Genomic DNA, 144,179 nt, shown 5'->3' on the forward strand with positions numbered 1-144,179 from the left:
TTTCACTCAGGCCCAGGCCGTGCGTGTGTTTGTGCGTGCGCGCCCCCTGTGCCTCCCTCAGGCGCGCGCACCCAGGCCCCCTTTCACAACGCAGCCGCCTCAGCTGTCACCTTAGGCGCAAGTGCGCGACTAGCTCCGCCCGCTTCAACCAACGGGGGGGGGCAGGGGATGTGGAGAATGGCTGAGGCGAAGAGCCGCGTAAGGTGCACGCGCGGCGCGGCATATTGTTCCGTCCTCTTAGCCTCGAAGGTGTACGCGCGTGTGGATCAGCTTCCTTTCCTCGCCCGCTTTTCCCCGGTCCGGCAGAAGACTCTGATGGGGGAGTGCTGCATTCGCTGCCGTTTGGGGGACGGGGGGGGAGCGCGCTCCCCGCGCGCGCTTGTTACCGTCTCCCTCAAACACAAACCCATGCACAGAGAGGCTGCCGCCGACCTCGCCCTGCCTGCCAACTAAAGGCATTTAAGCAGAGCGGGGGCGCCGGCGCCGGCGCCTGCCATTCTTTCTCTCCATCCCCCACTCAGCAAGAGAAGAGACTGCGCAGGACTTCAGCCCTTTCGGAAGTTATCAGGGAGCTTCGGTCTGTGGGGCCCCAAGAGTGCCTTTGACCATCTGCGGAGTGTGTTCTCTTTTCACACCAGCCACAAGGACTACCCCACCACCCATGAGTCTACCTGTGATTGTGGGGGGGGGGAGTTCTAAGGTCTGTTTTACAAGAGATGCCACGCAATCATATCCTTGTCTATTCAGAAGCAAGCCCCATTTAATTTAATGAGTCTTGCTCCTAGGTAAGCAAAAATAGGGTTGTGGCATTAAGCAGGTGTCATTTACCCCATTAGAGCTCTTGCACACATAGCAAGCACTACTCATCAATGTCCCACCACCAGTCCCTTGGCTCTGAGCCTTCTTCCCCTGAGGGTTCAACTTGGGGGTTCCCCAGCTGGTGTCTCCCACCACTCCTCTGCATCCTGCCAGCCCATGATAGTAGTATTCTTTTCCATTTTTGCATCCTCTGTTGATAAAATGTTTGCTTCAACAGCAGAAGGATGGGAATATTCCATCCTAAATCTCCATTCCTGCTTCATATTAATGTAGTTCCCAGAGTTTCCTTGTAGAGGATCTATAGCCATTTAAACACCCAGCGGTCATAATTATGAGGCAGTTAAGCCCAAGGCCAATGTCAGTTTGGGCATGCCAGCACCTCACATTTCACACTGCCCTGCCTCAGGCCCAGGCCCCTAAGGTTGCCCTTCAACTCCCTCTATATGGCCCTTGCAACTCTTACCAGGCCACAGCCCTCATTGCCCCTCTTCACACCTTGAGTATTTTTGCATGGCTGGCCTAGAATGTGTCCTTGAACGCTGATCATGCCTTTTGCTAGTCTGAATAGAAAAGTAAATTTCTTATTTGTTGATCTGTCCATTTTTGCCTCTGGTCATATCTGCCATATGTATGTGGCCCTTGTATTGCCCAGAATGGAATACATCCCCTGGGCTGAAAAGTTTCCTCACTACTGTCCTACTTGTACGTCCCACTGGAAAGGAAATCTCCAAACATAGCACATATGCCAGCATTCTGACAACCCAATCCATCTTCTTAGATGTGTCTCCCATAGCTCAACATTTCGGAATCACTCATTTTCCAATAGCTGTGAGCATAATTTTTTAATGTGGAAAACTATAGGCTGAAAAAAGATATATGGGTGCATTCCTCCCAGCACCAAGTGTGCTGCTGTAGCTAGACTTAGGAGACACAAACGCACTCTAGGAGGGTTTCTTAGAATAGAGGAAAAAAGAAATTTCATAGATTGGGATATAAATTCTATAAAGCAGGTTGTTTCTCAAAGGCATTTCAGCTAAATTGTTACAAATTCAGTTCGTCTTCAAAAGGTGCTGCAATCAAATATTCCACCCCAACAGGTACCGGTAGTTGTGGAAAGTTACCAAATACACAGACCAAAAATAAGAAATAATGTTAGAAAGCATATTCAGCAGGAGAAGAAGTAAAGGTCCAATACCTGTCTCCCCTATCTTTGAACTGCTTTCTGTTCTTAACAAGCTACATTTAAAGCAGGCATCCCCAAACTTCGGCCCTCCAGATGTTTTGGACTACAATTCCCATCTTCCCCAACCACTGGTCCTGTTAGCTAGGGATCATGGGAGTTGTAGGCCAAAACATCTGGAGGGCCGCAGTTTGGGGATGCCTGATTTAAAGCAATCTGCTTCCACAAATAATCCTGGGAACTGTAGTTTATCCCTCACATAATTACAATTCCAACCCACTTCACAAAATACAGTTCCTAGGATTCATTTGGGTGGGAGCCGTGGATGGAAGGAGGCAGTTTTTGCAAATTCCACCTTTCTCTTGCAGCCCTCAATGTCACCTCCTCTGCTCCAAATGCTATCCCAAAGGTTTCCCCAACCCTTGGATCAGATTTGGGGATGGGGGCAAGGGCTGCAGAGCCTCCTAAATGATGAACAAGTCCCAATAAAGTTTTGATCAGGGCTGGCCTGAGGCATTTTGTTGCCTGAGGCAAATGAGTATAAAAGCCAACCAGATTGGTCTGAGTGTTGGGGCAGTATCCTCCACCACACAGAGGGCAGCTAAAGTTAGTTTAAGAGTGCCGGGCAGATTGCATGGTACACACACAGTACTGTTTCCGCCACACATCTCACCTGAGGAGTAAGGGCTTGTTGAGGTGAAGGTAAAAGGGGAAATGGCAAGTGTGTTAGCAGGAAGAGGTAACACTCAAGTAACACAGATTGCTCTACTCTCCTACTTTCAATAAAATTATTCTCTCCAAGGCACATTCACGTAGCAGCATATTTCATAGAAATCAGTGGGCCATACTTTTGAGTAAGGCCACATAATTTCAACTGTGTGGGGGTAAATTGAAAGGTTGTCAAGGAACCAGGAGGGCAAGAGAAAGTGCTACCTGGGAATGATGCTCATTTTCTGCTGTTCCATTTGTCATCGGTAGGAAGGTAGCCGTGGTCTGCCATAGTCGAAACAAAAATAAAAAATTCCTTCCAGTAGCACCTTAGAGACCAACTAAGTTTGTCATTGGTATGAGCTTTCATGTGCATGCACACTTCTTCAGATGAGTTCATACCAATGACAAACTTGGTTGGTCTCTAAGGTGCTACTGGAAGGATATTTTTTTTTGTATTTTGTTTCCATTTGCCATCATTAGCTTTTCCAGTGACCTGGTGTGAAACTTTAGGCACATCCATTTTCTAAGCATGCTTGTAATGCATACTAGTCTAAGCAGGCAGCTGCTACCTGCAAATCTCTGACACCACTTTCTTGTGAATTTGTGCTACAGCAAAATTAACCTTAACCTGGGGAGGGGAAGAGAGAAGTTGGGGAATAATAATAGCAAATACTGGCTTTTTTCATACTCTGATTATCATAATGATTCTTCTAATCACCCTGAATTTTAAAGCATTTAAAAAGCTCCAGTATGGTTAAGCCATCAGCCTTTATGACTGAACTCAATAAAATAGTAAACATACCAGCAAGCTTTCCTTCTGAAAACCAGCCTAATATTTGCATCTCTAGTGGATAAATTAGCATTTGCACCACAGGTGTTCACAATGTCTTTTAAGGCCTTAGCAGTGCCTCTAATTGCAGCTCTTAAAGATTACAATGACTGCAGACTTCCCCATTGCTTCTACTCAAAAACCTTGTTAACAGACAATATTGGGGTCAAAGTAAGAACTTCTGCACAGCTTCTCCGGTTTTAGAGCCTGGTATCCCCAAAACAGAGATCACAGGATCTGAACACGCCATTCCTGTATCCCATCAAAAAATCAACAGGCATATAGTTCTTCTAGAATTCTAGAGTTGGAAGGGACCTTGTGGATTATCTAGTAGTCCAACACCCTGCAATGAAGGAATATGCAGCTGTCCCATATGGGGAGCAAATCTGCAACCTTGGCATCAGCAGCACCATGCTCTAACCAACTAAGCTATCCAGGTTAGGGTTAAAATAGATTAGAAAATATTTATTCAGGTGGATTCAAACTAATAAAGCAGAGAAAACTAACCAATATAGTTACCAGGAAAGTAAATGATGAACAGAAAGTTCCCTCTTCAAATCTCACCTTAGCTATAAGTCACAGAGTTATCCTAGACAGGTCACTATTTCTCAGCCTCACCTCTTCACAGAAAAAAACATGGGGGTTGCAAAACTGCCCTACCTTACAGGACTGTTTTAAGAACTGAGATAACATAAAGCACACCCATATGAGGTTGTTACTTTGCTGAGAATCCACATTTTGTGTGCGCAAATTTAAGTGGGGACATCCACACATGTGCACAAGTGTTCCATCCAGATACATGACCTGATCTTTCCCGTCCAGAGTAGTAGATGGTCTTTGGTGGGATGTAACCACATTGGGGGTTTATTGAGCTGTCCCTGTTATGAATTCACTACCCTCCATTCCTCTTCCAATTGGGAAGATTTTTGGGGAGGGTTATTTTTATAGAACTGCATAAACCCCAACTACAATTCTGGATATACGGTATATACAGGTATTAGTTACCCATGCACATATACCTTAAAAAACACCCACAGACAAACCTGGAAATGCTCAGTTATCAATTTACCTGTGTAACACACACAACACACACACACAAACATTTATACCCCAGAACAGTGCAAAACCACACCGGCAAAATAAGGTACCATTTCCTCATTCCACATCTGCTATAGGGACATGCTACTTGTTGCTCCTGGTCTAGGTTCATTATTACACTTACATGTTAAATTTTAACAAGCAAAAACTTTCCTGTGTTTTATCTCAATGTCTCCTTTAGCATAATCCTTTCTTCAACTAAGAAAATAGTCTTACCTGGAGCTGCCAGGGACCTTTTGCATGGAGAGTACATGCTCTGCCACTGAGCCACACCTATTCCATAAACCATGTTCTAGCCAAACAATCATCTTATATACAAGCTTCTATTGGTATATGCAAATTGTAATAATTAAGGCAGCTCAGGTGTTTTCAGTTTCATGTTAAAGCATTCTAAGGGTGCTATCCTACATATACTTACCTGCAGGTAAGGCTTACTGAATACATGTGGGACTTAAAGGTAAAGGGACCCCTGACCATTAGGTCCAGTCATGACCGACTCTGTGGTTGGCCAGCATGACAAAGCCGCTTCTGGTGAACCAGAGTAGCGCACGGAAATGCCATTTACCTTCCCACTGTAGCGGTACCTATTTATCTACTTGCACTTTGACGTGCTTTCGAACTGCTAGGTTGGCAGGAGCTGGGACCAAACAACGGGAGCTCACCCCGTTGTGGGGATTCAAACTGCCGACCTTCCAGTCGGCAAGCCCTAGCCTCAGTGGTTTAGACAGCGCCACCCGGACTTACTTCAGAGTAAACATGAATATGCCTGGTCTGTGTAGTCAAACTCCTAAGCACACTTGATATGAAGTAAGTATCTTTTAAATCACTGCCTACTTCCAAGTAGGCAGGCATAAGGGTCTGGTTGTAGTAACCCTTTTGCAAATAAATGAGATCTATTATCTGAAGCCCACTTAGATGCTGAAGTTTTCAAAAGGATGCACAATCCCTTAGGATCACAGCCCCTCTCTCTCTCTCTCTCTCTCTCTCTCTCTCTCTCTCTCTCTCTCTCTCTGTGTGTGTGTGTGTGTGTGTGTGTGTTTGCTGTCCACTGATAAATGTGATAGCTCTTCTCACAGGCATTAATGATTGATTAGTACCCAGCAGCTAATAGTTAACACAGAGAGCACAGATCAATAGCAATCATGGGATGTCACTCAGAATTTGGCAGGAATGAAAGACACTGGTAGGGAGGAAATTAGCTGGTATCATTAGCCCTTGAGCAGTTAAAAATAAAATAGGTCCCAATCCAAAAAGGCAGTAAAACACATGCACTATTCATACACAATTTATCTTTAAGGCTGCAGTCATAAACACACTTACTAAGAAGTAACCTCTTAAAATATTATGATTATTATTTCCCTATGTTGGCAATTCACCCATCCATCATAAAGCAGAATGGGATTTAAGCAGCTACGGCATTTATTGCTTCTCTGGGAAATATTTACTAGGCATGAGCTCCATAGTAAGATTTATTTCCCTTTGATGTCAACTAATAAAGTGCAATGTCTTTATATGTAATTATACATAAAGTTTGGTATTACTACTATTTGTACACTTAACTTTAGGCAGTTAGAATGGATTTGGTGAATGGCTTTTAATCCTTCAAGTGCTTGAGCTTGCTAGAGTTGTAAGGACACCAGAAATGTAATATGGATGATTGGCTTCCCAAATTGACCAGACGAAATCTCAGGCAGTTGTACATATTATAAAACAGATTTATTAAAACATTTATTGCAATAAATGGTGGCAGTGAGAATGAGTTTCTCATTCTGCCCAACCCATGGGCATACACAGAGTGCTTTTATACCTTTTTGACAGAGTGAAGATCAGCCTTTCTGCAGTACTTCATCAACCAATCAAGAGAGAGCACCCCAAGATGCAAAGTCACCCGCCCAACTCTACTAGGTGGCGTTATGTACCTGGTACCTTCATACACGTGTCTATGTGGAATTTTACAGGCACAATTGTGGTTGTGCTCTACTTATAATTTGCGGTGGGCTACATCCTCTTGCTCTTGTGGTTTATGCTAGAATTTCTTAGAAGTGCTGTGTGTGGTTAGATCTTTGCATTAGATGTGCATACATGCTGTGCCTGTGTGCAAAGTGCTGTCTGGTTTACTTTCTATCAGAGGCAGAGAGATTTAGAAAATGGAGTTCCTCTTGCTTTTAGGGCCTGACCAGGATTATTCTGGCCCTGGTCATTGCCACCCTATATTCCCTCCTCTTCAATATGGAGATGAAGAACAGGTGTGTTTCTGCATCTCCATTTGATTGACCCATCGCACTACAGTGTTTCCTGGTGTTTCCTGCTTGGCAGGGGGTTGAACTGGATGGCCCTTGTGGTCTCTTCCAACTCTATGATTCTACAGAGGAGCCAGCAGCTTCCCATGCTCCAATGTTAGGCCAAAGGATGGGCAACAGAGAGCAAAGTAAGTGAGGAAGCTTCTGCTGACTTTTCCCAGCTTGTTATTCAGCTTGTCTCAGAAGGGTTACCAGAAGCTTTATACAGACCAAGGTTCTGCATTGGGCTAAGACAATAAGAAAGAAAATTAATATTACAAGCAGAATCTCTTTTAACTATGACCAACCTGGGAGCCAAGAACTAATCTAACTCCATACACTGGGCAGACCTGCACCGTCTAGGCTAACCTTGTGGTACAAGTCAGCCTGCTTCTTAATGTTTTTAACATCACTCTCAACACGTTTACTCTAGTTGTATACAGATGTTAGTTCAGGGCCCTCAGAAGATTGCTGGGCTTCAAAGAAGTATGTAGGGCAGAAGAAGGCTAACTGGAAGCTTGCTCAAATGTTAGGTTTTTGACTTCCAGGGAAATAGTGCAAGGCAGATAGATAACTTTGGGGTGGGGGCTGCCTTTTCTACTGAACAGTTAAAATACCTAGGAACCTCCGGCTGTGATCAGGAACTAGCAGTCATTAAAGACATTAGTACATTGCTTTTCTTAAATCAAATAGCAAAATATTTCACAAACAGACCTACATTTTGTTACCTGGCACATTCAGACCTTCATTTCGAAATTTCTTAAGTTAAGGTATACAGTGTTTCTAAAATGTGTAATTATGCTATCCAAGTGAATAACGTGCATCACAAAACAGTTTCTTAAGAGTGCTACCACACATACACATGGGGTTGGAAATCTTTCCTAAGGGGGGAATAATAATTCACTGTTAGGACAGACACCATCAGCTAATTCATAGGACTATACACAAACTCTGAGAGCCTGTAGATTAAGGCATTCAGTCTGCAGAACTGTCAGTGTAAAATAACCATGAAAGTTTTTTCTTTTTCTTTTCCTGCTTCAGCTTGATGCTATAAACCAGAGTAAAAATGCTTGCTGAATTTAAGTCTGGTTCAGCTTTTGATTAATCTATTTCCATAACTCCTAAGCATTTTCTGTTGAAGTTTTTAGCCTTCGTGTTAGACCTAACTGGAAACACATATTTGCATTATACAAACATCATTTTTGTCGAAGCACAAGTGCCACTTTCTACTACATTGCATTTCCATTTGAGGCACAACAAAAAATCGCAATACAGACTTTTGGCAACAAAGGGTTCTTTCTCTCAGGTGGGCCATGAATCTATAATGGCCACAATAGTCTTCAGAGATACTAGGATACTATAGTTGCTGGAAATCTAAAAGCCAAGGGGCTTTAGCCACTGTTTCCAAAACTTTATGTCAGCAGGAAAATACACAGTTCTCTCTCAGCTCAGTACTGGGCTTCAATGCAAATCAGTGGGTTTCAAGAGTTCCTACACAGTTCTAAAGGCCAGGAAGATATATATATATAACAATTGGAGGTTTGTCCTAGCTGAGCATTTGGCTACAGAAAGAATGGCTATTGTTCCAGTTTGCCAGAATCAGGAGAGGCTTGCATTAGATATCAGTGGACTACCAGAAGCTTCTCCCATCATTTCCAAAGCCAGAACTGAGGGGTGCACCTGGCCAACTTCTTCCAGTTACATCCCCAACCCAGCTATAGCCCTGTATCACCTAGGGAGTTGCTGGAACCCTCCCCATATCTGTATGACCTAGGGAGTTGCTGGAACCCACCCCATGGTTCAATTTCTGAAACTGTTTTGGGTCTGTTCACTCAAGTGAGGCAGGTACACTGCCCTTCCTTCCAAATTAAGGATACTGCTTTGGGGGCAGGTAGACTTCTACTGTGGGTCCCACTCAATTGATGCCTCCCATACAAATATACATACATACATACATATATAAGGGTCTAAGATTTACTGCGTCTCCTTGTCTCCTTGATGTTTGGTGCTGCATAAGATGGACATTCCTCAACCCGTGCGTCGAGTGACAGCGTCCGGAGTGTCACAGCAGGGGCTACTTCGGTTTCCCATGCGCTGGGCGTCTTTTGCCGGTCAGACGCTGCAAGGGGAAACTGGTGCACCGTGCGCTGGGTACCCACTCCTGATTAGGTACAGCAGGGTGTGGATCCAGGGGGTCATCTCAGGCACTTTCACCGGATGGAATGGATACTTCACTACCTAGGAATGAAGAGGGTCTCGTCTCCCTTCCTTCAAGGATTCACTCAGGGACTCGCTAGCGTCAGGCTGGAACCATCGTGTCAGGCTCCGCAAGGCTACACACTCTTCGCTCGAGTGATTTCCTGTAGATAAAAAACAAAGGAAGGGGGGGGGAGAGAGATTGTCCTTGTCCTTGTAGCTGCCGCTGCTGTTTTAGAACTTCTTGCTGGTAAGTCCACCACCAAACTCTCCGAGGTAGTGCGTCCCACGTATTGGACATTGAGGTGTGTCTGGCACACAGAAGTCATCTCTGGGATGTAGCAGCAGTTAGTTGAGAAGTCATCTCTGGGATATAGCAGCAGTGCCTTACAGCAGTCTTCACAGAATTTCACAAGGCTTGCAACAGGATTCCACGTCTGGTCCATCTTTCAGGATCTCCCCGTGGTTTCTCTTTCCTTCCACAGAACTTCATGCATGTGCAGGGTTAAGGAGGGGTCCTTTAAATCCGTATTTGCCTCCCATCCAGCTGCCGACGGCTGAGTTCTGCTAGGATACTGAAGCCTGTTTTTCAAATTATGCAAAGTCTTGTGGTTTCTAGAAGAAGAAAAAACTTACAGCTGCTTTGTAGCAACGGGCTGTTTCCGTGAGACATAAATTTTTTTTAAAGTCAAAGCATTTAGAGCAGTAGTGTTTTTGTAAGCTGAAACGTGGACCTCCAAAGCATAACATCTTTTTCTCCCTACTTTCACAGCAACGGTCTTGGTCACACAATGTCACACAATAGAATGTCCGAAATGGCAACACCAGCCAGGCACAGCCACAGTCTCTAAGTGCAGGTTGCAGGAGAAAGCAAGTTGTGTAAATACAAATCATGCAGAATCGCTTGTGTAACCAAATAAGGGGGGTTACGCCACACATCTCTGCCGGAGGTTTGAGAGACTGCTTGAGATTTTTCGCAGCCTGTCTTCCAATGGTAGTGTTAGATTCAAACAGACAATGTCTTTACACACAAATCTCCATTCAGTATAACTTCCTTCTACCTTATCCTGAATTCTTTAGTTGACAGACATTCATTTCATTAAAATATGCAGTTCTACAAATTTTCCAACATGTTGCTGTCACAAAAACATATGAAATGGGGTTGCAGGTAGGAGGGTAAAACCCTTTAAATGTAGTTTGCTTTTAGAAGGACTCAAATGTCTCTCTTTTCCCATTCTTGTAAGTTTCCCCAAAAACTAAAGTCTGCACAGTTCCAACAGGACTTGGGGAAAAGATGTTAATTGTTCAAATAAAATCTATTGTCTCTTGCGTTGTGAACTACTTAAGTACATGATTTTTTCCTTTCCTTTTCTTTTGAAGCCAGCTGAAGCATATGAAAACATTTTCTGAGCACCGTTACTGGCATTTTGTCAGTTTCCTGTGCGGCGGTAGCCTCATTTCTAGTGTGGTGAATAGCATTCTAAAGGTTGCAGAGATGATTTTTCTGAACAAATCCTCCGCTGTCTGTTTGTACAGCCCTTTTAGGCATAAAATCAGTCTGATGCTTCTTTTGGCTTTTTGGGGCTGTTTCAAGGATATTTAAAAACAGAATACTGGGTGCCTATGTTTATAACAAAGTCCAGATGCAGGTAACTCTTAAGTCACCTTGACCATGGCTCCTTGCCATGCCTGCCAAACCGACGAACTCTCTTCTGCTGGGACCCCCTTGTCCCATCTTTCTCCGAACACTCTTCCTTCCTCTTTTACATTGTCCGAGACATCTCCGTCCTACCAACTGACCTTCACCAGTGACCTTTGAACCCCTTCTGGTTCCTCACTGGTCCTTGAGCCATCATTTGTTGCTGTTTAACCACTGCCTTTCTCTTCATCTTCTTTCTCACAATGCCTTTCTTCTCTTTGGGGGAATACTGGTTTGCACCACCTTTTTTTCTCTGAACTTGTTGTTGGCAGGACTTGTAAATTAAATTTCTTTTATAGCATTCTGAATTTATCTATCATGAATTCTAGGGAAATCACATTTTTCCCTCCTCTTGACCATACTCCTCCCATTTATGGCCCTGTAAAGTATCCCCTCTTTCACAGCACACACTGCAAACTTTGCCACACATACCATGCATTGGACACTTTACCACACTCTACCTCCCAGTTTTTCCTTGTTTCCTAAGTGTCTATTTGTCAGGGGACCTCCTCCCTACTGACTACTAACATACACATTTTCCTCCTCCCTTTGCCTCTTACCCAAAGCGCCTGGTTTTCCCAGTTGACCTCTGATTAACTGAGTACTACCAACACGCTGGAGATGTGATCAGGATCTCCCTTCCCCTCATTAAAGGGGGCCAATTCCCTTCAAGGTACCTTTTCCCTTTCTACTTACCCCAGCCGGCTTTTCCTGTTCTTCCCTTCCAACCTCGGTCCTTTTGCCTCTTCGTCCAGGGCATGGAAACTCAAGGGCCACCTCTGATCCTCCGGAAAAAGTCTGCCGGTGTGCACCAGACCAGAGGCGCCGTTAGGAATCTGCGCCCTGTCCAGTGGGGCAAAAGGGGACTGCCTCTGGTTCAGGGAAATGCCCTCATCCGAGTCACGCACGGCACCAGAAATGTAAGGACACCAGAAATGTAATATGGATGATTGGCTTCCCAAATTGACCAGACGAAATCTTAGGCAGTTGTACATATTATAAAACAGATTTATTAAAACATTTATTGCAATAAATGGTGGCAGTGAGAATGAGTTTCTCATTCTGCCCAACCCATGGGCATACACAGAGTGCTTTTATACCTTTTTGACAGAGTGAAGATCAGCCTTTCTGCAGTACTTCATCAACCAATCAAGAGAGAGCACCCCAAGATGCAAAGTCACCCGCCCAACTCTACTAGGTGGCGTTATGTACCTGGTACCTTCATACACGTGTCTATGTGGAATTTTACAGGCACAATTGTGGTTGTGCTCTACTTATAATTTGCGGTGGGCTACATCCTCTTGCTCTTGTGGTTTATGCTAGAATTTCTTAGAAGTGCTGTGTGTGGTTAGATCTTTGCATTAGATGTGCATACATGCTGTGCCTGTGTGCAAAGTGCTGTCTGGTTTACTTTCTATCAGAGGCAGAGAGATTTAGAAAATGGAGTTCCTCTTGCTTTTAGGGCCTGACCAGGATTATTCTGGCCCTGGTCATTGCCACCCTATAGAGTCTTTCCATGGTCATCACCAGGCTATTTGCTGCTCTTCCTGGATACCACATGCAGTGCTGGATTTAGGAGAGCTGAGGGGACATAAAATCATGATTATCATCATATTTATATTTATTGTTGTTGTTTAGTCGTTTAGTCGTGTCCGACTCTTCGTGACCCCATGGACCCCATGGCGATGTCATCAAGGTGTGGAGAACAAAGGATAGGCTGGTTAATGGAAGTAGGAAGACAGGTGTGATTTTGCTCTCTATGTGACAATCAAGTGTTCAGGTGCGCCATCTAGGGGAGGCCAGCGTGCTGAGCCGCCCAACAAATTTAAAGGAAGGGTCTTGGCTCCCTCAAAATTCCCTGTTGGCCATGCACACATGATGTGGGGCATGCTGACATCATGCTTGCACAAGGCCACAGCATGCGTATATGCCGACTTTGCTTGGCCCTGGCCCCCTCAATCACAGGGAGAGGGCGGCACACTTTCTATTGTTAGAGCATTGGGAAGACTTCATCGAAGACTAATGGGGTTCTGTGTTTCTTGGAGTGTTAATGCTGTGAACTTTCCATCATCTTATGTTCATCCCAAATTTATGTGTAAATAAAACCATATGCTATATCACAAATAAACCACAGTCTATGGTGACTTTTAAGGGACGCGGGTGGCGCTGTGGTCTAAACCACAGAGCCTAGGGCTTGCCAATCAGAAGGTTGGCAGTTCGAATCCCCGCGATGGGGTGTGCTCCCATTGCTCGGTCCCAGCTCCTGCCAACCTAGGAGTTCGAAAGCACGTCAAAGTGCAAGTAGATAAAAAGGTACCGCTCTGGCGGGAAGGTAAACGCCGTTTCTGTGCACTGCTCTGGTTCGCCAGAAGTGGCTTAGTCATTCTGGCCACATGACCCAGAAGCTATACGCCGGCGCCTTTGGCCAGTAAAGCGAGATGAGCGCTGCAACCCCATAGTCGTCCGTGACAACCTAACTGTCAGGGGTCCCTTTACCTTTATGGTGACTTTATTCTAAGGAAACATGAACCTGAGGTATGCGTGGAGACCCCTGGAGTTTTCTTGCCATTCAAAAACTATGTACTACACTTTAAAAAAAATCCTACCCTTCCTTCAAATGGCTCTGAGTAGTATACAGAACCCTTCCTATGATTTTATCCTCACAACAACTCTGTGAAGTAGGCTAAGCTTAGAGATAATGACTTGACATGAGTCAGCAGTGTGATGCAGCAGCTAAAAAAGCCAATGCAATTCTTGGCTGCATCAATAGGAGTATAGCATCTAGATCTAGGGAAGTAATAGTACCACTGTATTCTGCTCTTGTCAGACCTCACCTGGAGTACTGTGTCCAGTTCTGGGCACCACAGTTCAAGAAGGATACTGACAAGCTTGAACGTGTCCAGAAGAGGGCAACCAAAATGGTCAAAGGCCTGGAAAGATGCCTTATGAGGAGCAGCTTAGGGAGCTGGGTATGTTTAGCCTGGAGAAGAGAAGGTTAAGGGGTGATATGATAGCCATGTTCAAATATATGAAAGGATGTCATATGGAGGAGGGAGAAAGATTGTTTTCTGCTGCTCCAGAGAAGCGGACACGGAGCAATGGATTCAAACTTCAAGAAAGAAGATTCCACCTGTAGCCTTCTTTCCTGCCCTCAGACCAAGTTCACTAAGCTGCCTCCGAGGAGGAGGAAGGAGTCAAGCGACACCGGGTTCCTTTAAGAGAAAAAGCTTTTATTTTGCAAAGCCAGGCAAAGCAAAATGGTGCTGCGTGTATTCACAGCAGACACACCTTGACAGAGTTTGCTGCCTCCTTTTATACCATTATTCAGATCCTCTTTTACAGCATATCCTCTTTTACAGACACGTTCCATAACTTGGCTGTGTTCTGTCTACGTGGCATTGTGGTCAGCTCATGCTGGGAATGTGTTTGCCAATTCAATGTGGTTTAGCAATGGGTTTTTGCAAGGGGTCTTTGCAAGGGGTCTTATAAATTTCAGCAAGATTATTTCCTTGTACGTGACCACGCTGCCTCGGCCAGATGGAGTCAGACCTATATGCCTCCTACACACCTAAACATTAGGAAGAACTTCCTGACAGTAAGAACTGTTCGGCAGTGGAATTTTGCTACCAAGGAGTGTGGTGGAGTCTCCTTCTTTGGAGGTCTTTAAGCAGAGGCTTGACAGCCACATGTCAATAATGCTTTGATGGTGTTTCCTGCTTGGCAGGGGGTTGGACTAGATGGCCTTTGTGGTCTCTTCCAACTCTATGATTCTATGACTAATCCAACTGTGAGCTCCATGGCTGAGGGGACTTTAACTTAATAGTCTGATAGTACCACACATTTCTGTCATGGTTCAGACATTGTTATTTCCACTATCTATTCATAGCAGCATATTTTACAGAAACCTCATGAATCTATTAATGACAGCATATTTTGCAGAAACGACACCAAAAAATACCTTTGCACATGAACAAATCTGACCTGACCTTTGCACCTACTGTATATTCCTATGATTTTGAAAATATGTAAAGCTGCATACTGTAATTTATTTATAAAATCCTGTTCCTAACCTCTGCTCATTCCTCTACTGTGTGCTTTTGAGCACATCTCATTTGTATTTTTTTTAAAATGGATGGCACTGCCAACTCTCAGACAAGTAAAGACAAGCACTTGACTCTAATAGAAAAACATAATAAAAATGCATCACGTCAGGTTTTCCACTATCAAACCAAATAAGGCATTTTTGTACTATGTTGAATCTCTAACAATTTAGCCTCTTCTCATGCTGAATTCTAATAGAGAATGCCTTCATTGACATGTTTCTCTCTGAATGTGTGATGCCTTGTTTCACGTTGCCTTGCTTACCTATTTATTGCACCTGACCAGCTTTATACTGCTTTATACTGACCAGCTTTATACTGACCATTGACTATAAATAACATCCAGCTGTTGGCAACATCTATAATCTGAAATATCGTCCTGACAAAGGTCTCAACGGCTAATATTTCCAATCTTTACTTTGCTGCATATTTTGTGATTTTATATCTCTGCTGGGGCTTTTGTAGCCAAAGAGTACTTGCCCCAGACTCATTTTTATACCTATTTTTTCCTTGAATCAACACAGGTCTGATGCATTTTCCCTCAAACCAGATCTCATCCAATTTAAAATCGCAAGCCACTGTTAAGCTGAGATGCATACAGCTGTTCAGCATGTGCAAATCGCAGAGCATGCATAGATGAAGGCTTCCTCAAACAGGAATGGGGTGCAGGATTGCAGGTGCTGGAAAACAAATTGGGTAATGTTTATCAGATCAGGTGAAGACATAGCAAGTACAAATGTGATTTAAAACTCAGCAGGGGCAGGGGCAGAGCAGTGTGTGGACCTCACTGCGTTATAAGGGGCCATAGTAAGGCATTTGCCTGGCCCAAAGGTTTGCATAGCTGTTTATTGTAGCTCTGGCTAAGAGCTTGACAAGTGAATGGTGCCTCTGAGAGGCACCTCTCTTGGGGTGGGGGTGGCAGTTCAGAGACTAGGGGCGGCAGCAGCAGCTGCCTGGAGGACTCACAAAGAGAGGGGAGAGAAGAGGCTGAGGGAACACTCCACAAGGGAGGGTGTTCAAAAAAGGGTGAGAGGCTGCCAGCTCTGCAGGCAAAGGGTGACATAACTGGGCTCCTGAGCCCCACGGGGGTGCTACAGAAAGAATGTAGTTTGTCAAGGGAGCCATGCACACAAAGAGGTTGAAAACCTCTGCCCTAGTGAATCCTGACTGAAATTATACCACCCCTTTCATTGCCAATGTGACACCTTGAGCCATTATTAGCCTAACACCATTGATTTTGGTGAGTCTATTTTGTGTATAACTTAGTTGGCTACAGTCCTGGAAGATTTACTGTGCACTTGTGGATACAGAGTGCAGCTTTTTGAGGCATAAACCTTTATAGCATAGAGGCCACTTCAGGTATATGATGAATAAGATGAATTAATCATAATCATAATCATTTCCTCTAATAGCAAACTCAGGACAGTTGGTTGAATGCCAACAGATGTAGAGGCGAAACAAGGCCACAGAGAAAAAGCGAGAGGATGTTTTGGGAGGAACCACCAATATTTGCAGAAGTACAATTTAAAAAACAGCAACTGTAAAGGAGCAAAAGTGTGACAAAACTAAGAGATTAATAAAATTTTAGGGCTGTATTCAGTGCTAGTTCTATTCAGAGCAGACCTAGTTAAGTAAATGGACATAGCTAACTTGGGTCCATTAATTTAAACAGTTCTACTCTAAGCAGAAATTAGTTGGATAAAACATTTATGTTTGGCCAAATTTTGGTTTAGGATTCAAACCAGCAAGGCTTTTGTCAAACGCTTCCCCTCCCCCATATCTTTTTTTTAGCAGTGTGCCTGTACAGTGTATATAGTCAAACAATACAATTTCCCTTGCATATTTAAAACACTTGTTTTAGTTTTAAGGAGCAGGGTGAGTGAGTGCAAAGGAAAAGGATGTGATTAGAGGAAGAAGAAGCTGAAATAGTTCCACAAAAATCCTGAGCTGTCCCTGAGACTACTTTCCCACAAAGAGTCCAGGTACAGCCAGCATTGCGTGGGAAAGCATAACCCACACTTCGAGGATTTATTACTATAGTACAGAGAACATGGCATAGGACCATCAGAGAGGCTGGACGCTATGTCATAGGCTTGTTACAAACCCGCATGAAGAGCCCGACTTCCGTGCTCACTTATGCTTCCATCTACTGTACTGTTGGAGTTCAAAATGAAGCAGGGCAAAGGCTAATAGAGTTCTGTCAAGAGAACAAGCTGGTCATCACAAACACTCTTTTCCAACAACACAAGAGACGACTCTACACATGGACATCACCAGATGGGCAGCATCGAAATCAGATTGATTATATTCTCTGTAGCCAAAGATGGAGAAGCTCTATACCAGGCATCCCCAAACAGCGGCCCTCCAGATGTTTTGGCCTACAACTCCCATTATCCCTAGCTAACAGGACCAGTGGTCGGGGAAGATGGGAATTGTAGTCCAAAACATCTGGAGGGCCAAAGTTTGGGGGTGCCTGCTCTATACAGTCAGCAAAAACAAGACCTGGAGCTGACTGTGGCTCAGATTATCAGCTTCTTATAGCAAAATTCCAGTTTAAACTGAAGAAAGTAGGAAAAAGCACTGGGCCAGTAGGACACAATCTAAATCAAATCCCTTATGAATACACAGTGATCTGTTCAAGAAAATTGGAGATATGAAAGGACCATTTCGTTCAAATATTACCATAATAAAGGACAAAAGTGGAAAGGACCTAACAGAAGCAGAAGACATCAAGAAGTGGTGTTACATAGAGGAATTATACCAGAAAGATATGGAGGTCTCATATACCCCAGGTAGTGTGGTTGCTGACCTTGAGCCAGACATCCTGGAGAGTGAAGTCAAATGGGCCTTAGAAAGCACTGCTAATAACAAGGCCAGTGGAAGTGATGATATTACAACTGAACTATTTAAATTTGTTAAAGATGATGCTGTTAAGGTGCTACACTCAATATGACAGCAAGTTTGGAAAACTCAGCAGTGGCCAGAGGATTGGAGAAGATCAGTCTACAGCCCAATCTCAAAGAATGGCAGTGCCAAAGAATACTCCAACTACCACACAATTGCGCTCATTTCACACACTAGCAAGGTTATGCTTAAAATTCTACAAGGCAGGCTTAAGCAGTATGTGGACCGAGAATTCCCAGAAGTACAAGCTGGATTTCGAAGGGGCAGAGGAACCAGAGACCAAATTGCAAACGTGTGCTGGATTATGGAGAAAGCTAGAGAGTTCCAGAAAAACATCTACTTCTGCTTCATTGACTACACAAAAACATTTGACTGTGTTGACCACAGCAAACTATGGCAAGTTCTTAAAGAAATGGGAGTGCCTAATCATCTCAGCTGTCTCCTGAGAAATCTCTATGTGGGACAAGAAGCTACAGTTAGAACTGGATATGGAACAACTGATTGGTTCAACATTGGAAAAGGAGTATTACAAGGCTGTATATTGTCTCCCTGCTTATTTAACTTATATGCAGAATTCATCATGCGAAAGGCTGGACTGGATGAATCCCAAACCGGAATTAAGATTGCCGGAAGAAATATCAACAACCTCAGATATGCTGATGACATAACCTTGATGGCAGAAAGTGAGGAGGAATTAAAGAACCTTTTAATGAGGGTGAAAGAGGGGAGCGCAAAATATGGTCTGAAGCTTAACATCAAAAAAACTAAGATCGTGGCCACTGGTCCTATCACCTCCTGCTAAATAGAAGGGAAAGAAATGGAGGCAGTGAGAGATTTTACTTTCTTGGGTTCTATGATCACTGCAGATGGTGACAGCAGTCACGAAATTAAAATACGCCTGCTTCTTGGGAGAAAAGCAATGACAAACCTAGACAGCATCTTAAAAAGCAGAGACATCACCTTGCCGACAAAGGTCCGTATACGGTAGTTAAAGCTATGGTTTTCCCAGTAGTGATGTATGGAAGTGAGAGCTGGACCATAAAGAAGGCTGATCGCCGAAGAATTGATGCTTTTGAATTATGGTGCTGGAGGAGACTCTTGAGAGTCCCATGGACTGCAAGAAGATCAAACCTATCAATCCTGAAGGAAATCAGCCCTGAGTGCTCACTGGAAGGACAGATCCTGAAGCTGAGGCTCCAATACTTTGGCCACCTCATGAGAAGAGAAGACTCCCTGGAAAAGACCCTGATGTTGGGAAAGATGGAGGGCACAAGGAGAAGGGGACGACAGAGGGCGAGATGGTTGGATAGTGTTCTCGAAGCCACCAACATGAGTCTGACCAAACTGTGGGAGGCAGTGGAAGACAGGAGTGCCTGGCGTGCTCTGGTCCATGGGGACACAACTGAATGTACAACAAACAGTACTGTAACTGTTGAGGAAGCGATTGCTTCCCATAGAAATCAGGGGAGAAATTGTTTAATTTAGCATAGCTACGATTAGGCAACAGCATTAAACCCTCACAGCGAAGTTAACAGCAATTCACGCTCAAGGCATATTTTTGTGTGGAAAAAGTGATGTGTGGAGTGGAGTTTTAAACATCTGAAAATGCAACCTATATTGATACACGAAGGGAGCATCAATGTGTGCATCAGCACACAGAGCTTCTGAGTACTGTACTGTACTGTTGAACTCTGAGTGGGTGGTGTTTTTTTTGTTGTTGAAAGGGGTAGATTTAAGCAGTTTACTCCGCGTTGCAACCGCGGCGGATTTTTTTTGCTATATTAAATAAAAAGAATAACAGCAACAATATTTTACACTGGACTATATTGCAGGCTTGTTGTTTGTGCAGCTGTTGCATGCTGCGCTCTCAGTCCTCCCCCCATAGCTGCCAAGTTTTCCCTTTTCTCGCGAGGAAGCCTATTCAGCATAAGGGAATTTCCCTTTAAAAAAGGGAGAACTTGGCAGCTATGTCCCCCGCAGATGACAGTGAACTAAACGGCAGGGTTGTGGTTAGCCATTTTCGCGACAAACACCACCCATCTGCAATATGGATATTCCACCCCACCACCCCACGCGCGCTCTTTTATTTCTTGTGGGCTGGAGAGAAAGGAAAGAAGAAAAAAATCAAACCAGGGAAGTGCCTTGTTTTCAGAATTTTGCCATTCTGCAATATTTTATCTCTATGTTCTTTCTGCTACGGGAAGAGAGAGGGGTTAACGCTTGATACGCGGGGGCGGTGCCGTGGAGGAAATCCTGCCTCTCAATTGGTTCATGCCAGGATGACAACAAGCGTATGGGCGGAGGCAAGTTGCGATTGGCTAAGGTCTGAGGAGCGGGGGGCAAACTCTCAGCAAGAGCGGGAAGACTCGAATTCGGAGGCGCGAGGGAGGCTTTGGCGCTTTTCGCTCATCGGCGTCGGGCGCCATGGCGGCGGCGACTGAGGTGAGTCCAGTGTAGGTTTGGCTCACGCCTGGAAACTGCCGCCTATCAGTGGCTGGCGGTGCGAGAGGGAACGGAGGACATTTGTCTTGGCGGCTGTCGGCGGCCCCGCGGGAAGCACCTAAGGGAGCAAGAACTACAACTCCCAGCATACATTGCGGCTAACCTCGGGTGTCCTGGCCCCCCCCCAGTGTCTTTGAACTACTGTATGGTCCTCGGAGGGGGAATGCACTGCTACCGTTTCAGACTCGTGTGTGTGTGTGTGTGTGTGTGCTTTTAATTTGTCTTGTTTTGTTTTGTTATTCATTCATTGCCTTCCTATCCCACATTTTCATCCAAGGTGGCTACATGGTCCTACCCCCTCCTCGTTTAATTCCCCTCAACAACCCTGTGAGGTAGGTTAGGCTGAGAGGTAGTGACTGGCCCACGGTCACCCAGTGAGCTTCATGGCTAAGGGGGGAATTGTACCCTAGTCTCCTAGGCGACTGCTGTATTAACATTCGCCGATGTCTTGTCATCAGGATGTCACTGATAGGAGTGTAATATACAGCCTCACCTCGGTTTAAGTATACTTCGGTTTGAGTACTTTCAGTTTAAGTACTCCGCGGACCTGTGTACTCAAAAGTGTGGGAGATTGTTGAAGAGTGCCTCTCCCCACTGCACACATACTAACCAGAGCAAAACTAGCACTGCCCAATGCCTTCATTGGGATTCATAATCTCTCTCCCATGCCTGCTTTGTATAACTTTGATCCTTACACTATACTGTACAACTTACATCCGTGGGAACTTCTACTGTGTAGTCTGATAAGCATGCTAAGTTTGATCAATGTACCATGCAGCAGTTTCTGGTTCTGATTTTTAAACAAGAAGCATGTCACTGTTGTGTTAATCATGCCAGACTCACTCTCTGGGCAATATTGCCATGCAGACATTAGACAATTGTTAAGTATAGAATGGAACCCTGAAGAACTCTGCTCCTAAGGGCCCGATGTCATTTTCTTTGCAGTTGGGAGGTGAATGGTGTTGGAGTTGGCTTCTATTTTAAAATTCCATTATCAAAACATTTGCATGTGTTTGTCTCTTTTGTCATACTTATATATGTTTGTGGCTTACAGATTCAGTTGGATGTCGAGGATCTGAAATCTCAGGAAGTGTCTGACAGCGATTCAGACAGTGGACAGGGAAGCTGTGAAATGACTTCTCCAACACAGATAAACAAAGGAGTTGCATCTGTTGACGGTGAAGGTCAGTAATTTACTGTCTTTAAAAACAAAAGGGCGTTATAGAGGTCATTGCATTATTTCAAAGAAATGTCCTATACAACAGTAAATATCTCTAACATATATAAATGTGACATATATAATTTACCCAACATCATGCACACAGTAAGTTAATCCATTTTTCATAGGAGCCTCTACATGCATATTTGATACCTCGCTGCCTACCCCTCTCTCCCACAAAGTTTTGAAAGCCATTTTGATATTGGGACTGCTTTCCTGAAACTGATTTTAAAAAAATAATAAATATTTCTTAGTATTTTCCAAAGTGGAAAACAATAGAACTGAACATTAAAAGTCAAAACATAACAAGGCTTGCTGAAGCCGATTTAAGAAGGAAATAATTACATGCACACATCTGGTCCTTACACTCCTATGAGCTGTAGTAGTTTGTGGATTGTTACCGGAGCAGGGAGGAAATAGAGCCTACAGGAGCTAAATTGCACAATAAAGTTCAATTAAATTACATTGAATTCAGCGTTGCTTATCTTTGACTGCAGTATGTAACTGAATCTGCAATATTTCAAGTGAGGAAAAGAGGGTAAGAAATACGTTTAACTGCTTTTAAGTGTTTATAAAGATGCATGCTATAAAGATGTGAAACTTATATTTTTGACAGATTCTGATGAAGAGATATATGTGACTAAGAGAGTCAAATGTAAGAAGTTCCTCCCAGACAGTGACAGTGAAAGAGAAGACCTGGCTCCTGAGAAATCGGAGGCTGCAACTGGGGATATGGAAAGCATGAAGGAAAATGATGATACATTTGCTGCTAAGGAGAAGAAATCCAACCTAATCTGCCAGGCTCTGCAAGACAGTGATGATGATGATGAAGTGGACAACTTATTCCATAATAAGAACCTTGGAATGTATCCAGAGCTTGGTTTGTCTGAACATAAGTTGGAGAACTCTGGGAAAAAACACAAGAACCACAGAATCCATTGTATAAAGGAAATTATTGAAAAAGAAAAGGGTGCCCCAAGGAAAAGGAGGAAGGAGAAAGAGGAAAAAATGAAAGCTATTAGAGATACCATAAAGAAAGGAGAGGCAGAAGAAGGGAAGGTATGTTGGGAATGAGAAGAACATTTTAAGGGATTGGGCTTTGATGGAGTCATTGTGTGCACCCAAGGTAAAGTCCAGTCTAATGCCAAGTGATGTATTTATATTTTGTGATTCATGCCTCATGTTACATTGACTGGCATGTACACAAGTGTCTCACCAGCTGCATTGTTAAACTGAAATGTCAGTTATAGCATTATGGTATGGTAGTCCAACTTGCTGCTGTAACAGGAGAGAATAAGGCACAGTCTAGATAAGTAGCTCACCATGCAACTGTTCTTGTTTTCATGTCACTTAAGAGGACAGATGGCCATTGCATAATTGAATGTTCCCCTCTATTCTAAAAAACTCTTATCTCATGCACAACACCACTTTTATATAGAAAATGTGATGGGTAGGAGTAATCTAATGTAGGCTTCTCTTGATGTGCTGATTTTCCATGTATAAACATTGATTGAATGCTTACCCACAACATATAATCCTTTGCTCAGTGTGAAGCAGTACAGGCCAGGGACAGTTTTATTGCATGTTATGTTGTTTGTCTAAACTGGGTCAGGGTTTGAATGCAAATAGGATGGGAAGCGTGTGGTGCTACAGACGTTTTTGGACTTTCTGCTCCTATCAGCCTCAGCCAGTGTGATGGTTGTCAGGAATGATGAGAGTTGTACTCCAATAGTATCTGGAGGGCCAGAGATGCCCCACTTCTACTGTGGTGCATGGTATATAATGGGGCTTTGTACTACAGGCGTCTCCCCACTTTTACGTGCAATCTATTCACGCGTGATCACGTATGCGGCACCAGGAAATAAATAAATAAATAAATAAAATGGAATCATACCAGGAAATGACAGAAGAGAGAGTCTTCATGGCTTATAAGGAAACCATCTTCAGATCCTAAAGATGATGTCAGTGAGGGTGGAGGAGGCCCTGAAGAGAGGCTCAGCAGGGCTTGCTTAGGTTGCTCAGTCTCCCTGCAGTAGGAGTAGCAGCCACTTTCCAAAGTGACCTCCAGCAAGCTCCAGAGCTTCAACTCTAGATATTTAGTTTGGATTGAAGAGAGAGCTGGAGAGCAGGAAAAAGCAGGTGCTCCTGACTTACATGATTTTCACTTATGTGTGTGGGCCCCCGAATTGTAACTTCTACATGAGTGGAGGGTGGTCGCCCGTGGTTGGCTTTACTGTGAACTCATATTATGCAGTTGAAAAAAATGATTTCCTTTCTATTTATATAGGAAAGAGGGGGAGGTAGCAACTGCTAACTATTTCCTATATTCTACCTTTCTTGGGCCAGGAGGACAGTGAGAGGTTTTCTTTCAATGACAGTGGGTGCCTGCTGGCTGATAAAGACCTCTTTGAGAATGGCTTAGAGGAAGAGGATCCCCTTCTTCAAGATGAAGAGTCTCTAGAGTTGATAAAAACTGCAGGGAAAGAGAAAGTGAAAAAACGGAAGGTGAGTAATGCTAAACCATCCAAGGAAAATATACAAAGTATTTTTTTTGTTTTGTTTACCTGAACATATTGCCAATCAGTTTTACTGGATGATCCCAAATTATAGTTGGGTGGTGACCAGAGGCAGAGCCTTTAAAGTGATGCCATATTTGTGGAATTCAAGTGGAGAGGGTTATAGGAAAATTCCAAATGTACTGCATTGGAGCATCTTCAAAGCACGGCGTCCCAGTGTGAAATTGGTGGGGATCTGCGGCAAACACCACAGAAACCTCAGAAATAAATGTTTGGTATTTCTGTATGCAATACTCTGTACAACAGTTTCTTTTGGCATGTTAAATTTAATTGCCTTTCCCACCAATACTGGTTCTGAGAGTGAAAATGACAAACAAGATGGATGAATATGAGCAGGCACCCCCAAACTTCAGCCCTCCAGATGTTTTGGACTACAATTCCCATCTTCCCCGACCACTGGTCCTGTTAGCTAGGGATCATGGGAGTTGTAGGCCAAAACATCTGGAGGGCCGCAGTTTGGGGATGCCTGAATATGAGGAACGTCTATTGAAGGAACCTAAAAATGACACCCACACCTATTCACTTTTAGTTTTGTTTCTATCTCACTTTTTTGTATGGTACTTAACAGCACCTCATCTTCCATCCTGCGTATGCCTAACTTTTAATTGTGTCTAAGCCACATGTTTGCTCAAAGCTGTCTTTTCATTTTTGTTGAGGAGCGGAAGGCAGCCAAGCTGGGTAAGGAAGCCATCAAACAGCTGCACAGCGAGACTCAGCGGCTTGTCAGAGGTAAGATTTCAAAACGTTTTGCAAGATTCTGTATGCATGTAGAAGTTTCCAGGTTCTCTTAAAGCCTGGTATCGCCCACTTTAAAAACACGTTAAAGGAACTGAGAACAGAATGTGGACCTCTCTTTGCCACAGACCTTGGAGATTCATTTGCTAGGCAGTACTGTGCTTGCTAGAGCAATGGTCTGACTTGGTATAAAACAGCTTCATATGTTCCTTTTAAGATTTTTGTGTTTTTATCATTAAAAGTTAAACCAAGGCCATACTATTCAAAACTTTCCTTCTTTGTATCCACACAGACCAGTTTAATCCCTTTGTTTCTTTTCTGGTAGAAGCCAACATCCCTCTCCCATATCACCTACCAGAAGCCAAAAGTGTCCATGAATTCTTCAAGCGCAAACCTCGTCCTGCCTTCCAGGGAAGTGCTATGACTTTGCTAAAGTAAGTCAAGCTTGCTTCTAACTTGTTTCTTTTCATGATACAGGCACCTGTAGGTGTTGTAGTAGTGCTGTTATAGAATAGGACTGGATGCAGAATTAATCTTTTTAAAATCACAATTTCATTAATTTAGTTTTTCAAGATAGCCTACAAAAGACTCATAAAACAAATATAAAACATATCAAAAAAATCAGAAACAAAAAAAATAGGAGATGGTTTCTTTTCATTATGATTATATTGAATTGACTCAAAATGGGCTAAAACAAAATGAACATCAGTAGAACATGTTGCACAATTTAACTCTCCTGCTCCACATGAGAAGGCATTACTGTGTCTAGCTATTGGCAGAAATCTGTAATAATTATTCAGTAATTCTCTCCCCCCCCCCTTTATTCATGGATAAATAGGCAAAATACTGCTTTCTGCCCTTAGCCTGATTTCTTCATTTTCTCAAATGAACAAGTTTAAGATTGGTAGTGATCTAACTTGTATTCCCACCCCCGACAGATCAACTAAATATCAGCCCAGTCTGGATGAAGAAAGTCCTGTTCCAAAAAACCCAGGTATCGATTGCAGTGAGAGTTGGAGAGAACAATTTAACCAATCAGCAGTGAGAGTATTGGCAGCAGGGCTTGATCTGCAAGCTTCGGCCCCCTTGAACCCTGCTTCTGCCAGCACAGATGAAACTTCTACTGGTGAAGTGGGAAATTTGGCAAAATATTGTCTTGAGGAAAATGAACAGGGCAGTGATTCCAAAATTGAGTGCCTTAAGGAGGAGCTGAGTTCTGGAAAGCAAGAAAAGCCTGGTCAAATCCCTGCAGAATGCATCAAATCAGTAGAGAATGAAGTGGAAGAAAACTTACTTGAGCAAGTGGAGGCGCAATCTTCAGACCTGGGTGGAAAGCCCAAAGACATTGTGAAGCCACAGGAAGCAGTGTTGTTAGCTCCTGCTGAAAAAACAAAGAAGTCCAAGCTAGATCGGCTTCGGGAGCTGGGAGTAGACCTGACAATCAAGCCTAGGCTGTGTTCCGGGGATGATTCGTTTATTAATCTTGATGAGCCAGAATCTAACAGAGGTGTGGTACCAGCATCCAGTATTTTGCTATGTTGTGATTCTTATTCTCTTGCTATTGCTTATATGACAAAAGATTGAAAAGGGAATTGCTAGGGAAGTTTGCATTGTAGGGGAGGGGAAGGTAAAAAAAAATAGATTTTTCATTCTTCCATGGTATCTTCTCCTAAAACGTTTGAGTTCAATGGTCAGGTGCTATCTGCCACTTTGGATATTGAAATCATTTGTTTCTGTGTAACATGTCTAGAATTGTGACATGCTTTGCTTAAATCAGGTTGTTTTTAGGCCTCCATAGGATATTCACTTAGCATGGTTTAGTTGAGTCTCTCGCTCATATTTAAGCAAGAACACTTTTTCACAAGCCTTCCCACCCACCTAGTATTAATAATTGTGACACATAGCAGTAGAAAACATAAATCGGCACTCTTCCATTAGGAACACAAGAACCTGCCTTATATCAAGTAAGACCATTAGTCCATCTAGTCCAGTACAACCTACACTGACTGGTAGTGGCCTTTCAGTGTTTCAGATGGAGGGCATTCTCAGCCCTACCTTGAGATGCTGGGGGTTGAACCTGTAACCTTCTGCATGCAAAGCAGATGCTCTACCACTGAGCTACGGCCCTTCTCCTTAAGGCTTCTTCAAATGCTTGCCATCACAGTTACCTAGATGTAGTTCCTAATTTCCAAAGGTGTCCTAAAAAGTGTCCCTTAATTTTTGACAGCTGAGGTGCTGTTTGAGGGATGACACTATTTTATTGTCTCAAACCCATCAAGAGTTAAGAAGACTTTTGACATCTTTTATTCAATTGTTAGTGCAAGAAAAACTAAAAAATTATTATGAAAAGGCAGAAGATTTGGCTTTTGCTCATAGGTTTAACCCCAGAATTGTGCTACGTTCATGAGAGAACTATTTTCTCCCACTTTCAACAAAAAATTCAGAAACCCCAACAGATGCTGGCAATTCTTAACAGGAAGACTCTTATTTTTCAACTTGATTGATTTTAGGTAACTTTAGATCCAGCTGAAGTAAGTTTAATTGGCTTTTAAAAAAACGAAAATTACAAAGTCTTTCACAAACAAGTAATAATAGAATGTTTTCTTTTCTTTTCTAACCCCCCCCCCCCGGAAAACAGAACTAGATGCTTTGAAGGAACGTTTTGTGAAGCATGCACTTTACACAACCAAGCCAAAAGCAGAACGAACGGTGGGCTTGAATATCATTCGGAAAGAGACCACTCATGAGGGCAAGGAGGAGCTGAAAGCAGATGTGGTGGCAGTGACGTTGGCTGCAGAAACTGTGGAGGGTGCAACCAATGCAAAGCCAGGTACGCTTTGAGAGAGCACAGGGGCAAGGTTTATTGGGTGGGGATGCTTCCATCAGTTCTCGGGTGCTTGTCACAAATAGAGCTGCAATGGTGACTCAACCAATATAGATTACTTAGTCAGTAACATTTTGATACGCTAAAAAGGTGCCCTTGATTAGAAAGCAGGTTTTTAGTTTCTTACATTTTTTTTTAAAAAAGCAGATTCGCAAAGCTGCTGATGGCAAGCAGCACCTTTGAGAAAGGGAACTGACTAAAATGATGCCTACTGCAACACAAGCACGCATCACTTAGAAAAAACAAAAAATATTATTCATCTTAATTTAAAATAATCTTTGTTGCTCATACAGGTTTAATTGATTGACTCACATTTCCTTAATTGTCCAAATTTTAGTCAATTGAATGACAGCCCTAGTCCCACATGACGAGTAGCTCTGTCCTCTTGATGATACAGTATCCCCAGTTAACCCCTCGTTGCCTACAAAATCTATGCTTCAGGTAAATAAGATCTCACAAGCCTGAATAATAATAATAATAATAATAATAATAATAATAATAATAATAATAATAACAACAATAATAATAATTTATTTATACCCCACCCATCTGGCTGGGTCTCCCCAGCCACTCTGGGCAGCTTCCAACAGAAATATTAAAATACAATAATTTATTAAACATTAAAAGCTTCCCTAAACAGGGCTGCCTTCAGATGTCCTCTAAAAGTCTGGTAGTTGTTTTTCTCTTTGACATCTGGTGGGAGGGTGTTCCACAGGACGGGTGCTACTACCGAGAAGGCCCTCTGCCTGGTTCTTTGTAATTTGGCTTCTCACTGCAAGGGACCTGCCAGAAGGCCATCGGCACAGGCCGCTTCTTCAGGTATACTGGACTGAAGCTTTCCTTCTCCTCTCCTAGCTGGAATTGCTGGTTCTCTTAGTCAGCAAATGAGTTCCCGAACACCCCCAACCCCAATTTCAAATAAACTTCCATTGCTTTTAAAATTAATTGTTGGTGGCATCATTAAAATGTTTGCCTGGGGCAATGACATTTCTGTGTGTCTGTTAAAATGTGCATCTTAGCAGATTTATGCTTACCAGGTGAAAAGCTACAAATGCTTAAGGCTCAACTGCAGGAGGTCATGAAGCTCCGCAGGATGGAGGAACGCCAGAAGCGGCAAGCATTGTATAAATTGGATAATGAGGATATGGCGGAAGAGGAGGAGGAAGAGGAGGAGATGACAGATGAATCTGAGGAGGAGGAAGAGGAAGGCAATCAAGAGGTCTTTCCTTCATTTTGTTTTACATTTTATTCTCTTTTGGCCTACTTCAACAAGTTCTAGTGTATTGCTGACTTCTCACAAAACTGTCCAGGAACTATGAGACTCAGGAATTTGTGCCATGTTTAATATTGGCCTTTTGCCAAATTTATCTGAAATAAAAATTGTAATTAAGTAAATGTGGCTTCAGCTCCCCACACAGCTAGGCACTGAAGTCCAGGCTTTTATCTTGTCCACTTCACTGTTGGAAATTTTGTAGCCAGAAATTTGTTTTGATTTATGAAGCAATTTCCCCTGAGGAAATACAGAAATTCAGGCAGGTAGCCACAGAACCCTGAAGGGCCACTTTGCCTCGTTCCATACCTCTTAAAAGCCACACAGTGGGGCTCTGAATATGAGACAGTAGGAAACGAGGCCAAGAATGACATAGCTGTGCAGAGTATCAACTAGCAGCATATCTTAGAAGCCCTGTTGCAAGGAAATGAAGCATTGCAAAGCCAGGCAGAGTTGTGATTAACAGGTACTTTAGTTTGGCTTAAATATACATATCTGCCCCCCTAGCAAGACCAATTTTGCAATTTTACTGTAGGCAGAATAAATTAAACAAAGGCAACAACTGTTGCATCTAAGTTTTGGAGTTCTGCAAAAATTTAGTAATTGTTTAGAAGACTTGAAAAGCAAGTTTTGATCTGAATTATCAAAGTGGGGTACATTATTAATATACTTGGAATCTGTAAAATACAGCAATAAAAATGGGCCAAATCAAAAACGAAGGGAGCAATCTCTGATCATAAAACATTGTGAATGTCAAGTAGCAGCAGATTCCTCTATTGCAGAGTTTATGCCACCCATGATGGATCATGTCCAGCTGCAAAAGAGGGCATCTGTCTGGGCTCAACATGTTCTCGGACTCTCCTGGCACCTGTTTTTAAATGCTAGGGATCAGAATTGGGAAAAGAAGAAGAAAGAATATAAGGAAGTACATATTCTTCACTGCTGAGATACTCTTGCAGCATGTTAGGAGGAAGGGCTTCTGAACCGGAGACTAGTAGTTTGAGATAGACCAGCTCTAGAAATTAAGTGTTGGCCTTCTGGATCAGTTATCCCAAAACAGGGATGGGGCAGGAAGTAGGGAATGGGAACTGTGATCAGCAACCACTTCTTTATCCTTGCTGCTGGTGGCCCCTATTGTACAGTACCTCTTTTCTTAGTCTGAGCTTTTGGCAGATACTGGCTCCATCTTTTTAAGGTGTTGCCTGTAACTATAAGGGCTAGAAACTGGTTTATCGCATATATTGAAAGAAGAGACTGAAGAAGTCTAGATAACATGAGAATTTTGCTGGATTAGATCAAGAGTCTATCTAGTTCAGCATCTTGTTTCCCATAGTGCCAAGCCAGATGCTTGTGGGTTTTGCAGAGGCAAGTCAGGAAGGCAACGTTCTTCTGTTGTCTCCTAGCAACTGGCCTAATCCTTTTTTTAAAGTCCTGTTTTGTAACAGTAGATTTCATAAGAGTTTTCACTGGTCGCCGTAAAAGTGTATGCATTTGAAGCCATCAACTATTTGTGTTTAAGCATATCCATAAGCAAAAGTTCACTCACTGTGGAATTTGGTATATGTGTGTGTATATTCCACTAGACGGTGGAGTATCTTCTTGGTGAGACAGAGGAAGATAATGAGGAGCTGGAAGAGCAAGGCCCTGCAGATAGTGACAAAGAAACTGACAAAGAATCGGTTGATGAGGAAAGAGCGGCCAACTTTGTGCACTGCACTGCTGTTCCAAAACTTTCCTCAACGGAGTCAACCTTGCTGCTGTTCAAGGATAACTCTTCAAAAACAGGGTAAGCTTTAGTTTTATTACAGGGCTAGCCAACATGGTAAACTCCAAATGTTGTTGGAATCCAATCTGAGCCAGCATAGCCAATCATCCAGTGTGTCCAACAGCAACTGGAGGGCACCACATTGGCTATCCCTGATTTATGGAGTGGTCCTTATTACCTTTTAAGAATATGATTATCCTTCATTTGAGCTGTTACTGTTTCTTGCAGGTGTTTTCTTCCAAGTGAAAAAGCTGAGGTGGAAGAAGCTGTGGGAAGATCACACAAGCCAGGTAATATATCTGCGTATCTGTAGCTGGCATGCTCTATCTTGTCTGTTTTTTCATACTGTGCCTTTGAACGACAAACTAAGCTACTCTTGTAACTAAAATATATGTCTTGAAAACTTTTATATATAAGTCTTTCTGCTTGTTCTCTTCATGATTGAATCGTGGGCAAGCATTTTACCAAAGCATACTTCAAAAATTACCAATATATTTCTTTTAGTTACAAGATAAGTTTAATACACAGATACATAGGTTGATTAAATTTTGGGAAGGTCTATAGAACAACCCCCTCTGGGATAGATGCAATCCGCTGCTTGCCTTGGTGCAAACCTATCTTGGCTTACGGTCTGCTAAAGTGTGGAACAGAACCCCACTGGATTTACTGCAAGGAAAATGTGAAGTTGCAAGTCCTTGACTCAAATCTTCACATGCTAGAATTGAAGCAGTGTGTGGAGAGCTGTGTATGTAAGAGATGAAACTAGGAGAGAGATGTATGGGATATAGTCGCTGGATGAGTTATACATAACTAGGTTGTAAGGAGTTGGGTGAGCAGATCATCTTAGTGTATATGTGGGCTGTTTTATGTAGCTTGAGCTGTTCCTCATTCCATGTTTGTACTTCTGAAAACGTTCAGCTGTTTCCCTACGTTATTGCAAATGTTTCATTTTGTTGGTGACTTCTGTTTCAATGAACCAGTGGTTTCCCCTTTCTGTGAGACACTGAAGATTTGCCATTACTGGAAACAGGATATTTCGTGGGATTGATTTACACTTGTGCTCTAGCAGAACTTTCTTTGGGGAAGACCCAGGGAATGAATTTTGCTTGGCACTCAGTGATAAACCAATTCCCACAGTTGGGGTCTGAGCAAAACCTCAACCGTCCCCCAAATTCCATGGAGAGGGATGTCACTTAGTGCAGGTTGTCTAGTAAAAATATTGTTCCCTCTATAACCAGCTCAGGTTGTTTTAATTCCTCTAAAAATTAGTAGGCCTTTTTCACTTTCCTTTTCCTTCTCTTAGAAGATGAAGATTCATTTTTACTGCCGAACTTGGCAAAGGAAAACAGTCACAACAGCAGCTTTGAGTTGATTGGATCTATGATTCCCTCCTATCAACCTTGTAATAAGCAACTGGCACGCGGGGGCAACTTTCTGTCTGCCATTGGAGTCGTCCGCTCTCCTTCTCCTGGCTTTTTCAAAACGAGCTTCATCAGTTCTGCTTCCAAGGTCAGATTTTGATCTTTTTTGAATCTTTAACTAATAGCAGTTGGTCACTCAGAAGAGCAAATATGTAACTTTAAGAACTGGTACCTGAATTTGCTTCTCCCCCCCCCCATCCCTCTCCACTCGATTTTCCTTTTTGAATCATGTCTGTTAAATGGTGAGCTTGCAGGCAGCTGCTGTTGTTTTTAAATCTTCTGTGTGGCATCTAAGAAAATGCTTTATACATAATGGATAGCAAGTATTTGTGAAGTGTGGAGTTTTTTTTTAATGCAGTGTTTACCATAGGTACAGAAACTTAAGCACACCATACACATGAGATACACCCTTTAAACTGTGCAGAAGGGTCACACTCCCCTTGTTCTTTTCATTGCACAGGTCATCCAAAAGGGTGATTATGCTGCTTCAGTGCCAAAAACAAGACCAGACACCCGATCAAAATAGCTCTAGAAAATTGGTGTCATCAAAGAGTGTCTGTTGGGCATCAACCACTAATTCAAGCGTCTTGTCCAAAATGGTTATGTTTGTGGCCAGCTAATAGTTGGAATAATCTTGAGAATTTCTTAAGGAGAGGCAGGAAGAGTGCCTCTTTTTTGCTAGGTGGTCAGGGTCATTTTGTAATGAGGACTTTGTAGTGTCCTGGACCCTACCTCTCAACCGTCTTTCACTTGTTATTAAGAGCCATGCTTTTGTGAACTGTCTTCAGTTCATTAATTTAGCAGACGTAACTGTATTTGTGTAGGTTTTAATAAGCTACTCTCTTGTAGTCTCCATTTGAGAACAGGTCACAACGACCTGCCTATGCTAACCCATGGCATTTATTTATTTATGCATATTTATAGTAATAGAACAGCAGATCCCAGGGCAAGATACAAAACAACCATATACATAAAATTAAACATGAGAATCTGAGGATGAGCATCCCAAAGCTCTTGTTCCCCTGGCTAGTAGCAAAGACCAGAATGTATTTCCTTTAATTCTGCAGCCTTAGGGAAACCTTTCTTTCTTTGCTTCCTACGTCCAGAAATTCAAAGTTTTTGCAAATTGATTAATTTTTGTATGCAAACATTTATAATTGATTCCAATTTTGTATTGCTTCAGTTTGTTAGCTGCAGAGTTCTGGCCTGTACTTTTAATTTTTCTAGTTTGAATTTTTCATTTTCCTAGTTTGAATTTTGGCTGCAGTCTGCCTTTTAATTCATGAATCTAACTGTGTTCTGCTTCTTATCTGCTTTAGAGTTCAGGGAAGGCATCTGAGCCTTCCCTACCCATAGAGGATTCCCAAGATCTCTACAACGCTACTCCTGAAGAGAAAAGCCCAGTTCCAACAGCTGGGAGGTTCCAGTTCCAGTTCTCCCTAGAAGACGACACTCAGAGTCAGTTGCTTGATGCGGATGGGTATGTAATTTGGAGAGTTGGCTCACTTGTGCAAGTAACTCTTTCAAAATAGGTAGAGTAAGGTTGCAGTCCTCAACACACCTACTAGGAAGTAAAGCTCCATCGAACACAGTGGGACTTGCTTCCAGGTAGGCATGCATAGGATTGTGAATGGTTAGAACAAATAAACAGAGGGATGAAATGCACCCACAGTTCAGGGAATGGTTTCTCAGTCTCAGAAATGGAAGCTGCTGGTTTGCTGTTGCCTGTGCACTCAGTATCTACTAGTGGTAGATAATAGGCTTGAATCCTGAAACCCACAAGAGGAAGGAAGTATGGTGGTAGAAAAGAATAAGTTTCCACTTTTCAGTCCAAGACACAGTGTCCTCAATGACTTAGCAATTTGCATATGAAGTCAAGTTGCTGGCTCTGTGACAAATCCTCAACCAGCAGGTCATATTTCAGAGTTATTTAGTTCACAGGCCTATTGGGAAGGTGTGTGTGTCTTGATCCTTTTGCCTATTGGCAGCTCGTGGAATGAATCTAGCCTGAAAACAATTTTTATACAGGGCCCACAGCCCTACCAAATCTTAACCCAAGGTGTAAAAAACTTTGCCCATAGTCTGGAGTGGAGTGAAATCATTTTCAAGTTATTTTTATTTTGATTTATACCCCACCCTTCAAGAGGTTCCCAAGGCAGCTTACACAAAGTTAAGCCGGTCATTAATTTTGCTTTCAGGTTTTTGAATGTCGGCCATCACCGGAACAAATACCAGTCATCCAAGGATCGCCTACCGTTGGCTAGCATGGATGAGAACGCCATGGATGCAAACATGGATGAGCTGTTGGATCTGTGCTCTGGCCAGTTTGCCTCTCAGAACAAGTGTCCTCCCGACAATTACCATGGCAAGAAGCAGAACATGGAAGAGCTGCTCAACCTTTGCTCTGGAAAGTTTGCTTCTCAGAGTGAGTTGTGGATCTTGCTCCTCATAGCAAGAGCTGGGGTTGCACATACCACCTTTGGTAGGCTTTTGCTAAATTCTACACCCAGAATATGATGATCAAACCAAAGGGAAAGAGGCTAGTAGGTACTGGTACCTAGTTTTGGCAAGTAAATTTAACAGTTTTTTGTGGATTTTTTTTTAAAATGGCAATTTTATTCAATTAAAAATAATTTTTACTCTGATTTTCAATTTACACACTGCTGAAGGCTGCTTGCAGCATAGTAGACACATGTAGGAAAACAGTAAACAAGATAAGGAGGTGAGAACAGCATATATAACAATCTGATTAAGGAAACCTGTATAAAATGCAACAGCTCAGTAGTCTGACTGTTTGCCCAAAGAGTTCTTGTTGTGACTGAAGGCCACTGTCAAGGGAGCAAGAAGTCCCATTCTAGGAAAGAAGTTCCTCAAGCTGGCAGAAGTTTCAGTAAAGTGAGGGTAGAGGGACACAGATCAAAATTGCAGTTTTAAATAACAGTAGAGTTTGAGTAAAGGAGAGATGGAAAGACACTGAGGTTTTTTCTTTTCTTTTTTGAAACCAAATCGTTTTAATGAGGAGAAATAGCAGAGAAGGGTGCAACACAGAAGCTAGCACACCAGCGCCTTTCCAAATTTCTTCTTGCTGTACCCAAACCTTAGTTTTAAACATAGTGTCTCCCCTGCTTGGTCTATTATCATTATTTATTGACATTAGATTTATTACCTACCCTTCACCAGCAGGTTCCAATTCAAAAAATTTAAAAAAATAGAAGTAGTTAAACAGATTACAATCACAGGAATAGAGTGGGCCTCAAAAGCACACATCTTGGGTATCAATGGCTGGGTCCAACCTCTGCCATTGTTGACAGTTGTTACTTTCTCAGTCTTAGTATCTCTCCATCCCTGTTTTACTTAAACCCCTGGTGTTGCTTGAAACTGCAATTTTCTTTACTCAAACTTTTGCTATTGTTTGAAACAGCCACTTTTCCCCCTTTCATTGTTCCTCTCTTCTGCTCCCCTGACTTTATGCAAACCCTCCAGTGGGAGCTGTACATTATATCTTACATTATAATATGTTACATTATAATATATAGAGAAATAAAAGCCCCTAATACAGTATTAGGTAGAGGAATTGCTGTTTCTTTAGCAGTAGCAGCTTTTTAATAAGTTTAAGGGCTGGGGATACAAGAACACTTTATCTGGGACCAGCTGGGTTCTGCCTGTTGGACCCTGTTCCAGTGACATCTCAATTCTGGTTTCTTTCTCAGATTCTCCCATTCGATCCTCTTCGGCAAACCCTAAACTGGAAAAAGAGAACAGCACTGATGATCCAATGGCTGAGGCAGTAGCTCTTTGTTCTGGCTCTTTTTCAACTGGCAGGTAAGCCTTGGAGATGTGCAGCTCAGTTCTCCAATGGTTTTCCTGTCTTCATCAGTAGAGGGAGCATGAAAACATCCCTTGTATTGAGATAATAGGTAGAACTGGGAGGAGAAAACTTCTCAGTTAAGCAGAATTCTTCACTAATCACCAAGAAGTGGTGCTACCTCTCCTTATTGTTTACTTTTCTACACCAAACTAAACTCCAGAAAATTAGCCACAGCTAGTCCATGGCAGTGCTAAGTACAGTGACATCTTGGAGACTGTGAGGATAGATAAGTCCTAATGCTTTTTGTTTTGTTCACCATGTTCTGTCATGGCTAACTAGGTGTGATAGGCTGTACAGCAGGGGCGAGAGGCCTGTGGCACATTCCCACTTTGCTAGATTTCAGTTGCTAAGCAAGTCTTTTTCCCCTGCTTTTAAAAATCCTTTCTTGTAGAGAAGTGGAAGAAGATGAGGAAGACGAATTTGGAGACTTCTGTCTCTTAACAGATGACCATGCCTTCGATAGTGAAGAAGTAAGTACTGCGAACTGTTGCAGTTATTCCAGAATTAAACACCAGGCATGCATTCCGTACAAAACCTTAACTATTTCCACTCCCACCTCTATAGCCAATGTTCTACTGAACTAGTCAACCAGAAGCTAATGGGCAGGGCTGGGTATGCCCCAGAGTAAATGAATTTGAAGAGAAACTCCATTCTGCAGCCCGAATTAAGATGTGCATACTAAGCAAATTTGCATATTTTCCTTACTTTGTGTAACTGATTCTGCCTTTAGTAGTCATGAGGAGTACCTATGCAGGGCACTGAAGCCCCAATATCTTGTTCAGTCACCCCACAGGCTCCTGAGATTTCAACCAACATTGCCCTGTGCTCTTCCATTCCCATTTCTATCACTTTTTAAATGAAGCTGGAGGCTGCACCCAGGAGCTCATTCTGTGGGTTTTCTATACTCCTAAACAATCATCATGTAGACACCACCCTCCTAACGGTGTTTAAATAAAAGAACAAGCTGAAATATAGAAGGTATTAAAAGAGGTGATAAGATACTAAAGGAAATTCTGAACATTGTTTCCTGGATTGATAGGATGAAAAGAACAAAGAGGAGGAGGACGATGAGCAGGAGGAGGAAAAGGAAGGAGAGACAGAGGAAGAAGAGAGTGAAGATGAAGTAGAAGATGATGATGATGATGATGAAGAGGAAGTGTTAAGACGAAGGGAAGGAATGAAGAAGAAATTGTAAGTAAATCCTTCTAGCCTTTATAGTTTTGCAATAAAAGGATCAATGCAGTATATGAAGCTAAGTATCTTGGTGAATTTGCTAAACTTTATGCACTTAGAGGGGGATAATCACCTCCTCAGTTGATCTGCAGGCAGGGGAGCGCTGTGTGTGTTTGTGTGAGTGATATCACACCAATGGCTGGCATGGAACCTTCAAGTGTCAGCCAACAGTGAACAACAACAACAACAACATATTACTTAGATCCTACCTATCTGACTGCGTTGCCCTCAGACCACAAAAACCTTAGCCACCCCGGACTCAGACCATGGCTCGATGCAAATTGGACACAGACTGAGATATGGGGGTTGGTTAAGGCAAATCTGCTTTTGCGCTGAATGGTTGGTGAAGGCAGCGTGGAGCAAGGAGACAACAGTGGGAATCAGCTGCCGCTTGAACAACTGCAGGGTTTGATAGCCCAGTTCCATTTAAGGAAAGGGTGGGCTGACGATGAAGCAGGCAAGGTGAAGGGTACTCAGAGGGCTAACCTGTTTATTTTTCTGGATGCTGTTGAAATGAGCTCAGTGACACACTCTTGTGAAGACACCACAAGAAGGCAGCAGCAGGAAGGAAAAAAACTCCCAGCTTGATTCAGTTTACCCTTGGCATCTGTTCTTATTTCAAAATATTAATACACTAAATTCTGTATTAAATAAATGGCAACAAATGTTTCTGAAATTTATTTGGAACAATAAAAACCACGGCTGAAGGCAAAGGTTTTATATGATGAAAGGAAAAGAGGAGAGCCTCAGGTTTCTTGTTTTGCTTCATTTTGATTTGGACTGAATTGTTTCTATTTTGTTGCATCTTTTAGAAGCATAGATTTGGCATATATTAATAAAATAATGATACGGTAGTAATACTGCTACTACTAATAGTAATAATGCATAACTAGTTTTTAAAAATGTAGGCTTACAACTTTTGTAGCCTTAAAGACTGGCATGATGTTGGAAAATTACAATTGTTACATGTTAGGGTATCTCCTAACATAGGATTTGCAATATTTCACAGTATCTTTAAGTGTTGTACTCACACATTGTGCTGTACTTTGGTGAGTTAAGCACATCCTGTGTATGTATGGAAGTCTCAGTTCGACTCCTGCATTGCAAGGTCTAAATGTTTTTTTCCTTGAAGGGCTGAGAACAGAGTCTTGGAGGGCTGGATTTGAGACTCTGCCAGCTACTGTTGGCAGTTCTGGGTAAGATGAAGTGCAGCAGCTCCTTAAATCTTTTTAGACTCAACTTGGAATACTGGCTTTCTTTCCCTCCCCTCAAAACATTTCAGCAAATTGCAGGACTTCATGGAAGAGGAGGCTGAGCTGTCAGGAAGTGAGATGGGGAGTGAGGATGAATATGACGGTGAGGAACTTGATGTTTATGAAGATGAAGTCCTTGATGAGGTCCTCCCTACAGATGCAGAACTCCAGGATCAAGTCAACAAAATACACATGTCAGTAGCTGCAGATATATCAGCTTAAAATACAGTTTGTTGTGGTTGTGCTTTTCTGAAAGCACAGCCTTGTTTTTGAATGAAGACTAATTTCAGTTTCCCTCCCTTAAACATGGATACTTTTTAGGAAGGTGATGCTGGATGATGACAAACGACAGCTGCGCTTGTATCAAGAGAGATACCTTGCTGATGGAGATTTGCACAGTGATGGCCCTGGGCGAATGAGGAAGTTCAGGTGGAAGAACATAGGTATAATGCTGTCTTATTCTAGAGCAAGCCTGCACAACTGGTGACCCATGAAGATGAATGAGCCATGCCTGATACAAGTTGATAGCCCCTGTTTGTGGTCGCAGGCGGGGGGGGGGGGGACAATAAGGCTTATTGAGACCCTATATGGCTTGTGTGTGTTGAGCTTAGTGGGTTACAAATGATCCTAGAGGAGAGAAACAGACCTTTACTCCCCACCATCTTTCAGTCTCTGAAATATGTAATAGTTGCTGATCTGTTTTACATTTTTGTGTGGCTTTTATTGTATTAAAATTGTAAGCTGCTTTGATACTGTTTATGCAAATATGCTGTCCGTCCTGCAGACTACATTGGTAATCCCAAACTCCAGCAGGAGGGTGTCTCGCTTTCCCCTTCTGTCCGTACCGCAACTGTCCAAATCCCAGTCCAAATCCTCATCTCTTTCCCCCCCACCAGGCCCACAATGCTTTTCTGCATTTAACACTTTTCCTTTTAAGTAGAGCATTTCAGGTGGCAGTGGCCAGAACCAATTACCTTTCTGTCTCCGTTTTCAGACGATGCTTTTCAGCAGGATATGTTCCACAATGATGCAGAGAACGATGATGAAAATGAAGACCATCTGGATGAGACAGAGGCGAAGTGGAGGAAGGAGCGCTTTGAGCGGGAGCAGTGGCTTCGGGAACAGGTAGCTTACCTTCGTGGATAGGCTTCTTCCTGGACCATTTCATTTAGCCTGCTTTTATGACAGACTGAGATGAGAGCTGAAATGCCCCCCCCAATCTGTTCTTGGTTACAAGCCATAGACACTTAGTATTCTTGGTGGTGCAAACATTCTAATGTAAGGAAATATGTAATAATACTGAAGATAGCATCTTCCATTGGGCCTGTATCAGTGGTAGTCTTCATTATAAAATAGCAGGCAATATGGAGGAAGATGTCTGTGGGAGTTTGTAAACTTGATGGTGAAACGGTTTAAAAACACAATTGTTAATGTCCATTAATGGATTGTGAAGTAAGAACTGTGCCTGTATCTTACAAGTAAAGCAAAATTTCAGTAATAATTTCTTTTATGGGTTATTTCACATATGTATTTTTTTTAAAAAAAAACCATACATAACTTGTTTTAAGTATACCTCTAAAAGGCACTATAATTGGCATCCCTTGTCAGAGAGGTAAGATCGGCTGCAATTCCCTGAAGAGGGTACACTCAATGACAGATGCAAGTTTGCTGCCTCATAACAGTTAGTACTGGCCTCTTAAGTCCAAAGAGTGGTATCCAGCTAAATACTGTATAATCCTGCATATAAGACTACTTTTTAACCCAGGAAAATCTTCTCAAAAGTCGGGGGTTGTCTTATACGCCGGGTCGTATTTCTTATACGGCGAGTATATCCCAAACTCTATATTTTAACTGGAAAAATTGGGGGTCGTCTTATATGCCCAGTCGTCTTATTCGCTGGAATATACAGTAATTCTGCCAGCACGAGCAGAACTTCCCCTCCCTCTCCTCTCCCCTTATGCCTTCTAAATCTACTTGGGGAAGGTTGAGGGAAACCCACAACAGATTTAGGGGGTGCAAGCAGGGAGGGGAAGTTCCATTGTGCAGTTCCAGAAGTATTTGCACTAGTGGAACTGTTTTGTTGGGCTCCTCCCAAAGTGTTTTTTTTAAAAAGCAAAAGCACATGACTAATAAAAGTGACATTCATTAAAGAAACTGCACCTTTTTTCAGTTACTTTTTGTTCCATGCTTATAATGATGTGATCTAATGAAAATTCTGCTTATTTACAGTCGGAGAAAGGGGAAGAGGAGGATATCGATGAAAACAGCCAGTTCATGAAACTGGCCAAAAAAGTCACGGTCAAGTCCCTACAAAAGAAAGGTACACCTGTTTCTTACTGAAGAGCTATGAATGCTAGCAGAATGCTAGCAGAATGGGGATGGGTGGGCACCAAAATTCAGCACCAAAATTCCACACCAAGGCTGCAGGTTGATTGAAAAAATACTTTTGCACCCTAGTGAGACTTTGATATCATTTTAAATATTGGTAAGCTATAAAACAGCTCACAGAAATAAAACTTCTAAAATGCCAGATCGGTCTTAAAAACAGGATGGTAAAACAATGAAAGAGGCAGCAGCTAATATGATTTAAAAAAAACCACAAACTGCAGTCATGGCAGATCAACGGTAGCCATCAAATGTCTTGCTTAGAAGAGTAGGTTTAACCTGGGCCTTGGATTTATGGTAATGCCAGGTGCCTCATTTCTTTAATTTTCTGGAAAGGGCTTTCCATAAGTCAGAACACCACAACTGAGAAGGCCAACTTCACATTGGTGTTTGCCACCACAGGGTTGATTTTCAGGTTTTTTGAATGGTCTCAGCTGTGGCCATACTTCCAAGTGGCTTGTTCCTAAAACCTTGCTGCCTTTGTACAGAGCAAGTGGCATTGGGAGGGGAATTTCGCAGATATATATTATTATACGCTACAGTTCTTAGTCTTTCTCTTGCAAAGTTTCAAAACTTTATCTGTCTTTTGCTTTCCTAGCAACTCCCTCAATAGCTGTACAGGAAGCTAAATCACTACCCAGAAATCCATTTGAAACTTTCCGGTCTGCCAGTGATCCACAGGTCAGTACTTTAGTAGTTTTGAGAACAGATTATTTCTTTTGAGAATTGATTATTTCTTCCCTTCATTTCTCATGTTGCATCTAGACAACTTTCTTTAAAATTGAAGGTGGGCCTAATTTTTGAGATAGGCGTACCAAATTGCATAATGAGTCACATCGCTTCTCTTTGAACATTGTAGGTCTGCTTATATTATTTTATTTTAGTAAACTAAGCAATGGAGAGCAAGTGGATTGCTAGTCCTGATTTATTTTTCCTGTCAGAAAGAACAACTTGACTAGCAGTTCTTCTGAAGGCTTAAATTGTGTTCAGTGTACTACTCAGGTCATGTTACTTGAATGTTATGCCTCTGAATAATAATTAATAATTAATAATTTATTATTTATACCCTGCCCATCTGGCTGGGTTTCCCCAGCCACTCTGGGCGGCTTCCACCCCTCCTCCTTTTTGCAGCTGAAGAATGGATCACTGCTGAACAGGCCCAAAGCAGTCCTGCAGAAATTGGCAGCCATGTCAGACCTCAACCCAAACGCCCCCAGGAACTCAAGAAATTTCGTCTTCCAGACACTCTCCCCAGTCAAGAGCGAGGAGACGAAGGAGAAGTCCAAGCCCCAGGTAGATATAACTTGATTTAAATTGAACAGAGTCATTTACTTAGTCTGCTTTTAATTTTTTTGTTCCTTGAACTGGGTATGCCTCAGTAGGAATGGTCTGCGGCAGAATTTGCATTCTTGGCTGGCAAGCAATTTGAGACACGATCATGCTATGGATCCAAAGCACAGCTTTCTCATTCATATTGTAGGCAGAACAGCATTATGTGGCATTCATTCATTATGCCCCACCTTCCAGAACACGGTCCTTCCAAAGTAGCTTACAAAAAACATTAAACATCAGGCAAAACAAAGCATCCTTCTAATGGGGCAGCTGGTGTTAAACTGGTGCTGGGAAGGGGCAGGAGAAAGTCCAACTGCAGCAAGCATTGGGGTAGTCTTTGCCTGCCTCCTAGTATCCTAGAATCCTGTTTATAGGACAACCAATGAAACACCTTGGGGGTGGATTCTTGGGCTATAGATGAGCACATACCTTCGTAAGTATTACTTTGCACAATCAGTAATCCAGTACTTGCATTAAAGGATCTTGTATATTAGGGCTAGAGTTGCTGCCAATCAGGTTTGATTAACCTGGGCTAGAGTGGCCATAAAGATGCCCTTCTTTATGTATCTTTGTGCTCTTTAGCATGCCAATGACAACCCTGTTTGAGATTTGAAACCTCTGCTTTAGGGCAGGATAGTTAATCCATCCGTAGAGGCTCCCTAGGAGTTCAGAACCCCTCCTTCCCACAACAATATTTCATTCCTTTCTGGGTTTGTCAGCCTCCTTGAAGAGTGCTTTAGTGGGGACTCGTTAGCACTGCTTGAAGGTAAGGAAGAGTAGTTTATATTCAGGAGTGCAAATGATAGAAGGAAGCTGGAGAAGGGACAGAAACGGGCAGCATTATCCATATGAAGAAAGATTTAACAAGTCGGGTGTTTACAACCAATAGGGGAAAACGTGCCTGTGTTTTGGGGTATGTGTGACAGAAGCTTAATGATAACTGGCTGATGTGGGGGGCAAAGGGCCAGGAACCTGATTGTAACCTTCTCATTACATCTGGCAGATCATTGCTATGCTAGATTACCTTTTGGTGTGATCCAGCAAGGCAATTCTTACATTTTGCTATCTTGAGTGTTTTCCTGGCTGTCAGCAGCTACCTCGCCTTCTTAAATGTGACAAAGAGACTGTGTTTGTTGTCTGCTTGGGCCCCGACCCAGCCAAGTTGCCCAGGACAGGAATGGTACATGGCCCTCTTAGCAGGAAAGGCCAGCTGCCATCCTATGGTCCATAATCAAATATGTACTGCTGAGTTATTATATAATCCAGACTTGAAAATAGCCACTTGCTCAGTTGCCTGTGGCAAATAAGAATGTCCAGGGGACATAAGCAGGGACCCTCCTTCTCACAGAGTGCAGTGTTCTTTTTGCAGTATCAATGTATATCTGAGCCAATTAAGTTAATTAAAAAATTCTCATGCTCAAAAGATTTTGTGGTCTCATGGTTCCTGTCACCTTCTAGGTCAAGAAGAGAGCTCCTGTCACCATTGCAACACCTTCTCCTAAACGGCCACGGATCGATGGCACTTCAGCTCAAGAAACCCGGAGTATATTCCAGTACTTGGAGCGATAAAAGACATGGGTGGAGAGCACCTATGGTGCTTGGTCTTAGTCCAGCTGTTGCACAGACTTCTCAAGGCAAGGAACTGATGCAACACTCTCTAGAGTGGAACCCTTTTGATAATGAGATGCCTGGAATGTCACTTGGCCTGCATCCCTGGGTGCACAAATAAGAGAGCAGGTGAAAGGGTATGTTCTACCTGTTGGATGCAGCTGCAGCTAGAGTACCAGTCAAACCTGGACTTCTCTATATTGGTCTTACCTTCAACTTGCACAACCTGCATTGCACTCCCAAGAAGAGTTGTGGGCCAGGCATTTGAGGCCTGTGTTTTCATGCTTTAAAAAAATGATTATGGAGGCTGAATATCTGCCCCGCCTGTGTTTCGCTAGTTGTTGAGGGCATCCTGACACTATATATATCTGAAAGTTCTAGGGCATTTTTAAATCAAGGTTTTAACTTTTTCAAAGGCAATTTTGGTTCCTTTTTCTGTTCCCCACACCTCATTCTCATGTTCAGTTGCTGCCCCTCCTTTTTAAACAAAACATGTGAAACTGAGGCAGGGAAAGTCGTCTTCTGCCCATTGTGCATCCTCAGTTCTCCATACCTTTATTTGGACACTTAAAAGCTTTCAACATGAAAAATAGAAAGGGGGGGGAGGATTTTTTTTTAACAGTTACATTCAATTTTTGAGGACAGATTTGAAATTTGAAAGATGAATGGAAATAAAGAACATATTTATGGCTATATTTAGAAAGTGTTGCAATGAAGACATCTTACAACAGCATCTTGCCTGCGTCTAAGCATCCTCAAAATTTGTACCTCCATGATCTCAGAGGAGTCATTCTGAATTGTAAATATATTCTGCCAGGGGGGTGGGGGCGGAGAGAAAGTATAGTGTTAAAAATGGATGTGTACAGATGATTAAAGATCTAAGACTGTGCAAGCAGATTTTCAAAATAAACCAGTGCTTTTTAAATCTACTGTAGAACCTGGAATGTGTTAGGGCCTAATCTATAGATTCCATACGAAACTATTTAGCTTGTTTCTCAGGGAATTAACTTTCTCTTAAAAACTGCCTTTTGTTAAAATTATGCATTTATATTGATAACTTTATTTTATTACATATACCTCCCACCTTTCCTCCAGAGGTGGGTGTACATGCCCTGCTTAGCTTTAGCAAGATGGTTACACGTTACAGCTTCAGGCACAATTTTAGAGCATGTAATTCTCCACCCTCAATGGAGTTAATCTCCGGTTTTCTCAGCCTTCTTTTTCTGGTTATGTTTTCAGCCACCTGAGGGCACTGTTCAGAAACAAGAGCTATTTGGTCAGGTCCAAGGAATGAGAAAGTAGGTAAAGGGCTTTCTTTTATTAAATGACTTCTCCTAGCAGAAAGCTGCAGCTATTGAGCCCTGCCAAGCTGCATTTCTCCAAAGCTGTGATACTCAAAAACTTTTCTTTCTTTTGCACCAAGAAAACCGCATTTTGTATCCTGTTTTGGGGGAGTGTTGAAAGCAGAGACTGTCACTTGCTGCTCTCTCTCTTTGGCGCACTCCTTTGGCTACAAAAAAAAAACCATGTTGCTAGGCCCCCTTTTTAAAGAAAGCCTAAGATGTTTCATAAAACAGCAAAGTAACGCTGAGCATCTACAGAATGCCTTTGCTTCCCTACTGAGCAACTGGAGCATGTCCCTGCACTTTGAGATTTAAACCTCAAGGCTACTTTTAAAGGTAGATGGCAGGGCCCCACGTTGGCCTGAGCTGTGGCATGTCTTTCTTTTAAAAGGAAGTATATTTTCCACACGACCATTAAGATATTAGTCCTCGTCTTTTGAAGTGTGAGAGGACCCCTTGAGATCATCACCTGTTACTCCAAGGAGCCAGGAGTTCACAGGTAAAACACACACACCCCCAATACTGCTTGCAGACATACCTAAGGCTGCCTCCAGATAGGAACATAGGAAGCTGCCTTATTCCACTGGCTCAGCTATCTCAGTGCTGTCTACACTGAACAGCAGCCGCTCTGTTTCAAGTAGGAAACTCTCCCAACCCTACCTGGAGATTAAACTTGAGGTCTTCTGCTTGCAAGCAGACACTCTGCCCCTGAGCTGTGGCCCTTGCCCAGATGGCACCAGGTTGGGGATGGCGCTGGACTGGTAGGCACTGAGCCGTATGTTGTTTGATACTGACTATACCTTGCAGTTCTAGCAGTTAGCTAAGTGCCCTTGGGGAGTCCGCAAGCAAGGCAGTGAAGTCCTGCATTCCCCATTGCGTGTCCTAAGCATTTCATAGTGAAGGGTTCACTGCCTCTGCACAAACAGCTCCATTTTCATATGGCTAGGAAGCTTGGGTAGGTTTATAATACACAAATTTTGTCTCTTCCTTTTAAAAATAAAAGTTACCTTTATGTTGAGATGATGGGACCCGCTTGGAGTAGGCGGAGGCTAGACCAGAGCTGCTGCACCACCATAGATTCCGGTAGCAGCTCTTTCTTCTTCTAGTAATGCTTCAGTTTAGCTGCTTGCATAAATGGTAGTGCTGAACTGAAGGATCTTGCAATCTTTGGGTAATAGGGGCTATAGAAAGCCAGAGAGCTCTTAACCTGCTGGCCTTGTTAGCAGCACTGGTTCATGGGAGAGGAAATTAAAAGGAGTTTAAAAGGCATGGGGCCAACCGCGGCCCACAGTTGGTGTTAAAGGTTAACATTGCAGACACGTTCCTAATCATCACTCTCGCTCCCTGCTGCAACGGGTCCTGGGGGGACTGGAGGCACTTGCTGAATTATATTTGCTTTTGTTTCTTTCCTGAAAGAGATGGGGGGCAGAGATGGAGAAGCAGGGTGGGTGGGAGGGAAGCAAAAAACCTATTTGTTTGTCTTGTCTAATTTAATTTATGTTATTTATCAAAGAGACAGGCTATTTGAGAAACCAGATGGACCCAGGCTAAAAATGATCTCTATTTTCAAAATGTGAAAAATGGCTTTTGAGTGGACAAGCCAAGAAGAAGCCTGTGTGTGTGTGTGTGTGTGTGTGTGTGTGTGTGTGTGAACTCTCTCGCTGTCCTCCATCCCAGATCTTTCAGTAACCCCTCTCCTCCCCCAGCTCCTGGCCATGGGGTTAAAGGACAAGGATTGTGCCCCTGGGCAAGGAGGGCTCTGTGTGTCTTATGAAGAGGGGGAGAGATCGATCCTGTCACAATTTTGGTTTCAGATGTTAAGAACTATCTCATTACTTTAAACCTCTCCAGTGAATGATGAATGGGACGTATCCTTGGAGCAAGGAAATATGTATTAAGGTAGGTCCTTTTGTAGCAAGGTGCAGAAGCAGAAAACAAAAGTCTTCTCTCTCTTTTTAATTTCCTTTGGGCTTGTTTTATTTATCACAACAATGGTTGTGTAAAACACACACATACAGTTTCAGTTTTTAGCTTATAGCCATCTAACGTCTTAATTGACAAGGTGGCCTCTAGTTTGGTTATAAATGAAATCCCCAACATGTTGAGTTTGTCATCTGTTTTCTACCATTGGCTCCCTTGCCCATTGCTCCTTCCTGATCTCGGAGGCATTCTCTCTCTTGCCCAGCCTAGCCCAAACCATTGCTTTTTCTTGCTGCCACCAGCTACCTTTCCCTTCTGTCTCATGGTTGCCGCTCTCCATTCACACATTGTCCTCAGTAAGACCAGTAAGAGGGGCAGGAGGTTGCCAAAGCACCAGCATCAGTTGACCTCAGCTACTTGCCCAGCCAGTAGAGGCCTCTATCTCTTCCCACACTCCGCAGGTAGCTGACTGGTTTAACAAGAACAGCAACAAGCAACAACTGATAAGAAGAATTATTGGAGATCTTGGTCGGCAACAGATTTCTCCACTTTATGGAACTGCTGTCATCAAGACCTTGCATCTCCCTACTCCCGCCCCTGGGGCACCTCAATGCTTGAGGAGGGGTGGCTGCAAGTGGTGAGGTTCAGTATGTTGTTTAGGGCAAGAGTAGACAAGCAACATGCGTTGGATTATGGAGAAAGCTAGAGAGTTCCAGAAAAACGTCTACTTCTGCTTCATTGACTATGCAAAAGCCTTTGACTGTGTCGACCACAGCAAACTATGGCAAGTTCTTAAAGAAATGGGAGTGCCTGATCACCTCATCTGTCTCCTGAGAAATCTCTATGTGGGACAAGAAGCTACAGTTAGAACTGGATATGGAACAACTGATTGGTTCAAAATTGGGAAAGGAGTACGACAAGGTTGTATATTGTCTCCCTGCTTATTTAACTTATATGCAGAATTCATCATGCGAAAGGCTGGACTAGATGAATCCCAAGCCGGAATTAAGATTGCCGGAAGAAATATCAACAACCTCAGATATGCAGATGACACAACCTTGATGGCAGAAAGTGAGGAGGAATTAAAGAACCTTTTAATGAGGGTGAAAGAGGAGAGCGCAAAATATGGTCTGAAGCTCAACATCAAAAAAACCAAGATCATGGCCACTGGTCCCATCACCTCCTGGCAAATAGAAGGGGAAGAAATGGAGGCAGTGAGAGATTTTACTTTCTTGGGCTCCTTGATCACTGCAGATGGTGACAGCAGTCACGAAATTAAAAGACGCCTGCTTCTTGGGAGAAAAGCAATGACAAACCTAGACAGCATCTTAAAAAGCAGAGACATCACCTTGCCGACAAAGGTCCGTATAGTTAAAGCTATGGTTTTCCCAGTAGTGATGTATGGAAGTGAGAGCTGGACCATAAAGAAGGCTGATCGCCGAAGAATTGATGCTTTTGAATTATGGTGCTGGAGGAGACTCTTGAGAGTCCCATGGACTGCAAGAAGATCAAACCTATCCATTCTTAAGGAAATCAGCCCTGAGTGCTCCCTGGAAGGACAGATCGTGAAGCTGAGGCTCCAATACTTTGGCCACCTCATGAGAAGAGAAGAATCCTTGGAAAAGACCCTGATGTTGGGAAAGATTGAGGGCACTAGGAGAAGGGGACGACAGAGGACAAGATGGTTGGACAGTGTTCTCGAAGCTACGAACATGAGTTTGACCAAACTGCGGGAGGCAGTGCAAGACAGGAGTGCCTGGCGTGCTATGGTCCATGGGGTCACGAAGAGTCGGACACGACTAAACGACTAAACAACAACAACAACAACAGACAAGCCACATTTGGTCTAAGTTAAGCCTAGTGGGAGGGGTGTATTTGAGAAACAGAGCAACTGAAAAGCATCCAGTGGGGAGGGCAGAAAAGCCTTCAAGCAATGGTTGCAGACCACTGGCAGGAACAATCTGTTCCTCCCAATAGCATGCTATACAATGGAAGAAAAATGAGTGAAAGAGAAAAGTAGCCTTGCCCACTTTGGGCTTTGGCACCACCCCCTGTGACTACACTCACCCTCCAAGGGAATGAGGTCCTGGACAAAAAAAGAAAAAAGGATTCTCCACCCCTGCTCTGAAATCTACATACTGTACTGTTTGACCCCGCTGGGTGGTTCTACCTTAAGCAGCTTGTGCAAAGGGAACAGTTCCCACTGGGTTTGTTCTTGCATGAACAGAGGACAGGGCCCTGCATGGCTTGCAGGTATCCGATGTTCTGACTGAGGGCTTCTGAGCCTCTTGAAGCAAAATCGCAGGGCAGATGTACTCCTAGGGTCCGCACTGGGAAGAGTATTCAGAGACATAATGAGCCTGTAAGGGGCAACCGTTCCAAATAGAATCATCCAGGAATGCACCGGCCCACAGACCTGAGGTTGCATCTTGCATTCCACAGACTGATACCAATGGAGCAGGGCCCTGTGATGTCAGGGTGCTACCAAATCAAAAAATACAAAAAGTTGATGCTCAAAAGCGCCCTTAAGTAGCGTTCAAAATGTGAAAAACCCAGGAAAAAAGTGTTTTTAAATGGTAAAATATCATGTTTGTGCAATATTTTTTCTTTTAGAATGTGATTTTGAAAATTAGTATCTTTATATGATTCTGCTCCCAAGCTCCTTGGTCGTAAGTGCAAAGATGGCAATTTGCAACAAAAGGAACACAGGAAGCTACGTTTATACTGAGTCAGAACCTTCTAACATCTAACTCATTGCCAACACAGACCGGTAACAGCTTTCCAACTGAACTTCCTTGCAGCCCTACCAGGAGACGCCAGGGATTGAACCTGGGACCTTCTGCTGTGCTCTACCACTGAGCTGAGGCTGGCCCAGAGATTTTAATGTGCTGCCCTGAGGCCCTGTGAATGGACTCCAACCCCGACTCTTGGGTCTGAAGCCTGTGTCTTCATGCGGACTGAAAGTTCATTTATTCAGGGTCCCGTGCAACATTGGAACTGGCAAACCAAACACAGCCTTGCAGTGAAAGAGGCTTTTTGCCTAAGGTGAAGGAGAAGAGAGATGCCCCACCTATTCCACCCACAGAGCTTAATCAGACTTGTAGTTGACCCTCACTTCGACACTGCTGAAGAGGCAGCCTGCTCCACTGCACCTGAGGGAACGTGGCACTTACAACTCAGTCCTGCAACATTTCATCACTGTCTGTTCCCCACCTGAGGCAACTGCCTCGTACTTAATGGTAGGCCAACGCTGGGCCTTGCTTGGGTCCTTTGCATCCCATTTTGGGCAGTCCCAATAGGGAAACCAAAAGGAGAGAGAGTCCAAGCTGGCACATGTTTGCTTTGGTGGACCTCAGGTTGTGCAAGCTTAGACTAGCTGCTGCTGACGTACAGCTTTGTCCCGACTCTTAAAAAACAAGGAAATAGCTCTCAGGGTGCGACTTCATTAAAAATAAACTGTGTGGGAGGGGGACCCAGCCCTAGCCTCTCCTAGGTGCAGCGATGAGAATTGATGTTGCGTTTTTTGCTAAAGGAGAGCATCGTGGTGGAAGTTCCGCAGGCAAGTTCCTGCCTCTGCCTCTCTCTTTCCAATGACTACGAAATGTCTGGCCTCCTAGCCATGTAAGGGCCATTTAACCCACCGTATTAATCTGCCTCTGACAGACCGCAGGTATGCTCAATTTATCACTGCCCTGTACCAGGAGCCTTGATAAAGTTAACACTGTGTCAAAAGGGGGCCCTGAGTGCATCCTTTGACAGTGTGTGTGTGTGTGTGTGTGTGTGTGTGTGTGTGTGTGTGTGTTGTAATAAATGGCCTGGAGTTGATAGGGAAAATTGAAATTTAACGGACCGGTGTCTCTGCCTGCCCTCGCCTGGGGCTTGCCATGGAGCCAGAGTGAGGCTATCATTTTGAGTCTGCGCTGGGAAAGGTGCTTTGTTAAAAGACAACTGGAAACCAGGAGGAAAATAAGTGTAGTTTCTTCTGTAGCTGAATAGACAGCAAGTGTCAACAGTGGGAACTGCATAGGCAATGCGGCACTTCCTAGACAGCTTGATTGCCATGGCTGGCCTTGCCCTACTATGCCCTGTATGTTAGGGGCATGCTGAGTTTTTGCAGGACAGTTTTGAGGCCTGGTAAGTCTGCCCTCTTTTCCACAAGTGGCCTAAGAGATGCCAGATTTTTAGATAGTACCTCGTTATTTCTTTATTAGATTTATATCCCACCTTTCCTCCCAAGGAGCTCAAGGTGGCATCCATGGTCATCACAACAACCCTGTAAGGTAGATTAGACTGAGAGACTACAACTGGTCCAAGGTCACTCAGTGGGGATTTGAACCCTGTTTTCCTGGTCCTAGTCCATCTCCAGTACACTGCGTTGGGAAGCATGTGGGAGTCCTTTGGCAGACAGGAGGCCAATGTGCAAGTCTCCCTGAAAATGGAGAGCACCATTGGTGTGCTTTGCCAGGTTCACCCTATACAGTAACGGGAATCTAGGTCACTGAAAAGTTCAAATGGAGGCAGAACACAGCTGTACAGCACTGCTGAGGATGCAGGGCCAGGTTTTTTTTGTTTTGTTTTTAAAGGGGTGCAGCAGTGGGCTCTACTGGGACTCTGGCCCTCAGCTGCTGTGCAAGGAGACCAGGTGCTGACACTGGCTCTGCTCCCCTGTAAAGACTTCCCTGCATGCTCCTCTTCTTGAGACTAAGGACTCGGGTCAGTCGTAAAAGCTGGCTTGTGGTGACACACTGCCCTTTGGCCACTAGAGAGCAGCATCGTATCGCCACCAACCTCTGCATTCTATGCCAGGCAGAAGTGCAGTCTGCACAGAGAAGACAGGCATATGTCACAAAGAGGCTCGCAGGGCTGGGGGACGCCCTCTGAGCTCTCCTTTTAACAGAAGTGGGCCTGCAGCAGATCACTGGTATATCCGGGAAGGGCCACAGCTTGGTGGCAGAGCATCTGCTCTGCATGCAAATGGTCCCAGGTTCAGATCCTGGCATGTCCAGGGAGCACTGGGAAAAGACTCCTGTCTGAAGCCCTGGAGAGTGGCTGCCAGCCAGTGCAGGCAATACTGAGCTAGATGGGCCATTGACCTGACCCTGTAGAAGGCAGCTTCCTACAGTCCAGCAGCTCCTCTCTACCTTGTGGAGGGGAAACAACCGACCCCTGCATAGCTCTTACCTATCGATCGTGAGCACAAAATTGCTGATTTCCTGCAGCAGCTGAGGCCCAAAGGCCAAGAGCAAACCAGCCGCCAGTTCTATCCTACCCACCGTTTCCAGGTACCAGATCGGCTCTGGCTTGTAGCCAAATTCCTTCAGAGGAAAGGCGTCAGCAAGCTGCACAGGGTTGAAGGACTCCCTGTCTGAAACCATGGAGAGCTAGTGTGTGTCAGTGTAGACCAGGGATGGGGAAGCTTTTCCCTGCAGGTGTTACTGATTTTACAAACAAATACTGAAGTGGTATGCAATAGGATAAAAAGGGTTGTGGGAGGAATTCAGTCCAGTTTACATTTTAATGGAAGCCTAACTAATTCACAGGGACCCAGGTGGCGCTGTGGGTTAAACCACAGAGTCTAGGGCTTGCTGATCAGAAGGTCGGTGGTTCGAATCCCTGCAATGGGGTGAGCTCCCATTGCTCGGTCCCAGCTCCTGCCAACCTAGCATTTCAAAAGCACATCAAAGTGCAAGTAGATAAATAGGGACTGCTCCGGCGGGAAGGTAGACAGCGTTTCCATGCGCTGCTCTGGTTTGCCAGAAGCAGCTTTGTCATGCTGGCCACATGACCCGGAAGCTGTCTGCAGACAAACGCCGGCTCCCTCGGCCTATAGAGCGAGATGAGCGCCGCAACCCCAGAGTCGGACACGACTGGACCTGATGGTCAGGGACCCCTTTAACTAATTCACCCCTTTAACTAATTCACACCACAGTATGCATGCTGAAATGTGTTTCACTTTGAAAATTTGTCCTCTGTTGAATTTTCTGGTGTAGCTCTCCATCCTAAAAGCATGTATATAAATGTGTTTGTTAGGGGGAAGGGTGCATAAAAGTGATTTATATTAGTGGATATCACTTGCGATAATGTGTGTGTAGGGCAAAATTGCATACAATAATATGTTTATTTGAATAATTTTCCCCCCCCATTTACGGTATGAATCGCTTCCCGTAAAGTACCTCAACTGACACCCCCCCCAAAAAAACCAAACAAACCAGCAATAAAAACAACACACAATTTCATATATGAAAATAATTATAACAATTAAAAACCACTTAGAACACTTTCATATGTAAAAACAATTTTAAATCCAATAGAGAAAAGAACACTAAAAATGCTGATGAAATGTTCATGAGGACTTTTAAAAATAAATAAATTGCAAACTGATACAGAAATGTTGTGAACTGAATTCAAGATTGGCAAAACGAGAAACTGAATTTGACTGATTCACCCCCAGCCTCTATCCAAAGCATTAAACAGATCCGATGTCCAAAAGCGTGGGGCTTGTCAGGAGTTAGCAACCTAAACTGGAGTTTTGTGTGTGAAATTAAGCTCCAACCTCTCCCCACTTATTTCATCAGTGGGAAGAAGATTGAGGCTATCCAAACCAGATCCTGTCACCTGTTTTCGGGGACCTTCTCCCATGTTTTTCTCCGCTACCCAACCTCAATGCAGCAATCGCAATGCCAAGCACAGAGGAGAACAGCTGTGATTAATTAAACAGAATCACAAGTCCTTATCAAGAACATCTGGTGCAACATCCCAAGGGTGAGAGCAGTGGGGAAAGCATACCACTTCCCCCAAAAAGAACCTGGTAACATCCCCATCCATGCAGCCTTATTTGGGGAGGAGGTGACGGAAGACCTGCTCTGCTTCAGGAGCCCTGAAGGGGGCACCGAGATCTACTTGGTGTCTTTGGCTGCAGACATACAATATTTTATTCAGGAATCAACATAGAACAAGTCCTTGTTTTTTACATAGTCTGCACATAATCTAGGTTTGCTGCATATTTGTGTCCCTGAAAAGCACATATTGAGAATCTGGTTTCATGGGGTATGAGGGGGGGGGGGGAGCTCATTGCAGATGGATTCTGCATTACCCCATAGAGCTAACAAGATGATGGGAATTGTAGTCCCAAAACAGCTGGAGGGCCAAGTTTGACCATCACCGCCATAGAGTGTCCATTTAAAAACAGATGTAGGTGGTTGTGTGTGTGCGTGTGTGTGTGTGTGTGTGTGTGTGTGTGCGTGTGCACACCTGCTCAGGGATGCTGTAGGTGGGAGTATGCCAAGATCACAATGCCAGTGCCATCTTCATTTACCTGGGGGATGTGCAGAGAGGAAAAGGAGCAGATAACCCAAACAAGGGAAGGGTTTTCAAATACATAATCAAGTAACCAAACCCACCTTTGTGGGTCGATCTAGGCTGAATGACGCTGCATTGAGAAAAGTTACATTTTTGTGCTGCAAACAGATTAGTGTGTTGTCAGCCTTGACAACATCCATTCCACTCAAGCACTAGTAGAAGGTCGTACAATGTGAAGTCCTTCAGGAGCCTCTAGGAATAGAAATTCACAGTAAAAAATTCCTGTCGTTCTGCCCTTCTGTATAAACGGGACTTAACAATTAATACATTAATACGTGTTCATCAAGAGTTGCTAGACTAGTGATTACAAGGGACAGGGCCTTTTCTGTAGAGGCCTCATCACGCTGGAATCCTCTTGCCCTTCTCTGTTAGATTTTAAGGAAACTCTAAAGACTTTTCTAGTCTAGTCAGCTTTTGAATGAGCTGAGGTCTGTTTCATACTTCTGCTGCTGTTTTTAGCTGCTGCTGTTACGGTATATTTTTAGATGTGTTTTTACTAGGGATGGAGGAGAAATTCATTTGGTTCGCATTATTAAGCAGAGTGACACAATTCGCTCCCTGGATTAATACATGAACTGGGCTGTAATTATCCTTTGGACTTTTGAACTTCTCAGAATTTTGCAATACAGCTATTGACTAAAAGAAATGTACCCAAATGCACAAAAAATATAGTTTAGGGGCAAATGCATTTAGAAATGTGTACATTGAAAATACATATTTTTAAATGCACATATTTTATTTTTTAAAAAACAGACCAATCACACAGGATTGTGTGGTATGAGATATTAGGAACGCACTCAGGCCAGAAATAGTCAGATCTATCAATCCCTGGTCCTTACATGAGGATACAATTTTATGCTTGTAATATTTTGTGTGTGTAGTATGTTGTGAGTCACCTTAAAAGGCAGCTGAAAAAGTAAATCTGTCTAGTTGGGCCTCTGTGATAACTGTACACCAACCTCTCTGCAAAACCAGTAACAGGTTAAGACTTCCCCAGCCTTCTTTAGGTAATGTTTAACGTCTCCTCCTCTGCATGATAGCTCTAGGCTGGCAAGTCGGGGATGTGTGTGATGGTGGATGTTGGAGCTTCTGAACAGTGAGCAAGGAGTAGGAAAAGGCCAAAGGTCCTGAATGTCCCTCTAGGGACAAGCTCCCATCCTTCGGCTGAACATTTCACCTCGGCGAGCTGTGAAGAGGCCCAGGGCAGCAACTAAAGCAGCCATCAATCAGCCCCTGTCCCTGAAATCAACAGACCTGCCAATCATCCCAATCAAGATGCCGGGCCCCCAAGACATTTTATAGGATGCGTGCCTACCTACGTTACAGATTCCAGGTCGTTTCCAGAGTTGGTTGCTAACCTTGTGCATTTCGCCTATTCTCCTGTTGCCTTGGAATATTTGGGCCACTGAACTGAGCTGATGAGAAGCTAAAGAGGGTTTTTCCTCCCTACTTCCCTGAAGGAGTGTAGGCGCCTCCCTCTCATCTGCTCCACCTCTGCTGCAATTTTACTTCCAGTCTCAGGTATTATAGCCTCTGAGGGCACATCCTGGCTCTGAGCATCTGTTGGCCACCTCTGTTCTCTTCTCAAAAGAGCAAACCATTTCAATCTTGCTTCTGCTGACAGAGGTAGGGTGGCCATTGTGTTATACTGTACAGAGGGAAGGCCTCTGTTTTGAAAGGTAGCCGAGGAATTCTAAGAAACTAAAAAGATCAGTGCAGCTTTGAAAACAGTGGTTAAAACTAGTGCAGTTCAGTCTGCCATCTTGGTACAAAATGGCACCCAACTGTATCCAAACATAGCCGAAAACCTGCTCCTTGATCTCAAGAACCACCTTGCAAAACTTTGGATGCAATATCTTAAGAGGTTTCTGAACGGAAAGCAATCCGACAAACGGCCTTTGTGAAATCCCATTCGCTTTCCCACAACCTCCATTTAAATATCAATGCAGGCACAATTCTGGACATCAGTCCTGTTCAAAGAGTTACAGATACAGGAAGCTGCCTTATACCAGATGATACTATCCTGCCTGGGGTCCCCCCCCCAGATTGGCAATGGCTTTCCAAGGTGTCAGACAGAGAGGCTCTTTCCTAACAGCACAGCCTTTGCTGATCTGGGGCCTCCAGATGTTTTGGACTACAATTCCCAGCATCCCCAGCCAGGCAGCCCGGAGTTTTGCTCTCTAAAACATATGGAAGGTACCATAGGAAGCTGCTTTCTACTGAATCAGACCCTTGGTCCATTCAGTATTGCCTACGTTGACTGGTAGTGGCTTTCCAGGCTTTCAGGTGGAACATTCCCAGCCCTAACAACAACAACAACTTATTATTTGTACCCCGCCCATACGGCTGGGTTTTCCCAGCCACTCTGGGCGGCTTCCAACAAAGATTAAAATACATTAAAATGTCACACATTAAAAACTTACCTAAACAGGGCTGCCTTTAAGTATTTTATAAATGTCAGGTGAGGACCCAGGTGGTGCTGTGGTTAAACCACTGAGCCTAGAGCTTGCTGATCAGAAGGTCGGCGGTTCGAATCCCTGTGACGGGGTGAGCTCCCGTTGCTTGGTCCCAGCTCCTGCCAACCTAGCAGTTCGAAAGCACGTCAAAATGCAAGTAGATAAATAGGAACCGCTACAGCGGGAAGGTAAACGGCGTTTCCATGTGCTGCTCTGGTTTGCCAGAAGCGGCTTTGTCATGCTGGCCACATGACCTGGAAGCTGTACGCCGGCTCCCTCGGCCAATTATGCAAGATGAGCGCGCAACCCCAGAGTCGGTCACGACTGGACCTAATGGTCAGGGGTCCCTTTACCTTTAAATGTCGGATAGTTGTTTATCTCTTTGACATCTGATGGGAGGGTGTTTCACAGGGCGGGTGCCACTACCGAGAAGGCCCTCTGCCTGGTTCCCTGTAGCTTTGCTTCTCACAGTGAGGAAACTGCCAGAAGGCCCTCAGCACTGGATCTCAGTATCCGGGCTCAACGATGGGTGTGGAGACGCTCCTTCAGGTATACTGGACCGGGGCCATTTAGGGCTTTAAAGGTCAGCACCAACACTTTGAATTGTGCTCACCCTACCGCCTGCTTCTCCAACATCCGTATGCAAGGAATATTGTTGCTCTGGACCAGGACAGGGACTCTGGCCTCCAGCATTAGGAGTGGGGAACCTGTGGCTCTCTGGGTTGTTGCTGAGCTACCACGTCCATCACCCCAACCACTGGCTGTGGCTGCTGGGAGCTGGAGTCTGGCAGTATCTGTGTGGCCACTGTTTCTCCTCCCCTGATTTTACGTAGCCACTGCAGCCAAGGGCTACTTTGGATGAAAGGTAATGGAGACCAAATTAGCCAACGCTGGAGGAACAAAGGCAATCGTACGAAAATAACAATTGAACTGAAGTTAATTAAAGCAAGAGGAGGCTCAGCCTGACATGTGTTCCCCATTGTGCTTGCGCTGAGAGCCAGGAGGGTCTTGGAAGAGCCCTCCATGAGAGCCGTTCTCCTGGGGAAAGGATATCAAAGCCTTATCTGGCCTTGTTATGATAGCCTCAGCTCTCTCATCTGCCTCTCTCCCTGTGCATATGTTCATGAGAAGCATCTCACACGAGCCAAGAAGGATGATAATACATCTGGGAAGAAGGGCTTCCTTTTCCGGCCTTTTACTGGGGGGTGTTGATGGCGAAACTCCGCACAGGCCCTCCACCTCGTCAAATAAGTGTGTGTTTCCTTATGCAATGCATTAGGCGGGCCAATGTGCTTGGCTGAGGCTGCAGAGCACTTGAGGTGTCCTTGCCGGGAGTCAGGGTGGCCATGTCTCCTACTTTACAGAGGGTAGTTCTCTGCAAGATTGCCTTACCCATATACACCCTCTTGACCACCATGATCTGCAGAACTGGGGCTGTTGCAGGTGCCCCATCATACCCCTTCCACATTCGTAAGAAATCTTTTGGTGTGGCAGCACCTACACTGTGGAACTCCCTGCCTATTGACATCAGGCAGGCACCTTCACTGTGCTCATTCTGGTGCCTGCTAAAAATGTCTCTGCAGGGCCGCCTTAAGCACCTCTGGCGCCGTGGTGCGACGGATCCCTCCGGCGCCCCCTGCCCCGTTTCCCAGCGTGCCGGGTGGGCGCAGCACGGCTGCTGGGGGCGCTGCTGCGCGGCGGAGCAGCCGGCGGGTGGGCGGGCGCAGCTGCGTGGCTCCCCCCTGATGGGCCGGCGCCGTGGCGCCCTGCACCACCCAGCCTGGCCGTAGGGCCGGCCCTGCGTCTCTGTTTTAGATGAACCAGACATGTAGAATGTGGCAGCGTGGTTTAATCTGTTCTTTGTTGATTTAATGTTTTGAACGATTTAAAGAGTTGTTCTTTTTACTGGTGATTTTATTGTTTTATTCTCTTTGTAAACTACGTTGAGGTTTTTCTTAATAGCCAAGCATCATATAAATTTTATGAAATATTTATTTACTTTATTTCAGGGGCGGGGAGCTTCAGGCCTGCCAAGATCCTGGAGCCAGATCCTCCTTCCTCTTTAGGGGATGAGGACAAGGCTTCTGAAGCAGATGTGGACAGGCTTGCAGAGAGTGCCACCTCCAGAAGCACACTCCGGTGAACCTGCAGGGTCAGATGAAGCCCCTTCCCCCGCCAGCCTGAGGAAGTGGCACTGGCTTCCTCTGATTCAGAAGACTCAGCCTGAGGCTCCCTTGCTCAGCAGTCAAGCCCAGATAAAATGACCACTTGTGGAGAGACCCCAGGTGGAGCCTCTTCAATTCTTGTTCCTCCACGGCTAGAGGCTTGGAGAAGTCAACCTTCCCCTCTAAACTGTCACTTCTTCAGACCAAGCAAGCTGCATGCAAAGCCAGCTTCTTCGTACTCGTTCTCTCCTTCTGAGACCATATTGGTCAGCTTAGTAAGTCTCTATTAGGGCATCTTGTCAAGAAACAATGGCGGGATCACATTGTCACAGATTCTAAAGGACAAAAGGAGTTGGTGGGGGTGGGGGTGGGGGTGGGGAGAGAGATAGAAAGACGCTGATGGTGTTAAGTCCTGGGCCCCCCAAAGGATGCTTTTCCAATATATTCCGCCCTCTCCTGAATGGGTATGAATAAATCATTATTTTCTTAAAGGGAAGCAGCTGCTTTTTAAGAGGTGGAACAACCCCCTCGGTCTCCACGCAAGCTTTAGCTGCACATGCTTCAACTCTGAATCCCCCATTGACAAGCTGTGAGGCATGGCAATTTCTATACACCCAGTTACCCAAATCCTATTGAGTCTGCTTTTCTTGCACGAGCGGGCCTCAAAACAGCCAATTCACTGCTCTTTTTGTCACCGGGGTTAAGTGGTTGTGTGTGTGTTTGCATATATATGCAGTGCCACTACACAAGGGTGGGTGGGGGTGGGTGGGGGTGGGGAGAAGGGTCTTTAAGTCCATGAAAAGCTATATTTACATTGTCGACACCAAAGAACGATTTAGGAGATTCAACAGACGGCATGGAAAAGGGCGGCCGATTGTTGCATTGACACTCCAGAAAGACCTCCTTCGGAACAGAGGAGCTGATTATGTCTCACAAAGCCAGCTGCCAATTGGGGTGCGGGGGTGGGGTGGAAAGCAAAGGTGCAAGTGGTTGGCTCTTGAGTTCAGTGCAAAAACGTGGGCTTTTTGCTGCAGCTCAGCTGCTGATCATGCCAGCCAGCACAGCACCTTTCGCAACATGGCAGAGTCCATGGAAAATCTCGGCAAAGATAAGAGAAAGCATGACACCTTAGAAGTAGTCTGTGGTCTTTAAAGACAGGCACTACTCTCTCTCTCTCTCTCTCAGCTCCCATCCACACAGCTTTTAAGGCCGAATGCACAGGTGATGCAAAATATCCATAACAGGACATTGGGATGGGTTTTTATTTACTTTAAAACAGGCACAGGGGCTCCAAATCTGATTCCTTCAAACACTGTTTTTATCTAAATACCCCACCCCTTTCCCCTGGAAGTTGAAAATAAGACAAAACACAGGTGCAGCTAAAAAGCAGCTTGAAGGAGAGTGGTATTTAGACCAGGAGAACAGAGTGCTTAAAAAAATAAATAAAAGCCTCTCAAGTGGTCCGGTTATGAGTCTCAGAGCATGTCAGTGGCTGCTTCTCTGACCAAATGCAGAATGCAACTGGTTTAAAGTAAGTAAATAAAGAAGAGAATGAGCCTTTTCAGTGGTGGCTCCCTGTTTATGGAATGTTCCTATAAGAGAAGTAAGCGTTGTGGCGTCATTATCTTTTTTTAGGTACCAGGCAAAAACGTTTTTATTTGCCAGGCCTTTGGCCCTTAACTTGGAGGCTATGCCTATTGCCTCTTTTTGTGCTCATTCTTTTGGTGGGCTGGATCTGTCTTTTCATAACTATTTATGGATGAGCATTTTAAGTTATTGCTTTATTCTTGTCCTTATATTTTATTTTAATGTTTCTTGTTTTGCCTCTTCTTATATTGTAAGCCACTCTGAGGCACCCTTATGTCTCAAAGCAATTTATTGTCATCCTTTATCTGATCCTGAGGTTCTTTGCAATCTCATTGGGGTAGCTCCATCTCACCTGTTCCGAGTCATGTTACTTGAGGCTTAAATCTGGGGCTGCTCCTCCATAAAATAAAAACCTATTGGGAAGAGAAAAGGAATAAGAATTAAGAGGTTGACATTTCCTCCCCCCGCCCCCCCCAATACAAATTTGACATCTCTTTTGACATTTCCTGTAAAAGAAGTCTCCTGTCATGGACATACTTCACGCCAACCGTATTCAAAATAAAATGTCAAAAATGTTGATGTGAAATGTCACACTCTTCATGTATTTCATGCTCTTGACAGGTGGATGCCTACCCCCCTCACCCCAGCACCTAACAATGGCTCCCAGTCTTCTTCCATCTCACTGTTGTGCTTCCATCCTCGTCTCCCTCCTTTTCTTAGCCTGCTAGCTCCTCTCTTCAAAGTATTGGACAAACCCCCAGATTTTGCTTTCAGTTAAGCCCCTCTGGACAGCCCCATGCCATTTCCACCCACCCCCAAGCACAGATGCTGCATTGTCTTATTTTGGCACGATATTGTACCACCTCTGCCTACGAATGATTGTTGTAAAGAAGAAGAAGAAGAATTGCTGGGGCTTTAACATATTTGGGAACCGCTGCCCCCAAAACTTCCAGAACTCCACCCCGTTCATTTCAATGCAAAGGAAATGCTATGCAAATAGCGGACAGGGGGGGGCATACTCAGTTATGAATAAACAAATATTGGCAATGTTCCTTCTCAGTGGAATTATCTAACACCCCTAGCTGAGATAGAGGCCCACCCTGCCAACACCCGGACCACTGCTGTTTACTCAATGGGGCAAGAGCAGTAAGGTCATGGCTGCATGGATGCAGCAGTGGAGAATCAGATTAGCTCTGCCAGTGTCCCTTCACAGGCCCAACCCCACTGGTTCCCTGCCCCACTCCAGTGCTGCCTAGGTCAGCAGACTCACCCCTGGTGTCAGGAGGAGGGTGGCTCCTTCCTTGGCCCCACAACACCGGCTGCTACTAGCCTACAGTTTCTCTACCTGCTGAGCAGTAAGTAGAACTCCTTGGGATCCCTGACTAAATGTAAATATCTCTTTTGAACGTTTTGGATATGCGCGGCTCGTCTTGTTGGTTGCCAAGGACCGAAATTAATTTATTTTTTTTTCTAATGATCAATTATACACCCTGGCTTTGCTTGATGCTTAATGTGGGGGTTTATGACAGAACAAATTTAAAAGCATTTTTATTGCACCCTCCAGCTGTATGGAAATTGTGATTTTAAGGCTCAGCACTGTAGTAATGCAGAAGAAGGAAAAAGCTGGTTTTCCTTGATTGAGCAAAACATACAAACAGTGTGGGCTCGATTTGTTTCATAGTGATGGCCACCAACTTGGATGGTGTTAAAAGAGGATGCGGCAAATTCATGGAGGAGAAGGCTACCAGTGATTACTAGCCAGGATTACTGTACTATGCTTACGGTTGGGGGGGGGGAAGGGGATTCAACTTTGTTCACATTTATAGACAAAATCACCAACCTGTGGTTGGGGCTTAGGGCAGTATAAAGTTCAATAAATAATAACAATAACAATAACAATACCCAATTTGCACTTTCCCAAACAACACACAAACCAAAACACAGCCATCCTTCCAAGTTCACCTCCCTCCAAATTCTGTAATGCAGTTCTCCAGCCAACTAAATGTGTACAAACATGCATATATGAGGATAAAGTGCATGTAAAAATACATATATTAATTTAAACAACAAACAAAGTACATTACAGCAGGGGAAATTGCATTGCAAAAATGTGTATACTAAGCAAATATTTTCGCAGGCAGATGTGAAAATGTGGAGGATTAAACTTAAGCCTGAACAAAAATAAGAAACCAAAATTGGCAGATTCCCTCGTTCCTAACTGTGTTCCACCTTTACTGTCAGAGAGAGGTGGTATGCCTGTTTAGCCACTGCTAGAAACCCTATGTAGGGAGGGTGGTGCTGTGTTCAGGTCCTGCTTATGTCATGAACCCCTGGCCTACCTGGCAGCAAGCCAATATGTCAGGTCCAAAGGTCAGGAAATATAGTCCAGGGTGAATCCAACTCGCCAAGTCTGAGTCAGGAGTCCAGAGTCAAATCCAAAGCGCAATCCCATGGAGGTCCAGGAACACCCAAGTCAAGGGCCACCAACATGGGCAGTTGAGCAGGAAAGGATCTAAGAAAGCGAAGAGCTGGAAGATCAGATTCATAAGGTGCCATCTAGCAGCTGGCTCATTAGGGCACCTACCTTAATAGGAGCCTAGATGTGATCACAATAGACAGATGTTTTAAATGGTGTTAGATTATGTAATATTTTCAGCGTGGAATATTTACCCATTTCCAAAATAAAAACAACAACATGTAGATTGGCTTGTTGGGCAGATTCATGCAAACAGTGGATTAGTATATCTCAGCTTCTTCTTGGCCCACTACCTGGAGCCTGATACAGTAAAGCAGATCCAGCTCCTGTAGAGGAAGAAAACTGAACACAAGAAACACACCTGAGAAGCAGCTAGTGGATTCTCCCCCCATCCCTTTATTAGGGATGGGGGAGAAATTCCGTTCAGTTCACATTTAAAGGGCAAACTTACTTACCGTACTTTCCAAAACAATGCACAAACAGAAAGACAGCCATCTTGCAAAATTTGTGTTTTTATCCAAAAATTTGCACTTTTCTAAATTTTGCAGTGCAGTTCTCTAGCCCAGTAATGTGTACACAAATCCACATAAAACATGGATAAAAACACATACTGTATTGGTGAAGATAATATATTATATTAGGAGAAATTGTTTGCAATCATGTATACATTGGTGGAAATCGCATTAAAATGTGTGCATTAGGGGAAATTCATACTATAATGCTGATGAATCTTCATTTCATTTTAAGAAATATGTTGCAAACTGATGTGGAACTTAAACTTAAGGGTGGAAAAATGAGAAACGGAAACCAACAGATTCACCTGTCCCTAGTTGCAGGTGCGCATGTGAATGGGATGTGCACTGCTCCTAAATATACATATTTTTGCAAAGCAACTGTCCCAAATATAATGCACTTCTGTACATTATTTTTGCTAATATTGATTTATCTAATCTTTCTGTAATGAAGCGCCCAAATGGAATAACAGGGAATAAATGCACACAAACCCAATTTTAAAAATAACAGCGATCTTGGTTCCATCGAGCAAGGCAGTTGCAAACCGGGAAAGACTATAGCTCAGTGTCAGAGCACCTGCTTTGCATGCAGAAGGCTCCAGGTTCAAATCCCAGTATTTCCAGTCACTGCCAGTCAGTGTAGACAACAATGAGCTAGATGGATCAATGGTCTGGCTCAATTCAGGTTCATATCCCAAGAGTTCAGTGAGGGAAGATTTATCGTGGGTTGAAAAGGTGGTGGACTAGTTTTGGGGGGATGGGGGTAAGCACAGGGAAATTAATCAGCTGTGAGAGACTCCCCTGGCCTGATCAGTTCAGCGCATTTTCAAAGGATCCCTAAGCAGCCAAGTCTTTCTTCCCCTTCCCTGCTTTTCCTCTGAACATGCTGTATGAATTAGTGTCTCGACGAAAAGGATATTGTTGGTTCCTGTGTGGAGATAATAACCTCTGGTAGCGCCGGGAATTTCACCCATGCAGAGAGAATTTACCAAACTATTTCAGCCGTTGCTCCGTAGCCCTCGCACAGGGATCCATTTACTCTGCGGCCCAAACAACTTAATGGAAACAAACTTGCCACCAGGAAGTACGAATTTAGGGTGGAATGTTGCTATAATTGCTAAAAGCCCATGTTTCCACAAATCGAAAGCGGGCAGCCCTCCTCCTTCCAAGGCTACAGCTTCAAAGTAAACAGTGCTAAGCCGGGCCAAGAGATCATGATGATCTCGATTCCCACCCACTCTCGACCCCTTTAACTGTGTGTGTGTAATCTATATATGTTTGTGTGTGTGTGTGTGTGTGTGTGTGTGGAGGGGGAAGAGAAAGAGGGCATATATATTTATCAGGGGGAAAGCACATTGGATAGAAATGGGAGGTCAGTGAAGGACTAGGGAGAAGGGACACTTAAGAACTTCTTATGGCCCATCTAGTCCAGCATCCTGTTCCCACAGGGGCCAGCCCAGATGCCCACAGGAAGCTAAGAAGCAGGATTTGAGCACAAGAGCACTCTCTTCTCCTGTGATTTCCAACAACTTCCGTTCAGAAGCATTGCTGCCTTCAACTGTGGTAGTACAGTAGAGCATATTGATAGCCCTTCTCCTCCATGAATTTGCCCAGTCATCTTTTAAAGCCATCGAAGTTGGTGCCCATCACTGCCTCCTGTGGGAGCAAGTTCCATAGTTCAACTGTGTTGCATGATGTTGCTATATTTCCCCCCACCCCCCAACTGTCATGTTGTGGCTTCCATAGGTTCATGCCAGGCAGATATTTAGGAGTGATGTGCCTCTGTTGCTACATCTGCCAGGACAAGCAGCACCTGTTTTTCCTGGTTGGTTGGTTAGTAGACTATGGGGCGCTCCAAACTCGTGGGGTTTGTATGTGGATATATTATCGGACTACAGCCTTTCTTCACATAGACACCTGGATTGTCTCATCCTTTGCTAGGAGGAGGGGAAGGTCTGCCGTGTTCTGTGATGGTTTCCTATCCAGGACATTCCCAAAATTATCCTGTATCCAAAAGCAACTTGCTATTTAGTTCCCATGGCAACATATCATTTTTATTGATTTTCCAATAAAAGCAGCCAATTAACATATCCATCAAATCATAACCATAATCCAATTAAAAACAATAAACTAAAATAAATAACAACCAAATTACAATCAAAATGATTAATTATTAATTTTTCCAGGCTTCCCATAGTCTGGAGCTCTGAAGTATATCTCCAATATCTTTGTTCCTACCTTCTTCTTCTTGTTCTCATATTTTCTGCATTCCGAGCTTAGCGCTTTAAAGTTCTCCGTCGCTGGCTATGCGATTCTCAATCATGTCAGAAATCATATATCCTTTCATCCACAGAGTACAGCTTTATTTGTGTATATATATATATATATTTCAACTGTCTATTTGCCAGTGCACCTTTTCCTGACTTCATTCCAATCTTCCAATCCGGGCTGTTGTCCAAGTCTATCGTTTGAAGTTTAATGACGCAGCAACTCCCAAGTTGTTAAGTTGTTACTGATTTCCCATCGTTAAATTGTCGAGCATACTGTTTGCAATATTGCAATGTAATTGAACTGTATTCCACAGATATAAGTCATTTGGCGATTGATCAGCTTTCCCGGAGACCACACAATCCCCCCCTCTGTGCCCTAGAAGGGGGGTTGCTAGACATCCATTTAGCCTTCTCTCTTGCTCACAATGAAAAAAAATCTGCAAACAGGTGCACTGTATGTTATCCCAAATTGTTGTCTCGAGTCATTATAAAGTCAGCCAAATTGTTGTCTCAAGTCATTATAAAGTCAGCTATAAATTTTCCACTTTCCTCGAAAAAGGGAGGAATTCTCATTTTTCTGTGCTGCATCATATTAACAAGCGCCATCTTGTTTCTTCTTTTATCTTTATCAAGTCTTTCAAGTCTAAGTAAAGCTGCGTAATTGAATACTTAATTATAAATAGAAGTCCATCTGTACTTTTTTTAAAAAAGGTTTCTTAATGAGGCTTGGCATAGAAAAACAATTGTAGGTATTGAGAAGAAGAAAAAGAATGTACCAATCACCTCCGTAATCCAAACACCATGATGAGAATCTCTTTGAAGTCCGAGCTTAAACACCAGGCACTGTGTAGTTCTGCAGGTTTTTTCTCAGTCTTCTTTGGTCCAGACTATGTCTGTTTATTGTCTAATTATTTTATCAATCTAATTATTTTATCAAACAGATATTTCCGGCTATGAGAATGACTTCGGAGAGTGCCAGCCGTGTTGTGGTCTGGGACCCAGTGTCCTGCCACTTGCACCTTGATGCAAGCTGACAATCTCAGATGGTCTGCAGGTCTATGAGACAGTCCTCCCCCACCCTGGGGAGTCTGCCAGGGCTAATTACTCCCATATCAACCCTGAATTACTGGCATGGCTGAGGTCTGATCGTGTGGGAGTCAGCCATTTTTCACCGCCGGAAACAGGAAGCCCGCCATGGCAACATATCACCTGCGTTTGCCTAGCAAAGGGATATGCCAAACCAGACATAGCCGGTCACCCTATTCTCAGAGCAGAGGAGCATGGCTATAATTTGCCACTATGGTAAATAGGGTAGGGACTATGCACCCCATTTCTCTGTGCTTTGCTTTCCCTGAAAACTTCATTCCCCAAAGTTCTTTAAAATCTGTCAGTTTGGGTATGAGGGCTTCATGGAGGCAAAACTGTTTTAATAAACCTGCTCGGTCCTCTTTCATGCTCCTAGCGGAGCCATAAAAGTCTTGTAAAAGTAAGCCTCTGTTGTTGAATTGGAAAAGTGACATTTAGGCGAGGGGATGACTTGTAAACCCAGCTTCATGTGGCCTTAAAGGACTCAGTCTGCCTTTAAAACCCCAGGTTCTTTTCCTGCCTCCTGCTGAGAAACAAGCTTGCTCATTTTCAATTGCTTCCCATATTTGTAGGGTAGGCACTGATATTAACCCATGAAATCCCACACAAAGGTAAGAGTTATTGAGCTGCTGCTACTACCTCTTCCCAGTATTGCACAATAATGTGCCACACATGCTGAAAGAACTCCATCCCATTGAGTGCAACAGGTGCACGAAGCTTTTGACCAAAGGTAGCCAGTGTGGTGCCCTCCGGAAAGTTGTTGGCCTGCAACAACTCCCATCAACCTTGACCACTGGCCCTGCTAGCAGTGGCTGTTGGGAGGTGGAATCTCCTAAACATCTGGAGGGCACTCCTGTATTAGGGTGTGGCAGTGATCTGTACTGTTGTTGGCAAGGGATGTTATTGGATAGCAATGTTAGATAATTCCAACGAAAACAGAAATGGGAGTGGAAATTGCTGATGTTTGCTTATTCATCCCATGTCCAGAATGGAAATCAGTTCAGGGAATATGTTGTTGCTGCTTTCAGTTTGCAAGTGATATGCCAGTGATAACCCCCTCCTTTTGCATTGAAATGAATGGTGTGGAATACTGTAGTGACAATGTAATTTACAGAATTGAATGTGTATTTCTCTAAGTTACATAATTTCATCACAGCAGACACTGAGACAAATAAGGTAGTTTTTGGCAGAAGATGAACTGAGGCAGAATGGAAACAGTGGTGCATGCAACAAATCTAGGGCACAATGGGAAATGATACCTTCTTACATCCCTATTCTTCTACAAAAAGGATTAAGCCAGGGGTGGGGGAACCTGTGGCTTTCCACATGTTGCTGGACACCAGTTCCCATCAGTCCCAGCCAGTATAGCCAATGGCTAGGGATGATCGGAGTCAACAACTAGAGATTGCCACATTGGCAAGTCCTGCGATTTTCCTATCTCATCCTGTAGCTTTGCACCCAGCTCTAACTTGAAGAAAATGTGCACCATTCAATTAATTTAAACTCTTGAATTTTGCATGATTCCTCTACTTTAGAAAGCAAAACTCTTAATGGTCGTGGGACTATTTTTAAAGTGAATATCTTGGAATCGGAATGTTTAGGGGAGCCCTGTTTAGGGAAGCTTTTAATGTTTGATTTCTGTATTTTAATGTTTTGTTGGAAGCCACCCAGAGTGGCTGGGGGAACCCGGTCAGATGGGCGGGGTATAAATAAATTATTATTATTATTATTATTATTATTATTATTATTATTATTATTATTATTATTATTTCATCATTCAAAGTATACACAGTACCGGTAGTACTTCTACTTGTTACTCGTTTCACCTTACCTTTGAGGAAACCAATAAAAATCGTCACCATATCTAATGACGTAGCAATGTCAAACACTCTTGGGACAATCTCCGCAATTTGCTTCCAGAACTTCAAAATCACCACCACCATCCTGAGCACTAAGAGCAAATTCAGGTCACCTCCAGATTGTCAGTATTTTGCAGAAGGGATTCAAAGCATATTCTGGGATTTAGGTCTGTGCAACTAAAGTGCATTTAAGTGCTCTGACACCAAGGGCGTACCCACCATGCGGCAAGTTAGGGCAGCTGCCCTACTCTAGAAGCAGGGCTGGTGGGCAGAGGCGGAGCACAGCCCGGCGGAGCGCGAGTTCGCCATTCCCGCCGCACCGCGCCGCACCCTCCCTCCAGCTCCCCGGCGCGCCCTCAGGCAAGGCCAAGCGCGGCGGGGAACCAGAGAGCGCGGCGCGGCGGGCGGGAACGCTGAACTCGCGCTCCGCTGGGCTGGGCTCCGCCTCCGCCCACCAGCCCTGCTGCTAGGGAGGGGCACAGCCCGGCGGAGCGCGAGTTCGCCGTTCCCGCCCGCCGCGCTGCGCCCTCCCTCCAGCTCCCCGTCGCGCCCTCTGGCAAGGCCAAGCGCGGCGGGGAACCAGAGAGCGCGGCGCGGCGGGCGGGAACGCTGAACTCGCGCTCCGCTGGGCTGGGCTCCGCCTCCGCCCACCAGCCCTGCTGCTAGGGAGGGGCACAGCCCGGCGGAGCGCGAGTTCGCCGTTCCCGCCCGCCGCGCTGCGCCCTCCCTCCAGCTCCCCGTCGCGCCCTCTGGCAAGGCCAAGCGCGGCGGGGAACTAGAGAGCGCGGCGCGGCGGGCGGGAACGCTGAACTCGCGCTCCGCTGGGCTGGGCTCCGCCTCCGCCCACCAGCCCTGCTTCTAGGGAGGGGCACAGCCCGGCGGAGCGCGAGTTCGCTGTTCCCGCCCACTTTGTGGCCCCTCCCCTTCCGTGCCTTGGCCCCTCCCCTTGCCCCCCCCTAGTTTTGATCCTGGGTACGCCCATGTCTGACACCCTCGTGGAACAAAGCCACTTAACAAACAAACAAACTTGACTTTTTGTGGTTGGGAAAGTGAGAAAACAGCTATCCAGTCATAGAGAGAGGGCTTTTTTTTGACGGTGGCTTCCCAGCTATGGAATGCTGTCCTTAGAGAGGCCTGAGTGCCACATCATTGTATTACTGGAATCAGGCTAAGATTATTATTCTCTCAGGCTTTTCCAGATCTTTTTATCCCCCCCCCTCTTTAGTATGGCTGGTGAGTTTAACCCCTCATATTTGGTGGTTGTTTTTAGATCCTGTAATTGACTTTGTATTTTATTCTGTCTTGTATTTGCGTTTTATGCTGAGTTGGATTTTTAAGATTCAGTGTGGACCTTTTATTGCAATATCGTTATTTCTTGGTACTTTGAGAAGTGGTTTTAGATGGGGAGGGTCTAACAAATAACTAATCAAAATGAATAAATAACACTTGATAGAATAAATAAGACGTATAATAATTGATCGTCAACCATTCCATACTGCAGTAGCTTGAGAATTTAGCCATGGGACCTTTAAACCCAACCTAAGATTGTGAGAGTAGTCCAGCTTCATTGATCATATGGTAACAAAGGGATTTCTGTGCCAGTTGATCTGGGCAAGTGGTGCTCTTGAGCATATTGTTAAGGAGAGAGACCATCCAAATGAAGATTAAACAGCAGAGAGGCTAGAACACACCCTTGACTTATCCTTAGGGATGTTGGAGAATTCCAGTGGAAATGGAAAAGGAAGTGGAGATTGCTGCAGTTTGCATGTTTGTCTGTGGTCCAGAGTGGAAATGAAAAGGGAATTTGATCAGTATTTGCACACAGTGTTTTTAAATCTGCAAAATAACATTTTCACATTATTTTGATATTTCCTTTAATTGAAATGAATGTAAATTAAGTAAACAGCTATGTAACTTGTGTTAAATAGTGGATAATAAGGCAAATAATATAGCATTTGGTGGAAACTGAACTACAATGGAATGGAACCAGTACTATTTGTGACAAATACGGGTCAGAATGGAAATTGCTGCCTTCTCCCAGCCCTACTTATACTGCGTGTCTTTGGACTGGGCTTAATAACTCCTGGCATTACATCTAACCTACACTGTTCAACTGTTGTGTATCTGTTGTTATTATTATTATTTTTAAAATATCCCAACCTTTTGTCAATGGTTGTTGCATCTAGTTTTCTGCAGAGTTGATCTCTTCATATTGAATTGAAAGCTGACTTGGGAACTATAAAAATAACTTGCTTTTTTGATGTTTGAAATATTTTTCAGCCAAGTGGAAAAGCACTAATGCATGGTCCACAGCAGAACTCTCCTGCTTTCCATTTAGTGTGGCTAAAATGTTAGGATTTGAACTCAGGTCTCCTACGGCCACATCCAGTGTTTCAGACACTGTTATCACACCCACTTTTAATTCTATAGGGTCATGTGTTTCCTTCTCAGCAGTTCTTATTAGGGCACTTAAGGAGTGTGTATGTTGCAGATTCCGGTGCTTATTTTTACTGGCCTCCAGCTTATTTTTACAGTAAAGCCAGTGTTTAATGTTGGGTTGGGTTGGGGTTGGTGTAGAAGGAAACACTCTATGATATAGAAGTGTCCTGGGGCAAGCTTACATGGGATAAAGTAAACTCAGCTCCCCGGTTGCATTCCTGAAAGATCAACTTGCATGTGAAAAGTTGTTATTCTGTTTTATTATTCTCAACAAACATTCAACAAGAAGGGATTTTAAAGGGATGTGTTAATCAAGCCCCAGCTATTGGAAGGCCTTGTTATGTATGCATCAGGTGTCTGGGGCTTCCATTAAACACACAGAATACACACAGGCACTCATCCATAGCTGTAGCATGCAGACCAGTCCAGATGGTAGTTTGAGCACAGAAACACCATTTACCTTCCTGCCACAGTGGTACCTGTTTATCTACTTGCACTGGTGTGCTTTCAAACTGCTAGGTTGGCAGGAGCTGGGACAGAGCAACGGAAGCTCACCCCATCACATGGATTCAAACCAGGAACCTTCTGATTGGCAAGCCCAAGAGGCTCAGTGGTTTAGACCACAGCGCCACCTGCATTGCTTTTTACCTAGTTTGTAAAGGCTGCTGTTAGTTGTTAGGCATTCTCTTGGAAAGTAGATTGAATGATAATTAACTTTGGGAATTGTAGCTCTGTGATGGGAATAGGGGCCTCCTAACAACTCTCAGGACCTTTACCAAACGGAGTTTACTCGTCACAGAGCCACAATTCCTGCAGATCCTTCAAGTGTCCCTATTTTTCAGGGATGTCCCTTATTTAGAGAAGTGGGTCCAGTTTCTGATTTGATCCTGGAATGTCCTACTTTTCCTTCGGACGTCCCTATTTTCATTGGAGCCGTCTGAAGGCAATCATGTATAGGGAAGTGTTTTTTAAAAAAAATGTTTAATGTTTTATTATGTTTTTATATACCGGGTATGTTGGAAGCTGCTTAGAGTTGCTGGGGCAACCCAGTAGAGTGTATGGGGTATAAACAGTAAAATTATGATTATGGAATGGGACTTCCCTATTTTCATCAGAGAAATGTTGGAGGGTATGTTCCCAACACCCTTAAAAAGCTGCAATTCCCAGGATTTATTTGGGAATCGTCCATAAGAGTCGTCTCTGACTCTTTTTTGAGATTTCTACCCACATAGTTCTGCCCTTTAGAAGGATGAGAAGTTAACCCATCACAAGACTGGCCTGCTGGTCTCCCCATCTCTTCTCTTCCCTGACCAGGGGACTTTACTCTTTTTAAGCTGGAACCCAGAAGACAACCCTTGGCATCTCCCAGCCATCTTCCTATTCCCAGCAATTAAAAACTCACAAGAGCTTCCCTTACAGATGAAGAACTCTGCTGTTGTTGTTTTTTTTCATAGCTCTGCCCCACATATCTTATCCCTAAAGGGGGAAAGCTGAGGTTTAACTACATCCTGAAAGAGACATTCTTCCTCCTCACGGGGAGATGCCACGTGATGCATCGGGAGGCATTTTATAACTTCATCACGCAGCATGAGGAATTCCAGCCCCGGTTTTCACAACTGTCTCATGTGTTCCACACCCATTGCCTCTGGTGCATTTGGCTGGCTGGCTCCTTTCTAGTCATTTTCCCTCATAGACCACAGGTGGCAAAACTCACTGCCATATCCACATGGCCTTATTGCGGGCAGAACTGGGCCCATTTTATGCAACTGACTCTCTGCACCATGATACATTTCTTAGCATTTGCTCAAATGAGTGAGGAGCCTCATGACTAGAGCCATCACACCTGGGAGCTGGCCTGTCATGACAAATACCTGACAAGTCTAATTTGTGGACATATTTGCCTAAGGAAGAGCCTCGCATAACACCAAAGCTTAAAAAATAAAATCAGGATTCTAGAGCAGGCGGTCAGCAATGGCAGGCTCCTTAGAGCCAGTACTGCAGAGCTGAGGTGAAGTCCTGAGGGGAAGTTGCTGACCTTGAGGTAAAAGAAATGCAAACAAAGGCGATATCTTTGTCAACAGAACTTGTTGGTTGACAGCTTTCAGTACTGCAGTTGATGTACTGGTATTTTACCTCAAAGCAGCCCTCCAGGACAACTAGGTGCTCCTGAGGCAAGTTTGCATGTGCATTTCTCCAGCTCCTAGTTCATCAATTTAACAGTGGACATTTCAGAGAGAAGTTGCCTCACTTTACATCTACTGGTGCCACATAATACGGTACACTTTCTGCACGGCATTGCCTCAGGCCCTGAACCCTGCAGGGCCTCACAGTCTACTAATGATTTGCTACAGGGGTGGGGAACCTGCGGCCCCCTAGACATCGCTGAACTGTAGCTCCCATCATCCCATGCTGACTGGGGCTGATGGGAGCTGGGAATGTCTGAAACCCTGAAGAGCCACTGTCAGTCAGTGAGGCAATACTGACCTAGATAGACCAATGTTCTACCTCAGTATAATACACCTTCCTTCCTTCCTGTGTTCCTGTAGGATCTTTCTGCCCGTGTTGGCGCAGGTCTGGTTTCTCATGATGAACGTGAGGGAAAGAGCCAAACTTTTCCTCAAAATCCTTTTGAGCCCCCAGTAGACCTTGCTGCCTGGATGCACCCGCAGTACAGAGCCTTTGTTGATGTGAGAGAATTAAGTATGTTTCGGACATGGGGATCTTTTTCTGCCTTGGAGTTTATCCCCCGTTGAAATGGACAGATGTGTCTACTTCCTGCTCTAAAGATTTAGGAGCTTAGGGGACACTCTTTTGCTTTTTGTTCTTCCATAGCAATCAGACAGTCACCAGGAAGCGATGGAGCCACGGATCTCTCTCCCAGCTGTTTGTCTGCTGCCTAATAGCTACTCTGCTTTTGCAACTGGGCATATCACCATTTTTATGATGTCTTTAAAAGCCAGATATTCTGACTTAATTGGCAAAAGTGGCCTGTTAACAGGCACAGGGGCCGCTGCCCAAATGTCATGTTCTTACTGGATGCTCACTGGCAGGCCTTCCCCACATCCCTAGTAGCTCTGTGGTTGCATTAATTTGGGTTGGGCTCAATTATAAGAGAATGGAATGCATCATTTCCTTTGGTTTGGAAGACCAGTGGGCTTAAAAGAAAAGGGATTACATTGAATGTACACAAGGCCCCGATTTCGACACCCCAGATGCTCATGAAAGGGGTTCCTTTACACCCACGTAAAGGTAATTTAGCCTTCAGCTAAAGAAGTTAAGAGCCCTTCAAATAGAGACCTGGAGCAAAAGCAGAACTCTACATAAGACCGGAGACTCTATGGTGTGATTGGCGCCATTTCCCTGGGGTGTGAAAGCTGCATGCTTAAGGATAATAATAATAATAATAATAATAATAATAATAATAATAATTTATTATTACGGTCAAAGACTAGTTCAAGAAGCACAACTGAGACTAATTTCACAAAAGTGAAATAGACATTTAAAACAGTATACAATAACAACTTATGCTGAAGGATGTGCATCTCTCCTCCACACTGTGAGGGATCTCAGTGCTGGGTGACCTGGGAAAAGCCTCAGAGGGGAATCGAAGAAGTCACAGAAATCTTCTGCCTACAGGTATGTGCACTTGCTAATGCCCTCACTCAGGTTTTGTGTTTACAACAGGGGGCGGGGGAACTGCAGATCTGGGGGCTAAATGGTGTCCTCAAAACCTCTCTATCAGACCCTTGAAATTCTTCCTACACCACTTCCTAAGCCACACTGGCCCTGCTTCGCACCCTCCTTGAGCGCTTTTGCCTGGATAGAATGCACCCTTGGACTCTGACAATGCCTTTTGCTTGCCTGGATGGAAGATATTAAGGCCTGGGTCAGCATGTGAAGAAACTACAGTAGAGTACTGTAAAGGTAAAGGTAAAGGGACCCCTGACCATTAGGTCCAGTCGTGACCGACTCTGGGGTTGCGGCGCTCATCTCGCATTGTTGGCCGAGGGAGCCGGCGTACAGCTTCCAAGTCATGTGGCCAGCATGACTAAGCCGCTTCTGGCAAACCAGAGCAGCACACGGAAACGCCGTTTACCTTCCCGCTGTAGCGGTACCTATTTATCTACTTGCACTTTGATGTGCTTTCGAACTGCTAGGGTGGCAGAAACTGGGACCAAGCAATGGGAGCTCACCCCATCGCAGGGATTTGAACCGCTGACCTTCTGATCAGCAAGCTCTAGGCTCTGTGGTTTAACCCACAGCGCCACCTGCGTCCTGTCTGTACAAAGGTAAAATCTTCATTTGCTGCTCTGACCACTTTTGCCACTTGGCCCTTGACTACAGCTGGCATGTGGCTCCGGGAAGGTTGCCCAGAAGAGAATATGGCCCTTGGACTGGAAAATGTCCATCCCTGAATGTCCATCCCTAATGTGATGCATTAGGCTGTTCCAAGAGGAAAATCTATTTTCCTTCTTACAACCCCCTGCTCAAATCCCACTTTTTACACATGGCTTCCTGCTATCCTCTTACAGGATCGGTACAGTGTTACTTCAGGACTGGATTACTGCAATACCCTCTATGTGGGACTTCCCATGTGCTTGACCTGGAAGCTACTGTTAGTGCAGAACCCTGCAGCTGAATTGCTGGCAGGAAACCCTTTCAGCATAACACCTTCACTGGTTGCCAGTTTGCTGCCGGTCCAAGTTCAAGGTGTTGCTATTAGCGGTGCTTTTCTTCTAGGGGAGAAAAGGAGCTGGTACTCCCCATGCTGTGAGGCTATAATGGAGAGGAGGAAGAACCATGTATGCCACCTTGAGCTTCTTGAAGGAAAGATGGAAAGCAATATTAAAATAAATACTGTACGTAAAATAAAAGCAAGCTTTGAAACTTACCAAATGCCAAAAAAATAACGTCTAAATTTGAGGCCCTCTTTGGGCCCAGGCCAAATAGTTTTCTTGACCCTGATTGGCATTGCTGATCTAAAGACCCATCTTGACCCTGGGTGGGTACCCACATGTCATATTTGAAGGGCTGGCAGCCAGACTGGTGACTGGGAGCGGCCGCCGGGACCACATAACACTGGTCCTGAGAGATCTACATTGGCTCCCAGTACGTTTCCGAGCACAATTCAAAGTGTTGGTGCTGACCTTTAAAGCCCTAAATAGCCTCGGTCCAGTATACCTGAAGGAGCGTCTCCACCCCCATCGTTGAGCCCGGACACTGAGATCCAGTGCCGAGGGCCTTCTGGCAGTTCCCTCACTGCGAGAAGCAAAGCTACAGGGAACCAGGCAGAGGACCTTCTCGGTAGTGGCACCCGCCCTGTGGAACGCCCTCCCATCAGAGGTCAGAGAGATAAACAACTACCTGATATTTAGAAAATACTTAAAGGCAGCCCTGTTTAGGGAAGTTTTTAATCTGTGATATTTAATGTATTTTAATGTGTGTTGGAAGCCGCCCAGAGTGGCGGGGGGGACCCGGCCAGATGGGCAGGGTATAAATAATAAATTGTTGTTGTTGTTGTTGTTGTTGTTGTTGTTGAAGGAATCCTCTGTTTGAAGGGCTGTCCAGTTGAATTTCAGTTTACAGATAAAAGGTAAATCAGCAGGGGCTTTTTAATAGTTATCCATCCATTGTCAGTAGCACTGGGACAGCATTCCAGTGAGATATAGGGTATGTCTAATTAAATTATACCGTATATTCCGGCGTATAAGACGACTGGGCATATAAGACGACCCCCAACTTTTCCAGTTAAAATATAGAGTTTGGGATATACTCGCCGTATAAGAAATACGTCCCAGCGTATAAGACGACCCCCGACTTTTGAGAAGATTTTCCTGGGTTAAAAAGTAGTCATATGCAGGAATATACAGTAGTTATTCTTTCTAAATTTGCATATACTGTATGCATATGCATTAGCATGCATCTGTGCCTTCCTTTGTCTTCTTTTTGGGTGATGTGTAAGCAACCACCTTAGACCCTGTTGGTGCCCAAAAATATTGATCATATTATTTGCTTTCTGCAAGGAAACCCCATCGACGGCTCCTGAGATGCTTTAGTTGAGCCAATGACAAACGTTGATGTGTGGACATAGGACCATACTAATGCAGATCATTGGTTCATTGAGCTCAATATTTTCTACACTGACTGGCAGGGGGTTTCCAGAGTTTCAGGCAGGAGTCTTTACCCAGCCTTACCTGGAAATGTCAGGGATCGAACCTGGGACCTTCTGCATGCAAAGCAGAAGCTCTACTACGAAGCATCTATACAGCTATTTCCCCCCCCCCTTCCCTCTACACCCACTTTGGTCAAGTTTTGTAACATCTAGCAAATGGCCCTTCTGTACCACTGGGGAACAAGTGGGTCCTTTCTTGTGCGTCAGCCTCTGGGTTCTTGATGGTTGAGAAACGGAAAAATAAATGTGATTAAGGAGAGCGTAAAAGAAAAAGAAAAAGAATGACTCAGGCTGTCATTTATCCTGCTGTTTAGCGTTGCTGAGCTCAGAGGTTGCCAAAACCATTTTAGCACCCTGAACAGCATGCTCACCACCAGCCCAGGATCTCTCAAACTGCCAGCACTGCATGTCCAGGACCCCTAACCTTTTTGGACATGGAGCACATTTGGAAAACTGAAACAGTTGTGAGCACCACAAAAAATAACCAAAACTGGTGATGCTCTGACACCACCTCCCAGGCAAAACACTCCCCCCCCCAAATAAACAAATAAGACACTGACAAAAACAGGTTACCTGCCCTCAAAACCAATACCCCCAAAACAACAGCCCCATAAAAACACTCATTGAAAACAGCCCCATAAAAACACTCATTGAAAAAAGGGGGCTGACGTGGCATCCATGGGCAATATGTTGGGGACCTCTGCTCTATGTAATCATCAAATGATGCATTAAGTGGTCTGCTCCAGGTCTGACTCAGCCTCAGGGAGCTTCATGGGTTAATATTTTGTTAAATAACCTTAAACATTGACTATACTACTTGTAATTAGGGTGCTGATGTTTCTGCATATAATAGTGACGTTCCCCACCAGCACATCCGTAGCCCCCTCAACCTCGAAGCTTCCGGCCATGGGCCTGAAACTGCCTGATATTACTTAATGAGAAAAAGGCTCTTTGTTCCAAAACCCGCCATCCTTCTAGACCAGAAGAAGGAAGCCCAACCAGGCTCCAAAGATTGCTCAGAAAACCTCCTGGCCGGCTGCTGACGTCACTTGGCAAGGAAGGAAGAAGCTTCCAGGGAGTTTGGCGATTTTATTAAAGTCAACGGAGGCTGAGCGGAATTCAGATTCGGCCATCTGCTTTTAATCTGAGTATCTGCATCAATGAAGCTCCCAGTCCCTTCTATGGTAGGCAGAGGACCTGCTGCTTATGGAATCCCCGAAAGGGGCCCTTGCAAGATCCTTGGCCTCCCATCCACATGAGCTTTACTAAGGGGATCGGGTGCAATGGATCAGTGCACAGTCCCCTACCAGACCTAAGTGCTGATGGTGGAATCTGCAAGAAGGGTCTTCCTGCACTGAGTTTTGGGGTTCTTTGTGTGTGTGTGTGTGTGTGTGTGTGTGTGTGTGTGTGTGTGGAGGACCATTGTGTCCTCCTCCCCCTAAGGCAAGTAAAATGTTCCCTGCCTTGCATTAGCACTGGAACTGGCCCAAGGTGGCATATTTGAAGATAATTTTTGTCTTCAGTTGAAGAACTTTTTGTTTGTTTAAGAAGGCTTTCCCTCAAGTCTGACCCAGTTGTTTTATGGAATAACTAGCTGACCCGGCCACGTGTTGCTGTGGTTCTTTCCTGTGATCCCCCCCCTGTCACGATCCATGACGTATCCTGCCCCTCCTCCCTCCACCGCAGCTCATCCCTGTGTTTCCGTAGGATACCCTTCCCTCTGTTGTCCCTGGGAGTGTTGGCCCCTCCCCCCTGTATCTCCATACCTTGGCCCCCACCCTCGAAAAGGAACTGTTAGGTTCTGGGTTCTATTTCCCAGCATGCACTTTTGTCTGAACCCTCTGTTGTTCCTGGGGAGTGTTGGCCCCTACCCCTGGTATCTTCCTACATTGGCCCCCATCCTTGGAGAAGGAGCTGTCAGTTTCTGGGTTCCATTTCCCAGTATTTACTTTTGTCTGAGCCTTCTGTTGTCCCCTTCCCCCTGTATCTCCAAACATTGGCCCCTGCGCACGCATCGTGAACATTTCTATATATTTAGATTAAGGATCGGGGGTGATGATGTGCCCTGGGACACAGAGAACTACTTAAAGAATCCCAACCCAGGGAGGGGGGGTCAAATAGCGAAGCCCCATAGTCCCGTAGCAACAGACAGGCCCAGACAGAAGGAGGGGGGTCATATGGGGCACTTGGCGCGGGGCTCCAAATCTAAAGGGGGCCTCGGCCAGCATATTCACAATCAGTAAAATTAAAAAAGTAACAAAAGGGTTAAAAGCAGGGCCACATTATCTACCTGGCCCGGGCCCTGTAAGGGCCTGGCAACAGAAGGCGCGTTCTGAAGTACCTGAGTTGTTCAGTTCCATACAAAAACCCAGGAAGTGGCAAGGGGAAGGTAGGGAATTGTAAATGGGGTGGGGTGTGTGCACTGTAAATATCTGAGGACTTAAACTGGGGAGAGAAAGTGAATGGTTGGTTTTTTTTATTTAAAAAAAAGACACAGAGGCTTACAATCAGTTGTTTCTCCTAAAATAAGACATACCCATAAAATAAGTCATATTTATTTTTGTCTTGTGGATTTTTGGGGGGTAGTGGTGCTAAATTGTAAAGTAAAAACCCCTTGCAGTGTAGGGGCCTACATAATTCAAAGGCCGTGCTGCGGCCTGTGGCACCCCCCCCCCCAGGCAGGCCCTGACCTCCACTTGGCAATGTTGGTTCTTTGGTGGTTTTTTGGGGGGGGGTAGTGGTGCTAAATGGTAAAGTAAAAACCCCCTTGCTGTGCCCCCAAGTGCGTTGCTGTGGGTCCCCCCCCCCGGGCCTGTCAGGGGCCTAAAACAAAGGCCTAGATAATGGCCACCTTATTGTGCTTCAGTTGCTTGGTTGATGATGATGTCATTTGGTTTGTGGGTGTGGCTTAGATTTCACAGGAAGGGAGGGGGTGTACTGTGGCAGGAATTCCACTTGAGGGTGCTGTTTGAGTTGGTGGAAAACCAGGTCTGTACCTGCGCAGGTGTGCGATCTGAGGGATTTTTGCCCCCAACAACGCGCGGGGAGTGGCCTGGATCGTTGTGTCAAAATTTCAGGACGATCGGTCAAGCGGTTATGGAGAAAAGTGGAACCTGGATTTTCACGATTTTTACATTTTTATATATTTTTATATATATAGATAATTGCACAGCCGTAGAAATGGTTCTCTCCTTCAGGGATGTTTCTTGATTGAGTTTGTAATGTTTTTGTATTCTATATTTTATTGTAAACTAGTTTGGTTATGGTTTATAAGTTTGCAGATAAATACAACACAACACAACACAACACAATATTGTGCTTCCCTGGCATGTTGCCAATGTGATGGGAAATGGTGTTGTGGTATATCTCCCCAGTATTTTTTCCTTACCATGAGTTGTCGGGAGAGGGGTGGCTGGTACCGGTAGTTTTTGCCTCTGAAGGTGCAGCTCTGACCCTTCATTCACACTGGTCAGTCACGCAAGGGCTCTTTCTATTGTGCATTCATGATTATTTGTGCTCATGATGATGCCAGGGCAGTTACACACAATCTCATTTTCCATATTGTTTGAGCCTGCAAAAGTTTTGGGGTGGATATACTGCTTTGTTTCCAATTGATGCACGTCCCATAACTTCCTGCTCAAATACAGTACTGTAACTTTTCATACCACAAATGTTCTGGGGTGTTTGTTCTGCTTTTGTTGCAACACAGTGCAAGATTGCACCTCCAGATGACGACAACAACATGATAACATTGGGGACATCGCAGAACAACTGCCGTTTTCTCAGAGTGGTTTAACCATCAATCCCTCTTCCCAGAAAACTCTTACCACCCATAACAAACTACAGTTCCCAGGATTCTTTGGGGGAAGCCATGACTTTTTAATGTGGTATGATACTGCTTTATATATATACTGTAGTGCAGATGGGGCCTTAGAAACAGGAGTCGAACTGATAACTGACATGTGAATGAAGATGCATTTGGTGTGACTTGTGATCACCTACTTGGCAATACCTATGATGATGAACACATTCTCCCATCTCCCGCTAGCTGCAGTTTTGGAACATTATTCATTTGGATTAAAGGTAAAGGTAACGGAACCCCTGACCATTAGGTCCAGTCATGACCGACTCTGGGGTTGCGTGCTCATCTCGCGTTATTGGCCGAGGGAGCCAGCGTACAGCTTCCAGGTCATGTGGCCAGCATGACAAAGCCGCTTCTGGCAAACCAGAGCAGCACATGGAAACACCGTTTACCTTCCCGCTGTAGCGGTACCTATTTATCTACTTGCACTGTAACGTGCTTTCAAACTGCTAGGTTCGAATCAGATTGGTGCTTATTTAAATATGTGCCCATGCAGTTATTTTAAGAGGAAAAAAGTTTAAGGAAGTGATAAACCCCAAAAGGATTTGGTGGAGGAATAAGTGGCTCTGGGGGAAAAAACTGATTAGTAAGAGACAGCGTGCGCTGTTGCCGCCATCCCCTCAACTGCACCCTTGCCTGCAGCTACACCTGTGCTGTCACCATGACGCAGCGGCAAAGGTGAGGGCAAGGGCACTGTGGCAGCAGCGGTGCTGGTACGGCCGAAGCTGCGGTGGGGCTGGCAGTGGCACAACTAGACAGGCAGTGGCATAATGGTGGGGATGGGGCCAGATTTGCTGCCTGAGGCAAATTGCAATCACTGGCCTTGGTAAGAGATCCTATTTCAGAATTAATAGATAATGTAAAAGAGTTGGATAATAAGGCTAGGAACATGGGGCATCCTTAAAGGATCAGAGGGGAAAGTAAGCTGTGTTTGTTAATACCTGTATTGGATCAATATTCTGAATTCATTTTGACTTCCATCCACCTAGGTGCATCCTGAAGAAAAGTTTGCATGTTGTTCTTATAAAACTTTATGCAAATAGCCTTAACAATTATTCCTGTAGGCAGTATGGCAGAAGCTGGAAATTGTGATAAATCAAGCCTACGTTTGCTGGCATACCGTTTGCCTGAAGCATTATGCAAATTGAGATACGTAACTGCTGTTTATGGCAGTGAAATATTAACTATTCTTGGAGTTTTCTTTACCTATGTTCTTCTTTATAAACTTATGTGTGACTTATGTACATTTGTATCTATTTAAAGGAACAATTTAAAGTCTCTGGAGTCTAATGCAGCTGAAAAAAGTATTATATTTATACCCTAATCTTACACAGGGCTTTTACCAATCTCTCTTCCAGAGACAGATGAGCTCCACACCTTAACTCGAGCAGTACTGCTGTATCTGATGTTTTCAGCTCATTCGCAGGGCCTAGATTCTAATGCACTTAGGGCCCCTCTAGACTGGTGCTTTTTTGCAGCTGTATTCTGCAAAATGTCATTGATGCAATAAAAGTGCATTAGTGGTGGGTTAAAACTGGACCGTCTGCACATCATTCCACTTCATTAGTTTTTAAGTGATGCTTCCCAAATGTTACTGCATTATTGCACTCTAGAATGGCATTCTTCTTTATTATTTATTAAATTTGTATACTGCCCTTCATCTGAAGATCACAGGGTGGCTCACTCTGGTGCTATAGTGCAGCAAAAGCAGAATAGAAATTAAAGCAGAACATTCATGGTATAAAAAGTTACAGGGTTTCAGCAGGAAGCAACAGGACATGCGCCAATCGGAAGCAGAGCAGTCTGTCCACTCCAAACCTTTTGCAGGTGCAAACAGTATTGAAAGAGGAATTGTGTGCTCATTTTGGTGGCACATACACTAAAAAATATTGAACAATACAGAGAAAATATATGGCCCCTGCACAAGAATGATACGCAATTTTATGAAGCGTTCCATAAAAAAGAAAGAGGAATTGCATATAACCGCTCCAGTATCATCGTGAGTACAAATCATCATAAAAGCAAACGAATGTCTGGAGGGGCCCTTGATTCATCTGTTGCAGACTGTGTCATCATGCATATGTTCAAAATTTAAGAAGAAAATTGGAGCGAGGAAAACAAAGTTGTAACGGTAATTTAAAAATCCTTGACAGTGGAAGGAGGGTGGGACAATGGCTGTGATAAAAGGAGCTGAGAAATGTTTTGTCCAGATGACTTCTTGTGAGTGCTACATTGTGGTAAGGAAAGTTCTCATTTCACAGGGAATAAATGTTAAGTGTTAAAAACTCAGATAGGACACCACTGGAATATGACATGGTGTTATCTGCAAATGGCACTGGCTGTTAGCATTATCTATGAGAGAACTCTGTGTACATATCATAATTCTATTTTTGTATTCTCACACTTCTCTCCTTTTGAGCATCACATGCTGGTGCAACTACAGCCAGTGCTTGGAATGAATTAGTTTGGTTTAAAGAAGCTTACTGAATTTGTTCAAAAATCTCTAAACTTCTACTCAAATAGGTTTCAAAAGAGCAAGACTCGAGACTAGACCCAGGTGGCCCAGTTTGTTTCTGGAGTGATTAGATGAAGTTGGCTATTTATTTAATTGTCTGTGGGGAGGTTAGATGAGTTGCATCAAATTGACCGCCATCTCACACTATCCAGAGCATTTCCCTATCCTTTCCGGGAAGTGAGTTGGTTTTGCTACAGCTCCAAAGCAGCTTTAATTGTGCAGTCTAAATTTACTGGAATGTGATTCCCCCCCAATCCACTCCCCTGCAAAATACTGTCAGTCTGGAAGCACCCCTTTCAGGCAGCAACAAACCGAAAACCAGCTATTTGGCTCGGGCCTCATCCGTGCAGCCCTAGCCCTCAGACCCATGTGGCAATGCCTCTGCTTGCATGACAGATCCAGCTTGCAGAAACAGGTTGCGCCAAAGGGAGAAGAGCAGGATCCCAGCAGCGGACAAGTGTATAGTGAAGCCAAGCTTGCTCTCGCCGGCTCACGTGCTCAGAAAAGCAGCGTTGGGTCAACTGGAGCATGGAACGGGTCCCACCCCCCTCCCCCTTTCCTTTCAATTTCCTAAACAATTTCCTAATCAGACCATTCTGTCTGGAGTTTATTAGCAATTCACAGAGCGAGAGGAAATGGTGGATTTTTTTCTTTTCTTTTCTTTTTGGACCCTGCGTTAATGGAAGGAAAGGAGCTGGCATCAAAGTTCTTCTTTTGTAGCGGAGCAGCAGATAAAACCACAGAGGAAGCCTCTAAGGGACACCAGGCCTTCCTCCTGGCAGGCTGCACTGGCTGGAGTCAAGATAGCTGCTCAGCTCGCTACCCCGCCACATTTATATTTTGAGGGTTGGGGAGGCCGGGGGGGAGAGAGAAGGGAGAAGAGCACGAGTTAAGAAAGGAGAGAGCTCAGCAAGAGCATCGTCTCCCTGGAAAAGGTCATATACTTTTTAACCTCCCCCACCCCACTCGTTTACGACAATGGACTGTGTTGAGATGGATGGATCTGGCAATTTCATTCCCCCCCCCCACAATTTTTCTTGTGTCCAATCTTAAGTTTGGTTTGCCCCATTTTGGCATCCATTTGCAAATTCATCTTTTTTAAAAGAAAACTGCTCAGAATTGTACAGGATTCTGCTAACTTAAGCATTATTGTATGCTGTTTGGCCTAATATATGCATTTATGAAAGCAAACATAATGCAGTTTTGTACTTAGTTTTCCACTAATATGTGCATCTCCATGCACACTTGGTTGGTTGGAGAACTGCATTGCAAGATTCAGAGAAGTTTATTGTTTCAGGAAGTGAATGAAGTGTGAATGAAAGTGCAAACTGAACGGATTCCTCCCCCACCCCTAGCTCTGTGAATTCAGCATTGCTGCGCAACAGAGAATGAGTGCCGAATTTGGCATTGGCCACACAGAATTTGAATTCCTGAGAATCTTAACTTTTTTTTTTTTTGGAAAGCAAGTTTCTAGCCCTTACGATTAGACAATGTAAATAAGCAATGCCTGATAAGATTTAAGAAACCAGATGTATTGCAGAACATACTATCCAGTGTGTGTTGTGTTGTGTTGTGTTGTGTTCTGTGTGTGCATGTTGGGATGAGTGGGAATCAGAGCCTGAATATCTGTGGGCCCCTCCCTCCTTATGACTGCCAGATGCAGATTCATTTGGGCAAAATTGGTGGGGGGAATGCAGAATAAATTATGGAAAATATGAGAGAGTATGCAAATTTGCTTAATTTTATAATGTGGCACAGGTTTCAGAACCTCAGCTTTTTCTTGGCACAGATAGAGTATCTTGATTATTATTTTTATCCCTGGAGGGGAATTTGGAGAGAGTGGCTAAGGTATGTAATAAATGGAGGGGGTCTATTGATGTTTATAGTGGGAGTGGATTAGAGATCACTTTGCATATGACTTGGGAGTGAGTGGCTGGTTTACATCTGCAGATGCTTCTGGGCAGGGGCGGGACTTTGGTCTTTCAAATTTCAGTGGCACCCTGTGCGAGCCCAAAATGTGGTGCTGCCCCCTATGCCTCTTGCCTTACCTTCTGCTCAATTCACTACATCATAATTGTGTTGCCCTGCAGCACCCCCTAGGCTCGGCACCCAGTGTGGCAGAACCGGTCACACTGCCCTAAATCCACCTCTGTTTTGTGAAATTAAGTAGGTGGGTCACTGGTATCTCAGTGTACCCAGCCACTCTATAAACAAAACAAAATAAAAAGGCAGGGAGATCTGGGGTGAAATACCAGAGGCTTAGGCTCTCTGCACCACCCCCATCTAACAACACCCTTGCTAGGAACTCCTTCGGGACTCTGGCTGCATACATATTTAAAGTTAAAGCACTCTTGTAGCTTTAGGATAAACTCCCCAGGATTCCTTTCAGGGCCATCTTAAGGGTATCCAGCGCCATGGTGCAAAATCCCTCCGGCGCCCCCCTCCCAGCTTGCTAGGCGCCGCTGGAACGGCGGCTAGCAAGCCTGCTGTTGCGAGGGGGTGTGGCGGGAACAGCGCACGGCGGAGGATACAGTCGACCGCCCCCTGCAAGTGCGACGGAGGAGGGGCAGCGGCAGAGCTAGGCTGCTTCAGCAGCAGCGTCTTGCTCGCCACCTCGAACATGAGCAGAGCGCGGGGCTGCTGGGCGCCCCAGCCCAGCGCCCGATGGGGAGGCGCCGCGGCGCACCGCGCCACTAAGCCAAATGGAAAGGATGGCCCTGATTCCTTTGTAAGATTGTGTGTTTTCAATGTATGGTGTGTACATGATGCCATTGACTTAAAAAACAACAACCTGTAGTTATGTAACAGTGGACTGCAATTACTGTAGTTTGTACATTGCATTGTATGGCCAGAACAGGCAGTAAGAGAGTGGCCTAGCACATGCGTTGCATGCAAAAGGTCCCAGGTCTAATCCCTGGCTTCTCCAGGCAGGGCTAGGAGAGATCCGTGTCTGGAACCCTGGAGAGCTGCTCAGTCAGTGCAGTAGACAATACTGAGCTAGAAGGACCAATGTCCTGATGTGGCAGAAGGCATCTCCCAACACAAGCAGCCTTCTTGTGAACAGGGGACACTCTAGAGACCCTTTGCCAGCCAGTGCAGGCAACACTGAGATGAATGGACCAAACTCCTGACTTTCTTCACTTCTTTGCTTCTGTGGGCGAGGCACCCTCTTCTTTGGAGTCAGAGCATTTTCTAAGTGTGACTGCAGACTTCTGCTTTATGTATCAGGATTCCTATAAGTTGCGTGAGTGTTCAGTTTTGAGAAAGTGCAAGTAAGAGGAGACATGCCTTGGGGTAGCTCAGTTGGTAGAGCATGAGACTCTTAATCTTAGGGTTGTGAGTTTGAGCCCCACATTGGGCTAAATTCCTGGATCATTTCTGGATGACTCTTGTGGTCCCTTCCAACTCTACAATTCTTCAGATTTTAATGTTTGATGTTTCACTGTGTTTGCTATTTAAATTTGCTGGAAGCTGCCCAGAGTGGCTGGGGCAACCTAGTCAGATGGGCGGCATATAAATAATCACACTATTATTATTATTATTATTATGGAGGTATGTGAGCATATGCATGGCATGAAGAAATTGCACAGATAAAAAGGTTTCCTCCCTCTGGCTTAACACTAGAACCTGTAGGCATTCAATTGAAACTGAATGTTGGAAGATTCAGGACAAATATAACAAAGTACTTATTCATCCAGCACTCCCAACTCCCATTAGACCAGCCAGATCGCACAATGGCCAGCGATGCTGGGTGTTGCAGTTCAGCGACACCTGGAGGGCCACAGGTTTCCGACCCCTGGTTCAGTGTATTGCCCACAAAAACATGGGTAACAAACAATACAATGATCCATCTACAAGACTTTTCTGGGATCATCGATAGTTCTTTCTGAGCCACCATTTGGATGGTGACTACATTTCCTAGCAGCCTAAAGTATGCATTGGGCAGGCTTCTTACGCTAACAGCAAGCAGCTCCTGACTGATTTACTCAAAGCTGAATCCAAGATGGCCCCCAGTCTACTTACAGGGATTTTTGAGAGAGCAGCTGCCTCTGGTTGCCAGTCTCTGGCCTGTTCAGCAGTGTGCCTCCCCCCCCCCCCCGGTTCACATGTGAGATTTCCTCTCCTTCCATGGGAGTCATTTCCCTGCTTTTTTTCACCGGTGCATTAATGGACCCCTTTGGAGCTACCACCAAATCCTGGCTTATTTACCAAATGTGTTTACAATTAAACAAAAAACGCCAAACCGTCTGTAACCGTAACAAGCAGGCCCAAGTCAGCAGCAGGGCAACGAAGGGCTGGAGGTCAACGCATTGTTTACTTTAATTTCTATGAAAGCTTTTTGGGAGATTTCTCCAACTCCCCTCTTGCTTTATTAAATTCAGATGAGGCATTTGGGGAGGGTTAGGTTACAGATGGTCCGAGGAAGTTTTAAAAAAGAAAACTGAAGCTTTAACCCATTGGTGAGGAGGATGAGTCTGTCTGGATGTTTCTACATTACAATTTGGAGCTGGTATGCAAATTGCTTCAGTTGCCATTGTGTGACACTGCTTAACCTCCAAGACCCACCTGCGAGAACTGTGATCCGCAGGGTCCCATCAAATGCCATAGCTCCCGAACTCTTCTGAGATGGGGTCTGAGGAGGATTGAGAGACTGTTGGAAGAAGAGGATAGATTATTCCTCTGGACTTTGGTCTTGTGGCACACATTCCTCATGTGAGAGCTTCAATGCTGCTCCCTAAGCCCACCTGTTACTTAAAGCAGGGGTGGGAAAACTTTTTACAGTCTGAGTGATGCATTCCCTTCTGAACAACCTTCCAAGGGCCACATACCAGTGGGTGGGGCTGGGGCAAAAGGTGGGCAGAGCAACGAATGCAGTTTTTACCTTTGTAAAGCATGTCTACACATGCTCACTCACCTTCAAGAAGCACCGCCTGAGTTCAAGGACACTTTCCGGAAAGAAAAAAAATACTCAAAAAGGGTGTGAAAAGGGGCCAGTAAGGGGTATGGCCCCTGGAAGGGGGCATGGCCTAGGAAGAGTCCTGAGGGCCAGATGGAGAGACCTTGTGGGCTGCAGTTGTCCTCTGAGCCTGAGGTTTCCCACCCTGCTCTGGGTGAATCACACAAGTACACACTGTTCATTGGTGCCATTGTGTAACCCGAAGCAGAGCAACTTGCCTTTAAATTCTTGACATTTTCAACTTTGGTAGGGGGTAGGGTGAAGAGTACAGCAGTCACCATCAGGCCTGTTCTGGTTAGGTTCAGGCAGACAATATAATTCAGGGGTAGGCAACCTTAGGCCCGTGGGCCAGATGCGGCCCAATCGCCTTCTAAATCTGCCCCACGGATGGTTCGGGAATCAGCGTGTTTTTACATGAGTAGAATGTGTCGTTTTATTTAAAACTAGCTGGCCCTGCACGCGTTGCTGTGCGTTAGTCTGTGAAATGGAGGGTAATAGCCCCCCTTCAGATCCCCCTGAGCCTCAGAGTCCCCCTGAGTCGAGGCGAGATACTGTGGAGAGGGCAGGTTTCATCCCTGTGTCTCCCCCCACCCTGTTCTGACCCATTACGTATCCCTGCCCCCAATTTGGCCCCCCATCCCCCCCAGGCAGGGCCCTACCTCCACTTGGTAATGTTGGGCCTTGTTGCTGGAAAAGGCCTGTTTTCAGTTGGTTTGGTCTTCAACACCTCTGCCGGATGTATGTATGTGAGTGGTGGATCTCGTGGTGGAGGCGGGGTTTGTGGGTGTGGTGTAGATTTCACAGGAAGGGAGGTGGTGTACTGTGGGAGGAAATCCACTTGAGGGCACTGTTTTACTTTGTTGAAAAAGAGGTTTGCACCTGCGGAGGTGTGAGATTTGAGGGATTTTTCTTCTTCTAACAACGCTCGGGGAGTGGCCTGGATCATTGTGTCAAAATTTCAGGACGATCAGTCAAGCGGTTACGGAGAAAAGTGGATCCCGCACTTTCACGATTTTTACATTTTTATATAAAGATGCATCTCTGGGTTATTTGTGGGGCCTGCCTGGTGTTTTTACATGAGTAGAATGTGTGCTTTTATTTAAAATGCATCTCTGGGTTATTTGTGGGGCATAGAAATTCATTCATTTTTTTCCTTCAAAATATAGTCCGGCCCACAGCTGAAAAAGGCTGCTGACCCCTGATATAAATACTTTAATTTTAAAAAAATGAATTAAACAAACATTATAGTGGTTACAGCCAGCATGGCTCCCTCCAGACTATGTTGGAGTACCAATCCCATCATCTCTGACCATTGATCCTATTTGCTGGGACTGATGGTCCGCTGACCACCTAAGCAGGTCAATTTCCAATCATCCTGTTGGTGAAGGCAACAAAAGAGAGCAATCAAAATCCATTCCATTGTGCCATATTGCTTGGCTGCAAGTCAGAATATCACCCCTTTAAGTTCCCTCCAGCTTCGGTTGTAGGCAGGGATGGGTGATTCAGTCAGTTTTTATATACAGCCATACCTCGGTTTAAGTACGCTTCAGTTTGAGTACTTTCAGTTCAAGTACTCCGCGGACCCGGAAGTGTTTACATGCGCAGAGGCGCTCTATCGGCGCTTTGTGCACACGTGCTATCACCGCTCGGATTAAATACTTTTCGGGGTGTGAATGGTACCCCACAACCAATTAAGTACTTAACCCGAGGTACCACTGTATTTTTTGCGTTTTGGTTTGTGTGGCATTTTCGGTTTTTTGACTGTGACTTGTTCTTCATTTTATGGGACTGACTTGTGACTGTGGCTTGTGACTTCATTTCTGTGACTTGTTTTTGTGACTGTGTGGAACCCAGTTCAGCTACTGGTTGATTGTGTGACTACAGAAATGGATAAAAGCCCCCCATCCAAACTGACTATCATCAGTGCACATAAGAAATAAAAATGTTAATTTGTTTTCATCTACAATACTGTCTTATTTATTTTATTTTATAGTACAGTACAGTCCATTTTTATGGATCAATGGTCTCGTTAAAATTCGTGTTAAATTGCTGTTTTAGGGGGTGTTCTTCATCGTCAGGAATTGATTAATCCACTTTCCATTACTTTCAATGGGAAAGTTCGCTTCAGGTTAAGTACGCTTCAGGTTAAGTACGGACTTCCGGAACCAATTAAGTACTTAACCCGAGGTACCACTGTATCTCGTTTCTCATTTTTCTAATGTTAAATTCAGCTATCCACATTTCAGCATCAGTTTCCTTTTTTAAAAAAAAAACCCCTTGGGAAATCATCATTTGTATGTATTTCTTGTAACAAATGTGTTTTTGTATGCAATTTTGTCAAATCGCTGTCTCTTTGCCTGTCTTTCTGTAAGCAATTCCCCCTAATATAGGCTTGCCAAATGTCCCCAGTTCCCGGGGACAATCCCTGCATTCACCAATCTGTACCCGGACAAAATCCATCCCCAGAATGTCCCCGGATTTTAATTAATGTCCCCATAATGTCCTCCAGTTCTACCCTGGCCTGAAGGTGAGGGTTCTTTTTCCGACTTTCTCAGGCAAAGGTGTCCGTAAAGGCTCTGGCTTAAACCCTGAAGGGATGTGACCACTATCTCCAGGTTCTGTCTCAGGAGCCCAGTCATTTCCTCAACTAGTGGTACAGCAGCTCAGGACATGGCCAGCTCATTTTCCTCTGACTCTTCAAGGCCAGGGCCATGAGAGGATAGAGATAAGTTGTTGTCCTTGTGTCATCATAACACTATAACTTTGAACCATCCAAATTGGTGGACAGATAAAAGGTGTGTATATGGTAGAGGGGGACTTATTGACACTGCACACAATCTGAGAATCCTGCTACTTCAAGGTATGGTGATGGTCAATAGCTCAAATGGCTTTAAAACTGATCTAACAATGGCTATTAGTCACAATGTTGAAGAGCAGATCAGAGGCCGTAAGCCAAGGTTGGCAGGATTGCCAGATCACCCATCTTTGCATAGTGCTATGCATGGAAGCCCCAACAATCAGCTGATTGTCAAGAGTTTGCCAAATGGTGTACACAGGGCTTTGCAGATACAAAGATACCTACCCCACACCTGACATCATATATGGCATCAGGCTTAGGGCAGGTGGATGTGGCTTCATCAAAATGGCCTCACCTGTCAAATGGGGAGGCCTGTCAGGCATTATTATGCCTATGAGCTGGAGATTCTCCACTACTATCTTACACCAATGAGTAAGAGTTTCTGAGGACCAGCAGCAGGAGACATCTATTGGGTGCGTACCCTGCTTGTGTGCTTCCCAAGGTTATCTTTCTGCCCTGACTTTCTCTGACCCATAAGAAAGGGCCCTATTATTACTGAATTCTGGTTTTTATAATACTTTTCCTGGTTTTTATGTTGCACCTCTGTTTTTATGACACTGCTTTATTGCATTTTTGTATACCGCTTAGATTTTTAAATATGAGGCTTAGAAATGCTTTTAAATGAACGAATAAGCAATAAAAATTGTGGGAACCCTGGCATGCTGGACTGAATGGACCAGCAAAGTTTGGTCCAGCATGACTCTGCTGACATACTTGCTTTCTGCAAGTTGCTGGCTCCTATTTTTTTTTTAAAAAAAGAGCAAAGCCGGTTAATCTCTACTGCGGCTGATAGGAGTTGCAGAGTTAGTCTGGAGCCCTGAACAGCCAGCCAAAGGATGAGTTAGGCAGCTTTCGTGCAACATCCCACCCCTCCGATTTGGTGGTTTTGCCCTTGTGTCTTGTGCCTGGCCATCTTCCCCTTCAAAGCTTCCCTCACATGCGGTACTGGTTAGGCCTTGATTATTCATCCTTCCTGACGGAAAAAGGTTAGAGCAACAGGCTCTTGTGACACATGCCGACGTCATCAGGCTGGGGAGTGGGGTCTTGAGGCCTCTGCTGGGAACAATTTTGTTCAAAGGCTGTGGCACATTGGGCTGGATTGGTTAACGGAAAACACAAAAGATGAAAAGCAGGTTGCTGGCGGGAGAGGAGCATGGGCAGTTACTTGCACGAACCCTGGATCAGATATTGAGCTGAGCTGTTATCACTAGCGCATAGCAAATAGCATGCCTGAATGTCAGGGGCTCCAGGTATTTGATCTCGGCAGGGGTTGCCAAATCAAAATTGCAATAAATTGAAAGGGCATTCTGGAGTACTCTGGGTTTACTGGGAGCCCTGATGTTCTGAAATAACCATGAGAAGGAAGGTGCCAGCATAGTCTATCAAAGTTTCCACCATTGTTGTGTCAACATCCAGCTGGGTTTCAGGCCCAGTTCAAGGTGCTGGTTTGAGCTTTTAAAGCCCAAATGAGACCTGTTTCTCTCAGAAAATGCCTCTCCCCATGAATGACTTGCTAGGATGAAAAGCGGAGGCTGCTGAATTGGTTGCAGGGATGACCTGGACTTTCCCATTTACTATTCCCACAGCTGTCAAATGAGGTCTTTATGGGGTGTGGGTCTTAATTGCTCTTAATTGTAATGAAATAGCCCACAGCACACTTTGGACAGAGCCAGCAGGGTGTTGTTTGTTTGGGGCAGTAATGCATTTTAAAAATTAAAAATAAAACCTCGCTCCCCCCTTGCTTTTTGCACTGTATTTTCAGCAGGGTTATCAACTGGTTAAAGAATTTTATAAGTATGTTGTTATTGTTATTAAATGTATGTTGCTTGCTACATAAATAAACAGCACAGGCTGCTATCCTTTACAAACTTTGGGGGAAGTTACTTTTGTAGGGCTTACTTTTGAGTAGACCATTATAGCACTGGACAGTGGACGCTCGGGTTGCGGATGTGATATGTGCGGGAGGCATGTTCGCAACCCGCAGCATTCGCAACCCGCCGCGCCGCGTGGGTTGCAATCTGGCGCTTATGCGCAAAGTGCGATTTAGCGCTTCTGCGCAAGTGTGAGCGCCGAAACCCAGAAGTAACGCGTTCGGGTACTTCCAGGTTTGATGCGGGACGCAACCTGAAAAGACGCAACCTGAAGCGTCTGTAACCCGAGGTATGACTGTACTGTTAATCAACTTTCAGGTAGGTAGCCGTGTTGGTCGAACACAATCGAAATCAATAAAAAAATTGTCCAGTAGCACTTTAGAGACCAACAAAGTTTGTTCTGGGTATAAGCTTTTGTGTGCATGCACACTTCTTCAGATGCACACTTCTTCAGGTGAAGTGTGCATGCACACGAAAGCTTATACCCAGAACAAACTTAGTTGGTCTCTAAGGTGCTACTGGACAATTTTTTGTTAATCAACTTTTTCAGCAGGGGGCCGGTCCACTGTCCCTCAGACCTTGTGGGGGGCCGGACTACATTTTGAAGGAAAAAAATGAACGAATTCCTGCCCCACAAATAACCCAGAGATGCATTTTAAATAAAAGCACAAATTCTACTCATGTAAAAACAAGCTGATTACCGGACCATCTGCGGGCCAGATTTAGAAGGCGATTTGGCCAGATCCTGCCCCCGGGCCTTAGTTTGCCTACCCATGATCTAGTGCATTAGACTGTCAGACCAGGACTAGGAGTTCTCATCTCCAGAGCTATGAAGTTAGACTTAGACTATTTACTATCTCTCAACCTAAACTACCTACAGGGTTGTAGTGAGGATGAAACAGGAGAGAGAATTGTGTGGGACATGCTTTATGCTCTTAGCATTTTGTAAGTCACTTAACAGACTTCTTGTGTAGAAAGCAGCTGATACTTTGCAATAAAAATAACAACACAATTATAAAATTTGCTTCAATGTCCTCCAAGTGAACACAAAGGCCCCTTTATTATCCACTTCCTATGAGGCTTCTCATGTGACCAGACACTCCTGTGCCCCAAATTCTTTTACAGAATGTTGGTCTTCTTCCAGCATCTCCCTCTTCTCATTTCAAGTTGACAAGAAGCCTCCGGGGCCCAGAGTAGTGATAAGAGACCCTTTTGAGATCATACTGTGGGGATGGTAGTGGGTATGAGGAAGGGTGTGGGAGACGTGAAGGAATGGGCGAGTGATACAGATTTGCCCTGAACTTACATATGAAGCTGTCTTACACATATATATTTATTTTATTCATTTAATGTGTTTATAGCCCACCCTTCATCAATACAGATACCAGGGTGGGGTACAGAACAGAAGAAGAAAAAAACATCACCCATTTGCCCTTGTAGATTTCAGCAGGTAAGAGAATAGGGACAAAAGTGGAATTAGTTGGCTCTACCTATCATTGGCTCTGGTTCTGCCTACTGTTGGGTCTCCCTGCCTTCCATCCTACCAGTCCCAATGGGCACCAGCCACCACTGCTGCCTGGAAATGGCCCTCCAAGGCCTTGGGCAAGTATTATGCCAAACCCTGCAAACTCAGAACGATCCACTGTATTGGAAAGGTTGGCAATTGAATTTACGACTTTCTGCAAGCAAAGCATGTGCTCCACCACTGAGCTATGGTGCTTCCCCATAACTGATGACCAACAGTACTTAATTCTCACTACAGTGCACCCAAAGAGTGGCACAGGTGCTTAGACACTTCCAGCTTAGAACCGTAAAATGAATTCAAACCTGATTACCTCCCTTGGCTTCTTCCCACGCTGCAGGGAACTCATTTTTGTGAGGGTGTTCAGAATAGTCTGAGATTATGAAGGGCCTTCCCATATCTGGCCAAAGGCTCAGTCCACCACCCTTTTCTCACAGCAGCCAACAGGAAAACCACAAGCAAGACTTAGATGACCCCCCCTCCTCCCCGGTCCTTTCCAACTCTATAATTCTGTGAGTGCTACCACTCTTCCACTCCTGTATCCCTGGTACTGAATCAGACTATTAGTCTATCTAGCAGCTCAATACTGGTCTACACTAGGTGTGGGGAACCTTTGACCTTCCATAGGATGCTGAACTACAACTCCCATCAGCCCTAGCAAGCATGGCCAATGGCCAAAGATGGTGCGAGTTGTAGTTCAGCAATATCTGGCCAAAGGTTTACACCAGTGATGGCCAAACTTGGCCCTCCAGCTGTTTTGGGATTACAACTCCCATCATCCCTAGTTAACAGGACCAGTGGTCAGGGATGATTGGAACTGTAGTCCAAAACAGCTGGAGGGCTATGTTTGGTCTGACCTCCAGCAGCTCTTTAGGATTTCCGATGGGCCTGGGGGCTGTGCTGAGTCATAGGGAACCGGATGGGTCGGAAAAGCCCATCTCTTTCTATTCCCGTACGTTGTCACCCACGGAGCGCAACTATGCTCAAATTAATAAAGAGCTGTTACTAGAGAACTGTCTCCAGCATGTTATGTCAAGAGAGCTGAAATCACAAACCCCATGTCACAACAACTGTGACAATCTCCCTACCTGGAGATGCCAAGGGGTGTTTACATGTAAAGCAGATGCTCCACCACTGAACCCCCCCCCCATCTTATTGGAGGGATGTGTGTGTGTGTGTGTGTACACACACACACGTATCCATTCATGCACAAGTGTACTGTACACATACATAGCATTCAATATCGTGTATAAATTGAAATAACAATAATAATAACAATAATCCCCGCGGCTTGCCTTTCCCCCGCACACTGAGTCGGGCCACCGCAGAGAGTTTTGCCATGTGATTTACCCGTGTCTGTCGAGCAAGAGAAGCCGTAAGGAGTTATTTACGCACGTTGGCGCTCTTCTCGTTTAGCGGTCAGAATGCCAGTGGCAGGTCGGATCTGCCCCCAAATACTCCCACCTTCTTTCCCACTCGCATTCTCTACTTGCTAGTTTGGGTCGTGTGAATTGGCCCGGGCAGGCGGCGGGTGTGTGTGGAGGCGCTAGCTACTCTTCCGGAAACCAGTCCAGCACTGGTCTTGGGCCCTCGCTGGCTGCGGACGGAGGAGGTGCTGTGTGGCGGCGCTGCCTTGCTGTCGTGCTCCCAAGCGGCGGTCCTGTGTGGCTGCAGAACGCGCCATTCACAGCTCGGCCGCCGAGCTCTCTCCTCCTCCCGCTGCGTGCCAGCAGTACCACCACCAGCAGCAACCTTCCCTGCTCTAAGAAGCGGGCAGCCCGTGACGCTTTCCTGCTTCATTGCCTAATGCGATTTCCGTTCTCCAGCAGCTCAGCGGCAAGAGAAGCAGACTGAAACACCCCCCACCCCTCCCCACAGATTTTCTGCAAGGCTCTAGCGGTGAGTGCCGGTTACATGCCTGGTTATAGGAAGCGAGAAAGCTGCGAGGGGCTGGCGCACTGACACACACAGAGCGGCGGGGTGGTGGTGGTGGTTGCAACCAGATTCCCTTCGGTGCCAAAGCTGGGACAAAACTGCACCATATTCCGTTTGTTGCTTGTGAAGGGATTTTTGCAGCAGCGACCGTGCCTTTCTGCGCAACCATTTGCGTTTGGCAGGATGCCAGATCTACGCCCCCGCTCCTTTGCTGAATTCGTGTGTCGTAAAGTTAAACAATGTGGGATCCAGAGAGCATTAGGACCGGTGTGTTAAAACTGCTACAAGCTTAGGAGGTATTTAGGTGCAGGGGTGGAAACTGTCTAGCCTTCCCTTAGACTGTGTATAGCAGGGAGAGGGAAGTTGTGCCCCTCCAGATGGGGACTCCAACTCCCATCATCCCTGATCACTGGCAAGGCTGGCTGGGGGCTGATAGAAGCTGGACTCCAGCAGCATATGGAGGGCCACAAGTTCCCCATCCTTGCTGAGCAGCAGCCTTTGCCAGCCTGGTGCCTCCAGATGTAGCTGAACTCCAGTTCCGAACACCATATGGTGCTGGCTGGGGCTGATGGGAGTTGTAGTTCAACAACATCTGAAGGGTACTAGGTTGGCAAAAACTGCTGTATGGGAATCAGCTGGGCCACAGCTGAGTAGCAGCGTCTCTCTGTTTATAGGCCTCATCACCCTCTGTTCAGCTGTTCAGTTTGTCCATGAGTTGCCCAGTGTTCATTTTGCAACCTCCAGGCCACCCCAGGCCCCCAAACCTACTGCCTTTCCCTTGTTTGGCCTGTAATCTGCCTAAAGTCATGAAAATGCTTTGGGTTGGCGAATTAAATTATTTTTACAGTGGTGGTGCATGAAGGCAAGCAGGAATATCTCTGCATCCCATCAGCCTGCAGAAGATGCTCTGAGGTCACTGGCCACTTAAAAATTGCTACCAGCTCTTGATCAAAGCTGTAGGTCATGAGTGGGGGACCTGTGTGTCTCTTGGTGTTGTTGGGCTCCAACTCCTAATGCCCCTGCCAGCATGGCCAGTGGTCAGGGATGATGGGAGTTGTAAGTCAGCAAAAACATTAGAGAGCCATGAGCCCCAGCCTGCCCCAGCTGTAGGTGAATTCCATCTCCACTGTCTTTCTGTCTGTAAAAAGTCACAGCCAACAGCCTCTCTTCAAGTCACGTTGTAGGTGTTTTATTTTTGGAAAAAATATATTGCATGCTACCGCCAGGGTTTGCCAAAGTTCCACAGCCTGAGGCAATCACATTGCTGGAGTGCAAATTTGGAAGGAGCAGAGAAAGAAAGAAACCAAATTGTGAGTGTCATCTGTGGATGTATGCCTTATCACAGCCTCTCAAAATGGTTTACCACCCAATTGTGACTCGTGAGGTTTCAGCTGAGGGCTGTTTCACACATGGCACAGACCAGGGGATAGGGAACCTCTGGCTCTCCAGATGTTGTTGGGCTCCAGATCCCATCAACTCTGACCATTGGCTGTGTTAGCAGATTGGAGTCCCACAACATCTGGAGGCCACAGGTTCCCCATTCTTGACATAGGCCAAAAAAGGCCCTTAGTGATGGAAGCTATGTTCTGCCCACATGGCCAGAGGTATTATGCCTCTGAATACAAGTTGCTGGAAACTGCAAGAAGGGGGAGCACTTTTGTGCCCCAGTCCTGCTTGCAGGTTTCCCACAGGCACCTGGTTGGCCACTGCGAGAAGAAGATGCTGAACTAGATGGGCCATTGGCCTGATCCAGCAGGCTCTGCTTATGTTCCTATGTGGATGTGACCTGCATGTGGGTTACACTTTTTGGGTTTTTTTTTTTACACATTTTGTTCCTATATTTCTCTCTCTCACTCTCTTTTCCCCAGCTGGGAGGGTGCACAGATGTTCGCCATGTGTCAACCAGAGATACCCATTAACCCGCTGTTCAATGAGGCAAAGGGAAACTCTCAACTGGACACTGCTTACCTCGGTGGAAGGGACTGTCGGCCAGATACAAACCTCAATTTCATGGGCAAGGAGGTCTATGACACCAATGAGAACTGGAGCCAGTGCTCACCAGGGGAATCAGAGCAGCGAGGCGGGAAGAATGAACCTGAGGCATCTGATAACCAAATAGTGCTTATGCAGAGGCAAATTGCAATGAGCCAACCACAGGATGTCCCCCAGGGCTTGAAGTCTGGTGGCATGTCCTTTGCCTCTGAAGAAGAGGAGGAGGAGGAGGAGGAGGAGGAGGAAGATGATGAGGAAGACATCCGCAGACCTCCAGAAGGAGCAGAAGTCAATGACCCAGAGCACGAGAAGGCCACCACCAAGGAGAGGATAAAAGAAAGGAAGCTGGCCAGCTCCCCTTTAGAAGACAATGGTTATGCCAGCAGTTCCCTAAGCATTGATAGTCCCGACAGCGGGGCAGCCAGTGCTTGGGACATGCTTGCTGTTGCCACTGAAGACTGGAAGGGTCATGAAGAACCATGTTCTGCTGCTGAAGCTGAGCCAGAGAACTCTCCTCCTAGTTCAGAGACACTCTTCCCAGCACTGGCCGAGGCTTTCCGCAATCTTCAGGACAAGAAGAAGTTCAAGGAGCAGGAGAAAGAGAAGCACCATGTCCACTTGGTGATGTATCGTCGCCTGGCTTTGCTCCGCTGGATCCGCAGCCTCCAGCAGAAGGTGGTTGACCAGCAAAACCGGCTGCAGGAGAGCTTTGACACCATTTTGGACAACCGCAAGGAACTCATTCGATGTGTCCAGCAAGGCATGGGCTATGCCAAGAACCCAGCTCAGGCAGAGTTGTAAAGGACATGACACACATTCGCACTTTTCTCTTTCTGTGGGCCCTCCAGTCCTTACCTTGGTCACACAAGTGAGGTGCCTACAGATTTCCATATTTGCATGGGTGGGAGACTTGTACTTTTTAAAATGTTTGATGTTCCTCCTGTGGTATACCAGAGCATCAGTAGCCCATTGAGCATGGGCACCTTGAGCCCAGCACATGGCCCATATTATGTACAAGTAGATGCAACTTTTCAAGCTTGTTTCACTCTTCATTTTGGTGCATGGCTTCTCTTGGTGAAATGCAAACACAGTGCATAACAAAATGGAATACAGAGAATATGATCCTATGATAAGGTCCCAAGAACATGAATAAAAGCTGGGAAGGACATTGGTATATATGCCTTGAAGCCTGATGTCCAGGACCAGGAGAAAGGAGCTTGAAAGGGGTCAATTCCCATTGGCCTTTATGCCCTGTGTCTCTGGTTGGAGAAAGGAACTTCAATCAGGCTCAAACCATGATACAAACAGTTTGGAGCAGAATCCTCATGATCCTGAATATCAGGTGATGCAAGACAGCCAATCCTGATACTTTGCCTGCTGCAGCTTCTAGATCTGTTGCATTCCCTGAGTCTGAGCTACTGCCTGCCTTCTACACCGTCTCCTGGTCATTTCCCTGTCATACAATCATAGAATTCTAGAGTTTCATTTAGTCTAACCCCCGGCAGTGCAGGCTAAAGAATCACTGACAGATGGCCATCCAACTTCTGTTTAAAAACCTCCAGTGAAGGACAGTCCACCACCATCTGAAGCAGTCCGTTCCACTGTTGAACAGCTCTTACTGTCAGGAAGTTCTTCCTAATGTTTAGTTGAAACCTCCTTTCTTGTAATTTGAACCTCTGGAGCAGCAAAAACAAGCTTGCTCCAGCTTCTTTTTGTGCTTGTCAACTGCAGAAACAGTGGTGTTGGCTCTGTTTCCTATCCAGGTCCAAGCTATCTGTTCTATTCCATTTCCTATTCTGCTTCCAGGTACCTCCAGCATATTCATGCACTGCTGAGCACTAAAAACAAGGTTCCCGGAATGGGGGGGAAAAGAGAAAGCATGGAAAGATTTAGAATGATCAGAAAATGTGACTACAGTAGTTCTCATGATTATTTTTCTGCTTTTTATTTTTTATATAACCATTGTTGATTCTGTCCCTGCTGCTGCCCCAGTTAGTGTGGGTTGACTTTGCATGCACAGGATATTGCTTTTGTTCATAGATTAGTATGTGTCACCCCAAAAAACTCACATGCAAACTAGCCCAAAGTTGTTAAGTTTTCCGATTCTGCGCCAATCCTTGAGGACGTGCTGAACCATTTCACAAGTCTGAATCTACAGGTTCAAATGCATAATTGCATTGTCTGTAAAAACTGCACCTTTTATGGATTTTGATCCTATAAGACAACATTCTTGTGACAGAATATTGGTTTTCTGCTTGCAAGATGTCTTATTTAAGTTTTTAAAGCATTTATATATTGCATTTCCTCTAGTGGAAATAAGAGCTAAAATACAACCCTGGTGGTCTAGGCTTTTAGGGCTATTGCTCTAAATGTTTTCTCTAAATAAATTAAACCAAATCAATATTTTTGCTTTGCACCAAAAGGAAAGTTGTTCTGAAGAAATATTCTGGACTAATGTCCAGAAGTTCATTATTTGTTATGATTGTTGCTATGTTTTGGGAAGGTGTCAGTCCAGTTGCACAACTGCAAAAGCACGCAGTGTTGGATCTTGTCTTATGAAAACTGGGAGTGTGCAGCCAGCTGGAGCGTGTCCAAAGCAAGGTTCCTGCCCATCCTGCTTGTGTCTTAAGCCAAATGGTTTTTAATAAAACAGGTTGAATACGTCTAGCCTGCTAGAAGAATGGACAAGACACTGTCTCTCCACTTGAAATCTTTTGTAATGTTTGCAGACCTACCAGTCCCATCTGGTCCAAATGGTGTCAAGTGCAGTACAGTGATCTGGCAAGGAGGGAAGTTGCTTCTTCCTGGCTGTCTTTCCAAGTATTATAACTTTTTTGGTCTTGAGTATTTTCACTGCTGCTGTCCAGCTTATTTTTGTAAAGGTGGAACAGCTGTCACCTAGTCAAATATTGCCAGTAGACCAACCGGTCACAAACTCTCAAACATTTCGAGGTGCTAAATATTTGCACTGGCAAAAGAGTTAGCTCTAGTGCAATGGGATTTCCCCCTTTTTCCTCTGCATGCATGCCACCCCCAATTCTGCTCTGAAGGGTTGGGGGGAGGAAACCAGTGGTGCTGCAGGGAGGAGACGGGGAGAAAATTATGTTTCACAAGGAGAAATCCCGCTGAAACATTGTCCTTGTCACTACGTTGAATATAACACTTCATGTTTAAGTGCTAAAAATGGGCTCACCTGCATGGACTCTCTTGAGAGTCTTGGTCCTTTCACAGCCCTCCCTGTCTGGCTTCTGCTGCTGGACCATATGCTGTTACCTGTGGCCCTCCAGATGTTGTGTCTAGTGGATAGGATAACAGGAATCCATGGGAGAGGTTTCCTCTCCCATTACTGTAACTACTTGGGCATCAGTTGGGCATCATATTGAACTTGAGAACTGCCCAAGGGTTTTGTTTTGTTGCTGCTGTTTCTTAGACTGATGAAAATCCAACCTTAACATGAAAGCATCTCCCATAATTGAACCTGTGAGTCTTTGGACCAAGTCCATAGGGTTGTATCCAATATTAGCCATACTTGGTGGAGACCTAGTTGAATGAATGGGCATGACAAACTTAGGTCCATTAATTTCAATAGGTCTATTCTGAATAGAACTTAGTTGGATACAATTCATAGTCTTTAAGATGCATCCGTGTTTAAAGCTGCTACCCCACTGACCTTTGTTTAAATTATATTCCAATTTTACTTGTTACATGCAGAGTATTTTTTTTGAATGTCATGTGTTTACTTTTAGACTTTAAAAAAATGCAGATAGCTCTATTTATAGTATATATATCTATATATTTTAAACAACTGGTGCCATATCAAGAAACTCAAATCCTTCTTAATTGGGGTTGAGTTGAGGTGAGAATGAGTCTCAGCTCTGATGTTTTATCAGGCCGAAGAGAATGAAGATTATGCGTCCAACATCAAAGACAAGAGAGATTTTGATGTGAATTGTATGTTATTGTTGTATATTTTTTTACAGAATGAATTTATTGCATAGTATAACATATTTATATCAGGAGGCTGGATTAGTGGCATGAATTAGCATTACTACCTGGTAGTATTTGTTGTTATTTGCAATCAGTAATGCAAATTAGGAACAATACTGCACATGTCACCAAAAGATGAAAAGAAAATTCAGTTCTAATTATGGGCAAAATAGTATTATTATTTATTTTTAAACCACCCTTTTACTTATAGGATCCCAGGGTGGTTTACAAAACAGATAAAATACAACATCACAGAACAATATTTAAATAGCTAAAAACCTTCTTACCAAAACTCAAAAATGACAATGTGATGCATTCCATACTGCAAGTGTTTGTTCTGAGCAAAATAATCCACAAGACCATAAAGTGAGAACTTGCTGTTCATTCCCTGGGGAAGGCATTTGAATGTAGAGCTCTAGGACATGCTCATATATGGCATATTGTGGTGGCTGGAGCACCAAAAAGTTTGCCTTTAATGCTAGAAGCTGCTGGGAGCAGAAGCTGCATTTTTAAAATGGTATTTCTGCACTGATTAGGATCACTTTGTTGTGGGTGATGGAAGATTCTATAGCTATATGACTGCTTTAAATTGATTTAATAGTCATTCTCCTTTCCCAGTTTTTAGGGTATGGTGGGAGGGGTCACATACAGATCTCTGGGAGCCCTACCAAACTATAATTCCCAGTGTCCATTCCTGGATGCCGCTAAACGGGTAAAAGCTTGCTATGTTTGTGGTATAGTACAGGCTATTATGTATAAATGGGTGGTTTTTGTATGTGCAATATGTAAGCATGTGTATTGCTTGTGTGCTATTTTTCATTTAAAATAAAAAGTCCACATGCCTGCTCTATGGTTGTAGGATGTTGCTTATTCTATAAATGGAAAACAGGAAAGTGTGATACTTTTGTAGGAACATGCCTGCTGTACAGAGGTAAAATTCACATTTGCTGCTCAGCCAACTTTTGCCTCTGGGCCCACCCACCAAGGGCATGTGGCCCTTAGAAGGTTTTCCAGAAAGGAATGTGGCTCTTGGGCTGAAAATGTTTCCCCATGCTTGATCTGTGTGATCTCCTTTAGTGCCAGGATGTATCCTAAAGCAACATGAAACTAGTCCAGCAATGCAAATTCAAGGGAGACTTAGTTTTTCTTGAAACATAACTGCAGCTAGTTTCGCCCTGGGCCTCATGGCAAGCTGATTTTGAAACTGCAGAGTTTCTCAAGCAGTTTGTTATTGGGCAGAGATGGGGGAATCCCTTATTTCAGGGGTGGGTAGCCTGTGGCCCTCCAGATGCTGATGATGGACTCCATCTCCTACCATCAACCACATCCAGCCTGGCCAATAGTCAGGGTGATGGAAATTGCAGTTCAGGAACATCTGGGGAGCCACAGGATCCCAATCTACAAGCTATTCAAAGGAATAGTCAAAAGACAATGAGTTCTCCCAGTTCCATACAGAATGGGAACAGTTAGAAGACACCTTTAGGCAGAGTGCAATGACCATCTCAGGCAGCCATCCTGGGGTGCAGAAAGCAGTCACCCTCAACAGTCCCTCTTAAGTCTTTTCTGGCCATTCTGCTAAATTGTCACATGGCACATGTATGCCCATTACAATGTTGGGGTTAAACCACAAGGAGGCATGGCCAAATGTAGTAGAAAGGGATGGAAAACAGGGCTCCAAGATTTGTAGTACTTGTATGAGATTTTGTTTTTCACTGACACCACTGAATGCAGGATTGGGGGTGGGGAGGTAAAGATACTGATAGAAATCACTCTGAAAACAGGCGACATTTATGCACAGAGCGTCGGGAACAAATTCTTCCCTGGCTTCCAGAGAACCGTGAGAAACCTTGTTCTCTCTTTAAATGAAACTCTACCCAATGCCAAATATAGATTGTGTGTTTGTTGGCTTTTAGCATCCTTGAATTTCAGCAGACTGAAAAAGAGGAGGAAGAGATGGGAAAACAAGGTGAAGAAAGGTTCAAATGAGTGTTTGAATAGTCTATTTAATCTCCACAAAGCCTTGGGCAGAGTCACCTTTAAGTCACGGCTCAGGTGTTTATAGCCCCCTTTAGTAAGCTACCCATCTCTCCTTGTTAACTGACAGCCCTGAGGCAGTTTGGGAGAATTTAATCACTTGAGTGCTGCATACCTCTCTCAGGCCTGGATTTACAGAAACCATCCGGGTTTCTGATTTGATCCCGGAATGTCCCACTTTTCCTTAGGATGTCCCTATTTACATTGGAGAAATGTTGGAAGGGATGGAATAGGACATCCCTATTTTCATCAGAGAAATGTTGGTCCATTGTTTGTTACCCTGTTCTTGTATTGTTATAGTTTATCGTCAGGCAGGTTTTATTGGAGATTGCAAGCTGCTCTGTGAGGGAAGTTCTTCAAAAAGTGAGGGTGTACACTTTAAAATAATAAAACAAAACAGAATATGCTTAGCCGTCCAAAAAAATATCGAGATTTTGAAGGTACCGGTAAGTTACAGGAAAATGCACAGGAAAGTATGGAATAATGCTTGCTTGTATAACCTCCCTGCAAACATATCAAGAAGAATGCTCAATAAACAGGTCATCTGGAAGTGACCAGGGTAAGAATGGCTATTCCTCAGGAAATTCTTTTATTTTTTTAGCCATGAGGTAAGTAAGCCTGTACAGCCAAAACATAGACCATAAAAAAATTAATGAATTGAGCTATTTCTCAGACAAGGAAAGAGGCCTATAGCAAGAGGCCAGCCGTGGAGTTGTTTCACTTGAATCACTAATAGAGAATTTTGCAAGCCAAATCAGTTGGGATGTGTCATCCTCGCTCTTGTCTTTGCTGCCACAAAATGGCCTAGGGTGCTTTTCTGTGTCATGGTGGCTATATTTAGGTTCCCTGAGACAGGCTGTGGAGCAAAAGACAAATTTACAGTGCAACCCTGTACATGTCTACCCAGAACTAAGGCCCATAATGTTCAGTGGGGCTTGCTCCCAGGTATATGGGTGTAGGATTTCAGGCTATACCTGGTATTTTAGAAGCTCTCTAAAAGGCTTGGTGCTTTTATTTTGATGCAGCCTGCAGAGCTGCAACCGGGGCCTTGTGCAGCATTCATGAGGCATTGAGGGGATGCTCCTCAGAGAGGAAGGCAGACATTTTGTGAGGAGTTGGGATCATTCTCTTCAGAGACTGAGGCAGCCATTTTACGAGGTTTTGAGGGGGGTGTTCTTCAGAGGGGGAGGCAGACATCTTGTCTGACCTAGGGCCACCCATATTTACATATGCACAAGCCCAATAACTCTTTGCAAGTTTATTCTGGAGGGTACATCTTACTTTTGTGTGAGTCATAAATTTCTAATGTGCAGGAATATGCCTCCCTCCCATTTCAGTCCACAAGGAGTACCAAGTTGAGTCACAGGTAGGTAGCCGTGTTGGTCTGGGTCGAAGTAAAATAAAAAAATTCCTTCAGTAGCACCTTAAAGACCAACTAAGTTTTTATTTTGGTATGAGCTTTCGTGTGCATGCACACTTCTTCAGATACAGTGAAATGGAAGTTTCCAGGCACTTATGTAGAGAAGGGGTGGGGAGGGGTGGGGATGGGGAGGGGGGATCACTCAGAAGGGTGGTGGAAATGGGTGATTGACTGACTGATAGCTGTTGATGACCGCAAACGACTGCAAATGGTTTTGCATGAAAAAGCAAGGGTTGAGATGGCTGAAGATCGCTTATCATGTATAATGAGATAAGAATCCGATATCTCTGTTCAAACCAGGTCCCTCCATGGTTTTGAGCTTGGTGATAAGTTGCAATTCAGCAACTTCTCTTTCCAGTCTATTTCTGAAATTCTTTTGTAGTAAGACAGCTACTTTGAGATCTTGTATAGAATGTCCTGGGAGATTGAAGTGTTCTCCTACTGGTTTTTCTGTCTTCTGGTTCCTGATGTCAGATTTATGTCCATTTATCCTTTGGCGTAGGGTTTGGCCTGTTTGTCCAATATAGAGAGCTGAAGGGCACTGTTGGCATTTGATGGCATACACAATGTTAGAGGATGAGCAATTAAATAGTCCTGAGATGGTATGTTGGATGTTGTTGGGGCCAGTAATGGTGTTGTCTGGGTGTATGTGGCAGCAAAGTTGGCATCTGGGTTTATTGCAGGCTCTGGTACCAGTGTCCATGTTAAGTCTGGTGGTTGTATTATTGTGGGTGAGGAGTTGTTTAAGATTGGGTGGCTGTCTGTAGGCAATGAAAGGTCTTCCTCCTCAAGCTCTGGGAGGTTGAGCCTGGAAGGATGAATAATCTCTATCCATTATGGTCTGAGGGCCACATGGCCCTGGCTACATTTGAACATAGTTCAGGTAGATGTCAATTTTGTGTGGCTGACACACATAAATATACTGATGGTTATTGTATCTGTAATGTGAACTGATAGTGGGTTTTGTTGCTGTTGGTTCTTCTTCCTGCTTTCTTTTGTATGTTAAATTTACAAATAAAATAGTAGTAGTAGTAATATCTCTTCACATTAGAATGACTTCAGGTCACTTATTTTTGCCCCCATCCCACAGTTTGATATCAGACTGAGTGCAATGGCACAGTCTGCAAACCACTGGCAATCAGCTGATTGTCAGGTCTTGTGAAGCTAGTGGCACAGCGCTTCGAATGGGGCTTTGCAGTCTTCATCCTTTCCCTTCGCCAGTAGCAGAAGTGACACTGCTGACATATGGGTGCTCTCTGTCTTGGAAAGGGAACTAACGTGTTGAAAATCAATGGCCGCAGGGTGTCTCTTAGATTCATCCCTGAATTTGAGGTACGATGAACAATACAAGCCTACCTTACAGACCTGTTGTAATGAGGTACCTTAAAGATTTGGACACATGAAATGAATAATAATAATTCTTATTATTATTTCCAGAGGGGTGGCCATGCTAGCTGTTATTATTACAATAATGGTGTTATTGTAATATATAAGTTACAATGATGATTATTGCCATTGGTGTCTAAGGCTTGCCAAGCTCATTTCTACTCTTGTTCCTTTCTTGGCAGCATCATAATGGGCAAGACTCTGAGTGCTTAACTAAGATGCAGCATCTGATGCAAACACAGTATGAGCCTCCTGTTATGATCCCATTTGAAATGCCATCACGTGAACAAAAACTACCCTTCGGGGAAGAATATTAAGCAAGAGCAACTCAGTTGGAAATTCAGATTATTTTCTGTGTGTTTTCCTTGTTTTTACATTCTGATGATAAGAAGAGCCTTTAGAAAAAGTGGCCTTTTTCACTACACCATTGCTCAAAAAGAAGCTAGCCGGGAAGGGCTGGGCGATGGGCTTTGCAGGGTGGTGAATGCTTCTCTCTGTGAGGGAGCCTTCCTACACCTGCTGAAACCGCTTCTTAAAAAAACAGCTTTAGATGCGGCCAATATGGCCAACTATCGCCCAGTCTCAAATCTTCCATTCTTGGGCAAGGTGATTGAGTGAGTGGTTGCTGAACAACTCCAGGCACGCCTGGAAGAAGCGGACCATTTGGATCCCTTCCAGTCGGGATTCAGGCCTCATCATGGGACTGAAACTGCCTTGGTCGCACTGGTCGATGATCTCCGGCGGGCTAGGGACAAAGGTGAGAGCTGTTTCCTAGTTCTGCTGGATCTCTCAGCGGCTTTTGACACCATCAACAATAACATCCTTCTGGACAGTCTAGAGCAGGGGTCCCCAAACTACGGCCCCCGGGCCGGATGTGGCCCAATTAGCCTGCCAATCCGGCCCGCGACGACGCCCGCCGCCCGCTCTTACGGCGCGCAGCGCGGCAGCGCTCTTCTGGGTTGGGAAAAAAAGCGCCGAAAATCCTTTGTGCGCATGCGTATGGGCCTCTCCCGACCCGGAATAAGTCATTTCTGGTGCACTTCCGGGTCGGGGGAGGCCCACGCGCATGCGCACAACGGATTTTCGGCTCTTTTCCCACCCTGGAAGCGCGCCGCCGCGCCAGTAAGCGCCCGTGCGCATGCGCACGGGCACGCACTCCCCCGCCCGCCGGCCCGCACAGGCGCGCGCTCCCCCGCCCGCCGGCCCGCCGTGCGATCGGTGCGGTGGGAACCGGCCCAAACGCCGGTAAGTCTGGGGACCCCTGGTCTAGAGGGGTTGGGAGCTGGGTGCACTGTCATACAGTGGTTCCGCTCCTTCCTCCTGGGCCGTGTTCAGAAAGCGGTAGGGGGGGATGAGTGTTCAGACCCCTGGGCTCTCACTTGTGAGGGGCCTCAGGGTTCTGTCCTCTCCCCCATGCTTTTTAACATATACATGCGGCCGCTGGGAGAGATCATCAGGGGGATTGGGCTGGGTGTTCATCAGTATGCGGATGATACCCAGCTCTACCTCTTTCAAATCAGAACAAGTGAAGGTGGTGAAGGTCCTGTGTGAGTGTCTGGAGGCGGTTGGAGGTTGGATGGCAGCTAACAGATTGAGGTTGAATCCTGACAAGACAGAAGTACTGTTTGTGGGGGACAGGAAGCAGACGGGTGTGGGGGACTCCCTGGTCCTGAATGGGGTAACTGTGCCCCTGAAGGACCAGGTGCGCAGCCTGGGAGTCATTTTGGACTCACAGCTGTCCATGGAGGCACAGGTCAATTCTGTATCCAGGGCAGCTGTTTATCAGCTCCATCTGGTACGCAGGCTGAGACCCTACCTACCCGTGGACTGTCTCGCCAGAGTGGTGCATGCTCTAGTTATCTCTCGCTTGGACTACTGCAATGTGCTCTACGTGGGGCTACCTTTGAAGGTGACCCCAAACTACAATTAATCCAGAATGCGGCAGCTAGACTGGTGACTGGGAGCAGCCGCCAACACCACATAACACCGGTCTTGAAAGACCTGCATTGGCTCACAGTACGTTTCTGAGCACATTTCAAAGTGTTGGTGCTGACCTTTAAAGCCCTAAACGGCCTCGGTCCAGTATACCTGAAGGAGCATCTCCACCTCCATCACTCTGCCCAGACACTGAGGTCCAGTGCCGAGGGCCTTCTGGCGGTTCCCTCGCTGCGAGAAGCCAAGTTACAGGGAACCAGGCAGAGGGCCTTCTCGGTAGTGGCACCCGCCCTGTGGAACGCCCTCCCACCAGATGTCAAAAAGAAAAACAACTACCAGACTTTTAGAGGACATCTGAAGGCAGCCCTGTTTAGGGAAGCTTTTAATCTTTAAGAAATTAATGTATTTTAATATTTCTGTTGGAAGCCGCCCAGAGTGACTGGGGAAACCCAGCCAGATGGGCGGGGTATAAATACATTATTATTATTATTATTATTATTATTATTATTATTATTATTATTATTATTATTCTGCCATCCCTAGTAGAGAATGTTGGAGTGAGGTCCCACTGCTTCTAAGCATAGAATGGGGAGCGGGTGCCATCTTGTCCTTTACCTCAGGCTGCAAAATGTCTGGGGCTAGCCCTGATGACAATGAAGAAGCAGAATGTACTCTTGCTCTTAGGGCCTGCATGGCCTGACCAGGATTATTCTGGCCCTGGTCATTGCCACCCTATAACATGACATTTTAGTTTGCGTGCCAATGCCACCTGATGTTTATAGAGCACAAATGGCAGGGACGTATTTGTTTCATATTAGCCTGTTCTCTTGCCAGTCAAAAGAGTCTATAAAATCCCAGCAAAAGGTTGCATGAATTGGAGGGCTGGGGTTGTAGGGGAAAGCACAGAAATTCAAAATCCCTAAATGATATCGCAATTAAAAGCAAACAAAGCAAAGCAAAAGATTTTTTAAATCTCATGGAATTGAGAAACAAACAAGGAATGAGCTTCCATAGCATATACCAACTGGGTGTCCTCCAGTTCTTTTGGACTACAGTTCCCATCACCCCCAGCCAGTACACAGTACATGGAGGCATTATTTTTATTTTCATTTTAAAAAGCGGGAGGTAGAGAACCTTTAAAAAAAAGTGAAAAAATAGAAGAACACAAAAGAGAAAGATAGGTAGCTAGTAGCGCCCGAGACGGAGTCTGTTTGGTGTTGATACTGTGTAGAATTAAGTCACAATGGTCTTGCTCATGGCCTAAGGGTAGACAAGTCTCTCCCAGTGGAGAGTGAGCCCAGGCTGGGATGAGCGATGTGGAGCTTTGGATTGATAACCCAACTCAAGAGGGAAAGAGGGAGGGCTGGGGCCTGCCTCTAGGCCGAAAAGCCTGCATTTATCCTGGTGATAGCAGGCAAGCCAGAGCTTCAGGCCTTGCGGCGGAAAACGGCTTAACCCACCCACCCCACATGCTTCATTTATCAGGCAGCGGAGGTGGAGGGGAGGTGGGAGTACCAGGGGAAACAGCCTGAAAACAAACTGAGTGAATTCATACCACTTCTGACAGCATGAAGTACACGTGCATATTGCTATGGTTCTGTGTGCATCAGATTATCTTGTCATATTTAATAGTGGAGAGTGCATGGTGTTGTTAGAGGGCAGCAAGGTGTACTGCAAAGCCCTCTCATAATACTAGAATGTGTGGACATCCAGTGAAGCAAAACGTTGCTAAGAATCAGGACAGATTCACACAGCACATAATTAAACCTCTGGAATTTGCACCCACAAGAGGCACTGATGGCCACCAACTGAGATGGCTTTGAAAGAGGATTAGACAAAGTCATGGGCTATAAGGCTGTCAGTGTTACTAGCCACAATGGTTATATTCTACCTCCATTACCGGAGGCAGTATGCTTCTGAATACCAGTGGCTGAGAATCCCAAGTGGGAAGAGTGCTGTCAGGGACAGCCCAAACAGGCATCCCCAAACTGCGGCCCTCCAGATGTTTTGGCCTACAGCTCCCATGATCCCTAGCTAAGAGGACCAGTGGTCGGGGATGATGGGAATTGTAGTCTAAAACATCTGGAGGGCCGAAGTTTGGGGATGCCCGGCCCAAGACGTCTTGACTTGTGAGGCGAACCACCAAATGGTGCCCCTCCCTGCCAGGGAAAAAGGGGGAGGAATTGATCCAGTTGGGGCTGGGTCACTGCCAATCAGCTGATTAGCACTGGCTTCAAGCCTTGCTTTTGGCATGGATCAGCTCCACTCAGGAGTTTTCCATCTCAGCAGGGCTTGCTTTTGGTGCCCAATTTAAAAGGTGCTGATTGCAAGCCCATATTTCAAGGCTCGTGATTGTTCCTTTGCAGCCGTCTTCACCTACCCCACAGCTGATGTAATACTTATGATGGCAGGTGTAGGTTGGAGGGCGTGGCTTGGGGAAAACAGCTTCATGGGCCAAATTAGGATGTGTGCTGGGCTTCAATGAGGCCCACAGGCAGGTTTCCTGCAGCTGGTGCACAGTGCAAGTGCACTCAAAGGCTCCTCTCCACGCTTGAGACGTAAGAGCATATTGTTTTCCATTCTATTCTGTAATTGCATGCAGCATTGTATTCCATTGTAGTTTGCCTTCCACCAAAACTACGCATTCATCTCACTCAACCTCTGTATGCTCAGTCCTATGTACTTGGAACACATTGGGAGAGGAGACATAGGTATTGTGTATCCCCCTCTCCTCAGTCATTTAGAATTGGGACCTTTCCTATCAAGTATACATTTCCTTTTTTAAAAAACTGAGCTTTCTTATTTTCCAAACCCAGAGTCTCAGTGTGATTACATCCAGGGCAAAGTATGCCCCTTCAGCAAGGATCCAGTGTTCAGTTCAAGTTGCTGCTCATGCCTTTAAACTAGAGTCGGCATATTTCAAACAGTGAAATGCCATATGTCATTTTTTTCCAATTTCCGGCCTGACACTGCCGCCGAATGCAGTATTCTGGTTACATTTGGGAAATTTCAGACGTATGGCAAGCCTACTTTAAACTCCAATTGCCATCATAACTAAAATAGGAAGTCCTTGTCCTGGAAAGAGCAGAGGGGAGTGATCAGATGCCATCTAGCAAATACATTATTGTGACGGGGAAAGGCTGCAGAACCTTCCTCAAGAAAGCCACGCATGATGCTCCTTCATAAGCTACCATGCGGATGGAATTTTACCTGACAGCAGAATGCAGACAGGCAGCAGACTCAGATTTGTTTAGAAGCTTTGCAAGTGAAGTCATAGCTGTCTGCACAGAAGAATTTCTGCAAAACCAGGCAAGTCATGTGTAGCAAGATATTATGTGATGGGTACTTGGGAAGGGCCATAGCTCAGTGGTAGAGCATCTGCTTTGTCATGCTTTGTCCCAAGTTCAATCCCCAGCACCTCCAAGCAGGGCTGGGAATGTTCCCTATCTGAAATCCTAGACAGCTTCTGCTAGTGAGTGTAGACAGTAGTGAGAGAGGGACCAATGGTCTGACCCAGTATAAGGCAGCTTCCTATGAGCCGCTCAATGTCTTTTACTCAGTCATAAGATCTACCAGATGAACTTCTGCCAAGCATAATGGAGAAATCATGGTGGCTTCTATCATTTTATTTATTTATTTATTTATTTATTTATTTATTTATTTATTTATTTATACCCAGCCACTCTGGGCGGCTTCCAACAGAATATTAAAATACAATAATCTATTAAACATTAAAAGCTTCCCTAAACAGGGAAAAGACAATAAACAAATTTTTAAACCAGTAACAACACGTTGCAATGAATGCAAATTAAAGCACTGCCACCAATTCAGTAACCAGAACAATTCTCAAGGCCAGGCAGGAGTAATCCCCAAAGGCCTGGGTAAATAAATGTGTTTTCAGCTGGCACTGAAAACTCAGAAAGTTTGACACCTGTCTTTTCCCCCAGGGGGAGATGATTCCATAAACTAGGCACCATGACAAAGAAGGGCTTCCCTCTGGTTGCCACCAGGTGTATTTCTGCATTCTGAGAACACAACCAAGAGGGCCTGATCCTGAGATCTTAGTAGCTAGCTTTGTTGTTATGGGTGCAGATGTCACCTCTGGTCCATCCCTTGAAGTCAAGAGCACCCTCTGGCCTGAAACCTTCTTACACCAAACTGGAATCCTGAGGACACACACAGAGGAGCTCCTTGTGGCTGCTTTTTAACTGTGGCACTTTTCCTGGAGAGTCACCAAAATCTTTTCCTGAGCATCTTCTGAAGAGCTGAATTGACTTATTGCTTGCTTGGTTTTTTAATAGCTATTTTAGGATGGGGATAATCTGAATGTCAACTTTTGGTCTTCCCCAAGCCTCTGGTTTTTCTATCCATAAGATAGGATATTGTATTATTATTTGTTGTTGTTTTTAATTGTTTAAAAATGAATATTGTAAAACTCCTCATGCTTCTGAGGGATGAAGGGGTGGTTGAGAAATATATTAGCAATGATATATTATATTTGGGCTGCACTGACCAGCAGTGACTTGTCAGGGTTTCCAGCACAAGTCTTTTCTCATCCCTACCTGGAAATATCAGGAACTGAATTTTGGACCTTTTGCTTGCAAAGCAGATTCTCTAACCGTGAGCCACAGTCCTTCTCTTTCTCTACCTGTCACAAAAATAGGTGGGCCAGCCTCTTTCTACAATATTTCATGGGTAACATTTCAAACGATTGGTGTATTAGAAGCTGGCTGTGACGTTTTCCTTTGACTCCCTCGCACTTTCCCCACCAACACCACTCCATACTTTGATAGCAATCAACTTGCATTGGCAGATCCATCTTTTAATCGTTTTGTTTATCGTCAGTCGCTTTTGGGTGAGATTAATCAACAGGGCAATTTGGGAAGAAGCTTTGCCCTTCAGGCTCACTTTCATCTGAAAGCAGCTCCTCAGAAAGTCCCACCTTTTACAGAGTGGGACTTGCTCTGACATGTCCCATTACTGGAGCTGAGGAATGGCCTTCGTAGAGCAGAAAAGTAGGCCCCACGGCCCTCTGGGGCCCAGCAATCAAATGGAAATGTGACAGCTACTCAGCCTTGCTATTTGGCTAAGCTATGCTGGGTTACAAGGCAAGGCTTGAGCTTCCCTGTTTGCCAGGAGCTTCCAAATTATTCTGGAGCAATCAGATAAAGCAGGTATGAGGAATTTTTGGCCCTCCAGTTGTTGCTGAACTACAGTTCCCATCAGCCCCAGCAAGCATGGCCAGGGATGATGAGAGTTGTAGTTCAGTACACATGTGCTAAGGGGAGGGCTGGCCCCAAACCTTTTGATTCCTAAGGAGAAGAACACAACAGTTCCTTCCACCCACCATTTTACAGAGGGAAGCTGAATCTTACTTCAACACCAAGCGATGGAACAACACCATCTGCCAAACCGGAGAGTAGCAAGCTAGATTTGTGGGAACATAGCAGGCTAAGGAGCATGCACAGCTCTGTCATCCAACACCTCACCGTCACTGCTCATCCCTGCAGTATTTGCCACTTGAGGTAGGTGCCTCCCTCTGCCTAATGGCAGGGCCAGCCGTGGATAAGGGAAGCTGCATAACTGAAACAGTGGGATGCCTTGAAGAAAATGTGGATTTAGCAAGGGTTTGGCAGCACATATATATCAGATTCTTGAATGAGATAACTTGAAACCTGACTTCCATGAGGGCTACATACAAGAGCCAAAAACATTGTTAGGTTTCTTACCTGCTGCTACTTAAACCAGGGCTGGAGAATCTGTGGCCTTCTAGACATTGTTGGACTACAGCTCCCATCAACCCTTGTCATCATGGACAATGATAAGAGATTTTGGCAGCTGTAATAGAGCAGTATCTTGGAAGGCCATAGATTTCCAATTCCGGAGTCCTCCTGGCCTAAACCATCTTCCACCCCAGAGCCCGTGGCTGGTGAAGTTGTGAGGAAGCTGGTCCAGCAGCAAGGCTCTTCTTCCATTTTTCTCCAAGAGACCCTGTGAATAGAGCTGAACCCCAAAGCATGACAATGCTAACAAGTCAGTGAATAACATTTTAACATAGCATCCTACTAAAGCAAAAGATAGGGACAAAATAACGAGCATGGAATTCTAGGATCAGGGGACAGGAAAGAAAGCCTGCCCAATATACAATGCAGTTTGAGGATACGTAAAGGTGAATGGCCTCCTTTGCATCCTATCACCTTACCTGTGCCACCCATGAGAGGGATCTCAGGTGGACAAGACAGACAGCAGGCCTGCATTAGACGGATGGGCAGGAGTCAGGCTGGCAACTGTGGAATGGTGGCAGGCAGCGAGGCCTTGCTGTGTCTGGTGGTCCTCATGTATCCCAGCAGCTAATACCTGTCAAAATGCAGGCTTAGCTTGGCCCATGTTTCATAATCTTCACGCTCTGTGGCGGGAGACAAAAGGCCCAGCTCTTCAATGGAGTTCTTAGAATAAACCCTAAACCTCATCAAATCCAATCCGCCAATAAAAATCACGCATAACAAAAGGCTGGCAACTAAGCTGCCTTTTTGCCGCACTAACAAGTTTTCACAAGGCTGTTTATCCACACAATTTGGAACACACTTAAAATCTCTAATCCCAACAGGCGTGAAAGTGATCGTCCCAGCCCTAAGCAGGTGTATTTTTCCTCCTCGTCCCACCCCCAAGCTGCTGGCACAGTGTTTGGGCGACCGTTGGGAGTTGTTGGGAATGGGGCAGCTGCAGCCTGAATGCTTCCCTGACCTCAAAGAGGCCTCCCCCTCCTTTTTCCTTAGTTTTATCCACCCCCCTGCCCACCCCATTCATCCTGTTTTTTAAAGGAAGCAAAATGGTTACAAGGTTCTTAAGCTCAGGCAAGCAAAATGCTCAACAATACAGTAGGCTAGGACAAAGGGAAGTTCAGGGGTTTGCTACCTAATCCACAAACACATGATAATGAAGTGTATGAAACTATGAGACTAGCTGCATTAAGCCTGCTGCCGAAGAAACTGGAAGTTTAGGGTGATTCTTTTCCCCTCCGGCATGTTAGGAATTGAGAAAGACCTTTCTGCCAAAGAAGGATAAGAGGTGCTGTTGTGTACTGAAAACATTCACTGGTTTTACCTCCCCATACACTGTTTTGCCTTTATTCCCCCCACAACCTTACAAACCACTTTAACATCTGATTGAGGGCAATACATCAGCACAGTCAGATATTTACTGCTTGGTTGCAGCCAACGGCAATTACAATGGTAGCTGTTTAAAAACAAAACTAGAGAATCCAAGAGTGAGTTAAACATACAAACTTTCGGAAATACATGCCATCAAAACTTAAAATGGTAAACTTCCCCATACCATTTAGAATTTTTTAATCCCTTTGACAAATAAGAAAAGATGAGTTTGAGTTTCTCTCAGTTTCTCACTTTTCCAATCTTCAGTTTAGTTCTCCACATATCCATACCAGTTTGCACTTTTTTTAAAAAAAAAGTTCTCAGGAAGAAATCATTGCCATTGTAGTGTGAATTTCTCCTGATTCTCCTAAATGTATGAAATTTATCCTAAGGTACACCTTTTTGCAAACAAACTTCCCTTAATATAAGGCATTTTTGTATGTTATTTTCAGTAATACATGCATATATACACATGACTCCAGTATGTGCATTTTTATAGACATTACTTGGCCTGAAGAACTGCACTGCAAAATTCAGAGAAGTCAGAATTTTGAAGGATGGCTGGATTTCGGTTGGCATATTGTTTTAAGAAAGTGTGGAGCAGGTAGATTTACCTTTAACTAAGAAGGCAGTAAACACTGTTTTGGGTCAAACTTTCTTGCTGCTAGTGCATATGAATCTACCCTATAGATTACAAAGGCACCACATGTTTTATTATCACACAGACAGACTATGTAGAGAACAAATCCTAAAGAAATCATCATTGCCATGGCAAAGCTACTTGCATTTTTGCTGTGGGTGTGGGTGTTTAAAAAAAGCAATAGCAAACTTTCCCACCACCACATTCCTTTCTGGGCAGTCTTCTGAGGGCTACATGCCATAGGTGGATGAGGCTAGAAGCAAAAGTTGTACAGTCAGCTAGTTTCTTGACACCCTCATATGCTCCCCTCTATCCTCCATCGAGGCAAGCAAGAGATGTTATCAGTGTTCATGGAGACATTCCAACAAGGCAAAAACATTCCTGGAGGAAGGGACTGGGATGGGGGTGCCGGGGTGGCCTGGGAAGAGACCTTGGATGTCTGTATTTGGCCCCTGGGCCTGATTCCCCATCACCTGCTTTAGCCAGGAGCAAAAGGAAGCAAGAACCCTCTTTCTAACAGCTGGGCAGAAGAAGAAATTTCAGAAGTTGCAGCTTTCCCCAACCCTTCCCATTGCCCTCATTTCTGCCCCCCTCGGAGGCTAGGGGGCGGTGCCATGTTTTCTCCTCAATATGTAAGGCAGCTCTTTCATTGAGTGGTAGTGGGCAAGTTCCTTTCTTAAACCCGTTTAAATGTTAAGGTTTTCCTCAAAGAACCATAAGAATTGCAGTTGGCCAATGGCAAGAATATCAGACCCTTTACAGAAGTGTATTTTTCAAGCTTCTTTAGCAGGGAGCCCATGTTTAACATTTTCTTCATTACACTTAGATACCAGGAAAAAAATGGTCCGCATGTCCATAATTCCAAGCCTCAGCAATTAAAATTGGTCCTCATTGATTAATCATCTACACTTTTGTTGATCAATCTACTGATGTAACTATAGGCACGGCAACTTCTTTGAGGGCCAAAAGTTCCCCATACTTGACATATATGCTGATGGGGCCTGAGGTAAGGATGTCAGAGAGTTGTAATGGAAATGGAAATGAGAACAGAAATAGCCAGTGTTTGCTTATGTATCCCATGTCCAGAAGGAAGACCAAGTCAACTAATATGATCCATATTCACTGTTGTTGCTTTCAGCAAATGCTATGTAATTTATTACACACACACACACACACACACACACACACACACACACACACACACACACACCATTTGTGTTGTGTTTCCTTTGCATTGAAATGAATTGGGTGGAATAACATAATGACAATGTAATTTATGCAATTTACATTATCTACATAATTAATTATGCAAGTCATGTAAGTTTACCATAGCAGACAGTGAAAGGGATAATGTTGTTTTTGGAAGAAGACAAACTGTAGTGGAATGGAGACAGTGCTGCATGCAATGAATACAGGGCAGAACAAAAAACAATGCCTTATTACACCTCCAGTCTGAGCTGACAGTGACTGACCAGGAAAGGGATTTGCGGGTTGTAGTGAAAAGCTTAGTGACAATGTTGACACAATAATAATAATAATAATAATAATAATAATAATAATAATTTTTTATTATTTCTACCCCACCCATCTGGCTGGGTCTCCCCAGCCACTCTGGGCAACTTCCAACAAAAGATTAAAAATACATTAAATTATCAGTCGTTAAAAACTTCCCTAAACAGGGCTGCCTTCAGATGTCTTCTAAATGTCATATGGTTGTTTATTTCTTTGACATCTGACCCAATGTGCAGCTTTTGGGGAAAAGGCATATTCCATGTTGGAGATCATTAGGAAAGGGAACAAAAGTAGAACTGTCCATATTAAATAAATTGCCTTTATACAAATATATGGTGAAATCTGTTCAGAGAAGGGCCTACAAGGTTTGGGCAGGCTAGTGTGCTAGAAGCTGCTGCTTCTGATATTTAGATCTCAAGCTGTAACACAAACATGGGTTCATATTGCACCACCACTCCAAATAGGAAGAAGATATCTGCTTCCCTTGATAGCATTGCACTATTTCTCTTTCTCAAATTAAGCAGTAACATTTTCACACACCATCCTCATCGCCTTCTGCCTTACTGCTTCAGCATTATATCCTGAAGCAAAGAACTGTCCAGAGTTTCTTGTGTGCAGAAGGACAGATGAAGTTGCTAATGTGTTTAGCACCCCAGAACTATCAGCCAGACAGCTAGCAATCTTGAGACTAAAACACACAGTCTAATCCAACTCTATCCCCATTGCCTTTTTTGCCTGATGAGGGATGCCTAAAGAAGAGACTGTCTTTCAGACTCTTTCAAAATGGAAGGAACCAAGCCATACTTACCAGCAATGAGGTGTTGGAGGTTTTTGCACAATCACACTTCCTGCCTGACCCTGAACATGGGCTCTATGCATAAGTGTGTTCACACAAGCCAGGAAAAATGAACATTAATGCTAAATCAGTCACACCTCCAATGAGTACTGAGGCTGAACGGTTCATCCTCAATCTCATCCTTTGCCTTTCTTCAATACAAAATATGGAAACAATGTAGAGGGAGAATCTAGTTTTATGTGCATAACACACCCTTCCATTTGTACAAATAAGGATGGGGAGGCAGATTTTGCATTGTAATGTGAACTGGCCTAATTCACACGCTCTAAAACAAGACGCAAACCAAAACACATCTATTCTTTGAAATTTGCATTTCTCTGAATTTTGAATGCAGTTCTCCAACCAAAAACTATACAAACGTAGATTACGGTAGGAGAAAGCATGCAGCGAAGATAACAAGAATTCAGTGGGGCTTAATCCCAAGTAAATGCAGTTAACAATGGTAGTGTAAGTCCTCTTTAACTCAAGGTAATTTACTTTGTTGAAACCATCATTTGTTTAATAAACCCTGTGTTGTCCCAGAGACAACCAAATGAACCATGGTTCCTTTGTCTAAAGTTTTGCTTATTTTCCACCTGCCCTTGGTTTAGTGCTGTGTATGAACCTGGCCACTGTGAATACTCCTGAGTTTACCCACTGCCCTTCACTGCTGAATGTATAGTATAAATTGGCCTTGAACCCACTGGCTTGGTGGTGACCATTCTCCTTGGCTGGTGTGCCCCATGTTTAGTCTAAAGTATTAATGGCAATGGCCTGGTTGGCATGAAATGATAAGCCAAACTGTGGCTTACCAGGACCATGCAAATATGCTGGAGAGGAGCTCACACAGCACAATGAGCCAAATTATGGATCCGCATTGCTCTTCCCCAATTCTTTTTTGCTCCCACACAGTGCTGAGCTAAGCCATTGTATGGACTTAACCACAAGTCTCAGTTTGGATGACATGCTAAGCCAAGGTTTGGCTTAGCATGTCATCCAAACTGAGACTTGTGGTTAAGTCCATACAATGGCTTAGCTCAGCACTGTGTGGGAGCAAAAAAGAATTGGGGAAGAGCAATGCGGATCCATAATTTGGCTCATTGTGCTGTGTGAAGCAGCCCCTTCCTGCAGTACATACACACAGCACTGTGCAAATCTTAATATCTCCACATACTACATCAGGCATCCCCAAACATCGGCCCTCCAGATGTTTTGGACTTCAGTTCCCATCTTCCCCAACCACTGGTCCTATTAGCTAGGGATCATGGGAGTTGGAGGCCAAAACATCTGGAGGGCCACAGTTTGGGGATGCCTGTACTACATCATTCTGCATACTAGTTAGCTGTAAACAAGTCATTATTAGTCCCACACAACAAAGTGTCTTTGAGTAAAATTATTTGGACCTTTAACTCCTTAAAAAGGGCGACCTGCTTCTCTCTCTCCCTTTTTGCTTTGATTGTTCGGGTTTTTGTGTTTTGTTGTTTTTGCTGTAACAGACTCACAAGGTCATGCTTCTGGAACTTCTTATCCTTCTTCCACCTTTTTTTTCAAGAGCAAGGCCTGAAAATTAGTAATCAAGGACTACAGCAAAAATTGATAAGAGTTTTAAAGCTCCGGCCAAACAAACACAGTCAGGCGATTATGGTTTTGCTCGCTGACGATTACGTACTCAGATTTCTGGTTTGCAAACCAGGCAGACGGTCCATCCAGGCAATTGCCTTGAAGAGCTTAGCTGCCTCAAAGTTGGAATCTCCTTTCTTAGGCTATCCATCACCTCCCTCCACCAGCCCTCAGGCAGATTGACGCCCTGGAAGAACCTACTGGCTGTTTGTTTTCAGAAGCGTGTTAGGGTGCTTTTAATATAGTGAGTGACCAAGATGACTAATCCTCCCTTTTTAATTGATTCGACCCAAACCTCGTCTATCCTTGGGCTATGGGGATGGGGGAAGAGACGGACCCACACTCTATATAGATTAGCACCCTTTAGTTAACAGATCAGTCGGGTTTGCCTCCCTGCCTCCCTGCCAGCCTTTTCCCCTCCAGCAATGCATAGAAATAACACTAATCTCATTAAAGCACAGAAAGGAAGCCTTCAGAGTTTATTAATAATGTGAATGGACAAGAGAGAAAGCGGTGTTTAAGTGTCTTTCTTTTCTCCAACTGCTTCAGATCTGAAGGCTGAGAGAAGGAACAGAGAGTTGTCAAGGGGCTTGGATTTGCTGGAAAAATCTAGGGTGGGTGGAGAGGAGAAAGGGATTGATTTTAACTTGCGTCTTTTGAAAGATCAGATGAAAGAAACATGGACCACGAGACAAATCCAAATGCCAAATCCTTTAAGTGTAGAATATCAAGTTTTGTTTTGTTTTGAAATTAGAAAAAGTACAAAAGCAACAAATATGGAACAATCTACTGTCGTTGATTTCACATTTAAATAACCTTAATCACAATTAGGTATGGGTGAATCAGTCAATTTCAGTTTTCTAATTTTTCTAATATTAAGTTCTCCACATTTTAACATCAGTTTGCATTTAGAAAAAGCATTCTCATGAAAATTCACCAGCTCTTTAGCATGAATTTATCCTAATATAAATATTTCTGTGTGCATTTTTGCCTATTATACACATTTCTGCAAAGTAATTCCTCCTAAAGGTCTAAACCACACAACCTAGGGCTTGCTGATCAAAAGAGCAGTGGTTTGAATCCCTGCGATGGGGTGAGCTCCCCTTGCTTGGTCCCTGCTCCTGCCTACCTAGCAGTTCGAAGGCACATCAAAGTGCAAGTAGATAAATAGCTACCACTCTGGCGGGAAGATAAACAGTGTTTCTGTGTGCTGCTCTGGTTTGCCAGAAACAGCTTAGTCATGCTGGCCACATGATCCAGAAGCTGTCTGCAGACAAATGCCGGCTCCCTCGGCCAGTAAAGCGAGATGAGTTCCTCAACCCCAGAGTCGTCTATGACTGGAGTTAACGTCAGGGGTCCCTTTACCTTTACCTTTAATTCCTCCTAATATAAAGCATATATTTCATATAATAATATAGTTTATGCATACTTTACCCTAGTGTATATACATTTGTGTAGACATAATTTGGCAGGAGAACAGCATTGCAAAATTCGGAGAAGTGTGAATTTTGAAGGATGGCTGTGTTTGCATGTTGTTCCAGCAAGTGTGAAATAGGTAGGGTCACCTTTAAATGCAAACTGATCTGAGTTCTCCTCCTGTCCATAATTGCAATGCATTTCTTACTTGGTAGATAAATAAGATATGTTGCCTTGTGACCTTTCATTGATTCTTCAGCCCACCATTTCTTCTTAATGCAATGTAATGTTAGGTTTGGGGAAGGACTGAAGCTCAGCAGTAGAGCATCTGCTTTGCATACAGAAGGTCCCAGGTTTAGTTCCTGGTAGCTCCAGGTAGGGGTGAGAGAGACCCTACCTGAAACCCTGGAGAGCTACTTCCAGTCCATTAGACAATACTGACTTGGTCTAAGGCAGTTTCCTCTGTTCCACTTATTTCAGCCTCCTCTGCGTTTCTCCGGGTTCTTCAATAACCCAGTTAATTAAATGCTTTCTAACTGTTTCAGTAACTCCTAACTACTGTAGTTCTATTTTACTAGATCTAGAAGTCTGTCTATTATATATAAAGCTTGTTTTTTGAAAACTTACAGGAATATAATATTTCACATCATCCATTAAGACAGCAGTCCTATGCACATTTACTTAAGTCTCAATGAACCCCCTAGGACTTAGGTAAACCTGTGTAGGATTGGACTGTAAACGTACCGAATAATACAAAAAAATGTCGGTCTGAAAAAAACCACACAATTGATTGCACTCATTATAAAAGATCCCAATTCTACAGCTTTCTCGCATTTCTACTTCTGATAGATGTCACCTTTCATTCCTTTACAAATACAATATCTGCCTTCCCTCTGCCGGCCTATCTAAGGGTCAAACCAGATTATTTTTATTCATTTTATTTTTTATTAATTTCTATACTTCAAACTCATATTAAAAATCCATACACAACATTTCAAGCTCAACCAAAACATCAAAACAAATAAAACCAAAGCAACATACCATACATTAAAGAAACAGAGGCACAAGATGAGTCACCTGGCAAAGAAGATTATAAAAATAAAACAATACGTTCACTATGCATCTGTGCCCTTGGATGCAGAGCAGGGCTTTTTTGCTTTACGCAAGTTGCCATGGGGGGAGTAAAGGTAAAGGGACCCCTGACCATTAGGTCCAGTCATGACCGACTCTGGGGTTGCGGCGCTCATCTGGCATTATTGGCCGAGGGAGCCGGCATACAGCTTCCAGGTCATGTGGCCAGCATGACAAAGACGCTTCTGGCGAACCAGAGCAGCACACGGAAACGCCATTTACCTTCCCTCTGTAGACCTATTTATCTACTTGCACTTTGATGTGCTTTCGAACTGCTAGGTTGGCAGGAGCTGGGACTGAACAACGGGAGCTCACCCCGTTGCGAGGATTCAAACCGCTGACCTTCTGATCAGCAAGCCCTAGGCTCTGTGGTTTAACCCACAGTGCCACCCGCGTCCCCATGGTGGGAGTAGGGAGGCCTTAATCCTTTGCTCCCTACTATGGTCCTGATCCAGATTCAGGGGGGAGGGATTCCCATGAGGGGGGGAATGGTTCCCCCTCCAATGTACATTGTAGGCACAAATGGAGTGTTAGCCAGACTGGAACCACAGCTGGGGCCAACATTAAAAGCCCTCCAATTTCCCCACCCCACCGGTTCCCAATCTGATTTGAGCCCCTGTGAGCTGGCAAATCTTGGGGTGGGGGGGACTCCTGCACATAGAGGGACAACTAAATAGCTAACATATTGCCTGCTATGAGTCTTGAGTACTTTCTGCACTTATCATTTATACCAATATAGCAGCTGTTTGGGGGGATTTTCCTCCCCCCCGCCTTACAATGGTATTATTCCACTAGTGTTCCAGAATAATGTACTCAGAACCCTGTTTTTTGTTCTACTGCCAAGAAAAAAAAGGCAAAAGATCTGCACTGGATCCTTAATATTTTCATTTGTGTGTCACCCAGGTTTCTGTGTGGAGGAGGTGGGGATTGATGAGCCTTGTTTGGGAGATATCTGTTCCGTGCCACTTCCTTCTGACCAGTGGCTAGAGGAGAGATGTGGCAAATAGAGACAATGGTCCTGAGTCAAAGTGCTGCCCATGACAGCAGTCATTACCGGTAGCTGCTGACAAAAATTCACCACAATAACCAAGCAGACATGTAGTTTCTCTTTTAATCCCCTATATTCACATAGGATTAGAATTCAGGAATACTAGGCATTAAATCATATTTCAAAACAAACGAACAGCAAAAGTGGTATCCCTGTGTGTATGCTCATAACTCTGACATTTACTGGCTGGAGGAACATGAGGATATGTAACAGCTGTGACTATAGCCACAAGACTATTCTCGATTTGGGCCCAGCCCACCATTAGTGTGGAAAGGAAAACCCCACAGTCGCTCTCTAATAACAGGGACATGTGACCAAAGGTGCAGACAATCAGCTACCAACACATTCTCAAAAAAGTCGAATCAAACAGCAGCTATGCCACTATAAATGGTAAATGTGGAAAGGCCCTTAGACATCCTCTATGCTGTCAAATGCCACTGCCTAGCCATCTTAATTCAATTTTCCTTATAATTAATTGCAACGGAAAGATGATCCAAGACCAAACCACCTCAGGCATATGTCTCTATCCCACTTTACCATATACAAATTTATTTCCTGAACTGGATAATATTCCATAAATCTTAGGAAACGTTCTCCCCCCTTCCTCCCACTGCTTGCTAGTAGCTGTTTTTCAAACTTAGCTTTCCCTGCTGATATTATGGGTCTGCCCTCTCATCTCAAAAAATGCCCTTACCTGTAGATACTAGAAGATAAGGTGGTGTAGTTTGCATCCCCCCCCCAACACTTACTCATGTGACTGGATACAAGCTTTAAAAAAAATGAAGCTTCTAGTCCTTATGATTGCAGACAAAAATCAGAAAATCGGAGAGGATCATGGCAGTGGAGAACAGACTCTGCACCTTTTCTTTACCAAACTGGAATGGACAGGGGGCAGCTGCTATGGTCAGCATAAAATTGGAAAATTGCAGAAAGGAATTCCATTTTTTAACTGAAAGGGGATGGGGTCTTAAGGTAAGCCATGCATTCTAATTTTGAAATTGATCAAGGAACAAATAAAGGGAATTGGCATTTGTTAACAGTTTTATCATTCGGCTCCCAATCAATGTATTCAAAGAGCTGTGGAAGTTACCGCATGTAACGTAAGCGAGAAGCGTTTTATGATGGATCATTCCAATTTCCTGTTAGTTTCCTGCGGGCTTCACAACGCCGGGAAGCCTGTTTTTCAAAAATATATTCTGCATAAAACGCTGGGTGCTGAGCTGTATTTTAAAGAGAGGATCCTTGATTTATTGGCTGGCTTCAAAGTGGGCAAGATGATACAAATCCTTCAGCTATGTGATTCATGGCCCTTCCACATGCGATCCCTCCCCCCTTTCGAATGAGGCTTGCAAAAGCGAATCCTTTCGCTATTCTGTCATTCCACTAGGAACTTTGCCTGCAGAGTACGAAAGAGAGGAAGGACCGGAGCTGTGTCAGGTGAAAAGCAAAAGTGACGAACCAGGATTTAGGGTGCTTCTAGTCATGGATAATCTAGCAGCACCCCATCATTGGTATTCTGTAGGTAGAACAGCAACTCTGCTTCCAAATTTATGGAATCCAAATAACAACCTGGAGCCAAGTGGGCAGTCCCTCTTTCCCAGCCCAGCCAGTGTGGTGTAGTGGTTAAGAGCGGTAGACTAACCGGGTTCACGTCTCCGCTCCTCCACACGCAGCTGCTGGGTGACCTTGGGCTAGTCACACTTTTCTGAAGTCTCTCAGCTTCACTCACCTCACAGAGTGTTTGTTGTGGGGGAGGAAGGGAAAGGAGATTGTTAGCCGCTTTGAGACTCCTTAGGCTAGTGATAAAGCAGGATATCAAATCCAAACTCCTCCTCCTCCTCTTCTTCTTCTTCCTCTTCAAATGTTAAAAGGTGGGATTGCCATTTGGATCTCTCTGTGTGTGTGTGTGTGTGTGTGTGTGTGTGTGTGTGTGTGCGGGGAGGGGGGGAGATTAAAAACTATTCCATCCTCCCTCACTGCACTCCTGATCCCAATTGCTCCTGCTGCAATTTGGGGGTCAAAGTGGGAGAGGGGGAAAGAGAAACAGATACGGGGTGGTCTTCAGCTGCATTTTACTCAGAGTCAGAACAGACGCATTGAAACCAATGAGCACAACTAAGTCAGATCCATACTATGAGATCCATGGTTTAGCACCACTGTCACAATGGCTTTCACATTTGGCTTTTGCAGAGAAACACCAAGCTTGGAGACAGGCTGTCACAGAATGAAAGCCAGCTTCCTGTTAACTTGGGCAATCAGTGCTGTCTTCTACACATTCACTGTATCTTTTTTTCCTGTTGGGACTTGGGCGTTAATGGGCATGGAGAGTTCCCACAACACCCTTCTTGCAGCTGCAAATCCGCTTCTATTTTTAGTGGCAGGCATTGTATCGGGGGGGGGGGGGGAGCATTTGACACTATACATCCATTGCAGGCCTCAGGGATCATGGTGTGACATTAGGAAGGCCCCCTTGTGGCCCCAGATCTATAATGGTTGCTCAGATGTTCACCCAAGTCTTTTAATAATGTGTCCATTTTGTGCTACCATATCCCAGTATGTTGCACCCAATTTTTATTATTATAAAAAATAGTATTATTTGTTTGTTTTTAAAAGCAACAACAAAAAACACTGAATTGTGGACACTGTTCCTAAAAGCTCAATGGTCAGTTGTAAAATAATTACATGATGCAATTAAAATACATCAAAACAATGCTTCAGCAAAAAGTCATCCATTTAAAAACTAGGGCTAAGGAAAAACTGGTTCAACCCACCAAACTAGAAATGCTTTGAAAACAAAGCAGAAAAGATATTTTCTGGTGAAATCACACAAGACAAGAGGAGGGTTCAGCAACAACTCCTCAGAGGGCATGTCAAGTATTGGGACATCTTCATTTATGCCTAGCCATGAACTTTAGAGCTCTGTTTTAACCGCTGGCCTGCACACCTTGTATCTGATTTATGTTTCAGCATTGTAGTGAATTCTGGAATAAAGCTTTTGGAAATAATCATGCCATGAGAGTCTGAGCACCATGCCAATGCGTGAAAGCTAGGATGGTTTTGGACTACAACTGCCATCAAGCAAGCTGCCTGGGGCTGATTCTAGTTGTAGTCCAAAACACCTGGAGAGAACCCAGCTTGACAAAGGCTGCTCTAGATGAATATTCTTCTACCTTTTTTGGCATGAGGCTCATCTTTAACCCAAACATACATTTGGGGACCCATATATTACTTTTTTAACCATATATTTATATGATGGAAGTGCCACTGCTGCAGCTCATTTTAGATGAGACTGTGACCCAGTGGTGACCTACCAGTTGAAGAACCAATGTTCTTGGTCAGATTGTTGATTTCAGTTGATCTGTCCTGGCAATGTGAGCAAAGAACGAAGGATATGCATGTAATTAATTCTTTGTAATTGTGTAATGAGTTCCACAAGGGACGCGGGTGGTACTGTAGGTTAAACCACAGAGCCTAGGGCTTGCCGATCTGAAGGTTGGTGATTTGAATCCCCGCGACGGCGTGAGCTCCCATTGCTCAGTCCCAGCTCCTGCCAACCTAGCAGTTCGAAAGCATGTCAAAGTGCAAGTAGATAAGTAGTTACCGCTACAGCGGGAAGGTAAACAGCTTTTCAGTGTGCTGCTCTGTTTCTCCAGAAGCGTCTTTGTCATGCTGGCCACATGACCTGGAAGCTGTACACCGGTTCCCTCGGCCAATAACACGAGATGAGCTCCGCAACCCCAGAGTCGGTCATGACTGGACCTAATGGTCAGGGGTCCCTTTACTTTTAATGAGTTCCAAGCAGGGTGTGGGTGTCTGTGTAATACCCACAAAAACCAAAAGGGGGCAGGAGAGGCACAAAATGCTGGAATAAGGCTGAGATAAAAAGTTGTCACAATATTTTATTGTTAGCTGGTGTGTTTTGGAAACAATAATTGTTTTCCCTCAGGGCCAATCCTCTTTATTGGTACCCTGCAAAAATATAGTGCTGTAGATTCTTGCTTTGCTAAATGCATCTGTAACACATACACACACAAAAAATTTTTTTTGAATATTTTATTTATTGAACATAAGAACAACATATAATCAAATACAAGCAAACAAAATATTTTTCATACAACAATGAAAGAGAGAAGCAACAAATTATAAACATTATAAAAACTGAGAGGGGCTATGCCTATCTGAGAAGGGCAACCTTGAAAGGCAGCCTATAGATACAGAAAATAAATAATGAAAGTAAGAAGGAAGGAAGGAAGGAAGGAAGGAAGGAAGGAAGGAAGGAAGGAAGGAAGGAAGGAAGGAAGGAAGGAAGGAAGGAAGGAAAATCCATTGAAATGTCACAGCAGCAAGAATTTTATTGGCTAAGAATTGGAAGAGTGAAGATCTACCCACAGTGGATGAATGGCAGAGGAAGATGATTGAATTTATGGAACTGGCCGAACTGACCGGGAGACTTCGTGACTGGAGGGAAAAGTTGGTGGAAGAAGATTGGAGGAAATTCAAAATATATTTAAGAAATAATTGCAATATTGGATAAGATTTAGAAGTACATGGAGGTTGTAGAGGAGGATTTGTAGAGGTATTATAGTATATTAAGATTTAGATATAGCGTTAAATAAGAACTGAAATGTTTGTTAAGGAAGTAATAAGAGGTGAAATATATTAGTCTAGGTAAAAATAAGATGAGTTGAAGTATGATATAGAAATTACTAAGGATGATATACAATGAAACGCAGTTAGGAGGGACATGAGGAAGTCAACAATGTCAGAACATATGAATGATGAATATGGTTTGTTTGTTTTTTCTTTTTGTATTTTTGTGTTTTATGTGTTTTATGTGTTTTATGTTTTATGTGTTTTATGTATTTTTGTGTTTTATGTTTTATTATTATTTTTGTATCTTTGTTTTATATGTTTTTTCAGTTTTATAAAATCAATAAATATATATATTTTAAAAATCCATTGAAATGTCTGAGCAAATAAAAATGTATTAATCTGGTTGCATTTCAGTTTGCATATTATTTTCAGTGGTGTGAATTAGTATTAAAATGTAGAATGAAATGAATCTCTATCCAACCCCGTACTTGGGGACTGTGTTTCAAAGTAGAGCACCACAAAAAGCCCCATTCTCTACAGAGATATGTAAGAAGGGAACATTTTCCATTTCCCGCATGCATCACTGTTTCCTTTCCACTGCAGTTTGCCTTCTGTCAAAAACTGTTTTATTCATCTTACTGTCCGCTGGGGCAATCTCACATTGACGTAATTTATGTAATTAACTGTGTACATTATGTTGCCATGACATTATGCATTTCACTGCAAAGGAAACACAGTGCAAATGGGATGAGGGGTGTGTGTGTGGAATCAACTGCATATTGTTTAGGCATCAATCATATTTGGTGGATTGATTTCAGTTCTGGACATGGAACAAATAAGTGAACATCAGCAATTTCTGCTCCCATTTCTGTTTTTGTCAGCATTCCTTGACCTCCATACCCCTCTGTTACATACTCAGAGTACTTCTTCAACTTTTCCTACAAGGCTGTGGGAATAAGCAACCTTATGTTATATAACACCAAATCCACAAACACCCACCTGACTGAAATTCACATTAGAGTCCTTCTTAAATTAAAAATGCCACCTTGGTTAGCTGAATCTAGGGAAAGTCTGGGAGTAGGGGGTAGGGGGCAGGGCAGGGCAGGGCAGAAAGAGGGGAGAGGGAGAAAGGGGCAGCTGAACAGAGAAAGCCACAGAGAGGGAAGGAGGGATGTCATCCCTCCAGGCCTAACCTAATCACTATCTCTCTGCTTTATTACTCTACCTAACACGGCATGCTTTTAAATAAAATATGCAAAGATTTCTCAAATTATTTCCTCAGGGCCTCACACACTTTCTATCTTCTCTCGTGCATGTTAATCTGAAAAATGTAAATGCCAAAAGAAACACACACAGCAATCTGTGGAGGAATAGCCATTTATTAACTTTTTTTCTTTAGCAATGCTGTTTTTCTCTTTGTTTAAATTGATTTTTAAAAATCTATTTAAATGAAGAAAGTCCATCTCCATTTCTGAGACTTTCTTTTCTTTTCTTTCTCAGCCTCCTGAAATCTTCCCACACTGTGCTGTAAATACAAAGCAGTAAAAGACTTGGGTTTGGGGCTGGCTATAAGGTGGGGAGGGATCTCTCTGGAGAGTGGGGTGGTCCTCCTTTCTCTGTCCTTTGTCTTGAAACCTCCCCACCTAACATGCAGAGGCAATACTTTTAGCATCCCTGGGAGCAGAAGCTAGCAAATTTCCAAATAGGAATGGAGGAGAAATTAAATTCAAAAAATGAAGATAAAAAAGTGAAAATAACATACAAAAATGCCTCTAGACGTCAGCCTCAGATACTCTGGTTTTGTCCTATATACTAACACACACTCACGTGTGTATGAGCTCAGCTGGTAGAGCATGAGACTCTTAATCTCAGAGTTGTGGGTTCAAGCCCCACATTGGGCAAAAGATTTGTGCATTGCAGAGGGTTGAATTAGATGATCCTTGTTATCCCTTCCAACAATATAGTTCTATGATTCTATAATTTCATTATCAGACTATGTATGGATCCTTATGTAGCCAAAAGAAGCATCACCCATGTGCAAGAAAGTAGGGTAAAAAAATAAACTGGGGGTGGTGGTGGTAAGGGGCCCAGTGGGGAATGGGCATGCCCATCTGACCTAGAATGCTGACTGACTGTTGCAGGGGTGGGGAATAGAATGGAGTATCCTGGAAGGGGCCATAGCAGGTTGGAAACCTTAACAGGCGCACTCCAGACTGCAAAACTTGGTCGCAGGTCCTATTTGGTAAGGAGGTAAATGTTGTCTTAATCATGTCAGATACTCGAAATAGTGTGTTGAATTATATTTAAACAGCAATTAGTCTGTGATTTATTTCCCTTCCTCTTCCATCTTTTTAAAAAGTGAGAAAACAAAGCAGGAAGAAAGGGGGGGACAGAAATGATAAACAATTCTTTCCCAGCATTCTTGTCTTCTAAGGATGTTGGTGTTTAGCCAGATCAAGCTTGGCCCACCATCTTCACTGGGCTAGAAAAAACTCCTGCTACTTTTCTGTGTGCCAGACTGCTAGAAAAATAAATGCTGGCAACCCTGGTTGCATGCAAACGGCGAGCATGGAGAGTCAGAAAGGAGCTCATTCCTCATATCTCCAGTCCCTCTAGAGAGGCTTATTGCAGGAACAGGGAAGAATTGGCCCTCTAGATTTTGCTGAACTACAGGTCTCATCAGCCCTAGCCTCCATGGCTGATAGCCGGGTGTGTGTGTGATGGGAGCTGTAGTTCTGCAACATCTAGAGGGCCACTTGTTCCCCACCCCCAGTAAAAGCCATGTGTGACCATAGATTCCTGAAAACATCACCTCACTGCCGAGTTGTTTAGCTTTCATCCAGCAGAGGGCAGTGCTGTTTCCACAGAGAGGGCAGGCTTTTATGAGGGACGATTCAGCTGTCCAATATGATTTTTGTGAGAGACAGATATTATATGTTGTGAGGCTTAAAGGCCTGTGTGGAGGATAGTGGAGCCTGAGGGACGTTGTGTGTGGGAACGCTGAAGAGTCCTCCCAGCAGATGCTGTGGCTTCCCCTTCAGTTCTGTCCTTAGGGTCCCAACTCTAATGTCATTAAAGGGATGCATTAAACACAACAACAACAACAACAACATCACTAAGTCCAACCCTAGTTTTCCATGACAAAAACCTGAACTGACAAGAGTTCAGCGCTTTGAGTCTAATTGGCAGCTTCCTTTCAGAAGGGAGACGGCAAACAAACTTGCTTGAAGTCTAAATTATATTTCAACATCCCTCACCCCCCCCACCCCACGACCGCCACTCTCTGTCATCCCCCATCCCTCTGCCTCCGGGTACCCCTTTTGGGGGCTCATAAGGAGGGGAAGAATTGGGATTATGGAGGGACGGGCCTGGCTTTGGAGCCTGCATGCCTTGGGGAATGTCAGTGTTCACCTAAGTAATGAGACCAAAAGAAAACGAAAGGGGGGGGGATGAACATTTAAAAGAGAAAGTGGGTGGGGGGAACACTCTTCTATTAGGAAAGCAGATCAAAGTTCTACCTTCAGAAAAATGCTGTCCTGCAGCTATACGGAAACTTAGCAACCACTAATTGTCTAGTAGCAGTGCGTTTATTTCTCGTCAGTTGGAAAGGGGAGTGTCAAGATGTAATGTGTAACTGCTTTGGAAGCCAAGGTGGGCGGGACGAAAATGTTTGACTATGCAGAACTAGCAAAGTTGACGTGTGGGATCCGAAACCAAGGAGATGCAAAGTTCCAGGGGGACTGGAGTAAATTTATTGACTACATAGAGAAGAACTGTAGAAGTTTAAAGACACTTGCAGGACTGAAATAAATCCTATGAATTTAATTTACAGTGGTGCCTCGCTTAATGAATGCCCCGCTTAACGAAATTTCCGCTTACCGAAAGGTTTTTTCTAGTGGAGGTTGCCTCGCTAGACGAATTCGTTTTACGAAAAATTCGTCTAGCGAATCGCGGTTTCCCATAGGAATGCATTGGAATTCAATTAATGCGTTCCTATGGGCAAAATAATAAAAAAAAATCAATGCATTCCTATGGGATTCGCTAGACAAATTTTTCGTTATAAGAAAAGACCCATGGAACGAATTAAATTCGTCTAGCGAGGCACTACTGTATTTATGTTAGTATAAAATAACTGTGAGGTAAGAGGAAACAAGAAAGCTGAATGAAGGGAGGGAAGTCACAGCTCGGCAGAGCGAAATGGAAATGAGAGGGGAGTATAAGATGGAATGTAAATTTTTTTTTAATTTGTTGTTTATTTGGAAAATTTAATATATATTTTTTAAGAAAGGAAGCCAAGGTGGGCAAATACCTATTTTGGGAGGTACGGTCGTCCATCTGAGGGGGGATAGGATGATGCCCCCAGTCATTCCCTTTGGGAAGGGGATGCTTTGGGGAGGGGGACATGCCTGGCATCCATGGCCATGGTCAGCAGCCTCGGTGCCTGGCTGTCCCTGCTGCCTCCTGCCCCCCTTGTGAGGCTGTCCACTTTTTGCCTTCCTGGGGCAAGGTGAAGAGGAGAGGAGGCAGAGGCGGGTGGCCTTGCTGCTGCCACCATTGCTGCTGAAACCACAGCAAAGCGAAGAATTAAAAGCGGGGCAGGGGGAGGATGTGACCGCTAAAACAGTCTCAAAAGAACACGTAAGCTAGGGGTAGGAGGAAGGGCTGCCACCACCACCATGTGGAACAGGATGTGTAGCAGAGGGGAGATAAGGGCAATGGGGCCTTTATTGTGGAGTGATTTGCCTCAGGCCCCCCACACTCCTAGAGAAATGCAAAAAAAGTCTACTTTCAGTTCTCCTGTTAGACCAGCCATTGAAGCCACAGAGGGAAGAGTCAGGTGGGAAGGAAGATGCAAAAACTCTGTCAAGGAAGTCAAAGTTGATGCTGGAAAAAATGAGACAGGAGGAGAGAACCGCATGAAGTAGGCAAGAGGGAAGCCAAAAATGGGTCAGTAGAAAAGACTAGGATGCAGTAGCCATGTTTATTAATCTCAGTTTATTAATTCCATACTCTGAGTTTGACAATATAATAATAATAATAATAATAATAATAATAATAATAATAATATCATCTGAGCCCTGTATGAACCAGAGGACTTTGTAGATTAGATGGCCAACAAATCTTCTAAAATAAACAAACAAACTTGGGAAGCTGTTTATACCGAGTCAGACCATAGGCCCATTTAGTTCAGTATTGTGTACATTGAAGGGCAACAACTGTATTTCATACTGGCATCTCTCCCAGCCCTACCTGGAGATGCTGGGGACTGAACCTGGGACTCGATGCATGTGATACAAACACTCTACTGAGCTGCAGCCCTTCCTCAGACAATTCAGCCCTGTTATACTGAGTCATACCTAGCCCATCTAGTTCAGTGTCGTCTACATGGACTGACAATTATTCTCCAAAATTTCATTCTGGGATCTCTCTCAGCCTTACCTGGAGATGCCCAAGTCTGAAACTGAGACTTTCTGCATGCATAGGAGATGCTCTGCCTCTGAGATGCTGTGGTGGTGACATGAGCCTCCTCAGGAGGGCAAGTTGCTGTATTTGATTAAGGGGTGCCAACTGGCTGTTCTGAAGCAGGCACTCCCATTTCCTACTAAGAACACTTTGGTGTTTTGTTTTGTTTTGTTTTGTTTTTGAGATTGTATCTGTGTGCCGGCTAATTTGTTTTAGAATCAAAATGATAACAGGAATGTGAGGTGTTGTTCTCACTTTTCAGGGCCTGGAGATCTCATTTAAGATAGAAACTGGTTCTCTGTGCTGTGCCACAAGTATTTCCTTGGGCATTGCTTCTTCAGTGCCCTTTGCAGCCCTGGACTGAAAGTTTGTAAGGGAAAGAAGCCACTACCCTGGAAGGAGAACCCTTTGTGTTCAATATAGTTTTATTAGCATAGCTTCCCCTGGACCTTTGAAAAAGCATAAGCTGTGGTGGGTGGTTGACGGAGCTGGGGGAATCAAGGGCTTGGATATGGTTCTGATTAGGGGAGAACAAAATAATCATGGGAAATTGTTTCATGGGGTGTGTGCGCACAGAAATGCCTCCATAGAAAGACACTCGGAAGAAGCTAATCTCATTGTGAAATGCAAAAGAACTTCTTGTTCAATTCCTCACGCACCTTGCTCTGGGTTTCAACTTTCTTCTCTTGCAAAGGGAAAGCAAGAGAAAACATGCATAGTGAATGTGTGAACATGTGCGGGAGACTTGTGTGTTTATGTGCATGCTCTGCAGATGCTATTGGACTTCCTGTATCTCATAAAGTAAAAGAACTGCCAGGCACAGTCAGATCTACTGCTGGCATGGCTCGGTGGCTTAGTCATGGACATGGCACTTTCTTCTAACTTCTCCCTCATAGATTATCTTTAAGATTACAGAGGGTTGTAAGAAATATCAGAGGTGGTGGTTGGACCTAATGCAGGACTGATGTGTGCCCTAGGGTCCCTTTTCTCTTTCTCTCTAAAGGGTGCCTGGCTGCTGGGGCTACCCACCATTATAATTTCCCATAATACCCCTGATAATCAGACTCACCAAAAGAGCTCGTTCAGTTAATCCCAGGGTATGTGGGCAGAGTGGCCAAGACACTGTTGCATAGATGAGCAATAAGATAATGCCCATAATACTTAGGTGTGGGACAAATCATAGTTCTGAGAAGAAAAAGGCTGGCCAATCACATCCCTCCTGCCATTGCCTTGTAATCGGGACTGCTCATTTGGGTAAGCCCCAATCTTTCTTATTGCTGCTGCTGCTGTCACCTGAATAATGAAGCTGGCCCTTTAAAAAGAGGGGTGGGAAAGAAAAAGGCAGGCTCCTCTTTATTTTATTTATTTTTTTCTTGTTAAAAGATGTCTGCAAGGGGAACTGCCAGTCTGAAAAATGATCCTTGCTTTTTTCCCATTTTCTTGGTATTTTCCTTCTAGCTTGTGATAATCTGTTCAGGTAAAACCGCAGGCACATTCATTAAATCTTTGTCTTTGACACCTCAGCTGGTTTGCTGCCCTGGGCTTTTTCTCTTTGCTTTCTTCCTTTTTTTCTTTCTCCGTCTCTCTCTTTCTCTCTCTGTTTTGTTTTTTTTAACTTATCTTTTTCCTGCCTCCTCCCACCCCTCCTTTCTCCCTTTCCCTCTATAAGCAAGCCTGATCAGCACACATAAAAAGACTAGGGGGGAGTATGGATGAGAATTGTGCAGTTGACACAAGTGGAAACACCGAAGGGCTGGATTTCCAGATATTTGTATGCAGAATGCAAAAGAGAAGTCTGTCTTGTACTAAGGGTCTGTTTCGCTGAGGACCCCTGTTCTGATTTGCTTGGCCATTACTTATGGCCTTGACACTGCTTCTAAGTGGAAACTCTTATCCATTATGTCTGTGATCCGTAAAAATGACCTGCAAACTTGGAAGTAACCTTTGCACCCAAGCTAAGGGCTCCTTTGATGTTTTAATTGCAGCTACTTGCACATTGTTAAAGAGGCAAGCTGTCTTCTGTGGCTAAGATGCAAACTGGTAAGTGGCTTGCCTCTTCAACGCTTGGGATAAATTCCAAAGCGCCCCCCCCCCCACACACCGGCTCTTCCATCTCGTCTTCTTTGACTATTGTCATTGTGGTCTTAGGGAACACCTGAAAGTGCACCAGGGAAGACAGTTTAAGTATCACTGTACCTTTTTGCAAATAATATTTTGGATGTTAGGAATGCTACAAAGAATTGGTGGCAGTAACTACAGATTTGCTATTTTGAGAGTGGTAGTGATGAGCAGGGCACCACCCTCCTTCGCATTTCAGACAGCATGCTGCCGTTCCTCAAATGTGTCTGCTTTTCTGTCCAGCTCACTATTGAAATGTCCTAAGTAGGAGTGTCAAAAGCATAGAATCATAGAATTGCAGAGTTGGAAGGGACCCTTAGGATCATCTAGTCCAACCCCTTGCAATGATGGAATATGCAGCTATGCCATACGAGGATCAAAACTGCAACCTTGGCATTATCAACACCATGCTCTAACCAACTGAGCTATCCATGAAACCTTTAGCTTAAAAAATGACAGCTGTGTGATCTAGGGTGATAATATTTAAACCAACAGCAGCCCATGCTGTGGAATGTTGGGGGGGGATTTCTAGGGCGTCACTAACAGGTGAATCTGTCAATTTCAGTTTTTCTCCATTTCTCTTTTTTCCCAAACTCAAGTTCAATTCTCCACATTTCCCCATCAGTTTGCAATTTCTTAAACAACAAAAAGTCCATATTAAAAATCACCAGCATTTTAGTGAAGATTTCTGCTAATATGCACATTTTTGCATGCAGATTTCCCTAATATAATGCATTGTTATATGTAATATTCACTAATATATTGATTTTTTTTTACCCTAGTATTTGTTTTTTTTGGTCCACATTACTTGGCAGGAGAACTGTATTGCAAAATCCAGGGGAGTGCAAATCTTGAAAGATGGTTTGGTTTCAGTTCTCCTATTGTATTTATTTAAAGTATAAGCAAAAATAAATAAAATTTATTTGTTTAGGTAGATTTGTCTTTAAAGATGAACTGAATCAACCCCCCCTGCAGCTATCACACAAATCTCCTCCAATCCAGACACTCCCAAACACACACCAAAGAGAAAAACACACCCAAAACAATGAAGCAAGGATAGCATACAAAAAAGGAGAGAAATATATCACACAGATGCCAAGAAAAACAGAAGCTTTCTATTATTAAGGACTGTTAGGGCAAATGGTTTGATTAAGAATGCATTAAGTTCATTAAGAAACAGGGAAATAAGCCCTTGCCAAAGGCATTTGTGGCCTAAACACACTGGGCATATTGCAAAAACGAATAACCCATATATATGCATGCAGGGCTTTGCAGGCTAGCCCACTTCCTCCTGATCTGGCTACTATGTTGCCTCCTCCCCAAATTTTTTTTGCAGTCTGGGTTTCTGCTCCAATGGAGAAGCCCAGCCTTATGTTGGTTAAACAACTTCTCAAGCATGGACCACGGGGTAGGGGGCATGGCCAGTACGCCATGATGGGAAGAATGAGTGGTTGGGTTTGGCCTTCCCCAGATCACGTTTCCACCCTAAAATGGGTTGCAGCTGAGTATTCAGTGTTGTGCTTAATTGCTATGCTCCCTATGTTGCTGAACTGTAGGAGACACTGCTGATGCAACTCAGTATTTGGCAGGGGTCACCCCCTTGGCGCCCTTCAGAGGTTGGTGGATTACAACTCCCTCCACCCTCACCCACTGGTCATTGCTGAATGGGGCTGGTGGGAGCTGCAGTACAACCACATCTGGAGGGCACCACACTGGCAGCCCCTGACATACAGCACACACTGGTAAGGCCATCTTTCAAAAAATTGTAGAGTGTGATAAAAGAGGTGTTGGTTGCATTGTAAGCCCTTAAAGAGACTCCACGGCATATATGTTTGATGCCTCTGTACTAGCAGATTCAGCATGGGGCCGTGAATAGCAACCCCTGCATCTTCCCAGCGACGCTCATTCAACCCCATCCAATGATAGGTACCTGTGCTGTGAAGTGCCTCCTCTTTTGCCTCCCAGATTGCCAGTGTGCTACTGTTGCTCTATTCAATGCAGTTACATTGGCCTAAGGTCCAAATTGGAATCATAATTGTGTGTCATCAGTAGGTGCTGTGTGTGTGCGTCCGAGAGAGAGGGAGAGAGTTGTGTTTTGCATATCTGTGCAAGAGAGATGAGCGACTGCACTTGCAGATGCAAGTGGAGATGTGTGTGCATGCAACACCCACCCACATACAAAAGGATTCCTCTCTGCTATTATTTAATTTATTACCGTATTCCCTCCCCCCATGGCACCACATCATTTCCCCCCACCCTCCCCAGTCCCTGTTGGGTGTGACTTTCCAAGGCATGAAACATTTCTGAGCGAAGGAGAGAAGCAAGTGATGACTGCGGGTGCGATCTCAGTCCGCCCCTGTGAGGCATGAGGTTATTTTAAGAACCTTAGAAAGAGCAAGGTGTGTGTGGTGGGGTATTTGTTTATTTATCGGCTCCCTGGGTTTAGAGAGGGTGGAGTGTGAGAACAGTGAAGCAGTGCCTCTATGCAGATCATCTTCAGTGCACACTTTGGAGACAGAATGATTCCTCTGTGTGGCACAGATCATTTTCTTTACCCCGGGTTGCTTACAGTTCATTATAATTCAGGATTTCTTAGCACAGAGTCAGGTACATTCTTTCCATGCTTGTCATCCCCATGTTGAAGCCTAGCTAAATAATATTGCCTGCCATTTATTTGTATCATTATATACTCACAACAACCTGCAAGGTGGTTGAGCCTGAGAAAGAGTGAGCGACCCAAGGTCACTCATTGAGCTTCATGGCTAAGTGGGGTTTGAACTCATGAACTCATGGCTAAGTGGGGTTTGAACACTCACTTCTCATTTTTCCCATCTTAAGTTCAGCTCTCCACACTTCCAAATCAGTTTTAAAAAAACATCCTCATGAAAATTATTTGGTGAATTTCTCCCCATAGTAATGTGTTTTCCCCTATATAGTGCATTTTTATTAGCAGCCAAACCTAACAAATGCATCTTCCTGCTAGTTAGCATGAGATGGAGCAAAGCCCATGGAGCTGTATTTCTGAAAGGCAGAAACTCAGACCATAGAAATGCAATTCATAGAGAGGGCTCTGTGTGATGTCATTCTTTGACCAGCTTTGGAGGCAGACATGCCTCTGCTTGCTCCGGCTTTAGGCACATGCCTGAAGCTGGTTATACTGTAAATATATGTACTTGCCTGCTTAGTTTTTTTCCCTATTGCTATGAACCAATGCATGATTATAAGTAAGAAAATCTTATTGTTAAATTACACAGGTTGTTGTCTGATTCTTTATTAAGTGGTGTAAGAAGGGAAAAGCCAGCTTACTTCGTAGCTGGACTTGCTCTAAACAAGGTTTAACAGCATAATTCCGATGCATTTAATTTTGCTGCCAAGGATAGGATTCTGAAACTGTTCAACCCACACATGTGGGCTCCTAGAAGGATAAATTGTGTTTAATATATCCTCTCCTACCCATTAAAATCATCCCGCAATTTTCACTAATTATGCATTTTTATGCACATTTTAGCCTTGTATATGCATTTTTGTACACATTACTTGGCTGGAGAACTGCACTGTAAAATTCAGAGAAGTGAGAATTTTGAAGGATGGTTGTGTTTCGGTTTGTTGCTCTTTCAAAAAGTGTGACTTAAGTAGATTCATGTTTAACTTCCCTCCCCATTCCTAATCACACTGACTCTCAAGACATTAACCCCCCCCACCTTTTTAGCATATCACATACTTTCTCCCAGGAATCCTGTAAAGTAGGTTACTGTCTGTTCTGAGTAGAACTTACTTAGATACAAGCCTTTAGATATATTGGATTGCACTGTAAATTAATTTATTCTTTGGAATATAATGCAGTTTAAAGTTCTTTCCCACTCCAAGTGCTGCACATAGCTGCCAAGTTTTCCCTTTTCTCGCGAGGAAGCCTATTCAGCATAAGGGAAAATCCCTTTAAAAAAGGGATAACTTGGCAGCTATGGCGCTGCATAGGTGGTCACAAGAGGACCAGAAGGGTGGGATAATAATAATAATAATAATAATAATAATAATAATAATAATAATATGAAAGACTGTCAGAGGAAAGGCCTCAATTTGGAGGGCTGCCTTGTCCGAGTCCAATTTCAGGATAGAAACCCAGAAGAAGGGATACTTGTGGGGGTCTTGAACATAGGAAGCTGCCTCGTTGGTCCATCTGGTTCAGTATTGTCTACACCAGTGGCTCCCAAACTCCCCCCCCCCCGGCCATGTGAAAATTGTTGAGAGTCTTGGTGGACCAGGTTTAACCTCCAACCCATCCAAGTAAGGTTGGGAACAACTCCTGCCTGAAACCCTGGAGAGCTGCTACTGCCAGTCAGTGTAGGCAATATTGAGGCAGATGGGCCAATGGCCTAAGTGTAAGGCAGCTTCCTGTGTTCCTCTGTTCAGGCCCATGATGAAAGTGTAAAGGGTAAGCTCTCTTGGCAGCATGGGGCTCTTGAGCTCTTCTGCAGGAGGTGTGCTTGGCTCGTCTGTCACTCCAGCTGGCAGCCGGAGGTCACAAGCGATAGGGTTTAGTTCAGCCCAAAGAAAATCCTGTTTATTTGTCCTGCCGTGGAGGAGCTCTTTGTCTCTTGGTAATGCCACAGCTGGTGCTCCTGGCGCATACCAGCTCCGGTTTACTCAGATCTGGGGCTCTGGAGGGGTTCCCGGCCTTTTGGCTCGATCTTCCCACATGAAGGAAGCTTACTTTGCTGATGCTTGGCGAAAACCCATCTGGGCCTGCTTGGATATCACTATGGGAATGAGGTCTGTGGGGGTTTATAGAACAGGAGAAGTATACAGGCTCTGGCAAAGGGGGTGAACGTGGCAAGAGGCAGCCTTCACAGACCCTCCAGCTTGACCCTCAATGCAGTTAAAGGTAAAGGTGAAGGTAAAGGTAAAGGGATCTCTGACCATTAAGTCCAGTCATGGATGACTCTGGGATTGCGGCACTCATCTCGCTTTACTGGTCGAGGGAGCCGGCGTTTGTCCACAGACAGCTTCCGGGTCATGTGGCCAGCAGGAATAAGCCACTTCTGGCGAAACCAGAGCAGCGCATGGAAACGCCATTTACCTTCCCGCCGGAACGGTACCTATTTATCTACTTGCCCTTTGACGTGTTTTCGAACTGCTAGGTTGGCAGGAGCAGGGACCAAACAACGGGAGCTCACTCTGTCACGGGGATTTGAACCACCAACCTTGTGATCAGCAAGCCCTAGGCTCTGTGGTTTAGACCACAGCACCACCCGCGTCCCATCTCGATGCAGTTGTTAGATGTCGAGTATTGCAGCATCTCAAGAGGGTGTGCACAGAGGTGTTCATGTTTCACTTTGTATAATGCACATCTCTTAACTCTTATCCCACCTAGTCCCTACCCACCCCAGAAATTAAAACACTTCAGGTATGAGCTAGGTAAGTTGGGAGGAGAGGAGGCCATTTGAACTGAGCACTGGTTTTTCATTCTTTCTGCCTCTAGAGAACTTTCATGTTAACCCATCTGCCAAGGAATATTGAAATCCTGCTGTGGAACTCCAGCATGTTGCAGTGATTTCTGCGGTGCATATTTTTAGGGTGCACACACAGTTCATGGTGCAGTGCACAGATCAGGTCTCTTCACTACTGAACTTGAAAAGTGACTTACACGATCCTCTCCTGTAGTTGCACATTGCAGGAGGAAATCAATAATGCAGAGCATACTATCTTTCAAGAAACTTGTTACTGCTCCACTGTTACTTATCTTCTCATGAGGATTCCCCAAAAAGTTTCCAAGGAACCCCAAGGGTCATACAGTAACAATGCAATCCAAAGCAAAGCGATTTCAGGTTTTATCCACATTGCTAATCCTATGTAGAGTACATCCACTTAAAAAAATGGATATGACTAACTTGGGCCCATTAATTTCAATGGATCAAGTCTTACACTCAGCTATGAGTCAGTTGGATACAACTGCTGATTTGTATCTGCTGAACAAATGTGCAGATCAGAATATAATTATGCTTCAGATTTTGCACTTCTTAGAATTTTACAATACAAGTTGGATCAAAATGTACCAAAAGTTGTTTTTTCAATTGTATAAATTTTAATTACAAATGCATGGATTGAGTTAAAAATACATATTGTAATGCCTGCTTTGTGAGAAAATATGTAATGAGATATAGATTTAAATACAGATTTTTGTGGTAATAATAATAATAATAATAATAATAATAATAATAATATGCAGATAAGTGTGAAAAAGTGATGGGGCAGAATTATGAATGAAGACATGTGAAATTGATATGGAAAAGAAATAATCTGACCCATGCTTCTCAACTTTATCCAAGGGTCAGTTGGCTTGCTCCTAAAGACGGGGGAGAAATCCGGTTAATTCCCATTTAAAGAAAAACAGACCTAATTTAAAATTCGCAAAACAACATGTGAACCAAAACACCACCATCCTTCGAGATTCATACATCTCTGAATTTTCAGTGCAGCTATCCAGCCAAGTAATGCATAGAAAAATGCACATACTAGGGTAAAACATGCCTAAAATTTGGCAAGACCAACATAAAACCCCCCGCTACATATGGGTGGGGGATTGCAAGAAGGGTGCCATGCCTTGCTTTGACTTCTGTTGGCCCTGCTTTTAATAGCTTATCATGCAATGGGATGATGAGAGCTGTGTCAGTGAGATAAATAAGCATCCTAAGAGCCTCTACTGCAGCTGGTCCTCAGCCTGGAAGCTATTTGGCTGTAGGGAGGATGGTGGATGATCGAGTGTCCAGAGAGCAATGACTAGAGGCTCCAAGCTGGGCCTCTGGTTGTGTGGTGTCACTAGGGATAGACCGGTTTTATCACACACACACAAAAACCCAAGGTGGTGGTGG

The 144,179-nt window shown here is 44.3% G+C and overlaps 2 protein-coding genes, 2 long non-coding RNA genes and 1 other non-coding gene across 6 annotated transcripts; 3 read left to right on the forward strand and 2 right to left on the reverse strand.

Annotated features, from left to right (window-relative positions):
* Positions 1–6,331: 6,331 nt before the first annotated feature.
* On the reverse strand, positions 6,332–12,308 carry LOC148685358 (uncharacterized). The gene is made up of 2 exons (XR_015950606.1): positions 8,687–12,308; positions 6,332–8,648 (listed from the first exon to the last, which is right to left on the reverse strand). It is a non-coding gene; the product is annotated as an uncharacterized LOC148685358 (long non-coding RNA).
* A 7,817-nt stretch (positions 12,309–20,125) lies between these two features.
* On the forward strand, positions 20,126–44,794 carry CLSPN (claspin). Its single transcript, XM_035119158.3, has 24 exons — positions 20,126–20,257; positions 21,372–21,501; positions 22,153–22,595; positions 23,883–24,041; positions 24,769–24,841; positions 25,173–25,281; positions 25,786–26,354; positions 27,486–27,677; positions 28,769–28,950; positions 30,585–30,787; positions 30,995–31,056; positions 32,070–32,275; positions 33,507–33,667; positions 34,386–34,612; positions 35,898–36,009; positions 36,447–36,525; positions 37,095–37,246; positions 38,571–38,735; positions 38,863–38,984; positions 39,536–39,666; positions 40,771–40,861; positions 41,525–41,607; positions 42,058–42,219; positions 43,717–44,794. The coding sequence occupies exons 1-24, from the start codon at positions 20,240–20,242 to the stop codon at positions 43,825–43,827; spliced, it is 3,942 nt and encodes a 1,313-aa protein (XP_034975049.3). The 5' UTR covers positions 20,126–20,239; the 3' UTR covers positions 43,828–44,794.
* A 16,137-nt stretch (positions 44,795–60,931) lies between these two features.
* Positions 60,932–96,841, reverse strand: LOC148685359 (uncharacterized). 2 transcript variants are annotated; one of them, XR_015950329.1, is made up of 4 exons: positions 96,445–96,684; positions 88,454–88,538; positions 63,036–63,208; positions 60,932–61,109 (listed from the first exon to the last, which is right to left on the reverse strand). It is a non-coding gene; the product is annotated as an uncharacterized LOC148685359 (long non-coding RNA). The 2 variants fall into 2 exon arrangements; XR_015950328.1 differs by lacking the exons at positions 60,932–61,109; positions 63,036–63,208 and having other exon boundaries at positions 88,223–88,538; positions 96,445–96,841.
* Positions 83,228–83,335, forward strand: LOC118088049 (U6 spliceosomal RNA). Its single transcript, XR_004692909.2, has one exon. It is a non-coding gene; the product is annotated as a U6 spliceosomal RNA (small nuclear RNA).
* On the forward strand, positions 96,792–103,856 carry C6H1orf216 (chromosome 6 C1orf216 homolog). Its single transcript, XM_035120702.3, has 2 exons — positions 96,792–96,993; positions 98,898–103,856. Exon 2 carries the CDS (start codon positions 98,914–98,916, stop codon positions 99,820–99,822), a length of 909 nt encoding a protein of 302 aa, XP_034976593.1. The 5' UTR covers positions 96,792–96,993; positions 98,898–98,913; the 3' UTR covers positions 99,823–103,856.
* Positions 103,857–144,179: the final 40,323 nt, after the last annotated feature.

This window comes from Zootoca vivipara, chromosome 6 (genome assembly GCF_965207765.1).
Source record: "Zootoca vivipara chromosome 6, rZooViv2.hap1.1, whole genome shotgun sequence".
NCBI lineage: Eukaryota > Metazoa > Chordata > Lepidosauria > Squamata > Lacertidae > Zootoca > Zootoca vivipara.

Excerpts from the sequence above, each read along its gene's own strand:
- C6H1orf216 (XM_035120702.3), top strand. The coding sequence starts at position 98,914 with ATGTTCGCCATGTGTCAACCAGAGATACCCATTAACCCGCTGTTCAAT.
- CLSPN (XM_035119158.3), top strand. Across the intron at positions 25,282-25,785 it reads AGTGCTATGACTTTGCTAAA|ATCAACTAAATATCAGCCCA; the intron begins GTAAGTCAAGCT and ends CACCCCCGACAG. Across the intron at positions 37,247-38,570 it reads GAAGGAATGAAGAAGAAATT|CAAATTGCAGGACTTCATGG; the intron begins GTAAGTAAATCC and ends AAAACATTTCAG.